The sequence below is a fragment of the Eschrichtius robustus genome, chromosome 14 (genome assembly GCF_028021215.1).
Source record: "Eschrichtius robustus isolate mEscRob2 chromosome 14, mEscRob2.pri, whole genome shotgun sequence".
NCBI classification, from domain to species: domain Eukaryota; kingdom Metazoa; phylum Chordata; class Mammalia; order Artiodactyla; family Eschrichtiidae; genus Eschrichtius; species Eschrichtius robustus.
In genome coordinates this window covers 623,053-761,180 of record NC_090837.1, presented here as the reverse complement: position 1 = coordinate 761,180, position 138,128 = coordinate 623,053, and the positions used below count along the sequence as shown (strand labels likewise).

The window sequence follows — 138,128 nt, the reverse complement described above, 5'->3', positions numbered from 1 at the left end:
TGGAGTGTTGTTGCAAAGTACACACTTGTACAACGCGGCAAAGGGAAAGGAAACAAAGGAGGCCCCCTGCACAGCTCGGCCGGCTGCCGCCAGCCCAGTGGTCAGAGGGCTCTGAGGGTTCCCGACGCCGCGAGCTGGCGCTCTGAGGCCCGCCTTTCTTCATCAGAGCATTATCGGAACAGATCTAGGTAGTGTCAGCCTGAGGATTAAGTTCCTTCTGATAGGCTCAGAGTTTCACATCCTCACCTGTATCCCGTGGGACAGATGCACTCAGTAAATATGTGTGGAGCACCTGATGCCGCTGAGCACGAAAGGGCGAGTTTCTGCTGGATTCGCCCTCCGCTCCCTTTATTCATTCATTTATTCAACAAATACTTATTGAGGATCTGCTCTATGTCAGACATTGACCTAGACCGTAGGGGTGCTGCAGGGGAGAAAACACAGGCACACACAGAGAAACCCCTGCTCTCATGGCGTGCACATCCTAGCAGCAAGAGGGGGAGCCGGGAAACAGAGTGCCGAATGCTGATGACAAATACGCAGGAAGGGACAGGGCGGTGGGAGGGGGTAAGTTTAAGTAGGGGGTCGTGCGAAAAGTGAGAGGGTGATCTAGTCGCATAACTCAGGGAAAAGCATCCCAGGCAGATGAGACAGCCAGTGCAAAGGCCCTGAGGCAGCTTGGACTGTCCAAGAAGAACACAACATGCACGGGGCTGGAGGAGAGGAAGCAAGGTGGAGGAGAGTTCAGATCGAGGGGTGATGAATGAGGTGGGGCCTGTGGGCTGCTGCAAGGACTCGGGCCTTTGCTTGGTGTGTGATGGGGGCCCTGGGGACTGTGTGCAGACAAGTGATGTGAGCAGTCTGGCTGCTGGCCAAGAGCAGGGTGTGGGGCATGTACCAGTTATTTGTGGCTGCGTAACAATTGACTCCAAAATTAGCAGCTTAAGACAACTCGAGTTCACGCCCTCACATTTTCTCAGGTCAGGAACCTGGCGTGGCTTAGCGGGCTCCCCAGCTCAGGGTTCCTGGCAGGCTGCTGCTGGGTGTTGGTGGGCTGAGGTCTCATCCGAAGGCTTCACTGGGGAAGGGTCCACTTTCAGGCTCACTCACAGCTTCTCAGCAGGACCAGTCCTCCGAGGGCTCAGCTCCTGGCTGGCTTTCAGCGGGGCCATCCTCGGTCTCTTGTCACGTGCGCCTCTCCACAGGGCTGCTCTCAACGTGGCAGCTGCTGACTTCATCAGACTGAGAAGCAAGAGCTAGAGAGGGGGAGAACGTGGAAGCCAGAGTCTTTCTACAGCCCCACTTAGAAGGGACCTCCAATCACTTTGGCCACTTTCTATTCGTTGGAGGCGAGTCACAGGCCCCACCCACACTCCAGGGGCAGGGATCCCCCGGGGTGTGACCAGCAGCAGGTGAGGCTCCGGGATCAGCTGGAAGCCCGCACAGGGGGCAGGAGTCAAGCAGGCCTGGATGGCAGCAGCACGGAGCAGAGTGAAAGTGGTAGGAAGTGGCCAGATTTGGCCACTTTTTGAAGGTGCTGAAAGTGATTTTGGGGCTGTGAGACCAAGAGAGGCGTCTTGGTCTGATTGTCTTTCAGCTTGAAGGGGTTGTCCTGACCTAAGATGGGACTAACCGAGACCCACTCTGGGCAGGGGTCCCTCCCATACTCTGCGACCCTCCTCCCAGCAGAAGAAGGAAGTGAGAAGAACGTGTAGGAAACCCCAAGTCCCAAAGCCCCCTGAGAGCAGATGCCCACCCACGCCCCAGCTCCAATCACCCCACCCGGTCACATCTCCCAGTTACTAAGCGAGTTAATCGCTGCCTGAAAAGGGAGCTGCAGACGCCTCGGAGGCCCCCCTGAGGCCCTAAGCCGGCTAACCCTCCCACTTAATCCGCTTTAAGACTGAAGCCTCAAGGGGAGGACCAGTAATCAGTTTTTAAGGTTACAGACAGCATCCCCACTCCAGTGGTTGCCCAGGGCAACGGTGTGGGGCTGAGCACCAGGCCTGAGATTGGATTACTTGCCTTGTGGATTCATCCTTACAGTTTATCCCGCTCTGCCTGAGGCCGAGAAGGGATCTGCGGCTGTGTCATGAGAGCGCGTGAACGCAAAGAAGAATTTACGTGGGAAAAAATGCAGACCGATGACAGGGATTCATCTCAGCCAGTTCTGCCTTCCTAGTGCACCTTTCGGTTCAAAATATTCCCTGAACTGATCGTCTCTGACAAGGACCCGGCCAGCGGAGGGGACGCTCAGCACCTCCCCCGGGAAGACCAGGTTCCGAAGGAAACCGACCCAAGACCTCAGTCTCCGTTCTCTGGGGACGCAGTTTAAGGCCGGCTTCCCAAGGCCAGAGAAAACAATCCTGCCCCAGAACTCGGTCTCTGAGGGCTCTCGCAGGGAAGGGGACCCCCAGGGGCTTCCGCAGCTCCATCTCCCCACTTCCCTGACCGCATGCCTCCTGTCCTCTGCATCAACCATGCCGGCCTCTGCCTCGGGGCCTTTGTGCTTGCTGGGCGGTTCCCACCTCCGCCTTTCACACACCCGGGTGCCCCTCCGCAGCTCCCAGCTTGCCGACTCTTTCTCCTGGACGCCCGCCTGAAGCGCCCCACCATCACTCTACAGCCCATCTCAGGGCACTCGTCTCTTCCTGAAATTAACTTGTAGTGAATTTCCTTGCCCAGTGCCCGACTCCCTCCCCAGGATGGATGTCCCAGAAGCTCACTGGCCTTGCGCAGGTGTTCTCCCTGATCCAGGGAGGGCCTGGATGAGTGAGTGGGTGGGTGAATGAATGAATGAATCAGGAGGACATGTGGGGTTGGACAGGAGCAGGTTGAGAGGCAGGGCCTTCTCTCAGCCGGAAGTGGGCGTGGGCCCAGCACGGATCAGGGGCCAGCATGCGCTGGGCGGCACCTTAGCAGACCACGCTCGAAAGGCAGCCCAGCCAAACAGTGCTGGGGTCAGGGGCAGCTGAAGCCACTCCCACCTCTTCAAGGACACAAGCCCAGTCACCACCTCAGCCTGTCCTGCCAGCGCCCTGTCCCACGCTGGCTGGGTGACCCCTGCACCCTAGATGAGGCGTCAGCCCAGGCACCCACCGTGGACGGAGGGAGCTGCCTGGAGCGGAGGGAGTCCTCCCTGGGCTGCGGTGGCTTCGATGGGGCAGCTGCAGGGACATCGGCTTCCTGGAAGCCTCCTCTCGTCTGCGGCACTTTTTCACTGTTTTAGGCAGAGGGTCTGGGTGCTTCCAGCCCAAGTGTTCCAGAGGGTCCTGCCCCTCTTCAGTCTCCAAATTCTTCCCAAAGCCCCTGGATGACGATGCCCGGTAGAGGACAAAGCAGAAGGTGAAGGAGGCTGGGGGTGAGGCATCTGGGCCAGGCCAAGTCTCGTGACCCGTGAGACATGCCCCTGAGAGCAGCGCTCTGGGCAGGGACCGCCGCTGAGTCTGCATCCTGGCCTGGAAGAGCCCCAGGTGTGCTGGGGCCAGCCTGGGTGGGCCGGAATGTCCCTGCGCTCGGGGCAGAGACCACCAGGTGGCAGTGTGAGAACATCCCGCCTGGGCCCAGCCCCTCAGCCCTAGCCGGGCCAGAAGAGACTCTGAGCGGCGTGGCCGAGAATTGGGGAAAAGTCCCATCTGCTTCCTGGGCAGGTGGTCGTAAGGCATCAGCAGACCTCCCACACTAGACCTCGGGCCTCAGGAGTCTAGGGTAAGACATGCTGAAGTGCCTCGATTCCTGGTCCTGGCACCCAGCACACCTGCACACACCTGAGTGCACACCTGCACATGTACCTGAGCACACCTGCGTACACCTGCACACCACCATGCTCTTCTCATTTGGCTGTGGCATCCTCCCAGGCAGGCCACCAAAGCTGAGGCCGCACGAGAAAGCGAAAGGAGTTGCAAGGCTGGTGAAGAGCCAGTTGTGACACAACAGGGAGTGGTGGGGACCGGGACACGTCAGACCAGGAGCCCACGTGCGGGGGCAGCCGCTCCACGCAGCACCAGCTGACCGTCACCCTGTAGAAATGACCAGCATGCCCACATCTGGCCCTTCGAGAGAAGCTGCAAGCCTGGATCTGGGGGTGAAGATCCCATTTTTAGAAGCATCCTGTTGGCCAAACAAAATGGGTCTGTGAGTTGGATGTGACCTGACAGGCCCTGGAGTGTGACTTCTGTTTCAGAGTCCAGGTGGCATGTGGATTCCACGTCTGCACTGACCACATCCTGGGTGGAGGGCCAGGCCTCCACTCAGTTTTTTCATGTGTCAAAAGATGTCATCCCCTGACCGGGCAGCTGTAGGATGACAACGATGGTCCAAATAAAGCACCTGCACCTGCCCTAGGGCCTGGCACACAGCTGGTGCTCAATAAACCAATTTGTGTTTGAGAGCATGGGCCCTGGATCTAGAAAGCCTGGGTTTGGAACTCACGTCTATTCCCAGATTGTAGGTAGATTGCATCAAAACTGGCCAACCCAATATTTTTCAGTCCCCCACGCTCTTCCAGAACCTGCCACACCCCTCGTCGCCATGAGGCGGGGCCTAGTCTCCTCCTTTTGAAACTGGGTGGGCCCCAGTGGCGGCCTCAGTGCGCAGAGCTGTCAGAAGGGATGCCGCAGCCTTCTGAGGCTTGGTCGCCTATAGCCAGAGTCTCCGCCTGGTTTTCTCTCTGTGCTCGGGATGCGTGTGCCTGGAAGCAGCCGCTAAGCTGTAAGGAAGCCCAGGCGACATGGTGAGGCCAGGGTCCAGCTGAGGTCTCAGCCGACAGCCAGCTGACCCACCAGAGCTGGGAGAGGACCTCACCCCAGCTCCTGCCAAGTGGAGCTGGGACCAGCTGTCCCGCCCCCACCAAGCCCTGCCCCAACTGCAGATTCACGATCAAAATCACTGCTGTCGTAGTGTATGCCACTAAGTTTGGGCTGGCTTGTTCGCTCAACGACAGGGAGCTGAAAAGCGTCTGCTCCCTCAGGGACCTTGGACAAGCCTCTTAGGGCCTCTGTGCACGTTTCCACGTGTGTAATTACAGATAATAAGGTGCCCACCCCTCGTGAGCATCATGAGGGTTAAGTAAGAATGTATATGTGATGCACCGGGTTGAATAGTGTCCCCTAAGCACGCATGCCCCTCCCGGAATTTCAGAATGTGGCTTATTTGGCAGTAGGGTCTTTGCAGGTATAATTAGTTAAGGTGAGGTCATCCTGGATTAAGGTGGGACCTAAATCCAATGACTGGTGTCCTTACAAGAAGAGAAAACAGAAGCACAGAAGAGATGCAGGGGGGAAAAGGCTGAGCGCAGGTGGAGGCTGGGCCGGAGGGACGTGTCTGCACAGGCAACACGCAGGGCGCCGGCGGCCCCAGAGCTGGGGAGGGCAGGAGGGACCCCCCTGGAGCCTGCGGGGGGAGCCACCCCACCCGCACAGTGATTTTGGACGTCTGGCCTCCAGACCGGGGGAGGATAAACTGCCCTTGTTTCTAGTCGCGCAGTTGTGGTGACGTCACAGCAGCCAGGGCAGTCGCGCTTTGAGAGAGGCTGAGAAAGCATCCGCTGTCCCTCATCCTGCACCCAGATCTGCTGCCAGATTCCAGCTGGGGTGAAAATGCTAACTTTAAGGTAATAATAAAATAAAATCCCCCTTGCCGCGGGCCCCCTGGCTCCTAACGGGATACCCGGGATGGAATCTTCTAGCAAGCCCCTGCTCCTCAGTGCATAGGGCTGTTCTCATGAGAGCTGGCATCAAGCATGGCCTCCACGGGCACGGGGCCGAGGGCAGGAGACCAGCCCCGCCCGGCCCCGGGCACACACTGCTGCCGCCCTGCGCCGAGCCCAGGTGCCCCGCTGGGAAGCTCCGCCACGGGGTGGGCGCAGCCCTGGAGACCCCATCTCAGCCCCCAGGCCTCTGCTTCCTGGGTTGCCTGGTGGAGACGGGCGCTCGGCACTTGCAGCCCTGCAGCCCCCTCCTGCACTTCCAGGGCTGGCAGCTCAGAGGCCGCCCACCTCGGGGTGATGTTGCCATGTGGGCCCAGCGCAGGGCTGGGCGGCAACTGCTCGGGGCTTTTCCTCCGAAGCACGGCCTGCCTTCGCTCCTGCCTTGGGGAGTTTTGCCAAAGGCATTTAAGCGTGGAACCTGCCCCTTGCCCCACCCCAGTTCCCAGAACAGAGTCGGTTGTTCAATCCAAGTGGAGACAAAGACCCCCCCAGAGGCCAGAGAACCAGGCCGTGGTGTGCACGGCCCTGTGTCCTCGGGCCCGTCTGTCTGTGAGCACACGGGCCCGCGTGGACACACGTGCACAAGGAGATGCAGGTGTGTCTGTGGGTGCACACATGTGTGCCTCTGCTTATGGACGCACGGAGGCCCACGAGGCATGTGCGTGAGTCAGGCGTGTGAGTCTGAATCTGGACGCCCATGTGTTTGTGAGCGTCCGGAAATATGCGTGGCCAGCTGCGTCTGGGTCTGCAGCTGGGCCTGGGTAGGCATGAGCGTGAGTGTGTGTGTGTGTGCACGCATATGTGGAGGGGGTGTTTGCATGTGCGCAGGGTGTGTGAGCGTGTGCACATGCATGTGTGCATGTGTGACAGTGTGTGTCTGAGTGTGTGTGTATATGTGAGAGCCTTGTGAGTGTGTGTGTGCAGGTGTGCTCATGTTTACCTTGGCGGGGTTTCTACATTTGAAGTACATGTGTGGATCTGTGTGTGTCCTCCTCTCCAAATGCATGTGTGTGCTTGAGGCATGTGCAGGATGGGACAGCGGGGGGGCAGAGAGGATGCACCTGCAGGGGCGGGTCCTCCAAGGTCTGGAGTCTGTCCTCTTTGCCATCAGAGAGCTGGTGTCGGCAGTGTTCTGGGCACGGCCTCTCCTCTCCTGCGCGGCCCACCCAGGGCGGGCCTTTCTCCAGTGGGTGCACAGATTGGGGTGGGGAGGTGGCACCTGCCCCCAGAGGTCCCCTGACCTCCCAGGCATCTGTCCCTCTGCCCCAAGCTCAGCCTGCAGGAGGAACAAAGTACAGAAAAGGGAGAGGAAACCAAAAACCCTCCAGAGAAATGGAGCACAGGTGCCTGAGAACAACTTCCAAGGGGCCCCCCACCCTGCCAGCGTCCGCGAGTCCCTGCTGGTCCAGGCTGTCTCTTCCTCCAGGACCCGTGTCCTGCCCCAGCCCCAGGATGGAGGGGAGAGCAGCCCTGTTCACCGCCAAACCCTTGCCATTACAAACTTCCCTTTGGAGGAATTTGATGGCTTAATGCTGTCACTGCAGGGATGGGCTTACGTTATCAATAAGAGGAATTTGCCACGTTTGAGGCGGGGCTGGCTGGGAGCTGGGGCCTGGTGGGCTGACTCAGAGAGGCTGCTGCGAAACAAAACAGGAGGGCCGGGGTTGGGGGTGAGGGTTATGGGAAAACAACGAGAACAAATGAGTTGGTGGAACCTTAATGCTGCTCCCTGATCACTGGGTGACCAGCCGTGCTCAGCGTCGTGGGGTCACGAGAGCCCAGGCCTGGGCCGGACGGGCCTTCCCTGAGGTCTGAGGTGGGCGCCCAGCTCTAGAATAGTAGGGCATCAGCTGGGGGACTTTCGGAAGCTGGGTTTGAGATCATGGGGGCACTTCTATCTGCCTTCTTTCCACATCATGACCCCAATGCCCCCAAAGGTGGATGGGAACCCCGTGAATGGGGTTCCAGATCACTTTCCGAGAGCACCGTCCCCAAATTTGCTCCAGGTTTTCCCCACAAACGTGCCTGGATGCTGGGATGGTCCTCCTGGGCTGGGTTGGTGTGCGGCCGGTCAATGTGGCACCCTCCCTCCCGCCCAATCCATTCTCTGTCCTTGGCCGCCTTGCCGTCCCGGAGATGCCTTGACGGCTGCACTTCCCAGGCTCCCTGCCCACTGGCTTCTGCGCTGGCCGGCCAGTCAGCCACGTGGGCAGCCCCTCCCGGTCCCCAGCTCCCACTGGGCTCACGTAAGCAGTGCTCGCTGCCCAGTTACTTTGGAGGCAAGGCCTCCCGCTCTCGCCCGCCCCTGGGCACCTCAGCATCCCTTAGCCTTGCCTGAACGTCTGCAAATCGTCAATTTATACGGTTTCTTTGTTTGAATTCTGTTTCCTGCTGGTAGCCTGAATGATACAGGCAGAAACCCAGCAGGGCTCCACCGCTGCCTGGAAAGAGCCATGAGCCTAGACACGTGAGAACCAGAGATGAGGGTCTTCATGTGAGTCCTTTTCCTAAAAACCAAGCAGACAGGGACTTCCCTGGTGGTCCAGTGGTTAAGACTTCACCTTCCGATGCAGGGGGTGCGGGTTCCATCCCTGGTTGGGGAGCTAAGACGCCCACACGCCTCGCAGCCAAAAAAACAAAACATAAAACAGAAGCAATATTGTAACAAATTCAATAAAGACTTTAAAAATGGTCCACATCAAAGAAATCTTAAAAAAAAACCCAAACCAAGCGGACATCCGCATTCCCTCACCAGCACCACTGTCACCCACTGTCACCCACAGCCACGCCATTATGCACAGCACCCCAAACACAGCGGCACCGCTATTGCCCACACCGCTTTTGGCATCTCCACCACCCCCCGCCAACAGCGTCACGAACCAATCACCCGTCTACGGTCTGGGGGTTCAGGAGCCGAGGTCCGCACCCTCAGGTAGCTTGCATTCCAGTGACATGGGACAGATGACGAACAAACCTCCACGCAGATACACAGCACTTGTGGGCCGGCTATGTGGGCCCAGTGTAAAAATTGAAAAGCAAGGCCCCTTGCTCAAAACACGGTGGGAGAGTGTCGTAGGCACTAAACTCTTCTTTCTCTCTTTCTTTCTTTCTCCCGCTGTTTCTCTCTCTCTCTCTAACTGTCATAGTGTTTCTCACTTGCTATGTAATGTCATTCTAACTAAATAAAATGTTGACACTATTAGCACGAATTTTCTCTCCATTTCTGCACCATGCAGCGCACGTGCCAGAGCCTGTCATCTACGGGCAGCGTCACCAAACTCACACGATGTGTGGGGCTCGTCCCTCAGCCGGCCCAAGAGAAAACACAACCTAGACCAAGGGAAGTCGCAGGGGGAAGAGAGGACCCCCCCCCAAAGCTTGGAGCCTGTCTGAGGGACGTTGTAAAGCACAGAGTACTGATGGGAATGTGAGGTGCCACCAGGCCAGCGGATCAGGAGACCACGCCCACTGATGGGAGGCTCCCAGGAGGAGGGGCCACGGGGAGGTCCGGAGGCAGGGGGGGCGGTGCACCGGGGTCAGAGCCTTTACTGGGGTTCCCAGGGGAAGATGCCTCAGGGGAGCCCAGCAGTGGCTGGCTGAGCCATTCCCGGGGCTCTGGGGCGCGGGGCTGGCCCTGCCCTGGGTGTGAGAGCCCACAGAGGGGGGTCGGGGTGGGGCTCGGGCCGGCTGGGTTACACGTGACAGGGGCGCTCAGGTGAGTGGTTTACAGCCTCCTGGAATCGGGAACCTGGGAGAGGCCGTCCCTCCGGGTCAGCGAGGCCCCAGACACTCATAATTACAGAAGCTGGAAGGCGTGGTTGATACCAGGGAGGGTACCGGGCATGGGGACGTTTGTGGGGCCTGTTCCTGCCACACGGGCGTGTGCTGGGACCTGACGACTGAAGGTCCTCCTCCTGATGGTCTGACGGCCAGCCAGGGTCTGGGGGAGTCAGGCCAGGTGTCTCCCCTTCCCAGAGGCCTTCACCCCAACAGACCACGCAGATCCCCCAAGGAATTTAGATTTCCGCGCTGGGACGCACGTGCGTCCCTGATCAGGGTCCCGAGAGGCTTGCGTCCACCAGGCTTGCTGCCGTGCTGCCATCCGGGTGGGGCGGCCACCGCCACCCAACGTTGAGACGCTGCAGGATGGGCTCCCAGCCTGATCTGACCCCTCTGCCCACACCAGGCCCCGTGGAGGGCAGTGAGCCAGGGCCTGGGGCCCTGGGGTGGGGGAGGGACACTTTCCTCCATCCCATACAACCCCACTCACAGAACAAGCTCAAAGACAGAATCATTAGAAGTTTCAAGGCAGGGACCGCAGAGCATTAAACTTAAGTGCGGTGTCTTGGGTTGGGGGCCCATGCGCTGCTCCGGTGACACTCTGTGAGGCCATCCCTAGGCGGTGTTTGGACCAGAGGAGCCCAGGGAGAGAGCTGTGCTGTTCAGGCCCGGGTGGAAGGTGGTTCCCGGCAGAGGCCCCGAGGAGGGAGCAGGGCAGCCATGCGGGTTCAGGCAGGAGGCCAGTGTGGCCGGAATAGATGAACAGGGGAGAGGATGAGCTCAGAGAGGATGCAGGAAGGAGGGGGTCAGCCGTGGACAGACAGCAGGCCAGGGGAAGAAAAACAGAAGCTGGGGGGTGTTGAGGGAGAGTCACGTGTGTAGATGGAAAAGCCCCTGGAGAGAGACTGTGGACGGTGCAAGAGAGAGGCGGTCGCTGGGGGTCATGCGGTCCAGATGAGGGATGCGGGCCCGGGTGCAGGAAGCCAGAGGAGCCTGGCAGCTGGCCCTCGCGGGCGGGCAGGCGGGCTCCCGGCAGATCAGGAAGCGGGCAGACGCAGGGTGCGGGGCTGGGGAAGCCCTCTTCCAGCTGCTGGAATAGGAAACGAGGTGGTGGGGCGAGAGTGAGGACGGGGAGGGGGCACCTGATGTCGGAGAAGAGGAGAGACGGACGCCGGGAGAGAGACCAGAACTGGGGAACGCAGGACTGACAGCTGTGGCGCTCCCGGGGGTCAGTGGCTGTGAATTTAAAGTGAGAACAATCCGCACGTTGTCCTTACCTTCCCCGCAGCCAAGTTCAGCTGAACGAGGCAGAGAGCAGGCGAAGAGCTGCACTGACCCAGAATGACAGATTTCCAACAGCGCATGATGAAGGGAGAGCATGACGGGGCCAGGGCACCCGTGCAGCAGTGACCATGAGGGTTACCCGCCGAGGAGCTGCGCGCGGGAGAGGAGGGGACCGCGAGAAGGCGGCGGTCCTGGGGCAGCGGAGGAAGAAGGGGGACGACTGGACAAGGCTCTGGAGACGGGGCTGGAAACTGAGGTGCGGAAGGACGGGGCGCTGCAGACGAGGCTGAGCGTGGGGGGAGGTCAGGGGACCCGGCACGTGCTGGAAGGTCACCTCTGTGGACCCTGAAATGGGCAAGGCGGCGACCCAAGTACAGCGGATGGGTGTGGCGGGAGCCGGACCTGAACGCCTCAGGGAGTGAGGGGCGCCCGGCAGTGGGCAGCCCAGACCCCAGCGAGGAGGGCAGGGGGGGAGGGCAGCCCAGACCACGGGGAGGCCGTTTCGGGCCCATTCAGGCAGGAGGGACCCACGGAGGCTGCACAGTCACACCAGCCGGCCTGATTATGTCGAGTCGTCAGGGACGCGAGATGCTGTCCTGCTCCTGCCCGCTCCACCAGGGAGACCCCACGATGCCAGAGCAGCAGGTGGGCACATGCAGGGCACCAGAGCCCACGTGGCAAAGGCGCCAGGCTCCAATGGGCTCAGGTCTCCCGGCCTGGAAGAATCTGATGTCGCTGCTACGCACGTGGCCAGCGGAGAGGTGGCGGGGAATAGGAGCGTCCCCGAAGCCTGGTCCTCTGGGGTCAGAACGAGACAAAGGCAGATCCTACACACACAGAGGCAGACCAGGACCTCGTACCTTCACGTGTGAGACTCTGGATCCATCGTTTAACGGTGGATGGACCTTCCGTGACCTGGGGGAGGGGAAGCACCCTCCTGTGTTCAGGCAAGTCCCCACGAGCTCAGGGGTGGTGAGGGGCAGCCCCTGTCTCCCACTGTCTATGCTGACAAGTCCAGATGCTGCCTCTCAGCCCCCGCTGCACGGGACCCAGCTCTGGCCACCCAGACCCTCCTATGCCCGGCTTTGACGCAGGGCAGAAGTTGTGCTTATAGCAGCGTGGGCAGGAAAGGGTTAACTCAGAAGGTCCCGCGCGCGTCCATACTCTGCAAGCTCCCAAGGTCCTTAGGACAGGCCCTCGCCAGCTTCAGGGAGGTGACCTCTGAGCCCTGGGGAGGTCCTGCCTGATAAGAGTGTCTTTGTTTACCTGGGGCCTTGAGCCACACCAGACTGTCTCTGCTGCAATGTGATTTATGGTCAGGCCTTTGGCCACACAGCATCAGCTCCACCTCCAGAGGGGTGGGAGGCTGAGAGCAACCACGTGGGCAGGCAGCTATGTCTATGTGACCAAACCCAGTGAGAACCCTGGACCCCAAGTCTCGGCGGCCCTCCCTGGTCGGCGGCACTGCACGTGTTGTCACTCATCACAGCTGGGAGAATCCAGCGTTGCCCGCGCGACTCCCCGGAGAGGGCAGGACCGGGAGCCCACGCCTGATTTCTCTGGGACTTGGTCCTGTGTGTTTCTTCCCTTTGCAGGTTCTAACCTGTACCATTTGCTGTAATAAACTGTAACCCTGAGCATTACAGCTTTTCTGAGTCCTGTGAGACTTAGCAAATCATTGAAACTGAGGGTGGTCTTAGGGACCCCCAAACTTGCAGTGGGTGTCAGAAGTGAGGTTGTCTTGAGGACCCCACACAAGCAGGAAATGTGCAGGTGTTTCCAGGTGTGCAGAGCACCCAGAGCCAGCAGGGGGGCAGCCGAGGGCTCTGCCTTCAAAGGCAGCCTCAGTCACCCCTCACCAGCCTGAGCCCTGGCACGGGGAACCTGTCATGCTCTGGCCTCTGACCTCCCTGTGTGTCTTCTGCACCTGTGAGCTAACCAACATCCTCTGTGCTGAACTCATTTCCTGCGTAGATCACTGAGCGGATTTCTGCTGCTCCAGATCCAGAATGCTGACTGATCCAAAGGATGCAGTCTCACCGGGACCTGAGACGGGACCACCGAGAAAGGTCGTCATGCCAACGGCAATTCCACCTGGAGACCAGGAAGGAGCAGGTGTGCAGCCTTGAGTGGGAACAGGTGTGCCACGTCAGCGATCAGCCGCAGGTGAGATGGCTGGTCGTGCTCTTTGAGGCAGAAGGAGGGACAGACATGAAGTCCAGAGTGGGGTTTCTCACTGAGACACCGGGAGCCTTCCAGGCCCATGACGGAGTCAGGGACACGCTCAGAGGAGGGCTCAGCGGTGCAGCTTCATTCATGGTCGGCTCAGCTATTTTATCTAATTCCTTCCTTGTCACCTGCGGTTTGGGGGTCCCCGAGACCACCCTCGCCCTAACAGCGATTCTCTCCAGCAATCGTGCATAACGTGCATTTGTTTCTCTCCAGCAATCGTGCATAACGTGCATTTGTTTGCTTGTGGTCTGTCTCCTGCACAGGGGCAGCCGCTCGGGGTGGAGGTGCCCCTGGTTTACGCGCTGCCGGGTCCTGAGCGCCTGGCGAGGACTCGGGGAAGGCGGGGCGGGGACGCCGAGGTCCTGGGGCTCAAGACCACCCCCACTCCAGCCTGGTAGGGAGGACTCACCAGGGGTGACAGGCCCAGGCCACGGCCAGAGAAAAGGCCTGGAGGGTGCCCTCCATCACCGGGAACTCGCTGAAGGCCCTCCTGACCGGCAGGTGTGGGCAGGGCTGGGTCTGCTTTGCCGACACGTGGTCATCGGCAAATGCTCCCGCCTGGCATCACCACGCCCTGGGCGGAGGGTGCCCCAGATTCCCCCGTCAGCCGTGTTGTCTGAATGGGGCACCTCGGGCACTAACCCAGGCCTAAGGTGTTGGCTCGTGGCCCTCCTTGGCCGCGTGACCAGTCCTGGGATGGGCGCTATCGGAGCCAGTGTGGTGAGTGAACCACAGGACCTGGGAGGCTGCTGGGACAAGGGCTTCCTCTTTCAGGACCCTCCACGCTGGCAGGGCCAACGCCCTCTGTCCCTCCCCCGTGCAGCTGCCGGTCGCCAGGGCACGTCTCCCTCCCCTCTGCTGCCCTCGGCCCTGCCAGCACTCTGCTGGCCGCCCCCTGCATCCCACTCCTCTGTTTGGACCCCCCAGAGGCTCCGGACTGACAGATTGCAGCCACAGCTCCCACGAGGAGTTCCGACGCCTGCCCTGAGTCCGAGGTCACAGCACCTCCTCCTCTGTGCTGTTGGCACCCTTCCACCCACCCCCAGGGCCACCCCCTCGGGTGCTGGGAACACAGCCCGTAAGTGCTCTGCAGAGGACCGCTCAGTCCTAAGCCCCCAGGACAAGTGCTACTCCACCAGCTCTGCGAAGAGAGTCCAGTGCTAACCCACTGGCCGCTGCTCAGAGCACCGGCCGGAGGCCGGGGCCCCCATCTGCCAGGCGAGCTTTCCAGCTGCACCCTGGCACCCGCTGCTCCCGCTGCAGCCCCGGGGCCGCGGGTGGCAGAGAGGCCAGGGGAGCCTCAGGCGGAGGCCACGGGTGCTGAGTGCGGCCGAGCTGGGCCAGGCGTCCTGTGCAGAGTCGACCTTCCGGCAAATTCTCCGAAGTTCAAGTGTAACACGCTTCCACTCAGCTTGGACTGGCGACCAGAGGTCTCCGGGAGGTGACAAGTGACTTCCTCTGAGCTCACCACCCAGGAACTGGATCTCCCAGCAGGGCCACTTGAACGGGAGGCTTGTTCCGGGGACCCCTGGGCTGACGTAAGGGGTGTAGATGTCTGGGTCTTGGGGGTCAGACTCCCCCCGCCCCGGTGTGTGGACACACCCTGTCAGGGAGGGCGCTCAAGGCAGGCACTGCAAGCACAATCACAGACACCCGAGTCACCCCCATGGGAGGACCCCCAGGAGCCAAGGGCCAGGCCTGATTGCCCCTCGGAGACGCCCGCTGGCCTGTGAGGAGAAGCCACACAGAAGCCAGCAGAGAGGAGGCCAGGCTTGCTGGGCAGTCCTCGCCCAATGGAATAAAGGGTCCCCAGGAGGCCGGGCAGGGCTGAGCGGTCCCCACTCAAGAGGCCAATGGGAGGAGGGTGAGCCCAACCGGCCCGGGACGGCAGGGGGCAGTGAGGGCCACCCGGCACCGCCCGGAAGTCTCCAGGGCCTGCCCGCACCACCCCCATGCCAGGACCACATCCTCTCTGGTGCCTCCTGCCACTGGTCAGAAGTGTCTGAATAAAGAGTTCCCAGGGCTCACTCTCTGGGGGATTCGCTGAGGATTTCACTGGTTTTCCTCCTGCAGCGTCAGGAGTGAGCTGAATGCTCTCTTAAACAGGAGAGACTGGGCAGGGGAGGCGGGGAGGGGAGCTTGGAGGGCACACCCATCCCCCCTTCCACTGATGTGCAGCGGCCCAGGGGACCAGCCAGGCGGGCTCGTGTCGCGGCTCTGAGGACACAGGCCTCCCAAGGGCAGGCTCAGAGGCCAGGCCCACGAGTCACAGGGCAGGACGTCCACCGCTGGCGAGGAGCGGCCAGGCCTGGAAGAGGCGACTGCAGCCCCCGCAGAGGGGCTGTGCTCTCCTGCCGGCTCCTCCGGCCCCTCCTCGCAGCCCTCAGGTCCCTGGGAAAGGCAACCAGGGCTGCAGAGCCGTCAGGGGCAGGTGTGGAGCGGGGGGCAGGGCCAGGCCCAGCATCACCCCAAGCGGCTCCCACCACGGGGGCACGTGCAGGTGTACGAGGGGGGGTGTGGGGGTGTGACGGGCCCCATCCTGGGCCGCCTTCCCCCAGGCTGACCCCAGAGACCCGGTCAGCTTGCTGTCAGGGCAGCTTAGCTCCTACGCCCTCTCTGTCAGGGCTGCCGGCTCACCCTTCTCAGCCCAGAGCCCACGCAGGTTCTCCCTTTTCCAGAAAGTTCTAGAATATGGACACATATACCCACAAGGAAATAGCTATGGCTATTTCATGAAGATAATTTCTGAAAGTGAAACCACTAGGTCAGAAGGGTCTGAACCACTATGAAATTGCTCTCGAGAAGGACCAGGTCCATGTAATTTGTCTGCTGACTTCCATACTGAGCCCCTGTGCTAAGAGACAGAAACCCAAAGTGACCGCCCATCAGAGTACCCCCATCTCTCCCAATCAAGGAGCCCTACTTGTCCCTCCATGGCCGCACCGGTATTGCTTGTTTTGTTTTTTTTAATAACTTTACTTATTTATTAACTTATTTTTGGCTGCGTTGGGTCTTCATTGCTGTGTGTGGGCTTTCTCTAGTTGCCGCGAGCAGGGGCTTCTCTTTGTTGTGGAGCGTGGGCTCTAGGATGCGTGGGCTTCAGTAATTATGGCACACGGGCTCAGTAGTTGTGGCACGTGGGCTCAGTAGTTGTGGCTCGCGGGCTTAGTTGCTCCGCAGCCTGTGGAATCTTCCCGGACCAGGGCTCGAACCTGTGTCCCCTGCATTGGCAGGTGGATTCTTAACCACTGTGCCACCAGGGAAGCCCTATTCGTATGTCTATATGCGTGTTTATTCACACTTCTGCCTCTCCCAGCGTCCCGCGGCTCCTGCAATCTCTGCTCCGTCTTCAGGGGGCCTTCTCCTCTCTGTGTCTCCGTCTCTGTCTCTCCACCTATAAAGACCCCAGCCTTTGGATTCAGGGCCCACCCTAATCCCGTATAACCTCATCTTAACTTAGTTACATCTGCAAAGACCCCATTTCCAAATAAGGCCACATTCTGAGGTCCCGGTGGACATGAATTTGGGGGGACACTCTCCCACGCAGCACATTATGAAACCACGGTCCGTATAAACGGCTTTGGAGGCCTGCTGCCTCAGCCACCGGCTCCCCGCGCTGTGCTCCCGCCACGCGTCCCCTCCGGGTGCGGCCAGCATTCCGGCTTCGTGTCCGAGGGCCTTTGCACGGGCTGCTCCCTCTGCCCTCTGCCCCCACGTTCCCGGGGCTCGTTCCTCACTGAATTCTAATATCACCTTCCTGGTCATCCAAGGCAAACCAGCCGTCCTGGGCCTCCTGAGCCCCGTTGCGAGGCACTGGCCTCCGTGTGGCACGCCATGTGGCTTCAGGAGGCCACATGTCCCTCTAACCGGATGGCGCCCCCAGGGCAGGGCTCTATCTCTGCTCGCAGAGGCACCCCAGGCGCCTGAGCCGCGTCAGGCACGTGGCCTGTGTGGAGGCGGTGAGGGTCCCAGGCAGAGCCGGCAGCTGGCAGGTCCCCCAGTGCTGCCCTCTCAGCATGCCCAGCAGCAGGAGGATGGCTGATTTAATTGAATTCCAGAATCCCTGCAATAAGCTAGGAAATTTATACCTGCAATTTGTGGGGCTGAGCGGAGCAGGCAGACGCCTCAGGCCTTGTTACACATCCCGTGGGAGGCTTTACTGGGGCCAAAGGCACTGCAGCCTGGCTTGGCTCCAGCCAACCAGCTCGCTCTGGGTGGCTGGGCGGCAGGTTTAGGGGCGCCCGCCCAGCCGTGCCCAGCAGGCCTTGGGGGTCAGGACGAGCACCCAGCCAGTCTGGACAGTTCTCTCCGGTCTGCTCCTTGGCCTGCGTGAGAAGGGGTTAAGGGAACATCTGTCCAGCAACTCAGTTGTGCCAGTGTCATCCAAGGGATCAAGCGGGGGCACACCTGCCAGCTGGCAGGGCAGAGCCGGACAAGGGCTCAGTCCGCAGAGTAGCCAGAGTAGCGTCCCCAGATGGACACGTCAGAGCCCCACGTGAGGGCACAAGGCAGCTGTGAGGCCAGCGCCCAGCGTTCAGAAGGCTCTGTCCCCGTTCCTAGGCCCGGGGGGACCAGATACTCAGCCTTCTGCCACCCAGGGAAGAGTGCCCGCAGAGAGAGCTGCCAGCACAGAAGCCTGGGGAGGCCACCTGGCCGGGGCACAGGAAGGTGGGGGGCAAGGAGGCCGAGAGAGAGCAGGGCCCCCCAGGCCATTTATAAAGACTGGCTTTTATTCAAGTGGGGGGACCGCTTGGAGAAGAGGGAGGGGTGCTGACCAGTGCAGGGTCTCGCCTTTTCTCTGCTCAAAGGCCCAGGGCAGAGGGCAGGGATGTGCCTGGGGGGTCAGCCAGGGGGCACCAGGAGGAGCCGGAAGGGCTTGCTGCCCCCGGCCCTGCACCGGCACTCCGACAGGTGACGCGGGGGAGGGGAGCCATTAATTTGGAATAAATAGGGGTGTGTGTGGTTTTACGGGTCACGGCTTTATAAAGAAGATTCTGGGTCTGTATGTGAGCATGTGTGAACGTGTGTGCATATGTGCGGGAGTGTGTGGGCATGTGTGTGAATGCGTGTGTGAGCATTGAATGGTGGGTATAGTGTGTGAATGTGCTGCCTGACTGGGGTGGCCTAAGGTGACGTGTGTGACGCACCCTTCCTGAAGTTCTGAACAACAGAACAATTGAATGCCCCACTGGGCTGTGGGGCAAGGCCGCCTGTGTGCCGGCAGACGGTGGCAAAGACGGCCAGGGCGCTCCGGACCCCTGCACCCACGCCCCGTGACTTGTGACAGTCTTCCCATCAAGGTGGTTCGGGGGAGGTATACTTCCCCTCCCCCGGCATCAGGGCTGGCCTGTGTCCACCCGGATGGTCAGATCAGAGAGTGTCATCGCTCGAGCCCCAGACCCAGGCCTCAGGAGGCCCCCGCTTCCGGGGAGCCCCTGGGGAGGCTTCCGGGGAAGACAGAAGACCTGGGCTAGCCAGCCGAGGCGAGAAGCCACCACTCCACGCCCCCCGTGCCCCAACAGAGCCCCGACAGACCTGGAGCAGCACGTGGAAGGGGTTCCCTTCCCAGCACAGCCGAGCAGCTGAGGCCGGGCCCTCTGGAGGCCGAGGGGGTGTGCGGGAAGCCCCATGAGGATGAGGAGGCTGGCCCCAGGCCTCCCGCTGCATGAGCATGCGGCCAACATAGCACAGCACTGGCGGCCGTCAACACTCATCCAAGGACGTGTTACGGGTCGAAGGGTTGAATGGCCTTCCAAAATGATGCGCCCAGCACCTGTCAATGCGACCTCATTTGGAAAAAGTCTTTCCAATGTGATCAAGTTAAAATGAGGTCTTACTGCCGCACTAAATCCCCAGAACCAGACACGGCAGGGGATGGAGGTTGCTAATCGGCTGACCTCAGAATAAGATGATCCTGGTGATCAGGCGGGCCCAGCGCCACCACCGTGCCCGTAAGTGGGAAAGGAGGAAGGGAGGGGCTGTATGTAGAGCGGGTGTCACCCCTGCCCCCGTGCGTAAGTCAGAGACGTCTCTAGACATGCCCCGGGGGCAACATCACCCCAGTGAGACCCTTGCCCCGCCTGACGTGCCGGCTGGGGTCCCCACGACCCACACACCCTGAGCCACGTGGGGCTCAGCTGCTGGAGGTGAGGGCCCGAACACAGAGGAGGCGCAGGCCAGGCGCCCTGCACCCACCCCTGCGCCCCATGCACTTACTGAGCGCTTTCCCACCTAGCTAAGGGCTTCCAGTGGGCCCTCAGTTCTCTGTTGCCACCTGACAAGTCGCCCGAACTCGGTGGCTCAACCCAACTGCACTCCGTCCTTTTGCTCGTGCACCTGCCAGGTGGGCAGGGCTCAGTGACAACACTTGCCTCTGCTCCACACCTGGGCAGCTCAGCTGGGCGGAAGGACCCACTTCCAAGATAGCGCCGTCACACGGCTGGGGGCCAAGGGCCTCGGTTCCTCCCCACGTGGCCTCTCCCCACGTGAGCTGCTGGGGCTTCCTCACAGCACGGCGGCTGGTTCCAAGTGCAAACATCCAGCGTCACACAGCCCAGCACACGGCCCGACACGCACTGTGCTGTGTCGGCCAAGGCATCACGAAGGCCGGCCCGGTTCCAGGGCAGGGAGCAGGCCCCACCAGGACCAGAGGAGGGCACGCAAGTGCGAGATGCTATGCCGGCATCTTTAGAGACTCGCCTCTACACGTGGATCACCTCACTGTAATCCTCACAGCCCCATCTGAGGCAGACGTGTGCTCCTGGTGAGCAACCGGGGATGCGGCGTGGTCAGTGAGTTGCCCAAGGCCACGCACAAGGACAGCGGAGCTGGGACTGACACCCAGACCATCCGTCCCCAGGGGGTGGACATTCCCTTGTTACAGCCGAGTGGAATCTTTTGGACAATCAGCACGATGACAGCCACGAGGTTGGTGAGTGTCCCCTAAGGATCCTCGTCCACCTTCAGGACCGGCGAAGGGGCGGCCCGGTCGGCACTCCCCATCCGTCAGCAGGCGGCGACCCGCGGTCCAGCGGTCACTGTCTCCTTCAGCATCCAGCCTTGTTTGCTGTTCGCCACAGAACAGGTTGGAAGTCTGGCCAAACGCTGAAATTCACACACGTTTCGCCAGCCGCCTTATTCCTCGCTGGTCTAACACGGGGGTGGGGGGCAGAGTCACAGCCCCCAGGGATGCCAGGTCCCAATCCGTGGGACCTGTGAAGAGTTACCTTACAAGGCAAAAGGGCCTTGCAAGACATTATTAATTAAGGTCCTCAAATGGGGAGATTGTCCTGGGTGATGTGGGTGGGCCCAGTGTCATCACAAGCGTCCTTATAACGGGAGGTGGGGGGTCAGTCAGAGAAGGGGACGTGATGGCGGAAGCAGAGGTTGGAAGGATTGGCTCTGAAGTTGCAGAGGGGTGGGAGCCAAGGGTGAGGACAGCTTCTGGAAACTGGAAAAGGCAAGGAAAGGACTCTCCCCGGAACCTCCGAAAGGAACCACCTGCCCGGACCTGACCCCCTGGAATGGGATTCGCGGGGAGAAGAAGGGCGGGTGGCTTTGAGCCACGAGCTCGTGTGATTGTCATGCAGCAGGGGAGCCTGCCACCCGGTGACTGTTCCCTCTCCCAGGGCCTCCAGTGTCCACTCGAGCTCTGCCCCGGAATTGTGCCCAAGACCACATCCATCTCAGAGGTCTGAGGGCTTGGCCCCCTTTTGGAAACTGAACTCTCACTTTGTTTGGTCCCCAGCCTCCTCTCCTGGCTGCGAGGTCTCTCCCTGAACTGCTGGCTGGGGCGCGGTGAACACCGCCAGGCCAGAGGTGCCCCCGGGGAGGGTTTCATGGAGGGGTCAGGTGTCTCTGGCCAGCAAACCACTTCAGTCCGATGTTTGCTGGGAGGGCTGGAGGGCCGGGCTTGCATCCCAAGGTCTCATGGTCACAGGCTGGGGGTAGTGGGCAGGAATCAGGAGGCAGAGGCAGGGAGCCAGCCCTCCTCGGGGCCCCAATGCGGCAAGCCTGGGGCCCCCATAAAGAGGACTTCCTCTCCCGTGCCGCCAGCTCTCCCAGGCCAGCAGCCTCCTGCACCTGCAGCCAGGCCACCTGGCGGCCAGCACCCACCCCCCAGCCCCCAGACCAGGACTGGCTTTGGGGGACATCGAGGTGCTGGTGTTCGCATCTTTCTCTCCTACTTGTAGGTCACACTTCTAATTTAAATTTTAATCTGCATTTAATTACCATCATTGTCCAGGTATTATATGCTCAGAAATGAAGTCTACGATGGAACAAGATGAAAATCGGGGTCATGCCCCCGACCTCCGGCATCCGCATCTCTCATCCCATCCCCGAGAGGCCCTAACAGAGTTGGCCCTTGATTTACAGTGAAAGCAGCCTCCGCCTGGTGCTACCCGTATCACTCCTGCATTTACGAATTCATTTATTCCTGGGCTGGGGGACTCCTGTTCCCCTGAATTCCAGCTCTCTCACTTACCATTTGGTGGCCCCTAAAGGTCATCAGATGAGAAAAGGAGGGGACACAGAGAGGTGGAGGTGATGTGATGACGCAGGCAGAGACGGGGGCAATGCAGCCACCAGCCCAGGACGAGGGTGCTGGCAACTCCAGGAGCAGGAGGAGGCCCGGACCAGATTCGCCTCGGAACCCGCAGAGGAACCAGCCCTGCAACCCCTGATCCCAGAGTTCTGGCCTCCAGGCTGTGAGAGGGTAAAGTCTGCTGTATCCAGCCCCCAGTTTGTGGTTACTTGTTGCAGCTGCCCAAGGTGACCGGCCCAGCTGGATGGCGGGTGAGAGCTGGGTGGAGAGCAGGTACAGTAAATGGTGCAGCCGCGTCTGGACGATGGGCTGTGGGTCTGCACTGGAACGTTCTTTCAGCTTCCCCGTGTGTTCGAAAATTTTTCATGACAAAATGTTGGGGGAGAAATGAAATGTTAGCAGAATAAAAACCTGTCTCTCCCCAACACCGCTTAACAAAACCTGAACAAATGTTTAAAGACCAGCAGTCTGAAGGGCAGCTGAACTCTGGCCAGCGGATCCAGGCCACCCGGATGTCCCCGTGCCACCCGTGCAGAGGCCTTCCCCTCCCCGGCTCCACCTCAGCTTGGCGCCCCTCCTGCACCCCAGCCCTGCCTGACCTCCATCGGGTCACCCGTCCTGGTGAGGCCTTAGCAGGAGGAGCCTGTCTCTCTCCAACGTGTGAGGCTGGACATTCTAGGGACGGAGGGCGGGGCCACGTCCTGCTCCGCCCATGGCGGCCACCCCGAGAGCCCTGGAGCGGGACAACCCCGTGGGAGCAGGGCCTCTCCGTGCCCGGGCTCTGCCTGCTGCCAGCGCCCAGAACAGGGCCTGACCCACAGGCCACGTTCAAGTGACAAGTGAATGACAGCGTCAGCCACCACCCCGCAGTTGCCTCTGTCCTGGGGACGCCGTGGGGACACGAGGGCTCTCACAGCCGTTTAGGTGAGCCCCTGTCTCGGGCAGAGAAAATATCTCTTAGCTCTTTTCATGTCGTTGCTGTTGTTATTCAAGCAGAATAAATATGACCAGCCAGCAGCTGGAGGCTGGCCTCCTGCCCGCCGCCCCAAGGAGCCGGTGGGCCTCCACCAAGAGCGGCTCTGGTCCTGTCCCCTCCCCTTTGAGATACGGCCTGGAAGCGGGACACAGGCCTCTGTTTGACCTCAGCACCACAACCTCTTGCTGAGCAATCTCAGGCAAGTCGCTTTGCCTCTCTGGCCCCCATCTTCGTCGTGAAACGGGTACAGCGCCACCAGCCTCGGAGGCGACCTGAGAGCCAGGGGCGTAATGCGGGTGAAGTGCCATAGAGAGCCTGCAACTGGCTGAGCAGCGTTGCATTGCTGGTGCTCCGACGGCCACCTGGCGTTAGACGTTTCCTCCTGGAACGAAGTCCATGTGGGGGTGAAGGAGGGGAAATCCCTGTCGAGACAGGCCACGCCCACACAGACAGATCCAGGTCTTATTCCCGGGCCCTGGGTAAGTAAGCAAGATGCCTGGGAGGGGCCCGCACCCCGGAGAGGAAAAGGGCGGGAGGAGGGCTGGGCAGAGGAAGAAGTCCAGCTGGGTGCAGGTCAGAGACAGGAGGGATGGGGCCACAAGCCAAGGGACACCTGGGGCCACCAGAAGCTGGAAGAGGCAGGAAGGATCCTCCCCTGGAGCCTCTGGAAGGAGCGTGGCCTTGACTTCAGACTTCGGGCTTCCAGAATGGTAAGAGAATGCATTCCTGTTGTTTCTGGTTTGTGGTGCTTTGTTACAGCAGCCCCAGGAAGCAAGTACAACACCCCAAACCCGCCCCTCACGCAGCGTCCCCCCCTTGAGAGACAACTACTTCTTGCTGGTTTCTTAGGTCGATAGGAGGACCTTCGCGCCTTCCCATATTCCTGTCCTCCCGGCCACGTCCAGCGCATTGGCGCGTGCTGGCGCGTCACCGGCGGCTGGGTGCCGGTGCGCACAGTGGGCCAGGGACGTGGTCTCGGGGCAAGTGCATTCGACTGGGAAGAGAAGGACTCGTATCCAGACGCACCTCCCCAGCCCCGCCTCTGCTGCCTAGGTTCGCAGTGGCTTTAGCTGGCCTCCTGCTTGTATTCATTCATTCATTCATTCATTCTAGGAAGGGGCTCACGTGATTATGGAGGCTGGGAAGTCCCACAACCTGCCGTCTGCAAGCCGGCGGCTCAGGACAGCCGGTGGGGTAGATCAGCCCGCGTTCTAAGGCCTGAGAACCAGAGGAGCCGACGGTTGAAGCCCGGTCCGAGGGCAGGAGGAGGTGAGACGAGGCGTCCCTGATCCCCAGCGAGGCGGGAAGAAGGGGCGCGTCCTCCTGCCTGCACCGTGGGCGCTATTCAGGCCCTTCCGGATTGGAGAGGCCCTGCCCCGGCGAGGCCTCTGCGGCAGGGGCCCCCCTCAGAGGCTCATCTCGCCCGGAAACGCCCTCGCTGACCCTGAGCAGTGTTGGGTGTGGGCTCCAGCGGCCAGGCGAGCTGACACACGAGGCGGCCAGGCTGGCGCCGTCTCCGCCTCTCCCGCCTCCCGGGTCTCACGCCCTCCCCGGCGCCCAGGGTTTGGCTCAGAGGCGGTGTCACAGCAGCGATAGGTGCCGGGCCTGCGCACACGCCCCGCTGCTTCCCCGACAACCTCACCTGCACCGCCCACCCGGGCAGCCCGCTCGCCCCCGCTGACCTTCCCCGGGCATCACGTGGCTCGCTCCCTCACCCTTCCAGATAAGGCACCCACCTTCTCAGCCGGCCCTGCTCTGCCCTTTGAATACCCTCGTTCCCTACCCTCTTCCTGCTGTATTTCTCTGTGTGACACTGGACAGGACACACAGCAGGCCAGCTGCGTCCCGGGCCCAGAACACCAGCGCACAGCGGGCACCCAAGCCGTGCCACCCGAGGGAGTGACAGCTGGAGCCCGAGGCACAGCGCTGGGGCAGCGCGGAAGCCCCACACCATGTGGCCACTTAGTGTGTCCCCTGCCCCCGCCCTGGCCCAGAGCACGGTGACGGGACCCAGATGGCACTGTTGCCAGTTGTAGCCGTGAGGCTCTGCCTCATGGAAGGACTTTGTGTGGCAGGTAGCACGTTCTGACCCCGCCTCGGGGATTCTCAGTCTGCCCCGACCTCAGTCTGCTCCAACCAGAGACGCCCATGAAAGCAAGCCAGCTTTGCAGAGGGTGTAGAGCTAACCACCCCCCCACATTGAGGGCTGGCCTTTGTCCGGCTCCAGCAGGGACCCGAGGCCCCGGGTGCCCTGATGGGAGCGCCGTCTGCGGGGCCGCGGCCCGTCAGAGTCCCCGATGCGGTCACGGCGGGGCTTTGGGCTGAGTGGCATCCGCTCCCCCTCCGGAGGGGCCGGACACTGGGGGCAGCCACGCGGGTCCCACAGCCCCGGTGAAAACGGGATGCCGAGGCGGGGAGCCCCCGGCTGGCAGCACCCCGTGCGTGTGCTGTCACACGTCAGGGCCCACGGGGAAGACACCGGACACTCGTGGTCGGGGATCTCCTGGGTCTGTCCTGCGCCCTTCCCTTGGCTGAGGCTACTTCACGCCCCTTCCCTGCAGTGAAGCAGGACCGTGAGAACAGAGCCCTGAGGGGGCTCGGGTAGTCCTCCCGGGGGGTTGTCCAACCCGAGGGGATCTCAGGGGCCTTGGACTTGGAGTCGGGGTCAGAAGCAGGGGTCTTGTGTGCAATGGGCTCTCCCTAACTTTGAGGGTGACTAACGCTCACACAATAGCCAGCACAACTGCTTCCAAAAACTGACACGGGGGCACCTTCTGTGCTGTCTCGCTGCATCCCGGTAATGAGAAGAGAGCCTGACACAGAGCAGGTGCTTAATCAATATCGGTTGGAATCAGTCAATTGGATGTGAGGGTGGGGGAGAAGCAGGGGTGCCTTCCAGATTCCAGGAGCGCTGTCTGGGCCTGAGGACCCAGGCACTGGGGCACAGTGACAGAGAGAAAGGCCAGGGGGCGGGTTGAGCCCTCTGCTAGCACCTGGCCCCTTGCTGCTTCCCAGGGAAAGCGTTGGCCCTGTGAGAGTCGGAGATGACCTTCCGTCGCATCTGTGTGGACGGCGGGTCCTCCCAGGCTGCAGGGGCTCCCTGCTCCTGCTCCGAGGGCTCCGTCCCGGTCCTGGGAGCGCCAGGTGGCCTTTGATGAGCCAAGGGGCCCTCAGTGCACGGTCTGACCTTGACCCAGGACGCAGATCACACCCACGTCACGTATGCTGAGCCCACTGGGTGCTGGGCCGTCCACTTGTACTCACAGCCTCTGCCCCTCACCCAGTGGTGGCCGCGTGTGCACGCGCTCTCCCCACTGCCAGAGCGGGGTCCGCGCCTCAGGCCTTCACCCAGGCCTCTATCTGAAGCCTCCCCCGCCCCTGGCCTCCTTTTGTTTTTAATATAAATGAATTTGTTTATTTATTTATTTATTTATTTATTTATTTATTTATTTATGTATTTATTTATTTATTTTTGGGTGTGTTGGGTCTTCGTTTCTGTGCAAGGGCTTTCTCTAGTTGCGGCGAGCGGGGGCCACTCTTCATCGCGGTGCGCAGGCCTCTCACTGTCGCAGCCTCTCTTGTTGCGGAGCACAGGCTCCAGACACGCAGGCTCAGTAGTTGTGGCTCACGGGCCCAGCTGCTCCACGGCATGTGGGATCCTCCCAGACCAGGGCTCGAACCCGTGTCCCCTGCATTGGCAGGCAGACTCTCAACCACTGCACCACTAGGGAAGCCCTGGCCTCCTTTTTAACTGTGACCTAAGCCCCCTGGGCCCCATCTTTGCCAGCCCTCTCCACTGACTGTCACCCATCTGACTCACTTATTGTGTCTCACTGGGGTGAGGATTGGGGCCTGACTGCAGGCAGCCCTCACCAGCAGGGCCAGCCGGCTGCCTGGAGCGCCTGCCGACCCCTCGACCCCTTGGCCCCCGTGAGACCCGCATGGGGCTCCTGGCCTCCAGACCGAGGGAGTGCCTCTGGCGTGGCCCCCCCCTCCGGCAACCAGGAAACCGCACGCCCGGTGGCAGTTGTGAGAGCACATCCATCCCACGGGCTTTGCCAAAATCAATCTGTTTGAACAACAACCCTCTGACAGAGCCCTGGGGTGGGGGGACAGACGGAAGCAGCTGTCACCAACAGCTGGTGGGTGCCAGGAGCCTCCCCCAGGGCCGCCCCGCAGCCCCAGGATGGCCCTGGGCCGTCCCCACCCTCTGGCTACATCCCTGCTTCTACGCGCCTGTGGTCGCCTGAAGGCTGTGGGGTGGAGAAGGATCGCATTTGTTAGATGAGTAACGTGGCTGATTAAATTTGCTGGGCAGGCTCCTGGCACTCCACGCCGTCTCTCCCTGGTGGGCAGAGCATCTGTTTGAGGTCGTTAAAAAGACGGTGATTGAAACATCCTGAGGACTAGATCCAGCCATGAGAGAGCGCAGCCCCCGAGGACAAAATCCTGGCCCCATCGCTTAGGCTCCAGACCCCCCAAGGGGGGGCCGGGAATTAAAGCCCAGGAACAGAAACGGGCGTCTAGCAGCTCCCGGGTACTGAGAACGGGGGCAGGTCATCCATCTGTGCCTTTCCTGGAATTTCCCTGCCCCACACTTCACCATCTTGCTGTGGGCCCGGAGAGGGCAAGTCAGGGGCTCCCTGCCCTCCGACCACCATTGAGTCCAGCCCAGGGAGCACCCACAGGAGAGCAGGGCCAGGGGCAAGAGAGGGAGGGCCCCTGGCTGCGGCCTTGACCTACCTGGACCACAGCTCCTGCGGGCACCCTGCCCACGGAGGGTCCCCTCCTCTCTCCCTCCCCGTGTGTCTGCCTCACTCCCTCGGTTCCCACGTCTGTCCCCTCCCCTCCGCCCTTCAGCCCCAGGTGGGATGGCTCCTCCTGTGCCAGTACTGCCCCACCTGTGGACGCCCACGCCCCAAACACACCTGTGTCCCTTTGCAACATGGCAACTGTACTTCCTGTAAAAAAAAAAAATGTTTGGTAGTCGCCCTAGAGTTTGCAATGTACATTCACAACCAATCCAAGTCCACTTCCAATAACACTGCCGGGCTCCACAGGCACGTCAGCACCTTCATGGAACACTGCTCTCTTCACATCCCCACAAGCTATAATCACCCGATACATTGTGCTGGTATCATTTTGAAGAAACTGTTACGTGTTAGGACAATTAGAATAAGAAAAAGCGAAGATTTTATTCTGCCTTCATTTATTCCTTCTCCAGCTCTCTCGTCTTCCGCAGACCTCAGCTCTGGCCTAAATCATTCTCCGTCTGCCTGCAGGCCGTCGTCCAGCATTTCTTTCGAGGCAGGTTCCTGGCGCCTGTCTCTTTTCTATACCTTCCTCAAAGGGCCCAGGTGGGGGGTGCCTGACTCATTGCATTTCATTTAAACCTACAATTTTCAACAACCCTATGACATGGGCATGCTTTTTCGTGTCCTACAAGTGAGGAAACTGAGGCCCAGATTGCTGCGTGCACAGCGTTGGAGGTCATTCACCCACACAATGACTTTAAAGCCAGGCTCTGAACCACTGCATCTGCGCCCAGGAGACTCTGCAGGATGGGTGAGAGATGAGCTTCCGTTGGTCCAGCCCTGCCTGGCCCTCCTGGGAGCCCCCGGCCTCCTTCCACCTCCTGCCAGCTGTGTCGCTAACGCCGCCGTGGGCCACACCCTCAAGCCTAGCCTTTTCCCTCATCAGGATGCAGGACACGGCCTCATGTCCTCTGAGAGGCTCGTGAAGTGCCTGCCCAGCTGCCAGCTGGCCCAGTTGTTGCCATGGAAAAGCCCAGAGCGTGTGGGCCGCCTGGCAGCCCGACACCCGCTCCCCTGGGACCCCCCGGCCAGGCTGCTGGCCCAGTGCCCAGAGCACACACGTGGCTGGGGACCTGCTCCCAGCGGGCCTCACTGAGGACGGCCAGGGGCCTTCCCTGGGAGGGACAGGCGATGCTGGGCCCCTCTGCATCCGTCAGGGCCAGGGGAGCCCCACTGCGGGGGACAGGGCTCTTTCTGCCTGCCCACCTCCCTCCCCCGTTTTGCTAATGGCACCCCAGCCTGCTTTGTAGAGCAGCCTCCCCCTGGGAGCACAGACTCAGGGGCCCCACCCTCACCTTGGTCACACCCAGGTCTGGCCAGTCAGCAGGTGTCACTCCCCCTACCTCTGTCCGTGTCACACAGGTTGGTCCAGGTCTGGGCAGGTAACCTTAGTCAAACCAGTGATACTCCTGGATACGTGCAAACACCTAGCGAAGGCGAATGGCTGAGCACAGAGCCAGGGAGACTCAGATGTGTCGGCCTGGGTTGACCTCTGGTTCAAGCCATACCTGAAACCAGTATCCCTGGCATCTCCAATTGCCTGAGGTAGCACAGTTCCATTTTTATTCATGCCTGATTGGGTTGGGTTTTTGTCACTTTGGGGAGAGCCCTCACTTACACTCTTTGGGTCCTAAAAAGATCCCTACAGGTAGGCTGTGTCCTGGCTCCACCCTGACCCGCCCTGTGTGCCTTTGAACTAATCACCCCCCAGGAGCTTGGGTCTCTATGTCATGGGGACTGGGTGCCCACAATGGCCTCTCACTCTGACCGTCCTCCACTCTGTGCCATCAGGAGGGCGTCAGAAGAATCTCCTTGTGACGTCAGCCTTTCCCCATCTTCAGAAAAATGTCAGGGCACCCAGGGAAGCAAGAAGGGCTGAGCGTTATCTCTTTAACAGAGGTTTGAGCTGCCTGCTTCACTGGAGCAAGAAGAGACTTGTCTGTGCGTAGCCAGCTGGGAGGTTCTTTCTTGTGTCCACCCTTGTGTTCCAACTTGTGCCCAGCTATTTGCCTGGGACTCATTCCTTGCTCATTCCTGACCCTGCAGGTAGCGCCTCCCAGGCTCGCTTCTGCCTGGGCTCAGCCAGAAGGAGCCTTGGGTGGGAGACTGTGTGTCCATCACCCTGGATGGGAACCCATGGCCCCCAGCACTTCCTGCAAGGCTTGGTGTGGGTGTTCCAAGCGGGGCTCGAGGGACTGGGAAGGAGTCACTCCACATCCAACTCTGCCTTCTTGGAGGAGAATTCCACAACTTACCCCAACTGTGAGCAAGTCCTCATGTCCCCCCCAGCACATCACATCTATGAGTAGTGACACTGCAGAGGAACTGAGCCTGAAGCCAATATATTGATCCATCAGCAAAGGCTTGATATTTCCAACGTGCTCCCCTGACTCTTCCCATGCAGGCAAAGCACTCTTGCCTGACGTCTGGGCTGGAGACCCCAGTGACCAGAGAAATCTTCCCTGCATCCCTCACCACTATCACTGCCTCCGTCTCCACTTTCACTCTCAGGATGTTGACGATGGTGGTGGAGACGATGAGGAGGAGGAAGAGGAGGAGGAAGATGGTGAAACAGGTGATGAAAAAGGTGATGGTGGTGATGACGGTGGTGATGATGAAGGTGAGGGTGGTAATTTGGGGCCCATCATGCCTGGCTCATGACTGAAAGCTACGTGACTTCCAGGTCGAGTTATTCAACCTCTATGTGCTTCAGTGTCCTCAGTGATAAAATGAGGATAAAAAAGGATTGATCTCATTGGGTTGCTATGACGATTAAATGTCTAGGGAGAAAGATGGTACTCCGGCCATTGACGAGCCCTCAGTAACTGCTGACTATTCGCGTCATTGTCATCACCCCCTACTCGCAGTGTGTGATCAAGGATCCCCACGTGAGTCCAATCAGAGTGAACCGCGGGATTTTACTAGGACCGTCTCGCTGGGGTCACTGCCCTGATAGAGTGTGATCGGGCAGCTTCAGTTCCGGGCCATTTTGCCACAACCTGCACCCCAGGGTGTGAGCCTGGCCAAGAACAGGGCCAACATAGGGGACAGCAGAGCTGATGGAAGGAGACAGGGTCTTGGCAGATTATCTGAAACCCTAGGTCAAGCCGGGTCTGCCCTTTTCAGCAACATGAATAAAGTCCTTTCATTCTACGTAAGCCAGCTGAGTTGGGTTTAGGTTCTTCACAACGGAAGGGGCCCCAATGGATCCTTGTGAGCCTCTGCTGAGCCCTGAGGGCAGGTGATAAGTGAAGGATGAGACATGCAAGGTCTGAAGAGTGAGGGAAGGAGGGAGAAGAGGACCTGGCCACGGGCAGCAGCTTGAGCTTCCTCACACCATGGTGGCCAGGTTCCAGTATTGGCCCATCTCTCATTCCCCTCCAGACAAGGGTCGCCAAGTACACCCACACAGGTTGTACACCGCACAACTTCAGGAGACGCCAACCTTCAGCACTTAGGCTTTCCAGCCTGTATTTGGAGTGAAAATTTTCAGCCCAAATCTCTAAAGGTCAGCTCAGGTCAGGTTAATCATCAGTTCTCTGGAACCACCTGAAACAAGGCTTAAAGAGTAACCTGGACAAGCAGATAAGGAAATCCAGGGGCAACAGATATCTGCAGAGACAGGTGGGAACCAGATGAGCGAAGCCTATGGTGGAAGGGAAAAAGGAGTGGTGCGGATTGTGGCAGGGAAGCACGGACTCTGCCTAAAGGTGTTCAAATGCCTTGACCTTCCACCTGCCAAAAAAGTGAGCCCACAGCAGAATTCAGATCAAGTTCAGAATCTTTGAAATAGAGACACTGTGCCTTAAGCAAGGATGGAGTCTTGTGTGTCCCACAGAGAGCCCAGCAGAGCAGGTGCTCGGTAATAACACTGACCTGGGTTAACCTGAGACTCGAGACCTCGTGTGATCTCTGAAGGACCAGAAAATAGGGCTTCTGCGTACGAGTCCAGAGAGTTATAAGCACAACAGCTGGTACGTATCGAGTCCTGTCTACACTCCAGGACTCGAAAACGCTGTTGGAGAGACATCTACTGCTTACAAATACCTGTGAGCTCCTCTCACTTCTCAGCCCTCTCGTGTTTTGGGGACCCATGTGGCTGCTCTGCCCTGTGTCACTTCAGGGCCACCGCACGATGGGTTGGGGCCTTCCCACCCAGCTCCCTCTTACATGGCTCGGGCAACTGATACCGTTCCAGACAGTAGACACTCCACCGGCCTGGGTCCCTGAATGACCACGTGGAGCAGGAATAGAACGATCCTGTGAGAAGCACCGCACTGCCAGCTCCACTCGCACCGTCAGCTAGCCTGTCACGACTAAGGCCTAGGTGTTTACAAACAGTTCAAGGCAATGGAGAGGGAAACAGCTCCAAGAGCAGCCGCCGCCCCTCGGAGCGTGCGTGGACGTGCGCCTGAGCCCCCATTCCGCTGACTCCCAAGCACCCCGCCCCGCCCTCCAGGGGTTATTTGCTCAACATCCCTCCCGTGTCCTCCATACGCTCCTCCTGACCGAGTCAGTGGAACCGGAACTTGGGTGTCTGCCATTTGCAAGAACAGCCAAAGAAAACCTGACACATCCAACGTTGTCCTGCTCTTCTCTGGGTTCTCCATAACCGAAGGTAAGTTCTGGAGTTCCGAGGAGCTCAGGAAATGTTTGCTGGATAAACAAAGAAACGAAGCGTGGCATGGGTGCCTGAGAGCTGCCAGGGCCAGACCCCTCAGGGGCCACTTCCTGCCTGAGGAGGTGGTGGGTGGCATCAGCCCTGACTGAGGGGCAGCCAGGAGCCTGGGAGGGAGTATCAAGCTTCAAGGCACAGGGAACCAGAGAACCCGGGTCCCAACCCCTTTGCTGTGGTTTTCATGGGCTTTTGACAGGTAACGGGGTCGTTTCAGATGCACTCTTTCAGTAAGATGTGCTTGTGGCAGAAGACTCAAACTGGATTAAGCAAAAAGGGAATATACTGAATCATGTGTATGTGAAGTCCATGCATAGAACTGGCTTCGGGTGCAGCTGGATCCGAAGTTAAAAATGTCGTTAGATCTCAGTCCCCTCAGTCTCCTTGCTCAGATGTCCTACATGTGGGATCCAGTCTCTGGCAGGCACTCCTCTTGTGATGGCAGGACCCCAGCTGACACCTGCCTGCCCCCAAGACCTGAGGGAAAGAGGGAGCCTCCCTCCATGGTCACCACCAAGGCCCTGGGTCATGTGCCCACCCCTGGACCAATCACTGGGCACATAAATGGGATGTTCCAACTGGCAAGGCTGGAGTGACACACTCACACCTGGAGCCAGAGATGAAGTTAACACCTCCTTAATTTCATGGACTGAGTACAGGAGAGGAGGGATTCCCCAGAGGAAAATCAGGGTGCCAGCACCAAAGACATGCTGCACAATGTATGCTGGACGATACTCACTGGCCACCGAATAGCCATCCATGCCCCGCTTCCTGGCTCACAGAGCCCCATTTTGTTCCTTTAGAGGCAGAAACCCCAGGACCACAGGAAAGTCTGACCCCCAACCCCAGCCGTATGACAAATCATATTTGGTTGAAGACAGCCATTAGTAAATCCACCCCCCTTTGCCGGATTTTCACTTTCCCAGCCTCCTTTACAACAATTAATGGCCATGAGACACACTATTCTGGTGATGAGAACTCCTGGGACTTGGCACCACTGTTGCTTTCCTATCCTCATGGGGTGCTGGAGTGAGGACATGATGGCTGGAACTGCAGCAATCATGTCGTATCAATGAAACATCAAGTAAGATAAATAAAAGCCAGTGCTGTAAGTAACGTTCTATTTCTTGATTGTTACATGGGTAACACGGAACACATAACATTTTATGAGAATGCGTTGAGCCCTGCACTTTTCCATCTGGAGACAATTAAGAATTGCAATTAAGAATGGCAACCTATAGGGCTTCCCTGGTGGCGCAGTGGTTTAGAATCCGCCTGCCAATGCAGGGAACACGGGTTCGAGCCCTGGTCCAGGAAGATCCCACATGCCGCGGAGCAACTAAGCCCGTGTGCCACAACTACTGAGCCTGTGCTCTAGAGCCCACGAACCACAACTACTGAGCCCACGTGCAACAAAGACTGAAGCCTGGGCGCTTAGAGCCCATACTCTGCAACAAGAGACGCCAACGCAATGAGAAGCCCGCGCACCACAGGGAAGAGTAGCCCCCACTCACCGCAACTAGAGAAAGCCTGCACACAGCAACGAAGACCCAATGCAGCCCAAAATAAATAAATAAAATTAAAAAAAAAAAAAAGAATGGCAACCTGTAATAAGAACACCTACAAAGAGTCTTGTGTTAGCTCAACTAAGAGATTAAATGAGTTAATGCAGGAAAAGGACTTGGAACCACATCTGATAGATAAGTTCTCAAAAAGCGATGGCTATTAGTGCCCTTGTCACCATCACCACTGCTGTGCCACCACACGGTGCTCCCTCCATGGGGAGCTTCTCCCGGCCCTACCTTCCTCTCCATGTATCGTCCCACACCATGTTCCCCTTCACTGTCACACTCATTGAAAGAGGTGCCTGTGCTTCCTAACCTCACACCCACAGCCAACCAGCCATGGCAGAACCTGGTAACTTCGAGTGTAATGACTTGCTAACTACCCACCTCCAGTGCAGACCGCAGGCCTCCGCAGGCCAGGTCTGTGCCCCTCGAGGTCACCACTGCCTCTGCTGCACACACAGATGTCCTGAAAGTCACTGCAGAACCAACAGCTGGTTCCCACAGGCTGGCAGAGCAGAAACGTTTCAGTCCCTGACCGCTGGGCTCATCACCAAGCTGTAGCTGAGGAGCTATGTGAGGTCTTTTCTGAGCCTGGCTGCACGTCCCCTCCACCCTCCTCATCCCCATCTGCATCAGTCAGCTAGTCCACAACATGCTGAGTAACAAACAGCCCCAAGATCCCAGCTTCTTTGGACAATAAGTGTTTATGGTTCATGTGTTTGGACGTTGGCTGGACTGCTCATTTCAGCTGGACTCACTCTAGGATGGGCGTGCTCAGCACTGTAGCCAGAGCACTCAGTCCTGGGTGTGTCTCACCCTCCCTATCCTCCTGGGTCCAGTGGGCTAGCCTGGGCACGGCCTTCTCATGGCCCTGGCAGAGGCGTAAGAGAGCAAGTGGAAACACACAAGGTCTCTTGAGTCTAGGCTCAGAATGGGCACATGGCCACTTCCATCCCTTTTGTGGACCAAGGCGAGGTTGTAGGGGGCTCTAGGAGGGGGTGCTGGTAGGGGAAGCAACGCACCCCCCTCAGGGTAGCAGCCTGTCGTCATTTCTTGTGGTCACAAAGTGGGCAGCTTAAAGCAACAGAAACTCACTCTCTCCGAGTTCTGGGGGCCAGAGGTCTTAGATCAAGGTGCCAGTGGGACTGTGCTCCCTCTGAAGGCTCTGAAAAGACTGCCTCTTTACTGTTGACCTGAACTTAGCAGGATGAGGCTGCTGCACCCCTCACCTCCCCAGGTGAAGCCTGTCTGAGTCCAGCCCGACCTGAGGCCCAGGTGCACACCTGAAGCTCCACAGCAGAGGAAGCCAGGCTGGGTTTGGGTGTCTGTCCACTTCAAGTGGAAAAGCCCCAGGGGTCCCTGCGGCCCTGTCCTCCCTCCCACAGGCTGCCACCCCCAACCTGCTGTGCATACCACTCAGGGCCATGTTGGGGACACAGGGACTGTGCAGACAGGACCTCCCTGCCTTGCAAACACCCCTTTCTTTCTTTTTTTTTTTTTTTTAAATAAATTTATTTATTTATTTATTTTTAGCTGTGTTGGGTCTTCGTTGCTGCAAGTGGGCTTTCTCTAGCTGCGGCGAGTGGGGGCTACTCTTCGTTGCAGTGTGCGTGCTTCTCGTTGCAGTGGCTTGTCTTGTTGTGGAGCACGGGCTCTAGGCACACGGGCTTCAGTAGTTGCGGCACGCGGGCTCAGTAGTTGTGGCTCGCGGGCTCTAGAGCGCAGGCTCAGTGGTTGTGGCGCACGGGCTTAGTTGCTCCGCGGCATGTGGGATCTTCCCGGACCAGGGCTTGAACCCGTGTCCCCTGCATTGGCAGGTGGATTCTTAACCACTGCGCCACCAGAGAAGTCCCCAAACACCCCTTTCTTGCATGAGCCTTCCACTCCTCCTCCAAGGCTGGACCTGATGGAAGACACCCTTCAAGGAGAATCAGGAAGCCGGGACTCCTGGCGTGCCCCAGACAAAGGATACTCAGGGCCCCCTGTGTGTCCGGCACGGAGTCAGGCCCACAGCTGCTCTTCTGGAGCTGACGCACCCACGAAGGAGAGGATACCAAGATGGCAGGAGGGAGCCTGTGCCTGGAGAGGCCTCGGGCCCAGGGAGGTGCACTGCCTGTGGGACCAGGCACCGAAGCCTGGCCTTCCACGACGGGCGGATAGGGGTGGCGGGGACAGCGCTACGGGGTGTTGCCTGTGTGTCTCTAGCATGGCCAGGAGGCCGGGCAGCAGCTGTCAAGATAGAGCCTGGACAAACCCGAACTCCAGAGGGACCTCTCACGGCCGGCCTAGGGAGCCAAGCCCTTCCTCGGGGCTCCAGGAGGGGCAGGAGATGGAGGAAGCCCCCGGGGCTGCAGCCCAGAGCTGCCTGAGCCTCTCGGGGATGGGGGATGGTGGATCCTGACTCCGTGGGTGACGCTGGCAGGCCGGGCGCCTTGCAGGGCCCCCGGAGGTGAACTGACCGCTCTCGCTCTCACTTCTGCCTGCCAGAGCGCACGGACTTCTCACGTGGGCAGCCCTGACCGGCCACTGGGCGAGGGGAATTCTGAGAAATGTTCCCACTCAGCTGGGTCAACCCAGCACGAAGCCCCCAACTGCACTTCGGGGAGGAGTGACATCTGAGTTAGGCTGATGAAGAGGGAGGCTGTGGGCAGGGTGGGGCAGTAGGGGGTCAGGACGGCTGGGCAGCCCCCGCACAGCAGTGGGCTCAGAGCCCAAGCACAGAGCAGATCCTGAGGAGCAGGAATGAGTGGGAGGGGCACACTTGGATGAGCACCCCCCAAATTCCAACCCCTCGGATACCCTGCTCAAAGCAGATTCTAGGGAATCCCCTGGCGGTCCAGTGGTTAGGACTCTGCACTTCCACTGCAAGGGGCGCAGGTTCCATCCCTGGTGGGGGAACTAGGATCCCACAAGCCTTGCGGCACGGCATAGCCTGGGCCCCTGTTGTGACAAATGGGAATATGGTCCCCAAATCTCTACTTCCTTCCTGTAGCAGGGCCACACACACACCCACCCCCGGCCATGAGAATACAGTGCCACCCTCCCCACCCACACTGGAGCGGCAGGCCTCAACTTCCTGCCCCATGGGTGGCAGTCTTGGCTGAGTGACTTGCTTTGGACGGGATGTGAGCAGACATGATGAGGCTTAAACATAGACTTTCAAAGTGCCTGTGCAGTGTGGCTTGGCCCCATGAGTTTTGCAAAGAAAATGCCTCAGGTAGCTCACCTCTTGCAGCCTGGCTCCCAGAGAGAGACCCTTGAAACAGACCTGAACTTGACCCACAGGCTGAAGCCGAGCCCCTCCAGGACCCTGCAGCCCCACCGGCAAGAAAGAAAGAGTTGATGTTCCCAGTCACAGAGATTCCAGGGGCTGTTTGTCACACAGCATTAATACGGCAGGAGCTGGGACACCTGCCCATTCCTTGGCTAGGAGGGAGGGGCACACAGTGAGCTGTCCGCCCCTCCCAGACTGCACCCATGGAAGCGGGCTAGGTGTCCGAGTACACTGAGGCGCTCTTGCCAGAAGGAGGGGGAATGGATACTGGGAAGGTTGAAACCAGCAGCATCTCTCACCGTGCTGGAGCAAACAGCTGTTCACAGACGGGGCAGCAGGGGCTGGCCTGTTAGCAGGAACTCATTTTCTGGCTGTCACCCTACAAGCGAAAAGTATGTTTGAACCCCAAAGGAGCAGCTGACTCTGATGATTTATAGGGCCTGAAGGGGCTCTGTGAGGGCAGACTGAATTCTGAATACAATTCCACACCAATTAACTTTGCTCAGAGCCTGACAGAAAAGCAGTGACTCTAAAGCAAAGCCAAACAGCGGAGACTGATGGGGCTGACAGGCCACCCTGGAAGCAAATAACTTTCAGCGATGCCTCTCGGAGCTCTGCTGTGTGTGGTGACCAGGCGAGGGCCTGGCTCTGGGGACGGGACCAGGGGAAGGCTGGGCTTCTGGCCTCACGGCAATGGGCCAGCAGGCTGGGGGTGGGATGGGGGGCTTCTCTCTGGCAGCGTCCTGCCCTCGGGGAGGGTCCCCTTTCCCCTGTTGGACTGGGAGGGATGAGTCCTCAGGGATGGGATGAGGCAGGAGAGACCTGGCCTGGCTGCAGATCAGAAAGCTGAGCCCCAGGGGCCTGGAGGGAGCTCGTAGGAAGGCAGAGAAGAGGGAGGAAATCAAGGTCATCAAGAGCCAGGTCCTGAGGGGCGTATCTCTCGGGGGAGGCGGAGCAAGGGGCGAAGGAGCCCTTTCTCACGTGAACAAGAGGGGCGCACAACCTGTGGTCCCCAGACCCTCAGCCCAGCTTGTCGGAAAGGCAAATCTCCAGGACCGGATGAGTCTCTCCTGCCCCTGTGTCACTCTAGGTGAAGTTCAGACCCCCCCCCCACAGGGAGTATCGACATCACACCCCCACCCAGGGTCTATGGAAGGGACAGCAGATGCAGAGACGTTAGACCACCTGCCCACAGTCCGATGACAGAAGCTGAGGTTGGAGCCCAGGTCCTAGACCTGCCCTGCCCAGCAGAGTAGCCACCAGCCACAAGGGGCTATTTCATTTCAGATTAAAGTTAATAATTAAAATGTACAATTCAGTTCTTTAGTTGCATGAGCCACATCTCAAGGGCTCAAGAGCCTTGTATGGCTGGTGGCCACTGGACTGGACAGCATAGATCTAGAAAGTTCCCATCACTAGCATGATCTAGAAGCTATCCCTTAGCCACTGTTGGTGTCTGCACTCCAAAGCCCCCCATGTCTCTCCAGGAAGAACAGGGCAAATGTGTGTGCAAGCAAACAGGTCAAAACGAGAAGCACAGGGGCCCTGCCACCCATTACACCAGCAGGGAGTGGAGGCGTCAGGCGCTCAGCTCTGCAGGCCCCTGCAAACCCTGCGGAGCAGGTTTAGAGCCCTGGGATGGGTACCCAGTCATTCTGTTACGATGTGCAGAGCTGGGGGAAAAATGCGCACAAGGCAGGCAAGCAGGCTTCGGCCTCAGATCACCCCACCCTGCCCCTCTCCAGAGGGGAGGTTCCCTGGGCCCAGAATCCTGAGGAGATGGCGGCAGCTGGTCCCTAAGGCGCTGGCCAGCCACCTGGAAATGAATCGAGGGAGGGAAACACCTGGGGGGGGAGGGGGGTTGCTCCCCAGGAGAGCTAAGAAACTCAGAGAGGTGTTCCCACAGGGGGTCTACAGAGACCCCATCCTTCACCCTGAACGCACATCCAAGCGTCTTCAAGAACAGATGAGCAGACACAGTCATTTCTACACTTGAAAATTTCAACACTAGAACCTGGACCTTCCCAAGCATTGCTCTAGGAGGGTGGGGAAGGGGTGACAAGAAAGGGCCCATAGGAAGCCCCCTACAGTCCCCAAGGTCAGTTCAGCAGCCCAGGCTGCAGGTCTCTGAGGCCTCTGGAGCAGGTATGGGGCCTGGAGACCCCTCTGGGGATGGGCAGGCAGGCCCAAGGGCCTAGATCCAGATGAAACCCGAAAGTATTTCCCTTGGGACCACCCCCCAACACAGATTTTCTGGCCTTCTGTCCTCAGAGGGGAATTAGGGGAGGACGAATGCAAAGAAAGTTTTCCGTCTTCCTAACAAGGCTCTTAAAAATCAAAAGGGACGCTGCTGGGGGTAGTCAGAGTTATAACAAAATCTGGAATGGGAAGAGGGGGAGGGGGACCCTGCCCCCACCCCAGGGAGTCTAGGAGAGGCTGCGGGGAGGGCCCAGAGCAGAGGAAGCCTGACAGGATGGGCCTGGGAGGACTGGAGGTTGGTCTGGAGGCCTGAGCTCCCCACCCCCTGTATCCAGAAGCTTGTAGAGCAGCCTTCGCAGCCGCCCCCAGGGACAACCCTGCCAACAGCCTGTGACAACCCAGGCCACACAGCTCCCTGCCCTGCGCACGCTGGGGCCCTGGGCTGGCTGCTGGCTGGCTCCTTCTCATCTGATAGGTCTCAGCTCAAATTGCCACTCCTCAGAGGTCTTCCGGGACCACCCCATGCCCACTTCCTATGACACTTCCCTGTTCAGTTTTCTTCAAGTTAGCCTTCCATAGTACGTTATTTGGCTCTGTGTTAATGTTCTCTCTCACTTCTAAAAGGGCCCTCTGTCTCATCGACCACTGCATCACAAACAGTGCTGGGATGTAGGGCATTTGGTAAATATGTGTTAAATGAATTGATGACCTTAAGATTTGAGGAAGACAGCGGGCCCCTTCCCACCTGCAGTGGGTCCTCACCACAGTCTCCATGGGTGAAAGAGGACGGTCCTCCTATACCTAGCTTTCAACTCTCAGGCTGCCCTTTCTCATCCGTTCCTGCCATGATGCAGCCCTGGATGGGGAGCAGCCCCTGCACCCCAAATTGCTGTCTCTGTGCCAACCAGGCACGCCCGGGGCCTCCCACCCAGAGGGGTGAGGCGGGGAACTTGACCCAGGAGAAGGGAGAGGGGACGCACTTCGTGTAGCACTTCCCCTTCCCAGACTAGAACCCAGAGGTTGGGGTGCCTGGGCAGGGGCCGGTGGAGAGCACGGGGAAGCCGTGGAGTGGCAAGACCAGCCTGCAGGAAGACCCCGGGACAAGAGGGGCAGGAGACACGTGAAGAAGTCCTGGATTGGGGTGCAGGATAGTGAGGGGCCGAGAAACTCTCACCCGACTTTCACACGCCCCCACTCGGGGCGGAGGTGGTCTGTGCCCCTCCACGAGCGGAGTAAGACCCTTACCCGCCCCTGTATCAGGAGTGGCGGCGAGGACGCCCCACCCTCGGCCCTCGCATCAGGGCTGGGACAAGGACGCCTCATCCGTGCTCACCCTGCGGGGGCGGGGTGGGGTGACGGTGAGCGTGGAGAGGCCCCGCACTTTTCTGCTCATGCGCTCCCATTTAAAGATTCTTCGGAACGAGGCTGCGCCTGGGGAGGCGCAAAGACGCCCCCCCCCCCGACCCCGCAACTGAAATAACGGGCAGCACTCCAGCTCCCCACACCTCCCACTTTCAGGGACGCCTGCCCAGGTGCGAGCGGAGGGGCGGGAAGGGGGGCAGCTTCCCAGCTCCCTCCCCCGAGGGGCGGGGTGAGGGCGGGGTGAGGGAGGGGCGGAGCGCGGCTTGGGCGGGGCGGGGCCGGAGGCGGGGCGGTGGGGCAGGCCGAGGGGCAGAACGCGGCCTGGGCGGGGCTAGGAGGGGCGGGGCCATGGCGGGGCGGGGCTTGCATCGGCCCCGCTGAAGCGCCCACTTCCTCTGGCGCCGGCTGCCTGGCGGAAGTACGTCAGTTGTTATCCGCTCGGGGTGCCGCTGCCACCGCCGCCTCACGAGCCCAGGCGCCTCAGCTCCGGTCCGCGCCCCGCCCGCCCACCGGGCCTCCGCCCAGCCTTCGCCCGCCGCCAGCTGCCCGCCGCCAGTCGCGCATGGGGCGTGCCCCCGGGGCCGCGGCCGAGGGCCGCTGAGCGCCGGCCGTCCCGCCGATGCGCGCGGCCTCCCGCGCCGAGGCGCCCAGGCCGCGCCGGGCCCGGGGCTGAGGCCACCCGCGCGGCATGTCTGGCCCGGCCCGCCGCCCGCCGCCGCCCACGGCCGGAGTCCGCGCGGTCCGCACCGAGCCCGGCGGTGCCGCGTAGCGCAGCGGCAGCGGAGCGGGAGCCCGACGGCGCGGCCGCAAGGTCACCGCGCGCCATGGAGGCCAAGGTCCGCCAGAGCCGGCGCTCGCGCGCGCAGCGGGACCGTGGCCGGCGCCGGGAGGCGGCCCGCGACGCCCGCGACCAGAGCGCGTCGTCGGGGGACGAGCCCGAGCCCGGGCCCGGCAAGGAGAACACGGGCCTGCCCCGCGCGCCCCCGCCCCGCGCCGCCGCCGCGCGCCCCCCGCGCCGCCGCCGCCGCGAGTCCAGCTCGCAGGAGGAAGAGGTCATCGATGGCTTCGCCATCGCCAGCTTCAGCACGCTGGAGGCCTTGGAGGTAGGTGGGCTGCCGCGGGGTCGCGAGCGGGAAGCCCCTGGGGCATGGGCACACCCACCCCTTAGGGCTCCCCGGGCTGCGTGGGCCCCGCGCGCCCGGCGGGTTGCTCCTGGAGGACCCGGCAACCTGCGTTGGGTGCAGGTGTGTTTGTGTCTTGAGGTGCTGGGGAGAAAAATCTCTAAATTACACTGTCCGAACTGGGGGCCGTTTAGCTACTCAGCCGGTCTTTTTTCAGTTGTGTTTCTGTTGCCAAAATATCACTTGATTCGGTTCAGGATGTGCTAGGGAGGTGGACACTGCTGGACTTGGTGGAGGCCGTGATAAAATGGATACACGGGGAATTCCTTCTGTTCCTCTCCTCCTCCTCGAGGTTTCTGTTCAGACGGGGAGAGGGAGGGTCATGTTTTGTCCCCCTCTCTGCGACCGCTGTTTGCTGCGTGGTTAATAGGATGGCAAAAAAATATTGTTTGTCTGGTTGAGTTATCATGGAAGTATCTGTTGAGCAAATGCTTCCCTTCTCGCCTGGAACCAAGTGAGTGGAGAAGGAAATGGACGCTGTCAGCGTTGGCAAGTGGACCGGTTGGGAGCTGCTGTCTCCTAGAACTGGCCTGGGTAGGAATGCCGCCTGGCCGCGGAGTCCCCTGAGCCGCAGCCAGCTGGCCGGCCCGCCAGCCCCTCCACCCTCCAGGGGCCCCAGGCAGCACTTACTTTGAGGGACCGGCACCCACTGGGTTTGGGGCCCCAGGGGCCGCTCAGTTAACAGCTCCCCTTTTCCTGGGGGTTGGGGGCCAGTGGCCTAGGACTCACCGGTCGCAGAGGCTGAGCTTTGGGGGAAGGGAAGCCCCCACAGTTCAGGTCTCTGCAGTGAGCCCCCTCCCAGGGGTGCCCCGGGTCCGTAGAGAGCCTCAGGGTCGGGTGCTGGCAGCCAGGGAGAGGTGGCCCAGGGACAGGTTTGCCCCTTCTTGTCTGGGCACATGGATGCACAGAGGTGGGGCACCTGTGTCAGAGCTTGTGCTAACACAGAGCCCCAGGATCGTCTGTTGTGCACATCTGGGGGGCCTGAGATGGCTCCTGGGCCTAGGGGGTCCTCAGCGAACGCGCTTTGGTGCGGAGTGGTGGCACGTGCCTTGGCTCCGTTCTGGGCAGGGGAGGTCCCAGGGCTGAGTTTTCTGCCTTTGTACAAGCCAGGTCCTGCCCTGCGGCCTCTGACAGGGGATACACCACCCACCTTCCAGGTGTGTAACCGCTCTGCCCCGTGGGGAAAAGACAAAACCCCTACTGCGGCCTCCAAGTCCCTGCGGCCCATCAGCTGGCCTCTGCCACCTGACATCCTCTCACACCAGGATATCAGCCCCTTTCAGGTTTTGCCTCAGGGCCTCCGTACTTGCTGTTCCCTCTGCCTGGGTTGTTTGGCGCCTTCATGTCTCAGGCGCAGATGTCACTCTGAGAGGCCCTCTCCGGGCATGGCCTGAAGCAGCGTGCCTTTCCCTCCAGCTGTCCATCTCCCCGTTTTATTTCACAGACTTTCTTTGCTGTCAGTTACCACTCTTTCCGAAGCTGTCTGCTCTGTCGTGACGCTCTCCCCGCCAGAACTTGTAGCTGAAAGAGAGCAGGCCCCATGTCTGTGTGTGTGTGTCCCCTGCGGGGTCCTAGTGCCCCATACGTGTTTGTGGAACGAACCAGTGAGAGGAGATACTGAGGTTCAGGAAAGCTGCGCCCAGGGTCACTCAGCGCACCTGCTGGGCCCACACGCTGCCTGCGGTGGCTCTGGCTGCACCCCTTCTGCATCAGGGGCCGGAAAGTGCGGCCTCGGCTGTAGGGGACTTCTGCAGGCTCAGACCAGCCCCGGCCGGGTCATAGTGAGACTGAGCTTGCTTTCTGCTTGGCATTCACGCGGCCGCATCACCCCGGGGCCACTCCATGCACCTTTCTCTGCCCTGCTGGGCCAGGGCGGAGTCTGCCTGCCTTGGAAAGTACGGGACTTCTGGACGAGTCATAACTCCTAGATCAGCCCCGCTTGTTTGGCCTCATTTCTTGCTAAAGTGTAGTGGTTTTCCCCCAGAGTTCAGATAGTTGATAACGAGGCTGATAGTGACAGCTGGCACTCAGCAAATGAGTGCGCTCTACCAGGTGCTGTTCTGAGGCCTGCTTGTCCCCACGGCACAGATGGGGACACTGAGGCCCGGCACCGTGAGCGTGGAGGCCTCAGCCTGCCTGGTCTCAGAGCTCTGCCAGGCCCTTGGGAGTCCGTCTTGGCCTCCATGCGGACACAGGCTGCCACCCCTGGAGCATAACCTACTGTTAGGTGTGGCCCTGCTCCGGAGGTGGGACCTGTGCACGGTGCCAGTGTCCCTCGAGTCCTCCTTGCCTTTGTCCTGGGGATGCAGGCCCCCCCACCCCCCGCCACCACATCCCGACAGGCCCCTCCCCCTCTCTGCCCGGGGAAGGCCTTCCCGCCCCCCGCGTCCCGGGCAGGTCCCAGGCACCCTCACCCTCTACCCTGTGTACCTGAGTGTGCCCCTGAGGGAGGACGAGACCGATCCCTGCCTCTGGGGCAGCCGAGAGGATCACCGGCCGCCTCCGTCAGGTGCTGTGGACACAGCAGGAGCTCCACAACGTGGCAGTGATGTTGTCGGCTGAGGGCAGCACCTGCTTTGGCCTGGCTCAGGATGTGTCCACAGTCCTGGGGATAGAGTTGTCTCCTGGGATCCTGGGTCGGGCGGCTGGAGTCCAGCGTCTGCGCTGCGGGTGTGCAGAGGCCACAGTCTGGGCAGGGGGTCACACAGCTGAGCCCTGGTCCCCATCGGCTTTCTGAGTCTCCATCTATCCGTGTGGGGGCAGTGAGCAGGTAGCAGTGGGACAGCGGTCTTGTGGTTTGGGCAGGACAGGGGCTCTTTCTTCTGTTCTCACTGAGCAGGGACATATGGGACAGACTGATGGACAGCCCTTGCTGTCCCTCTGGTTCCTGTGATGTCTCCGCCTCCCGGTGTGTTGACCAGAGGTGATGGGAAGGCCCTTGGGGGCAGGCCAGAGCAGCACTGTGGGTCTCTCCCCAGGTCCTCTCAACCTTTTTTCCCTGTGGCAAATCTGCCCTCCGACCGCAGGGCAGGTTGTGCGGGCCCCGAGGTCTCCCGAGAGGTCGCCTCGCAGGCAGTCAGGACGTGCCCAGCAGACCTACTGTGCGCCTCCTGGGGCTTTCCCTCAGGGCCGCCAGCCCTTGCCCTCAGCTCCGTCTCTGCAGGTCTGGAGAGAAAAGCATTTGCCGCTAGAACCACTCTTCTGGTTAGGCATCCACATGATTCTTTGTTAATTTGCTTTTCGAACAGCAGAATACTTTTACGTGCTTCAGAAGTCAAGCTTTATGACAAGGTATGTTTTGAAAAAAGTCAGCTCCAAACTCAGCCTCCTTCAGTGACCACTCTCGCCAGCCCCTGGCCTTTCCAGAGCATGTTGTGCAGCTGTAACCACGCTTTCGGTCTTGTGTCTCCTTTTTTGCAGCAGGAAAAGGTTATTTACCACATCTGTACACACGTCTGGGAGGTGTGTACCCGGGAATAGAGATGGAAAGGAAAAGACCCCCCATTTTAGCTGTGGTCGCAGGTGACTTCCTTTCTCTAATCCTGTTTCCTACACGCTGACCAACACGTGTTACTCTCATGAGCACAAAGCAGACCCCGAGGCCGCACGTGAGCTGCTGCACGTGGAGTCGTGCCTGCTCCACACCACGCGGGGGCTGCCCAGGGGCTCGCTGCGCATTTCCCCTGAAAACAGCGGCGCTCTTCCAGCTTGGGATGTGAGCCTCACGCCCGCGGAGGGGTGGGTTCCGGTCTGGACCTGGCCCCGTGGCGGGTCGGGGAGTCGGTGAGGGGTGCCGAGGAGGCTCAGTGGTGGCGGTCTGTCTGCGAGCCGGGTTCAGCGGCCCACGGGGGCGGAGGGCACGTGGTCTGTGCCGCCTCTGGGTGCTCAGGGCCAGGAGTGTAGGGAGCTGGGGTGTAGTCCCCGCGGCCCGTGGACGGAAGCCCATGCTGTTGGTGTGCCTGGAGGGCCACGTGTCCAGCCCAGCCCTCTGACGGGGAAGCAGGGCTGAGACCATGCAGATGATTGGGCTCTGTGAGGAGAGCCAGCAGCCAGAGAAGCCTTCAGCTTGGAGAGCGCCTGAGCCTCCAGGCCAGAGCACCTCCTCCAGGCTGCCTTCTAGTCTTCAGATGGGGAAACTGAGGCTGGGCCGGGGGACAAGTCCTCGCCCAGGATCTGCCCGCCACAGTCCCAGTCCGCAGATGGGCAGAGGCAGAGGGTGGTCCTGTGCGACATCGAAGGGGCAGCCTTTCCTGGGCTGCAGGAGCAGCACTGTGGCCCGGGCCGGCTGTCCCACCTCTAGGGAAGGGCTGTCCCCTCTGAGCACCGTGGGGATCGACCAGACTGCAGAGCCTGAGGCTGCACCAGGCTGGGAGGGCTCAGCTGCGTCCCCCACCCCGTCACCACGTATCCATCGCGGGCAGTAGGATCACAGAGCAGACACTCAGAGGTGACACCCAGCGTGGAGGCAGCCGCTGTCCCGACGGACGGTCAGCTCATTACCCTCGCCTGCCCCTGAGCACAGGTGAGGGTCTTGAGCCCCATGCGCGGGGGCCAGGGCCATCTCCGCTCCGGCACGCTGGCCCACTCCCCTGCTCCCATGGCTGGGGCTTGCGCGCACAGCACTTGTGGCCCCTGGGCCTTGGTTTCCCTATGTGTCCCACCCACACTGTGAAGGCCGGCGGGGGGCTGACGACAGGAAAGGTGGCAGACGTCCGTCTCCCCACTGCCACCCTCTCCCGGGCGCCTGGAGGCTGTGCTGCGCCTGGGGCAGAGCGTCGTGGACCCCCACGGCCTGCAGCCTCCCCTTCCCACAAGCTGAGTTTGCCCCGGTGGCGCAGCCCGGGGGCAGCTGTAGCCCGCTTTCCCTTTGCCCCGCCCTGGCTTCTGGGCAGTGTGCGCATGTCTGCACCGCGGAGGGCTGGGGGGCCGGGTATGCGTGTCAGGAGGGCAGAGTCGGCCTTCTGTAGGAGCGATGCTGGCGCCTGGACACCACCCCTACCGTGGGCGTGGGGTCACTGCGAGCTGGGGCCGGCAGAGTGACAACAGTGGCACGCAGTGAGACACCCGCTGGGGGACACCACCGTCCTGGCCTTGACCCGTGTGGTTTCACGTGCTCTGCGCGGAGCCCTGGGAGCGGGGAGCCGTGGTCACGGGGGCCCTGTGCAGATGGGGAGACGGAAGCATTGGTCTGGCCTCTGCCACTCACCTGGGGCCCGAGTCCAGAGCTGGTCAGGGGCAGGGCCCAGGTGCCTGTTGTGGTCTTGCTGCCCAGGCCGTGCTGCCCGCCGGCCTGCACTCCTCTGCCGAGAGCCCCTTTCTGCCTCCTTGGTGACCGGCGTACCTGCTGGTCCTGGTGCCCTGAGGACGCGTCCCCGGGTGCAGTCTCGTGAGGCCCCTGGGCAGCCGGGCCACCTCCCAGTCTGAGGTTTTCAGCACCGTGGGTTGCGTAGCTGAGCCGTGGCCTCCCTCATCCAGCCCTGGCAGCCCTTCTCTCCTGGACTGCTGCTCGGGACGGTCTCTCATCGCTCTCGCTCCTTGGGGCCCAGGCAGTGGTGGCCCCGAGGCAGGCGAAGGCAGGCTTGCATGAGGCTGCCGGGCCTCTGGCAGCGACCGCTGGCCACCAGGGAGGGCTCTGACCCGTCCTTCTCTCCTGACTCACTGAGCATCGATAAGCAGTGGCCATGCCCCGAGCCGGCTGCGGGCTTGGCTCCAGGCAGATAGGTGACTAGACTCGAGGGAGGCTGGGGGGAGGTCACGGGCTGTCGTGACAGCGGCTGCTGGGCGGGAGCCGGCACGGGTGGGGCTCTCAGGTGGAGAGGCCTGGGGAAGGTGGGTGAGGCGCTCGCGGCTGGGGTGAGGGTGGGGACGTGGGTGGTCACTGGGGTCACCTGAGGTGCTTTCTCCCTCGGGAGCTGGAATCTGAAACCTGCATGGAGTCAAGTGCTTTGGCGACTTGGGGCAAATGTATTTGACTCCAGTTGGGTGTGGAGAACCTTCCAGTGCCCTGGTTTCCCACATTAGTCCTGGAAGGAAAACGCACTGCGCTACTCCCTTCATTCAGCTCACCAGGACTCTGTGTGAATGTGCCGGGAGAGCTGATGGGATCCTGGTTCGCATGGAATGTTTGTGAGGGCAGGGACTGCCGGGTCACACCCTGTCCTGGGGAAGCGTCTCAGTGGCCCCGGCTCTGCTCCTTCCTTGGAGCAGTCATCTGGGGCAGTCGCTGCCCTCTGGATGCTGCACAGAGCAGCACACGCTGACCGGCCGCAGGTGCCTGCAGGTCCCAGACAAGGGAGGGTTCTCTGGTGAGAGCTTAGCGTCAGCCGGTGGCTGTGGGGAGCAGAGCAGCCATCTGTGCGAGGCACACGTGTGGCCCTGGCAGAGGGCCGCCACTCATACACCGTTGGCAGGGAGGAGTGGGAGGCCCAAGTCCGGCCCGATCCGTGGTGATGCCGAAAGTCACGGAAATAGGAGCGATAGCAGTCAGGGCCTCGGCTCACTTCATCCTCCTAGCAGCCCTTGCAGTGGATGCTTGCTGTTCCATTGTATAGAAGAGAAAACTGAGGCATGGGGGTTAAGTCACTTTTTGAGTCTACATGGCTGGCAAGTGGCAGAGCGGGATGGGAACCAGGCACAGGGCGCGTGGGTCTGTGCTGCACCTTGGGGGCTGGGGGTGGAGGCCATGTGACCAGACAGCGGCAGCGCTCCCACGTGTCCAGCCTGGGCCTCACCTTTCTGGTGTAGGGCTGCGTGTCTGGCCACCCTGCCTTTCCTGTCCTTGGGAGGGACGGTCCTCACAGTTTCACGCTGAGTCAAGAGTTGACCCTATGGGGATCAGGTTCCTGCTGGGTCCTCCAGACCAGCTTCCATGGGAGCTCCAGCCCTGCGTGGCCATCAGCCATGTCCTGAATCCTCTCCCCTGGCCCTGTCCCACTGGTCGCCCCCAATCTGACATATTGTGCCACCTCGGGTGCCTGGCAGCTGCCACCCTCCCTGCAAATACTCTGCAGCCTTGGGTGGGGTGTTCTTGTGGCCCCAGGGGTCCCGCCTCTCTGTACGAGCCAGTCCCCACAGGGACCGTGGGTCTGCCACGACCCCATCACTCAGCTGACCTCACACACCACAGCTGTCCCTTCTGCCCCCCAGCCCTGGACCCACGTGCTGGTCCTCAGACCCTGGCAAGCCCCTGGCCGATGCTTTTCCCACGTGCTGCCTGGCCTGCCCTCAGCCCTGGCTCCGCCTGCGGCCCCAGTGAGGACTTGTCAGACAGGAATGCTCATAGACTCGTCTGGATACAGCCAGTGGCCCCTGGCTCTGGAGATCACATCTCTGCCTGGCCCAGATCCCCTAGGGGTCCCCTGTCTGTCATCTGTGGAATGAACCCATGTTCCCCTCAAGGCCTGGCCCTGCCCATCTCCTCACCTCGGTCCCAGCACCCAGGAACGTCTGCCTTGGGGCCTTTGCCCACCTCTTGCCATCACCCAGGAGCAAGTTCAGGTTGCTTCCTCCAAGGCCCTCCCCGCCAGCTGAGGTGGCCAGTGAAGCTAGTGAGTGTCTCCCTCTCCTCACGTGTGGCCCCTGGCAGCCCTGTGCCTGCTCCGGGTCTCAGTTTCCTCTAGGGAGTCTAGGGAGTGACAAGGTGGAAGTACCTGCCGTGTGGTCCTGTGCCCTCCCCATCTCCTCTTCGAGGCCCTTCTCTGAGCTTGTTTCTCTTCGTGCCCCACCCGGACGGAAGGCAGGCACGAGGTGCTTCAGCAGCAGCGGCCCTGGCCCCCGCAGCTTCCCCTGCCGGGCCAGGCAGGCCTCGGCAGCAGCTGTAAACATTCCGGGGCCGAGGGGGAGCTCCCAGGGCTACGAGCGTGAGAGCAACTGTGGCAGTCGTGGGCGAGTGCGGGATGCGCTGTCTGGGCGTGGAGGGACTGGCGGTCATGCTGAGAGGGGCCTGGACAGACTGACCTCGCAACGTCACTGTCAGGACAGTGGCTGTGACCGTAGATCCCAGTCGAGTGCGGGGCAGAGGGTGGCCCAGGCCGTCGGCCAGGGTCGCGGTGGGGGACCCACACGTGGACGTGGTCTTGGGTGGCGGCTCAAGCGGATCCACAGGGCGCAGACCTGGGCAGGCGGCCGCCTTCTTCCACCAGGCGGCGTCTGGCTTGTCTTCAGCAATGGGGTAGGTCTGTGTTTTGTTTCCAGGTGACTCTTCTCTGTCCCGGCACACGGCGGGGGCTCACTGGATGTGTGAAGGGCCTGGGAGGGGCGTCCCTCCCAGAGGCGCTCCCCACTGGCGTGCAGGGGGCTGGCGCTCGGGAAGCACTCCAGATGCCGTGGTCGTCCTGCTGAAGGCCCGGCTCCTGACTCCTGGCTCCCTGACCGTCTGCCATCCAGCCGTGCCGGCCTCACCAGGTGTTCAGTGCCTGGCGCCCACTGTGGGCGGGTGCTCGGGGCAGGGCACTGAGGAGGAGCACAGCGGGCCAGCGGGAAACGGACCCAGAGGGACCAGGATGCAACGAGTCAGGTTCCGGAAGCTTCTGGAGCAGCTGAGGTGTCAGTAAGGCCTTCAGGAAATGGTCCTCAAGGGCCAGGTGACTCTCAGGCAGGATGACTTGCCTGGGGGGGTTGGCGCACTGGGCCGTGGGATTGAGGAGAAGACGGGCAGCGGTGCCTGTGCGGTGTGAGTGTGACTTAGGCGGTGGACGGGTCAGGGAGGACAGTTTTGTCCCAGCAGCATAGCTGGAGGGGGTGACTGGACCTGGTCCCCACACCAGAGTTGGGACAGCCGGGCCAGCTCCCAGTTCAGCGTTTAAGCCCGGAGAGAGGTCAGTGGCAGGTGCTGGAGGTGTCCCCGGCCTTCCTGCACCTGGAGCAGGGCCCGGGGTGGGGGTCAGGCCAGGCAGAGGGACCTTCCCACCCCTCCATCCTGGCCCCCAGCCCACTGTGTGGGCAGGGAGGGGCTCTGGCGAAGGCTGTCTAAATGATGGAAGATGCTGTCGTCGTGGTTCACGGGGCCTCCCCAGTTTCTCTAGGACTTCCCTGATTTTGGCACCGAAGTCCCACGTCGTCGCCAGAACCTTCTTAGTCCCAGGTAGGCATGGAGAGTTGGTCACTTGGGGGTGTCGGGCACCAGTTGCTGGTGGGTGGTGCAGAAGCTGCCTCCTGTCTGGCCAGGGGGAAAGGGAGGGGGTTCCCGCCTGGGGAGAGACCCTGCGCTAAGCCACGTGCTCCCCCGACCACAGGAAAGGAGCACCTGCACGTTGAGTTTCTGAGGAGTGGGGAGGCGGGGCGGGGCATGGGGGCTGCGGATTTACCCTGGGTGGGGTAAGGGAAGTTTGAGCCAGAACTTGCAGGTGAGGGGGAGTGAGCCATGTGGGTGCCAGGGCAGAGGGAAGAGCCGCGCCAAGGCCCTGAGGCAGACGTGCTCTGAAGGGCGTCCAGGTCGGGGGATGACAGCCTGCCCGGTGAGCCATGGGCGAGGCTCTGAAGGTGGACTGGGTGGGGCCGCACTCAGACTGGACGTGGGTGGGATGTGGCGCGAGCTCCTGGAACCATGGAGAGCAGGTGCCTGAACCATGCGTCGGGAGGGCTGCTGGGGCCCTCAGGTCCAGAGGTTCTGGGAGAAGGCAACCTCTGCCACCCGCAGCCTCCTGGCACCTTACGGGGACGGGTCTCCAGGCCTGGCCCTGTCCCAGGGTGACATGGACATCCCACAAAGCCTCCCTCCGGGAAGTGGAGCGACAGGTGGGGTGGGGTGGGGGGCAGTGGTGAGGGCTCAGGTGGGCCATCTGCCTTCTTGCCCCCGGCGGCGAGAGTTACCCAAGTTTGGTGACGAGGGGTGAGCTCTATGGGCTGGAGCCCAGGTACTGGGGAGCAGACCCCAGCGTGGTTCGCAGAGTAGAGGGGCCCCCCGCCTGGTCAGAGGGGTGTGGCTGCGCTTTTGCCTGCAGGGTCTGGGGGCCTGAAAGGGCCTGATCCAGGTGGGAGCAGGCAGCCTCAGCCCCCGGTGAGGGGAATCGTTCCGAGTCTGTGTTTACTAGTTGTCATTGCTTTTATCTCTCCGCGGTCGGTTTACAGAAGCGAGTTAGAAATTCAGTGCTGCATAGTAATCGTGTTTAGGGGAGCTACAGTTGGTCACGTAAAATCGCTGCAGGAAGATCTAGTCTGATTTCACGGCAACATGCACACCGCCGCCCCCGTGGTCCGGGAGGGTCAGAGGGCCTGGCTACTGCGGGGGGCTTCGCTGCAGGGCCGTTGCCTCAGGTCCCAGGGCTTGTCACCGCCGTGCCTGGCAGCGCCTGCTCTGGAGGGTCCCCTGCATGCGGGCGTGGGTGCTGGGGTCTGTGTGGCCGCATCTGCCCATCTGTCCCTGTGTGCTCACAGGTGTGACTGCACGGGCAGATCTGGAGGGGATGGTGCCCCGAGGCTCTGTGGTGACTGAGGCCCTGCCTGGACACCCCCTTGGGTTTCCCCACTTGCAGCCGGACACCCTCTGGTGATGGCAAGAGCTGGCCACTTCCGGGGGACATGACCCCAGACCCTGGAGCACTGGAGTTCGTCCTGGCTCACCCTGAATTGTCGCAGCCTTGGCGGTGCCTCAGTTTCCCCATTTGTACTCGGGAGCACTCGTAGCACCAACTTTGTGGGCCCGCAGTGTGGCTCAGAAGTGTGGCTGTGGGTAAAACCCCCGCACGCCCCAGCTTCGCTCTTCCCTGCAGGCCTGGGCACAGCTGCCGCGCCAGTCTACAGATGAGGAAACGGAGGCCAGTGAGGGCAGAACTCTGGCACTGCGTGTGCCCAAGCATGGCTGAGCCTTCAAAACGGGCCCAGACACACCCCCCCCACGGGTCTGGCGTCACAGGTGAGGGCAGCCCCAGCCTTGGGCACCAAGCTCAGGCCTGGCTCGCGCTCACCAGCAGTGCGGTACAGAACAGAAGCCCAGGGAGCTCCGCGGTCGTTCTCATGGCAGTGGCTCGGTGTAGGAGCGGCTGCATCTGGACCCTGGTAAGCCCTGCTCCAGAGAAGTCCTTCTGAGATGGCGATTTTCCTTCCAGGAGAGGAAACTGGCAGGGCCGTTGGCTTAGAGTTCATCCTCTCGAACCTTCAGGCGGGAAACACTATGGGCCTCTCTTGGAGCTGGGACGTGTGCAGCACGAGGCCTCCTGCCTGCGGAAGCCAGGAGAGAGCCCGTGGTCCTGCCGTCCCCTCCGTCTGCACAAGGCCCACGCCTGGTGCACCTCAGCCCGGCCAAGGCAGGTGGCTTTCCTGCTCCCCCAACTCTTCCAGATGCAGGAGGTCCTGCCCTGGGCCCCACCTGCCACTGTGGGCTGTGGCCAGCATGGAGCTGGACTGAGTGCAGGCCAGGGGAGAGGCACTGGTGGTTCAAAGATTCTGACAATCTAGTTGTTTCTAACGAAAGACAACAATGCCAAAAACAGGTTTACAGATGTGACGAGCTAGAACAATCTGTGGTTGACAGATGCGTCCTTTTTACCACATGAACGATGCGGTGGCCGGATGTGTCTGGAGAGATGACCTAGAATTTTCCTGAGGCCCTTCCAGAACCTGTGGAGGGGCCGAGGTGGGCCCCGGAGCGCGGCGGGGGGCGGGTCTGTCTGAGGTGCTCACCACGTAAGTCAGCACCACGCTTGCTTCGCTGCACGTCTGCCCTTCCCTGTCCTTCTTCTTTGTTCACAAATGCTTGTTAGAAAGACAGGTCCCAGGTGTCCCCCTGGGGCAGGCTGCCCCTGGAGATTCATGGTTAGTAGTGGACACGTTCTCTGTGTTTGCTCAGACGCGCCACGGGCAGCCCTGTTCTGTTCCAGGGCTCAGACCTGAGAGCTCAGAGGTTATCCCGCGGGCTAGAAGCAGTCTTTGTGACTTTAGCCAGGTAGGTCAAAAGTGGCCTCGGGCGGCCCTAGAAAGACCCTGAGGAGGGTTCTTGCTCCCTTCCTGCCCTGTAAAGGCGAGGCTCACCCCGCAGTGACGTGGGACATGCGCATCTCGGAACCAGGTCGCACGGGGGCAAGATGGTTAGTTAGTTACTCTTTCCGGAAGGAGGTGGCCCGTGGGGAGAGATAACTTGCCACTTTCTGTGGCGATGAGAAGGTCAAGGTGGCCCACGGTGGGGGGGCTCCGAGGTGTGGGAGTCGAGAGGCCCGTTGTCAGGGCAGGCTTGGGCCCGGGGCCTGACCAGCACGGCCGCAGCCCAGAGACTCGCGTCCTGCCCGGTGCCCCAGGGTCTCCAGGGTCCCGGGTGTGCGGGGTGGGGCTGCGTCAAAGCCCCGCCTCCCCATGCCCGCGGGCCCCTCAGGTGGCACCTGCCGGGCCAGCCGGGCCAGCCTGGCCCCAGACGGGAGGGCGTGTGGACGGGGCTGCATTTCCACCGCAGACTGAGTGCGGCAGGCGTCCTCTGCATGCGGGCAGGCCTCGTCCTGTCTGCTGAAGGCCGTGTGGAGCCAAAAGGCCCGCCGTGCCCCGAGGAAGACGGGGCTCCTGCCTGAGGGCCTTTCCTCCGCCTCCCGCGGCCCTCTGGGGTCACGAGGCCGCCCGCAGCGGGTCTCGGGACGTCGGCCTGCACGGTCGTGCCGCCGCCTCCTTCTAATCGAGCTTCGCCTGCGCACGCACGCCGGGGGCCCTGACTGACGCACCCCTTACAGCGTGGTGCCTGGGGACTTGCCCTGTGTCTTCCCTGGGGCCTCTGACCGCAGCCTGCTGGGCCCACCCTCTGCACCACGATGGGGCTGGGGGGAGGTGGGCGCCCGCGGGTGGGCAGTGAGGCTCTGAGGCAACGGAGCTGCAGGCTGGCGCCCCGTGGTCGGGAGGTGGCATCCAGGCTGGACAGGTAGGGACTCTGGGGGCCTCGCGCTCCAGGGCCTGTGTGGCAGCAGCCTGTTAGCAGGGAGACCCTTGCGCGCTGGGTGACCAGGAACGTCGCTGGGCCTCTCTGGGCCTCGGCCTCTGTCTGTGGGGGGTGACATTCACACGTCACGGGCGCACCAGGAGCCCATGCGTATTAAGTCCTTTGCGTGTGGAAAGCGAGCCGTCTTCACCAGTGCTTCCTCGCCGCCGGAGGGGCGGCCTCAGCGTTCTTTGCCAGGGAAGCCCTGGCCGTATGCTGGGCCGGCTGCTGACCAGTAGAGCCTCCCTCCTGGCATCACCGTCCTGAGGAGACGGGCACCAGAGAGGGAGCATGGAACTCCTCGTCACCTCAGGGGCTTGGCACTGGCGCTCCCTGGGCTCTGACCGAGGGTCCTCCCCGAGCAGCTCTGAAGCGGCTCCTTCCTTGCCGCTTCCCTGCCTGTGTCACCCTCCTGCCTTTTTGGGTGTCATGACAACTCGCCTGTTGGCCCAGCTCCCTCCCGATCTGGTCCCAGGTGCCTGGCGCCAAGCTAGCGTAGACTCACTGCCAGTTTAATGAGTTGGCCTGTGGGCAGGGCAGGCGCTGGGAAGTCCTGGTGTCAGCAGGGGCTCTGTCGGCAGGGCGTGAGGGAGAGCGACCCCCTCGGGCTGAGATGAGCTGGTGCCCTTGGGGATTCCGGCAGTGGCCCCGGAAGCGTAGATGACCTGTGGGTGTCCCTGGGGTCTGATAGCCCAGAGTGTGAGCAGGGGGAAGGGTCAGTCCTGCATCCAGGACGTTGGGGTCCCACCTGCTGCTCAGGCGGAAGCCTGTGGAACTTTGGGCAGATCCACATGTGGTGGGAGCGCGCTTCTGCGTGGAAGGGTGTCTGACCTCACAGATGCACCAGGACGAGCGCCCTGCCTGCGGCCTCACGGTTCAGCTGACCTTTAGGAGCCCCCACTGGCACACCATCCCTCTCTCTCTTCCCGGTTGACGCTGAGTCAACCCCTGAGTTGACACTGGGGACAGGGCAGGGATGCAGGGCGTGCAGGAAGGTGAGTACGCCAGCCCTTGGTGTGGGGTCAGAGGTCAAGGGGTGCCACATGCCCCCTCTTGAGGCCATGGATGGCCCTTCCCTCCCCAGATCCTCCTTGAGCCGCAGGTCTTTGGGCCTGGGAGAGGGGAGGGATCTGCTGCTGCCGCCGCCTTGTGCAGCCGCGACTGTGTGCAGCCGCCGAGGTGGGGTGGTCAGTCAGCCTGCGATTGGACGTGGCTGCTCCCAGGCCGGGCCGCGGGCCACACCATGCGGGGCAGCTGGGGGGCTTCCGTGCCTGGAGGGGCAGCTCCAGTCTGGCTGACCTCATTGGCACTCCTCTCGAATTCTGGGAGTTGTGGGCCCCCTTCACTGGACGGGAGGAGGGGTGTGGGGAGTCGCCTTGAGGGAGCTGCTTGCTCCAGGTCAGAGGACCCCGCGCGGCAAGCACAGCACATCCCTTTCCCTGCTGCCGGTCCAGGGGACATTTCCTGGGGGGCCGTGAGGGTGTCACCTGGGACAAGTCACCATTGCCCTCATTCAGGCTTTCCTCTTTCCCTCCTTCTTGGGCAGATGCTTTCGGAACCTTCTGGGTCCCTTGTTGACATTTCCTTAGCTCTCTCTTCAGCAGCCCAGTGGTGCTGGCGCTGCCCCTGGTTCCCCATGGACCCAAGCAAGAGGCCGGTGGGTGCCCCTTGCCTCTTCACCACCAGTGAATGCCAGCATCTCTGGGCACATTGGCAGAGCTGCAGGTGGGGGCGGGTCCAGGCCCCCTTGGCCCAGTAGGAGCTGCGCGGGCAGTGCAGAGGCCCAGCCGCCCATGCTGCCGTTGTCGGCATCGTTTTAGCACGTGCTTATTACACACCCACTGTGTGTCAGGCCCGGCTCCAGGCACTGGGCACAGCTGTGAGCAAGGCGGGCCCAGGTCCCTGCTCTAGGGATGACATCTGGGGTCGCTGAAGCTCTGCACACCTGGCTGACATGGAGACTGCTTTCCCAAGACAGGCTCCCATTGGGTCAGGATGCCAGTTGGGCATCCTGGAGTTGGGCTGATAAACCCACGGGTGGCTCAGGACCAGGGGATGGGGCAGCTGGAGTTGCAGCATCTCTGCCTATGGCCAGCTACTGCGGTGATGGCCCTCAGCCCAGGGCTCGCCCTGGTCTCAGACCAGGGATCCAGAGGGCACCCCCAGGATGGGCCATGCCTCCTGAAGGCCAGCACAGCTGCCGGTCTCAGGAGCTGCTTCCTGCTGAGCTTGGGTGAGGCCTCACACTGGGCCAAGGATCAGGGCCCCACGTTACTGGCTGGGCTCCTCGGGAAACTCACCCCAGTCACCCTCCTCAGACCCCCAGTCCTGACAGGCCCACCCACGCTCATCAGACCCGTCTGCCCCCTACCATTCATCCATCTCCCTTCATTCCCCCTCGTGCGGCCCTCCCAGGATGGGAGGCTCCTTCCCGAGGTGTGGCAGCCTGACAGCCCACTGTGGGGGGGTGGCAGGGAGTGGCATCTCCAGGTAGGTGCTGTCACGTGCCCAGGGCCCCACCTTTGGCACAACGTAGTCTCTCATGGTGTCACTGGTGGGATAACACTTGGAATCGTGTCACCGCCGATTAACTGGCTTTGTCCTTCCTCACCCCACAGAAGGACATGGCCCTGAAGCCACACGAGCGGAAGGAGAAGTGGGAACGTCGCCTTGTCAAGAAGCCCCGTGAGTCAGAAAACTGCCCGTCTGCAGAGCCTGGTGAGAACGGGCGGCCCCTGGAGGCAGGCAGCTCCGAGCAGGACCTGGAGCCCACCTGCGACCGAGGGGAGAAGAAGGCCCCGCTGCAGCCCGCCAAGCAGGTGAGCGCTGGGCCCTCCCACTGCGAATCAAGGGCTCCCGGGCGGCCTGGGGGCCACAGCAGCACCTGGACACCACCCATCGGCATCTGGGCCTGCCTGGCAACGTGCTCCATCGTTGTCGGGTGTGGGATTAGGGGCACACGTGGATCGGGGCCGGGGGCAGCCGCCTGCTGGAAGTCTGAGGGTTCTGAGCGGAGGCAGGCACCCCGGGAGGGGGGTGGCAAACCAGGCCAGGAACCCAGGAACTGGGGATAGGGGGTGCTTGGTTCGGGCGGGGCTGGAGGGCGCACCCGCGGATAGGCTGGCCCCGTTTCCCCATTGCGTCTGTCAGGCTCCGCCGACTGTGGGGTGTCCAGCGTGTCTGTAACACGTGGGGACCGGGCTCATCGCTGGGTGCTCTCCACGTGCTAAACTTACGCGAAACGCAGTGGGTCTGCAAGACAGGGAGGGAGTCACGTCAGTTGTGGTTGGTGGACCAGGTGCAAGGAGCAGCCCCGCTGGGAGCGGGCCCTCGGTGGGAGGAGCCATCCTTGCTGTCACCCAGAGCTCAGCTGGCATGGGGCAGGGAGACTGGGGCCAGGGGCTTTCTCCCAGAGTACAGGGTTCTGTCCTAGGTGTCGGCTCAGCAGTACAGCTGTCTTCCTCTCCAGGGACTCACTGGTTTGCGCCTTCTTTTCCGAGAGGGGTTTTTCTTGGTGTTTCACACTCCACTTTCAACTCCCTTGGGGATTGGAATGCTGGTGAGGGGGCAGCATGTCTCAGGGGCCTGGGCTGGATGGGGGGTCTACAGGCACACCTGCCCAGGTGGACACGTGCTCTTTCTTCCATGCAGGTGTGCTCCCCAGAAGGGGGGCCGCTCCCAGCCAACCACTGGGACCAGAACGGCCCGGCCCAGCGCCAGCAGCAGCTCCAGCCCAGCCAGCCCCAGGGGTCACTCCCAGCCCCGTGTCAGCGCTGCCAGCCCCGTCGGGCTCTCCCGGACCCTGGGCAGCCCTTCCAGCCCCAGCGGCCACTCCCGGGTCAGCGCAGCTGGCCCCAGCGGTCACTTCTGGGCCCAAGACAGCCCAGCCAGCCCCGGCGGTCACTTCTGGGTCCAGGTCAGCCCTGCCGGCCCCAGCAGCTGCTTCCAGCCCCAGATCAGCCCTGCCGGCCCCAGCGGTCACTCCCGGCTCAGCCCCGCCAGCCGCGTTGGGCACTCCTAGCCCCCAGGCAGCGCTGCCGGCGCCTGCGCTCCCTCCTGGCCCCGTGGCAGCGCTGCCGGCCCCTGCGGTCCATCCTGGCCCCGTGTCACCTCTGTCGACCCCTGCGGTCCATCCTGGCCCCGTGGCACCGCTGCCGGCCCCTGCGGTCTGTCCTGGCCCCATGCCACCTCTGTCGGTCCCTGCTGGCCCTCTGGCACCGCTGCTGGCCCACGCGGTCGTGGATGGGCCCGTGTCTCCGTGGCCAGCCCAGCAGGGCATCCTCGGGACAGCGGTGCCGGCCGCTTCGGTCACTGCTAGGCCAGTGCCAGCGGTGCCAGCCCCCACAGTCACTCCTCATGCTGCGTCCACGTCGCCGGCCCACCAGCTCACTCTCAGGCCAGTGCTGCTGCCCCCGGCGGGTGTCCCTAGCCCCGTGCCAGCCCCGAAGGTCCCTCCTGGGCCAGCCCAGCCGCCCCCGGCGGTCACTCCTGGGCCTCAGTCAGCCCCAGCAATTAGTCGAAACCCCAGAGCAGCCAGGCCCCCCCAAGCCTTCACTGTTGGGCCCTGGACAGCCGTGCCAGCAAAAGCGGCCACTCATGGACCCAGAACAGCCTCACCCGCCCAAGCGGCCACTCTTGGGCCCAGAACAGCCGTGCCGACGAAAGCGGCCACTTCTGGGCCCGAAACAGCCCTGCCAGCCCCTGCGGTCACTTCTGGGTCCGAGCCAGCCCTGCCAGCCCCAGCCGTTACTCCCCATACCTGAGCGCCCGTCACTCCTGGGCCGGCCAGCCCCACCCCGCCGGCCTCTCCTGGGGCCCCCGAGCCAGCCACGGCAGTCCCTGCTGGACCTGGTCCGGGCCCATCAGCCCCAGCTCTCCCTCCTGGCCCCGGGCCAACCCTGCCGGCCCCTGAGGTCACGACGGACTCGATCCTCCACCCCTGCAGTGGCCCGCCAGGCCCCATCTGTGAGCCCTGGAGCCTGACGCCCGTTTTCCCAGACCACCCCAGGTGTGGCTGTGCTGGGCCGGGCCAAGGCCCCCTCAGCCTGTGGCCCGAGATGTGTTGTCGGACTGGCCGGAGGCCTTCTCCGGACAGGCCGGGCCGTTTGCGGCTGGAGGCTGAGGCCCAGCAGACAGGAGCCCCTGCAGGGCCACCACCGAGCTGAGGCCCCCCACGCCGGGAAGAGCGGAGAGGACCACAGCGCCTTCCCACCTCCCACCAGGCTGGCCCCCGCCGTGCCCGCTGCTTTGTGACGCGCACGCCCCCGGGAGAGAGCGCACAGCCACCCCCAGGGGCTCAGGCTTGTGTGGGGTCCTTTAGCATCTGTCTGTGCCTCTGAAGTGCCCACGTGTCCTTGAATGTTGGCCTTGCGTGCCCGGGTATGCTGCGCAGCCAGTGTGTGCTGCGCAGCCAGTGTGTGAGTGTGTGTGTGCATATACGCGGCGTGTGGTCTGCAAGTGTCTGCGTGTGCGTGGAGTGTGTGCGTGTGTGACTTCGGGGGGCGTGCCGGCTGTAGGCCTTGCCCTCCTCGGGCCCCACCCCATCTGGCCAGTGTGCATTCCCGCCCCCCACCAGGCAGAATGTGGGCACAACCAGAGCCAGGCCTGAGGTCCTGCTGCTTCCCTCTGCAAAAGGGGATGTTTGTCCAGCTCTAGAGTCCTGTGACTGTGGAGAGGGGACACGAGGGGTGCTCAGGGCTGTCTGTGGTTGAGTAGCAACTGCTGCTGAGACAGGAGGCCCCCCGTCAGCACTCTTCTTCCACCCCAGTGACTGAGCACTGAAGCCGGGGGCAGTCTCCTGTCCACCCCCCAGCTTTGGACCAAGAAAGCCTGCAGGGCCTGAGGCCATTCCCACAGTGTCCCCTCCCAGCATCCCATTCGTCCCCTACAGCTTTCCGGCGCCTGGCCCCCTAGGACGTCCCCTATCAGGACAGACCTCACACTACAAAACTTTCTCTGCTGCCCCCCACTCCCACCCGACCCGCACCTGCGCTCAAGGGTCACCACCCCTTGCCCCTGGCGTCTGGCTCAGGGCAGCCCCACGCTAGTGCTCCTGGAGTCCTGGGCACAAGGTGGGAGAGCAGCGTCGGCCACCAGGGATGCCCTGGCCAGGCTCCCACTCAGTGCTCTGTGCGCCCAGTCTCGTCCGGCTGTGACAGCCACCTCTAATACCGACCCGGTTCATGGAGGCCACGGAGGTGCCCCCCGGTTTCCAGACCCGAGCCTTCCTCCCTGCTTGGTCATGAGGGCCCTGGCCCTCCAGGGGTCCTGACACCTAGAGCAGAGCTTACAGATAACCTGGTCTCCCTCCCAGAAACATGGGGCTTATTTTTCTGATTAAAGAAAATAAAAAGTGCTGTGCCATTATTTTTACAACAGCATCAGTGTTTGTAATTTAACAAAGTATGTGTCGTACGGGAAGTGATTTACTCCGACAAGTGGTTTTCTGCACATCTGGACTTGCCTGTTGTTCATTCGGTTCCGGCTGAGCTGCGGGAGAGCAGCCAGGGGAGGGGGCGCCTGGCCTGGACCTGGCTCACTGCGTCACATGGTGTGGGCCTGGGGGCACTCAGCTGGCCATAATCACCCTCCAGGCCTCCCTGGCAGCCTCCTTGATGGACTGGCTCCACCTGTCCTGTTTTGGAGCCCCGGCTCTGGAAGGGGTCATTTTCTAGATGCCACTGAAGGCGCTTCTGAGGTCTTGTCGTTGACCCTTCACGTTCGTTCCCACTGTTCCCTGTTGTCATGCACTGAGGGTGGCAAGGCTTCAGGCCGCCCCCTCCCTCCCGCTGCCCTGACCTCCCAGCCCGAGGGGCAGCGCGAGCATCGCTGCACCGCCCGCACCCCCGGCCCCATGCTCTTGTCTGGGCGTGGCACGGGCAGGCCAGGACTGGACGGGTGCAGCTGCTGCCTTTCTAGGCCTTTCTGCTCTGGGCATGTTGGCTGCAGTGCTTGGGTGCCACTTAGTGGGGCAGACAGGACTGTCGGGGCACCGTCTCTGATGGCAGAAGGGGGGTGGGGAAGAGGGCTGAGCCCACAGGGACGCCACGGCTGGGGCCACCCTCCTTCTTCCCCTCCAGAAGTGCTCCGGCCATGGGGGAGCTCCGTGGTGACTGGGGTGGGGCTGTTCCCTGCGTGATCGCTGCTGAGGAAGGGGCTTGGCTTCCGCCTGAACCTGCAGGGGCTCTCTAACCCCTCCGGGGCTCCGCACGGCCGCGGCTGGCCTCAGGTTCAGAGTGCTGGGACCCTGAGGGGTGTGCACTTTGGTGAGGCACCCACTGGCCACGGAGGAGACTGGGCTGCGTGTGTCGTGTCCTGGGGGACCCGTGTTGCCATGAGAATATATAGGTCCAGTGTGGCCAGATCTTTGTTTCTGCGAACAACTGGAAACCTGGGTTTTTCTGTGGATTCAGTGATTTTTGAAACTTTGGTGGCTAATTCTAATTTGATGACTCACTTTGTTGGCCACAGGACACAGCTGTGTGGGCTCTTCATGGCCTGGTGGCAGAGGTTGGGGCCCTGGCAATTGACCTGGCCCCGAGGTCAGGGGTGTGGGGTGTGGGGTGCGGCCTACCCCGTCACAGGGAGAGTAGGGCAGCCCAGCCTGATGGGTGGGGCTGGAGTGAGTCTTTGGGGGTGTCGTGGGGCTCTGGGGGAGGCCCCATGCTGCCCCAGGGAGCCCTCGGACGGAGACCAGAGCCTGGGCACAGTGCTCTACTGGGACCTCTCCTCTGGCCCTGCAGCCCACCTCCCCTTCTGCAGACTGGGCCGTGGGGAGGGGACAGGCACCTTCTGGGCGGGAGCCCCTGACTCGGCGCCTCGTCCCTGTTAAACCTGTGATGGGCAAGGGCAGTGGTGGTTGTGATTTGCTGCCAGGTTGAAGAGGGAGGGGTGAGCAGGTGGTCCATCCAAAAGCAGCCAGAGATGGAGCGTACTGTGCAGGTGCTTACTAAGGAGACCCCTTGGGATCCACCCCGTGGGTGGCAGGGCAGCCCCGGGAGGTGAGCATGGGCGACCCCTGATGAGTCCCCGGCCCTCACAGGGGACCGCACGCCACTTGCAGCGCCCACCTGGGGCACCCAGTCCAGGCTGGCAGTTTCCTGGGGAAGATGGCTCGTCTGCTGCTGTGCGCAGGCCTTCCCCACGTGCGCGTGTGCACGCACCTCTTCTGAGCACGGAGGTGCTCCACACGTGAACGCCTGGTCGCTCCCAACACGGTCTGCTCCTTCACTTGGGAGACGCTCTGGGGAGGACAGGCCCCTGGACCGGCCGCTCCCCGCACGAGGACTTCGTCAGCACCTAGGGCGCCAACGCTGAGGATGCGTCCCGACTGAAGCAGATCACCCGCGCCCCGTGAAGCCTCTGTCCCAGCAGACGCGGAACGTGACTCAGTCCCCCAGTACGTTAGGAGAGGCAAGCGTGTTTCTGGTGTGCACAGACGTCTGGCTGGCCCGCCTCCTCCCAGCCAGGGGCTGCATTGACCGCAAGACGCCCCTAGCAGCTCGTCAGAGCAGGGGTGGTGGTGTCTAAGGAAGATGGTGTCCATGCCCAGCCACCTGCCCTTGCCTGGGGGGCTTGGCAAGAAACCTATCCCAGGGGTGGGACTGGGGAGCCTGAGACGGAGGGGTGCACCGCCCAAACCCCTGGAGGGGTCCCAGGGGCCTTGTCAAAAGGCAGGTCCTGACCCTGCAGACAAAGCTTGGAGCAGCGCTCTTTGATAGGACTGTAATAGGACCCACATTGCAAGTGTGAAGAGAAGAGACAAAATTAACCCTAATGTATTTTAAATCCATGTACCGTCAGCTCTGTGTATCCGCGGACGCAGCGGGCTGACTGGGCTACATCATTTTATATGAGGGACCTGAGCAACCGTGGATTTCGGTATCTGCAGGGGGCTCCTGGAACCAGCCCCCCACGGACACCGAGGGACAGCTACATTCTAAGTAGTATCGTTTCAATACGTAGTCAGTATGAAAACTATCAATGGGATATTCCAGTGTTTTTTTGTACCAAGTCTTGGAAAAGCAGCGTGTATCTTACTCTGCCCTTATGCAGCCCTTCTCAGTTGAGACTGGCCTCAGACTGGTCCAGTGTGTCTCAGAGCCGGCAGGCCGGGGAGGTGACCTTCCCAAGGTCACTTTCTCCCCACACTTGCTGCTCTTGTTGGTTTCCTCATTCTCTCGCTCAGCCAGCCTTGGTTTCACCCCTCACCACTGGACCGCAAAGCCGAGCGCGTGTCAGCCTAGAACCTCCCCTTGAGCACCAGGCCTGTGTATCCAGAGCCGAGACCCTCCACTCAGATGCCACGGCCCCCGCACTGAGCGAGAACAAGCCAGAACACAGCTCTAAAGCTTCCCCGCACTTCAGTGGGGAGCCTTGCGTCTGCCCCGGTGATTGGGCCAGAAACGGGGAGCAATCTTCCACTGCTCACTCCTACCCAGGCCGGTCCTTCGCTTCTGCCTCCTGACTGTCCTTCTGAGCAGGGTTTCATTAGAAAATTCAAATGGAAACAAAAATTCACCGTATAGAATGTGTGGGGTGCAGCTAAAGTAGTGTTCGGAGTGAGACCTCCAGTTTCAGTGCTCGTGTTAGAAAAGAAGACGGGTTCAAGATCAGTGACCTGAAGAAGCTAGAAAGAGAAGAGGAAAGTATCCTAAAGAAGAAAGGCGAATACAAATGAGAGCGTAATTAGTGAACCAGAAAGCAAACAATAGAGAAAATAAAGCCAAAAATTGTTTCTTGGAAAACACCAACAAAATTGAGAACTCCCTAGTTAGACTGATCAAGCAAAAAAGAACACAGATTACCAATGTTAGGAACGAAAAAGGAACTACCACTGCAGGTGCTACAGACATGGAAAGGATGGCACAGAAACAATTTTATTCCAGTAATTGAACAACTTAGGTGAAATGAACAAATTTTCTGAAAAATACAACTTGCCAAAACCGACATAAGATGAAATAGGTGATCTGAATAGTCCTGTACCTGTTAAAGAAATTGACTTTGTCACCGGATGCCGTGCCTACCCGTCACGGCCAGCCCACCACCGTCTCACCAGCAAAGACAAGCTGACCCCACAGTCGGTCCAGGGGCTGTGTTCAGCGACCACGCCTGTGAGGCAGCGTGTTGCTAGTGCCGTTTTCAGGTGAGGGCACTGAAGCAGAAAACAAGCAATAGCAACACGAGGAAGCATCTCCGTAACTTGCCCAAGACAAGCAGGAAAAGTGGCTGAGCCAGAATTCAAACCAGGTGGCTCGGCTCCAGAGTCTCTGTCCTTGACCCTGACCTTTCCGTGGAAGACAGCAGCAGCTGGCCGGCCCCCGTCTCCCTGCCCGTCTGCGGGCAGTGAGGTTCCTCTAAGGAGCTCATTTGAGCATGCCCTTCCCTTGCTGAAAGCATTCTGGAAGGTCCCCTCCACCCTCGGGAAGTCCTGGCTCCTGGATATGGCCTGAGCTCCCCCCTCCCCCCACAGCCTGCCTCCCAGCTCACTCACCCTGTGGCTCAGCTCCCGCACCGCCCACCCCTCCGCGCACGCCCTCCCTCCCCTGTGCCGGTGCCCCTCTCCAGCTTTTTTTTTTTTGTTTTATTTTGGCTGCGCTGGGCCTTCGTTGCATCACGTGGACTTCTCTAGTTGCGGTGCGCGGGCTTAGTTGCCCCGCGGCATGTGGGATCTTAGTTCCCTGAACAGGGATCCAGCCCTGCATTGGAAGGCGGATTCTTAACCGCTGGACCACCAGGGAAGTCCCCCTTGCCCCTCTCTTCAGCTCACCCTTCTGCGGTGTGGTTATTTCTCATCTGCACCCCTCCACCAGGCCTGGTAACCCCGAGGCTGGCAGAGGGCTGGGCCCCTGGAGCCTCCGTAGACGCCAAGAGAGTGAGACAGAGAGGGACAGAGTTCTGGGTGCACTCCACGTTGGCCCGTCCGTGCTCCTCACCATCACATCTGTCGGCTGGGCCCATATTTGTTTGCCAGTTTGTTCAGGGGTTTTCTAATCACTCACAAGACAGTTTCCAGACTGGGCCGGGTAGAGTCCTTCCAGAAGATTCACACTTGGCCTCTGGCAGATGAGCATCGTGGTGGGGAATAAGCTCTGACACCTACTAGCGGTGTGGCCTTGGGCAGGTGACTGCCCCTCGGTGCCTCAGTTTTCTCATCTGTACGGTGGGGTAATGACACCCCTCCCTAAGGATTTTCGGTGAGTCAATTTAAAGTCAGAACCATTCTGGGTCCTGGCTAGCTGCTGTAAATGCCTGGCTCCTTTAATGTGGATGGTTTCTCCCACCTCCACCTGTTCTGAGGCCTGGGCTGCAGCTTGTGGGGAGGGGCAGCCGCGGGGGGCTTTCCTGGGTCGCTCTTCATCCTCTCCCCCTCCCCCCCCATCATGCCGTCATCGTCATCGTCATCGTCGGCTCTGCGCCAGCCTGGCTGGGACCACACACGCGGAGGTGCAGTTCCAGGGTTAGGGGCCCGGGCTCTGCAGTGGCCCCAGGCAAGGACTCCTCCTTTCAGATGGCCTGTTTCCTCATGTGTAAAGTGGGGCTGTCACTACTGCATGCGCCTCAGGTTGCTGAGATGAAAAACTGAGTTGGCGTGCACGGTCCGTGCTAGATACGCTTGTTTGCTGCTCTTATTGTGGTTACTGCTTTATCGTTATTCCTTGTAGAAGGGTTCCTCCCGCCTCCTGGGTGAGGCCTGGCCGGGCGAGGCTCAGCTTTGGCCTCCTTGGCAGACTCACCTGGCCCCATCCTGCGGGGGGAATCCGGCGGCCTGGCAGGGCCTAAGGGCAGAGTGCTTGGCCTTTCCGTGGCTTTGGCGCCTGTGCCTGGGGCCTGCAGCCTCGGGCGCAGCAGGCTGGGTGCCGAGGCGGCCTGCAACACGGGCCCCCACCCCAGACAGGACCCTCACGCGGACGGAGCATGGGAGACTTGCTGAGGGGCGCTGTTGGGAGGAGGGCGGAGGGGAGTGGACGCCTGGGGCGCGGCCGGCACCCACCCCACGTCCCCGGCCCGCCATGCTGTCACAGCCTGTTCGGCGTGTACTTCTTTGGGCTCTGTTGTCAGTCCCTGTCTGGGCCCAGGAATGCCTCGGTGACTATGACACCCATTGGAGTTCCAGACAGGCGTGACAGGAGTGGGGAGATTTGGGGGTGACAACAGGCCTGCCTGGAAACGGAAGGGGGCTGCTTTAGACCAGGGGATCGGGGCGGCCTCACCCAGGAGGTGACCCGAGCTGAGGCCCGAGTGACGAGGAGCCAGCTGGCCAGTACCCTGGGATGGGGGTGGCGCAGGGCCTGGGCAAGTGTGAATGCCACTCACCCACAGAGGGCCACTGGGGGGTTTTAAGCTGCACAGTGACATGAGCTGAGTTATGTGTTTCAAAATTCACACTGGAGGAGGGCTGGGCAGCTGCGGGGAGGTGCTTGTGGCTTGACTCAGCAGACAGATGGGGACAGCAATGGAGCAGGCTGAGTGGCTCAGCCAAAGAGTGGAGGTGAGATGGAGCCCAGGGGACCCTGCTCTGGTGGCACACACACCCAGAGTCCACTGGCACGACTGGGGGCAGGACATGGCACACCACCGCTGTCCCCCAGCAAGAGGGACCACACTGAGGCACAGGCAGGGTGTCGCGGACACTCACATGCACTTGCTTACATAGAGCTCCCAGAGCCTGCTGGCTCCCCGGGTTGTAGCCTCAACTCAGCCAGCGTCCCGTATACAGTCTGTTGTACGTCTCCATCCCCCATCTGTCCATCCATCCATCCATCACCCATCTGTCCATCTGTCCACCCGGCCGAGTCCCAGGGGAAGGATGTGGAGCAGCGGGAGGGGTGGCCAGCCTCAGAGGGCAGCAGCTCGCTCCCTGACCGTGTGCTGGTGTGGGACCCCTCCTCACTGTGCCGGGCCCCATGCCAGGTAGTGGGGACTTAGGACAGCCCCTGCCTATTGGGCACTCGCGGTCCAGCGACCCTGCTTCACTCTCAGAGGGACACCTGGTGACGCAGGAGTGGAGGGAGCATCGGGAAGGATTCCTGGGAGAAGCAGGGCCCACGCCCACAGCCGGGGCTCCTTAGGGCTGACTGCATGGTTCTGGAGCCTCCACCCCTTCGCAGCCCGGAGGACCGCCCCCCTCCCTCCCCCTTCCCCGGGTCACCCGGCAGCTGCAGTACCACACTTCACCAGCAGGCGCTGCTGTCAGTCGCGGACGCCAGCCTGCAGTGCTGCACTTGGGGTGACCGTCCTCCACGCGGAGCTGGGGGGTGTGCTGTGCGCATGCGGAGGAGAGGCCGTGCAGGCCGCCTTGTCGGGTGGGGCGGGGGCCCTGGCCTTCCTCGCCCACCCCAGCGTCTGACCCGCCCACCAGCCCCCTCACGGGTGTGTTTGCCCGGTCTGCGAGAAGGGCCCTCCCTGGGCCAGCCTTGCTCTATGGCCCTGCCCGAAGCCCGGGCTCCCCAGAGTGGGAGGTAGAGCACAGACCTGGAGCTCGGAGGGTGGGGGCGGGGGGCGGGGGGCTGAACAGAGTAAAGTATGTGATGTCCTCACTGCTGTCACGTGCCGGGCGGGGCGGGGTGCAGGTTCAGTGGGGTCAGGCGGCCCCCTGAGCGACAGGGAACTGGGTACAGAGCAAGTAGTCGGGCGGCAAGGGGCTTCCTGGGCAGAGCTTTGGGTTTACAGCCCTGGGGCACTGATGTAGTGGGGGTGACAGAGGGGCTAGGGGGCGGGGCACCAGGGGGAAGGGGGCCCCATCCCCGGCACAGCCTGGGCCTCGGACCCTGCTGCAGTCCAGGCTTCAGGTGGACACGACAGGCTGTCGCCCCCCACTTAGCTGTGCCGGGCACCTGCTCCGAGGGGTCACGGAAGGCTTCGGAGCCCCCAGAACGCACTGGACACTGGGGACCGGCTGGAACGGGCAGGGAGCGCGAGGGGGGGCGAGAAGGCAGGTGGGTTCTCGTGGATGAGCGCGGCGCGGCCTCCCCGTCCAGCCCGCGGGGGCCACTCAGGGCCATGGGCTTGGCCTGTGGCTGCCCAGTCGCCCTTGAGGTGCCCAGGGGAGTCACCTGGGGGGCCCACACGGTCTCTGAGACCCAGGCCCACGGTGTCCAATCCCTGAGGAGGCCCAGGAGCGCTTGCTTTGCACGGGGGGTGGTCCCTGAGAGGAAACTGGGGTGCTGGGAGGAGTGGGGAGTGAAGGAGGAGGGGCCTCCGCCGCAGGCCTGGGTTGCCATGTGGCCCCGGCATGGAGAGGCCGGGTGTGTGCACATGCGTGTTTGTGCGTGTTTGCTGAGTGGACACGGGATGGGGTGCCTGGGCTCTCGGGAGCCTGTGCTCGGTTTCTGCAGGGGTGTCGTGGAGTTGGCCACGGGGGCACTTTTCCCGACTCCCTTCTCGCTGGGATGTGCCTGACCCTTGCCCCACCCTCCCAGAGCCTGTCCCCTGACTGGTTTGAAGGAGACTCTGGGTGGCCTCAGCCGCAGCCCCCTTCTCAGGGTTCCCCAGGGTCTGCACTAGGCCATCCTCCACCCCTTCCCCTCCCAGGCCTGCAGGTGTGGAGGCCAAGTGGGCCTCTCCTTATCCTGGAGGCCAGTGCAGACCAGCCGTGGGCCAGAGGGCACCTCCCAGCCCTGGGGGGCAGTGGGGAGAGGCATGGGGCAGAGCCCAGAGCCCCTGAGAACATGTGTGTGCTCGCGTGCACTCCTGAGAGCTCCACGGGCTGATGGTCGTCTGCGGGCAGAACCGTGTGGCGGGGCGCCAGCTCCTGCAGGGGCTGTCGCGTGCGGCTGTCCAGGTTGTGCACTGCACAGCTCCAGGGCCGCCACCCCACTGTCGCCAGAGGTGGCGTGTGCATGTGCACGCGCGCAGCAGTCGGGTGTGCGGAGGGAGGGCGCCTCTGTTCCGTCTGCGCGGCAGGGCTCTAGGGGTCGCGGGGGCCCTGTATGCGCCCTGCTTCAGCCAAGGGTCTCGGCAGGGTGGTGTGCGTGCGGGGCACTGGGCAGGTGTCAGGAGCAGGTGGGCGATGGTCGGGATGTGGGCAGGAGAGGCCGGGTTGGGTTCATGCAGGGCCGTCCGGGGCTCTCAGTCGCCCTCGTATCTGTGCGCTCTGGTGGGTGCTGGTCTGTGAAGGGTCTGGACTCCCTGTGAGCCTGCTCACTGCTGGAGAGAGGGGTGCCGGGCGCCCCCAGCCAGCCCCAGGGCATCCCAGGCCCAGGGCGTTTCCTCTCCACACCAGGGGGGAAGCCACCTGGTGTGCAGCTTGAGGGGCAGCCTGGGGACACCGCTGGGTCCCACCTCTTGAGCCCCTTCTCAGCCGCACCCCCTGGGCTGGCCGCCTGCCCCCCACACTCTGGGGGTCTGATCACCAAGTGGAACCACATGCTGCCTGTCTGCGGCCAAGTGCGCTTGGCGGCCGGCCCGGGAGACAGACGCTTCCTCCTGGGATGTGCCACAGAACCCAGGGCGGGGAGGGGAGCCCTGCTGGCCAGAAAGCCCAGGACCCCAGGTGCTCCTGGGGTGCTTCAGTCTGAGGGTGGTGTCCCTGACCCTGCTGGTCTGAGGGAAGTGTCCTCTCGCCACCCTTCTGAGGGCCGTGAGCTGACCCTGCCAGCTGGAGAGCAATGCCCTGCTTCCACATATCCACCCGTCTAAAGGGGAGTCCTGGCCCCGCCAGCCTGAGGACACGTTCTGGTGGTGTGCCAGCTTGCACGAGCCGATTGGTACGTGCTCAGGAATTTTGCACACCTCGTGGAAACCGCTAGGGCTCTCCTCTCCCCAGGGAGCCTCATTGCTCCCACCGGTGCCGTCCCCCCCGCTTCCCGATAGCCCCGTGACCCACCTCCTTGCCTTTCAGAAGTGTCACCTTCTCAGTGAGGCCCGCCCTGGCGACCCTTCTTAGCTCTTCTCCGCTGCTGTCCTTCCAAAGCACCTGTGGCCGTCTGCCGACCGTGTGCCGGCCTCTTTGTGGCTTCAGGAGGGCGGGGGCTTGGATCTGTTTGTGTTCACTGCCCAGAATAGAGCCAGCTCATAGGCACGCAGTAAGCCTTGGGTGGGTGGATGGATGGATGGGTGGACGACAGGTGGGTGAATGGATAGGTGGATAGATAGGTGAATGGATGGTGGATGGATGGATGAGTGGACAGGTAGATGGGTGGATGGATGGATGGATGGGTGGATGGACGGGTGAGTGGATGGGTAGATGGGTGGATAGGTGGAAGGGTGAATGGATGGATGGATGGGTGGATGGATGGATGGGCAGATGGATAGACCACAAGGCCCAGGGGTGGGCACAGGCACAGGGGCTCCCAGCTGCCCTCCCAGGGCAATCAGTGCCCAGGGACTCTGATCTTATCTCTCCAGCTCCAGCTAGAAATGGAGGCATGGCATCCCTGGCCTTCTGGCATAGCTGGCTAGCAGCATTTCTGAGCCGCTAGGAAGCAGGCAGGGCTACAGGACAGCCAGACGCCAGCTTGGGCTGTTTGGGGTCCTGGCCTAGGAAGAGAAGGTGACCAGCCATCCCAGGCCAGGGTTGGGGTGGTTCCCAGGGCACAGGACTCAGTTTTACAGGATTTTCTGGGAAGTGGGGCTTTCAGAGCTAAAACTGACTGCCTGAGGAAGGATGACAGACCCCAGCCTGCCCCCCTCTGCAGGGCCCCACCAAGGAGTCAGGATAAGGCATCCTCTCTGAGGCCCAGCTTAGAGAGGAGACAACTTGTGTGAATGTATGAAGTGTAATGCGGCATCCTCCCTCCTCACGTTTCAGCTGTGTGTGGGTTGTTCTTCAGCCTCTGCTTCCCCTCCTGCTTTGTTGGGTGTCCTTGTGCAGTGAGCAACCTGCACAACTATACACAGCGGCCCTGCGCCAGGCCTTTCCTGTTCTTGCAGTGTCTCTGGGTCCAGCCTTCTTCTTCTTGGGCAGGGACCCTGCTCCGAGCCCAACCCGAAATACTGTCCCCCAGCAGTGAGTTGGGGCTCATGGGGGTGATTACTAATGATCAGAGCTGTGAGTCTCAACTGGAGCCACAGCAGAATCCCCCAGAGGGCCTGATGGCACAGCAGGTCTGGGGCGGGGCCTGAAGGTGCGTGTTTGCATTGCTAACCAGCTCTTGGGTCCTCCTGCTGCTGGTCCGGGGACCCCACTTTGAAAACCACGGGACTAGGGCGTTTGTTTTCTCGCAGAGGCTGCCTGCCAGCAAGGCGGTGAGGAAGGTCCCCCAGGCTCCCATATTCCCTCCTTTTGGTGAGACCTGTCTCGGGGTCCAGAGGCAAGAAACGCCCATCCCTGCGGGGCAGTTAGAGCCCACTGGGGACAACAGGGACACCTGGTGGCTTCTCGGTGCTGGAGAAGGGTTCCGGCTCACAAACAGAACCTCTTACCCCCATAGTGCCTGTGAAGGGCTCTGTCGGCACCCCCATTTCACAGATGAGGAAACAGGCTCAAGCACAGTCAGAAGAGGCAGCGCTGGCCCAGGGGCTGCGCATTCACCGCTTGGCTGAGCACGATGGAGCTAGTGAGGCTGGGGTGCCACGGGCTCACGATGGGGGTGCTCCTGCCTGGGGTAGGACTGGAACCCCACCCTGGGCCTGCCGTGGGGAGCGAGGGTGGTATGGAGGCCTGGGCTCCCCCCGGTGTGACTGTTCCAGCTTCCCAAGAGGGTCCTTGCACCCAGGGCCCGGGCTGTGGATGGACACTGGTTCTGTGTTTTGTCATTACACTCTGCTGGCCACACAGTGTAGGGGCCTGTGGCTTTGGGGAGTTGTACCCCATCTCAGGGCTTAGGTTGGCCCTGGGGAGCAGGGGCTCTGAGGGGCTGCCTCGAGAGAGGCTTCTGGCCGAGCCCACCCTGGGGTCTGCAGGAAGAAGGGCTCAGGCCATAAGGGGGTTTCCTGGGGACTCGAGAATATTCCAGAGCATAGCTGGTGCACCTTGCTGACCCGTCCTGACCTCCCGCCCCGGCTGGGGTCTCTGGGGCTGAAGGATGCTCATGAATAAACGGCTGGGCGTGGAGGACTGGGCCTGCCTGACCCCGGTCGTGGCGCAGCTTCTGAGCACTCCTGAGCTCCGCGAGCTTGTGCGCTGGGCTGGGAGGCCTGGGGGTGGAGAGGGGGCAGGCCGTCCGCACGCCCCGCACGCCCCCCACGCTGCCCCACAGGGACAGTGGCAGCCCCTGGAGCAGGGGTCCATCGGGTGCTAGGCAGCGTGCCGGCCGAAAGCCACGGCCTCGGTCTGCCGCTAGGAGGCGTCAGACACGCAGACGGAGGTGTGGGCCGTCAGTGCGTGTCCAGACGAAGCTGCGGGAACGTTCCAACACAGGGAGGCTGGAGAGACCGGGAGGTGGTGGGATGGCCGAGCTCAGCGGGTCCTGCCGGGAGGGCACCAGGAGCTGGCAAGACATGGGTGGAGGCTGGCCTGGTTCAGGGGTGGTGAGTTCCTGGGCCTGGGAGGGTGGAGGTCTGGGGCCGTGATGGGCACCCCTGCCCCGCAGTTTTGTGAGGTTTGAAACTATTTCCGAGTAAAAAGAAAGATGCAAGCAGGATTTTGGGTCCACTTTCCACACTGTCACGTAACCTCTCTAGGCCTTGGTTTCCTCCTCTAAAGTGGGCACAAAGCATCGAACAGGGCTTTTGTGTGAGGAGCAAAGAGCTGAGGGCCCGCCAGGTCTACAGAAATTCTGGCAGATACATGACCTAGCAGCACCTGTCCTAGTGAGTACTACTTGCTTCGTTCTGCAGATGACAGAACTGAGGCACAGAGAGGTTAAGTAATGGCCCTAGGACACAGAGCGGGGAGTGGCTCTGCAGACCTTGCAGCCCTGACTGCCCACCATGGGTTGTGGTGAGGACTGAAGGGGCCCGAGAGTGGTGTGCGTGCCGGGAGCGGGGGTGAATTGCCGCCGGCCTGTCTTGACGCCCCCTGACCGGCCCTGGTGGAGTGGAAAAGGGCAGGGCGGCCCATTGGCCCGCTCCGCATCCAGGAGTCTTTACAGTCGTCCACTTGGCCAGCGGGAGGAAAGGAGAGACTGAGCTGGCAGCAGTTCATGCTGCTGAGTGCTCGCCCTTCGCTCTCTGAGGCATTTCTTTCCCATGCTGGGTAGGAATGGGTGGTACTGGGTTGTAAATGCTTGGCTCTGCCCCTGCCGCCCCCTCCCCAGGTTTCAGCCCAGAGGGACCGGGTCGCGGAGGGGGGAGGAGCCCGAGCCTGGCTGTGCCCCGGCCCCACCCTGCAGGGTGTTTGCTGAGCCTGTGTCTCCCGTTCCCCAGATGAAGGTCACAGTGTCCAGAGGGGGCGACCACAACAGTGACGGCGACAGCGTCCGAGAAGCCACCAGCTCCCGGAGGAGCAGTTCTCGGGACCAGCTCAGTGACGTGAGTAGCCCAGCCGCTCACTGGAGCATTTCTGGGTCCCTGGGGTGACTGCCAGACCAGCCCCCAACCTTCAGACACTGCAAGCCGTTTGCTTAGGGGCCCAGAGTCTCAACTGAGGGTTTTGTGCTCACAATTAGCATCTGCCTTCATTAAAACATGATTTTTCACTAATTAGGGCTTCCCCGTTAGGAGGGATTTGAATGAGGCGCAACCATGAGGCACTGGCCGGGGCCCGTGGAGGTGACCGTGCTGGGGTGCAGGTCCTGTGTCCCGCTGGGGGCGGGCTCGGGGTTGGTGCCAGGCAGGCAGCCGGCAGGGATGTGGATGGGGAATGACTCGCACAGATGTGTTTATTAAGAAGGGCAGGGGGAGCGTCTCTGGCCCGGTGAGCAGGTCTGGAACTGCAGGGAACAAGCTGGAAGCACTCCCACCTGCCCAGGCGGACCGGCCTGTCAGCTCAGGCTGGCGGTGGCCTGCGTGTCCAGCAGTCCAGGTCTCTGCCTGGGTGCTGAGGTGGCCACTGGGGGCCACGCGGAGGGGAGGGTGCCCCGCCGAGGCACAAGCTGGCCTGTCAGGGGACACCCTTCGGTGTCCTGCCTAAAAGACAGGTCCCTGAGCTCAGGTCCCGGGGTAGGTGTTCTTGGGGCCCAGTGTGGGGATGACCCAGGCAGGCAACACACAGGAGCTGCCGCTGGGATTTGGCCCACAGTGGGGATGCTGGGTAGCCCTCCAGGGCCCCTGGGTCTCCCTGGACCTTGGAGAAGGGGATGGGCAGGTGATGTAAGGGCTAGGGGTGGGGACAGAGGGGCCCCAGGGGGAGGGAGGACTCAGGCAGAAGGGTTCCCAGGAGGAGGCATTGCTCCTGGAAGAGGCCTTTGTCTTCTTGACCCCCAGCTGCAGAAGTGGCCGCAGAGCAGAGACGGGTTTTCTGCAGGGCTAAATGGAACGAGTCATATCTCATTATCATTTAAATGGGGGCTGGGGGAGGGCGGGCACGGGAGGCCGGGAGGAGGGCCTAATTGCCCTGCTCCGATCTTGTTGCCACAAGATGGGAAAATAGGCTGGTAATTGTCTGGGGCCGCGGGGGCTGCCCTAGTTCGAACTCCTCTAATTGCCAGCCGCGGTAAATGAACGGAGACAGATTCTGAGCACAGTGCCAGCGGTGTGAGGGCGCAAGCTTGGGGGCAATTATGGCACCCTACCCACCCCCATCAGCAGGGCCTGGGGCTGGGCCACCCCTGGTGGTGAGGGACCCCCACTGCGGTGAGCTCGGCCTGGCAGACCCCCAGGGGCTGGCCCGGGCCGGCCAGGGTCTGCCTGGGGCGGGGAGGGGTGGCCTGGCCTCAGCTGAGCAGAGCAGAGTGGGCCAGGCTGCAGTGGTCACCCCTCCCAGAAGAATCTTGGCATCTGGACCTCAGTGTGGCCTGGACCCTGGTCTGTGGGTCCCACACACCTCAGACAAGCCCGCCCTCGCTGACTGTGCCAATGTCCCCCGCACACACACCTGCCCGGTCACCATGTCCTGTCCGCCTGGACCTCAGGGCTCAGCCCTGGGGAGCTGGTGAAATGCACTTGACCGGTCTCTCCCATCGGATCCGAAACGCCCTTTTGAACCAGAGGGAGCTCCATCAAGCATTGTTGGGGTCCCCTCACAGGGCCTCTGGGGTGGCTGCCAGCCTCCAGGCCACAGCTGACCCCCACATCTTGACATCTGAGGCCCCAGTTGCCCAGCTCCTCCTCCAGGAAGGCTTCCCGAGGTTTCCCGCTGGACCCTGTGACCTGGGAGGCTGGTGGGTGGTGAGGGAAAGGTCGACCTGAGCACAGAGAGGGGTTCGACCCCTGGCCCAGAACCCTGTGTGGAAAGGTGGGGTTGGTCCTCTGGGAGGGGCTGAAATCTGGCCAAGGGCTGAGCCCATCCCCGAGGAACGTGGGGAGGCCCCGCTGGGCTGGACCACATCTCCAGGTCTCGGGGTGGAAGGCTCCTGGTGCAGGTCTTCAAGCCAGGCCCCAGGCTGATCTGGGCTCCATGGGGCTCGGCGTGGCCCCAGGCCAGAGTTCCAGCAAAGACCCCGGAGGGGGCTGCCGGGCTCTGCCTGCTCAGGTCCTCGGAGGAGAGGGTGGCCATCAGGGGCTGCCGCCGGTTCCTGACTGTCCTTCTTCCTTCCCTGCAGAGCTCGGCGCAGGCGGTCTCAGGCAGAGGTTACTCCGTAAGTGTCCCGCCCTGCTTCTGCTGTCCGCTCCCCGCACCCCGGCCCTCAGGAGCCCCGACTGTGCCAGGCGCTGCCCCCAGGCTGGAGGGGGGGCTGGTGCAGGTTGGGGATGGGGCCAGAGTGGGCGGAGGTTCCAAGGGAGCATCCCTCCTGGGGTCCTGCCCTGCAGCCCTGGCCTGCGAGGAGTGTGGGTGGGCCGGACGCTCTGCCTCTGGGTCCTGTGGGGCAGCGCTTGGTGTCAGGGGTCCCACCCGTGGAGCAGCTGCCCCCCAGTGCCCTGCCACCATCTCCCGGACCATACTCGGCCGGGCCGGAGAGTCTGGACCGGGGTGTGCGGCCCCAGTCCCTTAGCTGTCGTCTGGGGCCCAGGGGCAGGAGGGGGACGGCCTGCTGCCGCCTGATACTCCAGCCAAGGGGGGGCCCCGTCCCTGTCCCCCAGCCCCCTCCTCACGACTTTATTTCATTTCCTCTTAAGTATCAGGAGGACTGTTAATGACACCATAAAACCCAGAGCTCCATAAAAGCCATTTCTGCAGATTTACAGCCGTTCCGGCTCATTGGAGGGCAGGGTCCTGGGCTCCGCCCGCCTCATCCCCGCAGCCCCTGATTTACTGCGAGTTCCAGAGTTCCAGGGTTTGACAGGCAGCCTCTCTAAATCACGGGGGCTTTTTATAGGGTGTGTAATTAACCCATTAATTCCCCGGGTGGCAGGGACAGCCATGGATCCCTGGCCACCCTCTCCCCCAGCTCCCCGACCCCCAGGGTCCGCTGGCCCAGGCAGCTCTGCCTTCTGCCTCTAACCCCGGGCCAGGCCATAGCGTCTTCGAGCCTTTGACCTGGGGGGCTGGACACTTGTGGGTGGTGGTCCCGGGGCCGCCCGAGGGGTGTCTTCCTGGGGAGGCCTCTGCCCTCCTTGGGCAGCCTTGGTGCTCTCCTCTGTGGCCACGGTCATGGTTGGTGGCCCGTGCTGCTCCTTCCTCCCGCGGGCCTGGGCGGTCCTGACACACCAGCCTCCCCTGGAGCTGACTGTGCTGGCAGTGGCATTCAGGCCAGGAGCTGGGCCAGGACCAGGGCTGTGGGAGATGGTTGGCAGTGTGGTGCAGGTCGGCACTGGGGCGAGCTGGCACGGTAACGGGGACAGTGGGGGCCAGAACGCCCACCGGCCTGCGTCGGTCCCAGAGGGTCCAGGAGTCCCGAGAGGCTGGGCCCAGGGAGGCCCTGTGTGGAGCTTCCCGCTGTGTCTGAGACGCCCAGGGCAGCTGGGGTCTCCCTGCCCCAAGTCTCCTTGCCAGAGCTGCTGGGCGGCCCTTCTGCTTCCAAATCACCATGTGTCATTCGTGGTTTCTCCCCAGAACGCTGCTTTGAATGTTTCCTGGAGAAGAACCTGTAATTAACATGCCAGCTGCTTGCAGCTTAGCTCTCTGCCGCCGCTGCACGGGAGTGACAGATGGTGGCGGGCAGGGGCCCAGCCTGCTGTTCAGCCGTGGGGTGTTCCTGAACCATGTCTGCAGACGCCTGCGTGTGCGCACCAGGCCCTGGTGTGAGCAGATGTGTCCGCAGGTCCCTGACGTGTGCCGGCCAGCGCTGCAGGGCACGCATGGTCAACCCGGCCCTGGTGGCCCTCTTGCCCAGTTGGCGTGGTAGCAGGTGGGGCTGCCCCTGGGGCTGGAGGAATGGAAACAGGCCCGGAGGACCCTTGCCCAGCAGGCAGCGGCTCGGGGCTGGGGGCAGGCAGGCGGCCCTGCCAGGAGCCAGGGGGCTGGGGTTTGGAGGCCAGCTGGGCCGAGCTCAGGGCGGCTGCAGTCCTGCCTCTAGATCCAGATTTCACTGTGGAGGCCTCAGACACACCTGAGGGTGCCACTCAGGTTGGGGGCCATGTCTGTGTGTGGCTCTCAGTGGAAGGGGAGTGTGTGTTGTGTACCCCTGTGCGTTGACATGTGTCGGTCACATGCACGTGCCTTGAGGCGGTGTCTCTGTGTGGCCGTGCGGCTGCACGCCTACGCGTAGAAGCGTAACGTGTTTCTCTCTGGCCATCTGTGTGTGTGTCTGGGTCTTGTCCTCTCGAATGTCTGTCTGGAGGTGCCCGGATGTGTCTGTGGATGTAGCAGGTGGGTGTGTGCCTGCCACACGTGTGTATCTGCATGTAAGTGTCCATCTGAGAGCCTGTGTCTGGACGTGGCACGGGTGCCTCTGTACATGTACAACTGTGATTCTGCAGTACGTGTGTGTGTGTGTGTGTGTGTCTGGCCACGTGGCATTGCGTGTAGGTGTGTACCTTGGCCTGTGTGTCCCTTGCCGTCTGTGCGTGTCTGCAGTTGGGGCCTCAGGCCCCAGCAGGGGTCATGCTTGTGCTTGCCTCTCCCCAACAGCGTCCCTCCCCCCGTACTAGGTGACAGGGCGGGGGGCGGGGGCATTTGTCATCTGACCTGGTTTATAGACCGTACTTAAAAGAGTTTAATTTGCCGAGATTTATCCCCAGCAAATCCCCAATTACCGTTCATCCCCAACAGCGTCCGTCGTGCAGCCTCCCCAGCCCGCCGTCAGAGGTGCGTTAGTGCCATAGGATTACTTAGAAAGTAATTCTCCTAATTTGGCTGCTTGCAACCAAGGACACGAGGATTCGTCTCCCGCCGAAGCTGGGGACTTGGGGCTTTCCTCTATTAAAGAGAAATGAGTATCTAGACTCCTGCCGAGGCGGGAGGCCGGCCCTGCCCCCACCCCGAGCGTGCTGCCCGGGGACGGGAGCGGAGGACGCCGAGCAGCAGTGACGCCGCAGTGACCCGGGCAGGTGTCCCACGGCCACCCTCCGGGGTGGACGTTGTTATCCTGGCGATGACTGCCCACCCTGTAGATGAGGACGCTGAGGCACGGGGGCAGAGACCCCGCTGCAGCGCCCACTGTCAGGAGGGGTCTCTGCTAAGGGACCCCCGGCACTGGCCACACCCCGACGTCCCTGCCGTCCCCTCCCACCCAGCCCCGCCCCGCCCCGGGCCCCTGGTTGTCACCAATGGGAGGAAGCCTGCCCTCCACCTCGCCCGCCTGAGCCCAAGGCACAGCACCTCTCCCACCCTCACTGGCCAGTCCCAGCTGAGCCGCGGTCCTCCCGCCCTCCCCTGGGCTTGGGAGCATTTGTTTCTTCCCTCCTCCCCTCAACACACCTGGGCTGAGCGTCTGCTCTGCACCGGTCACCGCCCACCGCCCGTCGTGGCGGCTGGAAAGGAATCAAACAGCCAACGCCCCTGCCCTGGGGATAAGTAGCGTCCCCCCATGGAGGTGGTGAGCTCTGCGGAGGAGTTTGCGTGGCGTGGCGGGAAGGCCTCCCCACCTCGCCCTGACACCGGAGCGGCCCCGACACACACGCACACACCGGGAGCGAAGGCCCTGGGCCGGGGGGCCCACGTGTGTCGGGAACAGTGCGGGGGCGGCCAGTGAGCCTCTAACTCTGGTTCCCAGTAGAGCGGCGGAGGGCTGGGAGGAAGGGGCACCTGCCTGCACCCCGGCCTCCAGGATGCCCAGGCTCACCTGGGTCGGGCGGGGCCCCACCTGCCGAACCTGCCGGGGTGGCCCCCATACACACATACACACAAGGCATCGTTAGCTGATGGGCGTGACTGCCTCAAGGGGGTTTCTGGAAATGACCTCTGAGCTGTTGGCCGGGCTGCAGAGAGCCTGCCAATCTCACATCACCTGCACTGCAGCACCAGCCCCGGGTCTCAGGGACCTCCACACCTCGCATTCCTGGCGCAAGTGGGCGAATAAGACGTGCCAAGGCCCAGCTGGCGCCCTGCCCCGGGGCCGCGGAGGGGGCTGCTGCGGCCTGTGGCGCGCCCCTGGCTGGTCCCTTCCCCTCGGAGCCTGGGCAGTAGGGCAGAGTTAAAACTAGCAGCTGGCGTGGCCCAGGCAGAGCCGACACGAGGGCTGGCAGGGCCCAGGCTGGCGCTGTGCCCAGCCAGCTGTTGCCGAGGACGTCTGTCTGGAGGGGCGGGGAGGGGTGCGGGGGCTCATTGTCGAGGAAACACCTCGACATCTGGGGGTCACGGGAGGCTCCTTTCCTCCCCCGTCTGGGGCTTGCTGCCAGCTCGTGGTTGGTGGCCTCAGTTCCTCTGACGTGGCCTCGCCCGGCGGGCTGGTTGGGCTTCCTCGAGCGTGGTGGCTGGTTCCCGGGGTCCCGAGAGCTAGGAGGAAGCGGCAGCGGTGCTGTGGCCTCAGCTCCGGGTGGCACGGCGTGGCTTCCTGAGGCTCTGTTGTTGTAAGCACCCCTTAGGCTCGTGGGGAGGGCCTGTGGACGCCCCCCCTCTCTGGTGGGAGTGTCAGCACCTCATGAGAGGGGTGCAGGCACCTGGGCAGCCTGGGGACGCACAGGCCGCTCACGAAGCGGAGCCCCTACCCACCCTGACGAGGCCTCTCACACTCGGGGCGCAGCGGCTTCTGCGGGGGAGGTCCGCCGTGCACGCGTGTGTGACAGCTGGCACCAGCCCCGCGCACAGCCCTGGGAGGTGCGGCAGTGCACGAGGCCAGCTGAGCTCCAGCCGCGCCGGCAGGGCCGTGTCCCATGAGCCGCGTGTGCACGCGCCCGCGCCCTGTGGGTCCTGCCAGCCTTCCTCCCGGGCGTGCTCGTCGTGGCTCCCGGCTCCACGCTCGGGTTTCTGCCCCGTCACCCTCTCTGGCAGGAGCGAGCGGCTCAGCCCTGCCTGCTGGGAGCCCCGGTGTGGGACGCGGGAGGGCAGAGCAGGTGGCCCCCCGGGGACGGGGTACCTGGTTGGCCGCCTGCAGGTCACTTGCCAGCTTTGCCCGTAAGCCAGGGGCGATCGTGGCTGAAGATGAGGTGCGGCACGTGGCGGGGGAGTTGGCTCCCGTGAGCCCTCAGGGGCGGGAGGGCTGGTGGACGCGGGCGGCGAGTCCTGCAGGCTGGCAGGGGCGCCCGGGGGGCCCTGGGCCGTCCTGAGGCCTGCCTGCCCCCGTGCCCACCGCGGCCGCGGCTCAGCGCCCTCAGCCCCTGCAGCGGCCCCTGCTCGCTCTGGCGGCCGGGCCTCCTCTGACCCGCCCCGCTGCCCCACTCGCAGCCCTGCAGCAGGCTCCGTCTTTACGAGGCGGGTTTACGACACCCGTTACCCTGCTCCTCGGGCCTCTTCCGAGCAGAGCAGCCGTAATTTGTACAAAAGCAATGAAAGCCCGTCAGGCTCTCCCTGGAGCCGGGAACTGCACCCTCCTCCCACCTCTGAGCACAGGACCGTCCTCAGCCGGGAAGGGGCCGCTGGGAAGGGGTCGCCAGGGACGGCAGGTGTGCGGTGGGCCGTGTCCTCACCTGTGATGCAACCCCAGCCCGTGCCCAGCCAGCCTTCTGTCAGGAGGCACCGTCTGCCCATACATCCGTCCGTCTGTTCGTCCGTTCCTCCATCGTCTGTCCTTCACTTGGCCCACCTCTCCGGGTCCTGGGGTACAGCCGTGCCCCACATCTGACCAGGTGGAGGACCCGGAAGTCCTTCCCTGTGGGCTGATAGAGAGCCTGCGTCCCGCTGCCCCTGTCATCCAGCACCTCTCCTGGCCTGGCCTGGGGCAGGGGGGTCAGCACCGCCTCCTCGGCCAGTTGTGAGGGATTCTGAACGTGGCATGTGGGTACATCCGCGGTTGTTATTCCCAGGGAAGCAGACCGTGATGTGTTCGCCTTGGGGGCCTTCGCCGCTGGGAGGAGGGCCAGGAGGGGAGAGTGCCCAGGACAGCCGGACCGTTCTTCATCGCTGACCTGGGTCGGTGGATGTGGCACCAGGAAGGGCATGGCCCTCAGGGCCTCTGCTCGGCTTCCTGTGAGAGGGAACTGGGTGGAGGGCCTCTCCAGGCAGGGGGCAGCAGGTTCTTCCTAAAAGGGGTCTAGGCCCCAGATAGAGCAGGGACAGAGTAAGTGATAAATAAGAGAAGCAGGTGACCTGCACGGTGCTGTAGGCGTAGGTGGTGCAGGCAGAGGGGTGCTGGTATGGGGGGGTGGGTGCTAGCTTTAGAGGGGGTGCTGGTGTAGAGGGAGGAGTGGTCAAGGACTCGGGATTTCACCGACACGAGCGGCCCTGAGTGGAGCCGTGCGCGGCTGACAGGTCTGCCTGCCGGGGCTTCCCGTGGGCACACTCTGGGCCCCTCTGTCTGTGGCCATCCTCTGCAGGCAGCCGGGTCCTTGGGCCCTGACTCTGCTGTCCCGCGTAGAGGTCAACCTGCCAGGGCGGCATGCCCTCCCCCTGAGGGCTCCAGCATCTGGGCCCCTCCGGGGTCCTGGGGACCCGCCCTCCCGGCCAGGAAACTTCCTGCGGCCACCCTCTGTCCGGCCAGACGCTGGGGTGGGAGAAGGAGGCATCCTGTGCTCCCCGGGGGTCCCTGGCCCAACCTCTTGGCCCTGAGCCCGCATCACTCCCTCCGCCCCACTGCTGTATCCTGCTCGCCCTCTCATGAAGCAGCGCCCCAGCGTGTGCTGGGGGGAGGCCGTCTCAGAGCCCCCACGGGTCACAGTCAGGTTGGGGTGGCACAGACCTGGACAGCCACCTGCCTCTGGGAGCCCTGGGCCCGCAGGCCCCTTGGCCTTTGGGCGCTTGACCCAGCAGGACGGCTTGGCCCCCCGGGTCGGTGAATATTCTGGCTCCTAGCTCTGCTCTATCAGGAACACGCTGGAGCCACCTCCGGGAAGGTCATGTGTGGCCCCCAGGTGTCGAGCAGGGGAGGAGCAGGGATGGCAGAGCCAGAGGCCACTAGCCCCTGCCCGCCTGGAGGCTGCACTGCCAGTCCGAGGTCCTGTGAAGCCTGAGGGGGTGAGCGGCCCGCTGGGCAGGGCCTAGCAGGGTCTCAGGTCGGGAGAGGAGGTGAAGCCGCCGGGCCGGGTGCCACCCGGTGCCCCAGTCTTCTCATCTGTAAGACAGTGGAGCCCCGGGACCCGCCCCACAGGGCTGCGGGGAGAATCCGCGCGCCTGCCAGGCACCTGCTGTTACTCTCTGCGCTGTGCGGCGGGTCGCTGTCACACTTCACGTGTCTGCCTAGGCCTGTGGCCTCTGCGCCGCCCGCCCTTGGGGCCGTGCTCCACTGGGGGCGCAGCAGAGCGAGTCTTAGGGTCCCTGCCCTGGCGGGGAGATGGTGGGAGAAAGCAGATGCATCAGCGGCAGGTGCTTCCAGGAGTGCTGGCTGCTGCGGAGGGCATCTGGGGGCAACTGTGCCAGCGGTCAGGGGCAGCGTCCCAGGAAGAGCCAGCAGGGAGGTGGGGCCAAGGGCAAGTGCAAGCTGGGGTGCAGGTGCGCCAGGGGCCCGAAAGGAGGAAGGGAGGGGCCCGCCAGCCCATGGCTTCAGCAAGCCTCATCCCAGCTGCCCACACACGTCAGGCGTTGGCGCCCCTCTGGGTGGGTGGCTCCACGGGAGCTCTGGGGAGCGGTCGGCAAGGCAGACTGGAAGCTGGGGGCCTGAAGCTTCAGGCTGGGTTGTCCGGGCCTCGGGGGTGACATGGGTGTGTCACCCGTGTGTATCTTGTGCTGTCATCTGAGCAAGCGTCGGATTTAGTGGCAAGAGAGCATTCATTCGTGAGAAAACCTCAAGTCTCCGTGGCATTTTGCAACCATCTTTAAAAGGCTCCCCCCCACCCCCCCATTATTTTATTTCAAACCGGCAGCAGACCCATGAAGAGGCCTCAGCCCGCTGCAGAGGTAGGAGCTGCGGCGCACGCACCAGCCCGCCTAGCGTTACGGAGCCGCTGACGGGAGAACACCCGCAGCCGGCGCTTGCGGGGTCAGGCCTTCAGTGGGCCTTGGATTTGGGCCCCCCTTGGGCACTTTGCAGGCACTACCAGGAGAAACCACCCCGGACACCCTACCGCGCCCCTGCCCTACAAGCTCCTCCATCCCGATGCCGAGCCCCTGGCCTCCGTACGGGTTCCCTCCCCTCCCCTGCTCTCCATATGGAAGGCTCTGGGACATTCTAGAAACCACTGGCCCCCAGAGCTGCACGTGTTCTAGCTGTCTTGTCGTATCCCACTGCTTTGTGCACTCAGCTCTGGGCGTGCTGCCCCCGTAGCTGGGCGGCAGGCCGCAAGGTGGCCTCACTCACACCCTTGGCTCCTGGGTGGGCACGGACCCACCCTCTCCATGGCAGCTCGAGGCCCTCCACGGGGGTCTCCCTGTGGGACAGTGGGGCAGCGCGGGGCTCTCAGAGGGCAAGGCAGCCCTGGGGCTGGCCTGCTGGCACGTGTGCCGCTTTCCATCGGTCAGCTCAGCCTCGCCAGCCCAGGCCCAAGGGGAGGGGATGGGCCTCGGCCCTCAGTGGGAGGGTGACCAAGAACATGCCTGCTGCGGTGTGGCCCTGCCACCTCAGGACCCCCCTCGCCAGGCCAGCGAGCTTCTTCTCACTCGTGTGTTTGTCATCGGTTGCTAAGTAACCAGTTGCCTTGACTTAGTTGCTTAGGGCAGCAGCGTTCACCATGACCGTTTCTGACGGCGGGCATTCAGGGGCGCTTGGCCGCGGACCTCTCCAGAGCGCAGCCTGCGGGGCGGGGGGGGGGGTGTGAGGCCGAGCTCTGGACGGCGTGGTCACTCTGCAGTGGCCTCTGGGAGGGCTCGTGGGGGCCACCACAGCCCCCTCCCCAGGTTCCTCCCCCGCCCCTCCGGGCAGGCGGCAGCTTCTGCCCCCGGCCCCACCCCTCCCGCCCCTCTCGGCCTGCTCCCACCCTGCGGCGGCTGCAGAGGCGGAGATGCGGGGGCGCCCTCCCCTCCTGGCCCAGCCTGGGGTGCGGGCAGACCCTGGCCCCTCAGGTTAGCCCAGAGCAATTCAGGCCCCTGGAGGCCCCGCCCCCCTCGCACCTTCAGGCAGCATGAGCCAAGGACTCTCGTCCAGTCGGGTCCTGTCCCTAGAGGCTGGACGTCGACGCTCTAGGGAACCCCTCAAGGCCACGGCCACGTGTGCCAGGAGCCACGGCTGGAGGGACGGTCATTCTGGGGAGCGGGTGGGTGGCGGGCAGGCCGCTGGGAGTGAAATTCAATTATGTGGAACAGGCGGGGCTGCCGGGACCCAGAAGGTTAGGAATTAATGTTAACACCATTCTGGTTAAGACTTTTTGTGTTGATAAATAATTCATAAGGCAGTTAGCACTTTGAGTCTGACAACAGGAGAATATATTAATACAGTCGACTCCAAAAAGGTCAGCGGCGGGCGGCAGGGCCAGGGGCCATCTTTTTATTCATTCCTGACATGGGATCGTTCATTATTCCAGCCCAGCGAGGGCTGCGGGGAGAGCCGCTGATGAGAAAAGGGAGAGCGGGTTTGGTGTGACCCACCGTCCTAGGTGTGGACCCAGGCCCCAGCAAGGCCCCTGAGACGGGAGCCGAAAGCGGCGGGGTCTGCAGCTCAGGCGGGGCCAGGGGTGGGCGGGAAGTGGGTCCTAAAGCGGCGACGGCTGGCCGTCCCCGAGTATTTGTGGCACCCTCGCTGTGGGCCAGGTGCCACTCCAGGCCCCAAGGTCAGAGGATTGAAGAGAACCCAGAAATCCCCGCTCTCGTGGAGGCCATGGAGGGAGGGGCAGATGGGACAGGGGAAGCGAGTCAGAGGGGTGTCGTGTCAGCAAAAGTGCACAGAGCGGATGTGGAGGGCGCCCTGAAGCTCCGGGTTCAAGGGTGCCATCCATCTGAGGAGAGGCTCGGAGGAGGGGCCCGGTCTCTCGGGGTACCTGCGGCATGGGCGTTCCTAAGGGGAACAGAGTGCATGGGACCCTAGCCATCACGTGAGCATTTGTGTGTCAGTGTGTGTGTGTGCTTGGGCATGTGTGCAAGTAAGTGTACAGGTGTGCGCGTGTACACGACAACGTGAGTACACGTGCGTGCATGCAGGTGTAATTACAGTCACAACGTGGCCGGCCAGTGGCGGGGGGATGTCAGGTGAGCTGGTGGCCCGTGAGGCCTGTGGAGATTCGGGGACGTCACGTTTGCCCCGGGCATGAGACGATGTCACCCTTGGCACTGAGCAGTGACGTGGCCGCCGCTCTGTTGCCAGGAGCTGCTGGTGGGGACCGATGAGGCACGGAGCGGAGGAGGGGGGCTGCAGGGACAGACACGGTTGGCCCATCTGGGGGCAGCAGATTTGCCAGTCGGCCGGCGGAGCCTGCGGGGAGGGCTCAGGGAGGGCTCCCCGGAAGGACAGGGCTGCCCTCCGCGCCCAGTGTCACAGCACCCTGCATCGCCCCTCACGGTGGGACCACGCAACCCCGGCACAGAATTAGAAAGCTACAGGGGCAGAACTGATGGGAAGAGAAGTTGCTGGGGGAAAAGGGCTCGTTCATGATGTGAGTGCCGGGCCTGAGTCCCGGCGTGGGTGCGCAGAGCAGAGGCCGCGGGGCGCTCGAGTGTATCCTCGTGGCTCTTGGAAAAGTTACCCACAGGGAGGTGCCCCAGTCCTCCTTGGTATCTGTGGGAACTGCACCCGGAGAAAATGAAAAGTAACTTTGTGTTTTTCATAACAGGGTCAAGGCTCTGGTGATACTGAGCAGGTTGTCGGCTTCGTGAACTTTGTCTGACAGAACATTCCAGAATTATGTGAGGTGCTAGGCAATGCTGTGGGGACGGCCCCCAGCGCAGGCAGAACCCCACTCTGTGTGACACCCAAAGCACCCTCTGGATGCCGACCCTCGAGACCCCGTGAGGGGAGGAGGAGGGTGGGACCAGTCGGTTGTCAGGGCCTAAGTCATCCATCTGTTCATTCATTCCTTCCCTGCCTGTGCTGTCTGGGGTCTCTGTGTACACCCACGAGTCATTCATTCATTCATTCCCTACCCCTTGCTGTTTGGGGTCTGTGTACACCCACGAGTCATTCATTCATTCACTCCCTACCCCCTGCTGTCCAGGGTCTGTGTGTACCCCCCGGGTCATTCATTCAGTCACTCATTCCCTGCCCACGCTGGACTGCAGGAATGAGATCTTTGTACTTTTTTTTTTTTTGGCCTTGCCGCGTGGCATGTGGGCTCTTAGTTCCCCGCCCAGGGATGGAACCCGCACCCCCTGCATTGGGAGCACGGTGTCTTAACCACTGGACCGCCAGGGAAGTCCCGGAATGAGATCTTTGTTCTCAGGGAACTTGGGTTTCACTGGAAGGAGGCTGATGATAAACAAATTAGCAACTGACTGAAGATGGCTGCAGGGCGAGGTCAGGACTGCATAGGCGGCTGTGGAGCGCTGCGCCCAAGCTCAGCTCAGGGGAGGGCGGGGAAGGCCAGCCTGGCAGGGTTATGGGGGGCGGGGCAGCAGGCCAGTCGCACAGGCCAGGCGTGGGAAGGCCTGGAATTCTGTTCCAGGTCCTCTTGGGGCTGGCGGGTTGGGAGGGGTGGCTTTTGCTGTGCCGGCCTCCCCTCTCACTGGGCACCGGCTCCACCCCAGACTCCCCACTGAAGACAGACCACGCGCTGGCCGCTCGTAAGCCGCAGCGTCCACAGCGACAGCTCAGGCTTGGGGCCTGGGATGACGCCGGGCTGCCAGCGAGACCCGCACCGTGTCCCCAGTGGCTTCCCTCAGAGGCAGCTCTCAGCCGCGTCTGAAAGTGCAGGAGGGGCCCCAGCCCCCCCGTCTCTCAGGCCCCGCGAAACCCGCGGCCCGGCTGCAGGGCCGTGTCTTCTCAGCCAGGCTTGGCGGCCGCTGTGGCCCCCAGAGCTCCACCCACTGCCACCGCGGGCAGGGAACGGGCTGCGGGGCTCAGCCCTCCTGACCCGGAGGGGCCTGGGGCCGGCAGGTGGGCCGTGTGGGCTGAGGTGGCCCAGGTGACTCGGGCCCCTCTGTCCCCGCTGCGCCCACCCCGTGACGGGTGGCGTCCCCACAGTGCATCCCTGCTTGGTGGTCCCCTCCCCACAGAGGCAGTCCGCACCCGGCTATTAGGATGCAGTAACTTAATTGCTCGTTAATTGAGTAATTAGTGCTTTGTTTTGCTTTAAAGCCTAAACACTCACAAAAAGTGACTTAGCTGAGTAAACAAACATGGGATTTTCAGGATCCACCATCCAGGTATCATGCCTAATTAATCAGGGCCGACTGTGACTTCCTGGGCCGAGGGGGCCAGGGGCTCTTTGAGGGGCAGTACTGGGACCTCAGTGCGGTCTTGGCCACCACGAGGGAGTCGCTGGCGTGGGGCCCTGACCACATGGGCAGGTTAGGACTGTGGGTTCCGGAGCCTATCACCCACCCTCCAGCCACGCCCTGGGAGGACGCCCAACCGCTCTGCCTCCGTTTCCCCGTCCGTAGGCAGGTAGATCTGTGGTGGGGACTAGTGAAGTGTGTGGAAGCAAGCCCAGTGAGCAAACACAGCATCAGCCCCATGCCCTGTGGTTTTCTGGGCCTCTGCCTCTCTTCTGCCCCCACTCCTGCCAGCCCTACGGTCCCAGGGCTTGCCTGGGGTTCTAGGGCAGGTGGACAGTGGCACAGGGCCATTTGGGGCCTGGACCCAGCTCACGGCCCCTGCTCAGTGGCCGTGTGGCCGCAGATAAATCCCTTTACCCTTTGAGCCTCTGCTTTCTCATCTGTGAAGTGGGCTTGTGCCACGGTGAGCACTGGTGGCTGCAGCCGCCCTTGAAAGGAGGGTGGTGCCAGCCTTCTCCAGCCGTGTGCCCAGCTCCCAGCACGTCAGACCCAGTCACCCGACAACCCCGCGGGCACCCCATTCCGCAGATGAGACAGAGGAGGCCCCAGCGCTGCCCTGGTGGCACCCCCGCCCCCGAGGGCCCCCAGGGTCTACTTCTGACCGGGGGTGGGGGTGGGGGGTGCCTGGCTGAAACCCTCAGCCGCGGTGCTCATTTACATGATGGAGGCGCGCGTACAAGGATGAGAAGTGGCCTTCCCACTGCAGAGCGTAACCAGACAGCGCTGCCTCTTCCCAGGCTGCTCCCTGCCCAGCTGGGGTTCACAGCTCATTTGGCTCTGTATTTTAGCCGAATCACTTAATTGGCGTGTGTTCTACATCCCCATGGAGCGTTTGCAGCAGAAACGAAGGTGACATTTCCGCCTGGGCTGGGGCCCCTCTGCTCCCCAGACAGCGACGCCCCTCTCTTCTCCCCCAGTTCTTCCAAAGCGGCTCCAAAAGCAGAGTGTTTAATAAGCTGGAGCTGACGTGCGGGCCAAGGGCGGGAGCCCCGAGCGCAGACACGGACTGTCCACACAGCCACCGCTCCTGGGCCCGCGTGGCCCCATGGCAGGTCTCCTGACTGTTCAGGTGCCGCACACCCGTGGGACATCTGGCAGGACACGCTAGGGTAGAGCGCCCCCGGACAGGGTGCCCAGGGGCTCACGTGTGAGACGCCTTGGAGCGCGACTCCCATGTCTTGGCGCTCAGGCGTGCACAGGCACACGTGAGCCACGAGAACACGCCCAGCGAGCGCTGCCCGCGCCGAGGACTGGTGCCACCCGGGCTCCCCGGGCGTCCCCTGGCACACCTCCGGCCACGTGGCTACGACCCAGGGTGGGGGTCAGCAGTGGCTGCCCAGCAGCTCAGACCTTCCTCGCCGCCACGCCCAGGTGGCCTGAACAGAACGTCCCGTCACCTTCCGCTCACACACAGACCGCAGATCCTGCCTACTTTTTCGGTTCGCAGCTGCTCAGGCCTTTGCAGGTGACGGTGCCCACTGGGAGCCTGGCCCAGACCAGGGGGAGGGGCCGGCCCTCCTTGGCCCCCAGCAGCTCTGCAGTCAGGGCCTCCGCGGGCCCTTGTGCAGCTCAGGCCCCGCTGCTGGGCAGGGCCCCGGCCCACCCCCGCCTCCAAGCGCCAGGCCACGCTGGCCCTGAGCCTGCTGGACCCCTGGATGGAGGTGGGGCCGCCTGAGTGAGAAGAAGGGCCGGGGCGGTTTCACACCCTCCTTCCAGCAGCCCCCCGGCAGCCCCTCGACCTGTGTCTCCGTTGCACAGTGGAGACCCCGCAGCGATCAGGAGGGACACCCCCGCCCCCATGGGTGACTTGGCCCAGCCCTGGGTGCTGGAACGTCTGCTGGGGGCACGGGCTCAGCAGCAGGGCGCCCTGCCCATGGATTTTTCATGCCTTTGTTTGAGGAGTGGGAGCGGCAGCCTTGCTCCGCGCTGCTGCGATGCAGCGGTGATTAACGTTCACTCTGAGAGAAGAGCAAGGCCCGTCTCTGCGGCTGCTGAACAACCGTGTCGATTTGTGGAGGCCGATGAGCAGCCCTCGCCCCAAGCAAGTAGCTGCCCAGGTTTCTGGAAGGGTCTCGGTGACGGAGGCCAAGCTCTCCAGACCTGCTGTGCAGGTGCCCCCGGGGAAGCAGGACTGTCGGGCGACAGTGTCTGTGCCCAGGCCCGTGGATGACTCAGGTGCCTCCAAGGGCTGGTCGGGTGATAGGGAAGAAGGGGCTGGGGCAGATCACGGTGACAGCGAAGGTGTCAGTGGTGATGGTGAAGGTGACGGTGACGGTGATGCTGAAGGTGACGATGATGAGGGGGGTGACACTGAGGAAGGTGGAGATGACGACGACAGCGGCTCCCATTTATGTGCCCGGACTGCCAACCAGCTGCTGCCCTGAGCACCCCACCCACACTGACCGATGTGACCCCAAGCCCCCGCAGCACCGAGGCCCCCCGTCTCGGCGGACGAGGAACTGAGGCCCAGAGAGGTGAAACGAGCGGCCGCCATATTACCGGGAGTGAAGGCAGGACGGAGCCCCGGGCTCCGGGACCCACCGTGGGGCTATGTCCCCAGCATGTGACAAGGGCCGGCACTCGGGCCCTGGACGTCAGGAGAGGCGGGGAGGGGGCCCAGCGGGGCCCTGCCTGGCACTGGGCAGGGCTGTCACGCGGGCATGTGGCTCCCCGTTCTCAGTAAGGCGCAGGATCTCGTGAGAAATCTCCAGATTTTTAAATGTTGGCAGCAAATTTTTTTAAAAAATTAGGCCAGTTAGGCCAAACAAAGCCTCACCCAGCTTATGGCTTCTCACGCTGTGTCTCAAGGCCATGTCCACCCATGGATGGGTCCCTCGTCACATCACGTCCGTGAACGTGGGCGACACGCAGCTACCCTTGGGCATCCCCACGTCACATCTATTTGCGTGAGTGACACAGTGGCCTGGGACATGGAAGAGCTGAGCTTCGGGGCTTTGGGATGCGGGACCCTGAGCTCACATCTGCCTCTGACCTACGCTGGGTGGTCTTGAGCTCCCAGCGGGGTGCCTCTCCCCAGCCCCTCATTAGAGTCACCTGGCCCAGGCTTCAGGCTGACGGGGTCTGAGGCCCCTCGGGTGAGCTGAGGTGCACTCAGGACTGTAAGCCTCTGGGCTGGCTGAAGGGTGGGCAGAGGGGATGGTCCTGGATGAGTGGGCCTGCTGGTTCATTGTTTGCTGGCTCGACCAGGCTGGGAGGAACCGGTAGGCAAGTAAAGGGGTGTGCTACCTCCTGAGCGGGATTGGAGCTGGGGGCAAGCAGGGAAGGATAGAGTTGATGCTGGGCTCTCATCTGGGCCAAGGAGTGCTCCCTTTCTGGCCACCGGCCATCAGGGTCAGGCGCAAGAGCCGGCACTTCCAGGGCTGGGAGACACCTCCCTGAAACTCTCAGGTTTGGGCCTTCAGCCATTCCAAAGGGGAACCTCTCATTCTCGGCCTAGTTGGAAGACAATAATAATTAATACTGAGTGATGATGGTGGTGGTGATGGTGGTGGTTATGGTGATGGTGATGATGGTAATGATGGTGGTGACGGTGGTGGTGGTGATGACGGTGATGGTGATGACGGTGATGGTGATGATGGTGGTGGTGGTGGTGATGATGGTGGTGGTGGCGGTGATGGTGGTGATAGTGGTGATGATGGTGGTGATAGTGGTGATGATGGTGATGGTGGTGGTGGTGATGGTGGTAGTGGTGAAAATACAACCACACGGTATATCATGATGAGTACACACCCAGTGCTGTCCTAGTGCTTTGCATGTATTCACTCATATAAGCTGTACAACAATCCTGGAGGTGGGCTGTTGGCTCCGTTTTACAGAAGCATAACTGAGGCACAGAGAGGTCATGGCACTTGCCCAGGGCTGCACAGCATAGGTGGCAGCACAGCGTCAGAGAAGGCGTCTGCTCCAGAGCCCATGTCTTGGGCTCCCACCATACCCAGCACATCCCTTGGGGCCTAGGGTCTGTCCCCTGCTCTGTGGACTCCCCGCCTGGACCCCCACCCATACCAGGATGACGCTCTCCAGGACCGCCCAGCCCAGCCCAACCCCGTGAAGGTCGCCTCACTCAGGCAGCTCCCACGAGACAGATGTGGCTCTTTTTCCCTCTTTGTCCTGATTAATTGCCTCATTCAATTCCGACTCTATTGCAGTTAAACATTAATTCAGTAGGACTTAGTAACGTGAATTCATTTGCAGCGCAGCCTGTGCTGGCTGAAAACGGTGAGTTGTTTGGTTAATTATAGGCTCCGTGGACTCTCTGGAAAGCACCCTCACCCCCTCCTCGATGTCAGATCGTTTAGCTGTCACCAGTGGCACCGTCTGAAAGCGTGGAAGGGGTGAAACCGGGCCTGGGGTGGAGCAGGGCCAGGCCTAGGGGTGCTTCCAGGCTGCCCAAGGGACAGTGTGCTGCACCCGAGGCCCGGCCCCCTGATGGTTTGATGGGATTGCAGTTTCCACCTCAAGGGCTTGTTAGGCATAAAGAGGCCTGATTGGGGGTGTCTGGCAGCTCGGCTAATTCTGCAGCATCAGAGGGGTTCCTGTCCCCCACAGCCCCCCTCCAGGCCGCACTCCCACAGGCCACGACCCCCCGGTTCCCCCCACCCCTCCCTCCTGGCACAGAGAACGTCCGTCCGGAAGTGCCGGTCATGTGACCGCACAACAAAGCTCAGTCCAAGCTCGCTGTGCGGTGAAGCTTTGCATGTTCTGGCCACTCACCTTTCCAGCCTCATCTCCCACCTCCCCTCCTCGCCTTCCTGCTCTGCCTCTGGGTTTCAGCCGCCCTGCTAGAGCCAGCCAGCCATGAGGGGCGGACCTGGCCTCTCACCGTGGCTGTACGGCCAGGAGACTGGGCCCGTGGTCCTTCTGCCATTTGTGAGGGGACACCCGCCCTGGAGGTCTTGGGCCAGGCCCTGCAGGGTGCAGTGCGAGGTTGGGGGGCAGAGGGTCCACGGGGCTGCTGTCAGCCTCAGGAAGATCCCCCCAAATGCCCATCCCCCCTGTCCCCAGGGACACTCTCCGCCTGCGGTGAGTGGCTGATAAAGCACAAGGCAGGTCGCCACAACTCCGTGAACCCTGTCATTGAACCCACCCCGGCCCTGGGGCGCGGAGGGCGTGTGCCCGATCGCAGAGTGGGTCTGGTGGAGGACCCCACAGAAACAGCACGTGTCTGTGGAGCACCTCCACATGTCTGCCTGGGGCCCATCACCCTCCTGTGCGTCCCGGGGAGATTTATTTTCAGCAATATAATTCACTTGACATAAACGTGTCACAATTACAGTTGCTGGGAAGAGATTCTTTATGGTTTATATTCTTTTAGGGGGAAAATTGCTGTGGTTTCTAGAGCAGGCTTTCTTTTTAAAGCTCTGCTCACTGAAAATGGAAAACGAGGATTTGTTTGCACGATGTTCACAATCTTCCCTTAACCAGCTGCGCTAACCCGTGGAGCGGTTTCTGCTGGGGCATCTGCAGGGGCGGGCGGGGGGAGCAGGTGGCCCCCACCCCGGCAGGCAGCACCTGCAGCACAGGCTGTCCTGACGGCTTGTCTTCCACGGGCCCCAGCCCTCACTGGCCCCCGCCCTCCCTGCGGCCCCTTCAGGCCACCCGAGGCTGGGCCTCTCTGTCTCCCTGCCCAGGCGGTGCCCAGAGTCCCTCCCCTGAGCCCTGGTCCGTCGGCCTGGCCTCGTAACCAGCCAAGGGCCCCTCGCGTCTCACCGCGGCCCCCCCACTGCCTGGAGAGCTCAGCACCTGGGAGGGAGCCTGAGGGGGGCGGGGGGCTGCTCCACGTGTGTCCTGGGGTTACCGGGTAGCTCGGGCCTGCTTGGGCGTGCCGGTGCTGGTCTGCATCTGCCTGGTCACGTGCGCTCCTCTGTCTCACCTCTGCCTCGCCTACCCCTACGACCAGCCCCATGCCCCGGTCCTCGATGGAGCTCCCACCCAGGGCTTGCCTAGGCCCCCAGATCCCTCCCAGCTCCCTGCGCCTGGGCCCCTGGTCCTGCTGGCTGGGGACACCCCCATCCCAGACCTGAGGCCCCGAGTCGGGGCGTGGGGCGGCCAGAGCCGCCTCCTCTGGCCCTGCCCCCCAGCCCAGGCCCCTCCCACACTCTCACCTTCTCACCCCCTAGCCCCCAACCCGCCTGTGGGGCGCTGACTCACCTCTCTCTCTCTCTTCCCCCCACTGCAGTGCGACAGCGAGAGCGACGGGGATGACAAGGTAAGCCTTCCACCCCCTCCCCCGCCCCTCCCGCTGACCTGGACCCCAGCAGGCTGGGCCCTGGACCCCAGGCAGAAAGGTCGTGGTTCTCCTGTGGGGTGCGCGGGTGACTGTCGCCTCCCCGACCTGGCTGAGGGCCAGATGCGGTAGACGTCCACGCTGGGACCTGGGACGCTGCCCGGGCCCCTTGGGGCTGCAGGACCGGACCTCAGCTCCTGGCCTGTCGGCAGCTGTCTCAGTCCAGGGTTCCCTGGGATGGGGGAGCCGTGGGCAGAGCGGGGGCCACACTCTGTTGCGTTTCCATGCTGGGGGCCGTAAACATCACCCCAAAACAGAGACTTCCGCTAATAGCAACAGCGCCTGGCCCCTCGCAATTCCCTCCAACCCCCCCGCTTTTCAGGAACAATGAAGTTTCTACTAACTCGGGATTTATGCAGTGGGAGAGTTAGCACAGGGACAGCCGAGGGGCCTTCCGGCGGTGCCGTCATCCCTCTGCGTTCCTTTCCGCAGCTCCTGCCTTGGCCCTTGGGGTTCGGGAGTCCTTGCTCCTGGCCATCTGCCGGGCCCTGTGTGTCCTGGGGGAAGGGGAAGAGCTCTTGGCTCAGCAGGTGTTGGCAGAGCACCTACTGTGTGCTGAGCTCTGTGTGGGCAGGGATACAGCGGGGGGCGCCGCTCGGGACTGCCTCTCGGGGGCAGCGACCGGGGGCAGCGACCAGAAGCAGCGTGAGGCCCAGCGGGCGCAGGCGCCCGGCACTCACCGTCCCAAAGCCCTGTGGGGCAGGGACTGTCGCTTCCTGATGTAGAAGTGGAGACAAGGCACAGAGAGGGTAAGGAACCTGCCCGAGGTCACACAGCTGGAACCCGGGCAGGCTGGGTGCACCGTCCTTGGGGAACGAGCTAGCAGCCCACCTGAAGAGTCTTAGGTGGTGAGACGGGCAGGAGGTGGCCGCGCCGACGTGATGGAGCCCCTTGTCCTCGGGGTGGGGCCCCCCCGGGGGTGGCACCGGGCACCAAGGAGGACAAGTGTCCAGGCAGTGGGGCCAGTGTGCATGAGGGCTCTTCGTGTGAGGCGGATGGAAGGGCAGCTGAATACCGACTGGTGTCTAGGCAAGTTTCTGTGAACTGGAACGTGGTCCTGTCGGGAGGTCTGTGCGGTGTGAGAGCCTCGGTTGCTGCCTCTCTGGTGTGTCCTGGCCTGTGTGGGCAGGAGCTGTGGACGGACAGACGGCCAGCCCCCCTCGTACAGGCTTCACACTCAAGCACAGAGCCGCCTATAAGCACGTGAGCAAGTGTGGAAAGGACCCAAAGGCCGGCTAGCAGGGTGCTCAGGGTCAGGGCAGGCCTGCAGAGGATGCCTGGGGTCCGGATGACCAGCCTCATGAGGTAGGGTACTGGTCTGGGCTGGGCGAGCGTTTATCCCAAGGGCCGGGAGGGGGACGGGAGTCGCGTGGTGAATGGAGGAGGGGCAGGTGTGGGCGGGTGAGGTTGAGGATGTGCCGTCCGAGGTGAGTTGGCCCAGAAGCCCCGTGTGGAGTCATTGCTGTGGTCGAGACCATCCTGGGAAGGTGGCCAGAGGGCAGGGCAGCTAGGAAGTGTCTGTGGTCCCGAGTGCTCCCCGCTCAGCCGTCCTGTGAGTGGACAAGGTGTCGGGCCGCCGGAGGGCACTGGGACAGGTGCCGCGTTTTCGCAGGAGCTGTCGCTCCTGATGTCTTTTTTTTAATATAAATTTATGTATTTATTTTTGGCTGCGTTGGGTCTTCGTTGCTGCACGCGGGCTTTCTCTAGTTGCGGCGAGCGGGGGCTATTCTTCGTTGCTGTGCGTGGGCTTCTCATTGTGGTGGCTTCTCTTGTTGTGGAGCATGGACTCTAGGTGCGCGGGCTTCAGTAGTTGTGGCTTACGGGCTCAGTAGTTGTGGCTCGTGGGCTCTAGAGCGCAGGCCTCAGTAGTTGTGGCTCGCGGGCTTAGTTGCTCTGCGACATGTGGGATCTTCCCGGGCCAGGGCTCGAACCCGTGTCCCCTGCATTGGCAGGCGGATTCTTAACCACTGCGCCACCAGGGAAGCCCCACTCCTGATGTCTTTAATGTATTAGATCGCAGCACCTGGGAAAGTGCTGTGCTGGGCCATCACTTTCAGCACCTCCTTTAATTGAAAAGCTGCAGGAAACACTCTCTGAGGCCACGGGCTGCTCTGAGGGGGCTGTGGGGAGGGGCTTCTGAGACCCTGAGGCTGCTGACTGCTCTGTCCAGGGGCCCGTTGGTCAGCGCTGGTCCTGGCATGTTCCTCCCTCCACCCCTCGGTCCACCCCTCCTGCCAGAGCGAGGACCCTGGAGTGGAGACCAGGTGCCGGAAGGGGCCGAGCCGGGGCACAGCCCCACATGGCAGCTCCGACCAGGCACGCCGAGAACTTCTGCCCAGGGCCGTCAACCCCGGGCACCGAGGCCGGCAGGCTGTGACCGAGGGCTAGCCGGAGGCCGTGGCTTTGGCCTCCTCTGCATTCATGCCCACCCGTGCACTGGCGGTGGCCCCGAGCTCAGCCTGGCCAAGGACTGACGGCACAGCGGGCGCGGTCACCAGGGGCGGCCGGGGGTCCTCAGGAGGAGGGGCAGAGCCCAGTCTTCCCCATGGTGACTGGGCCCCGGCGTGGCCATGGCGGTGGGCCCCCAGTGGGCTGCACAGGCGATGCGCGCGTGCGACCACCCCTGGCTCCGGCGTGGGCAGGCCTTGGTGGGGCCCAGGCAGGGGGAGGGAGAGAGAAGCCTCCCACTGTCGCCACCTGCTCCGGGAGTGACGGGGTGCCTCTCCTGGGCTATGGTGAGCTCTGAGTGAGCTAGCACAGGGTGACTGAGCCTGCCATTTGTTTGTGGGGCGGTGGGGCCCCTGAAGTGGGCAGAGCCGGGCCATGCTGCAGAAAGCCTCTTGGCTGATGAGCCAGGGAAAGGTACAGGATTCCTCCCCGGTCACCCGAGTTTGCCTTCTCCATGAGCACATGGGGCTTCTGGGACACTAGGGTGTGTTCCAGACAGCTTGAGATGCAGGCCAGAGGCCAGGGCCAAGATTCCATGCAGCTGACCATGGTGCCGCGCGGAGAAGGGGGCCTGGACGGAGCCCAAGAGCGGCCTGGTGGTGGGGAGGTCTTGGGGCTTCCTAGAGCAGCCCCCTGGGATAGGGGCCCCCTCTAGGGCCCCAGGGCTATTCACCAACCAGCATGGACAGATCTTGGTATTTCTGCCGCCGGGACGGGGATGTGTGTGGTCAGCACTGGCTGGGCTGTTGTGACTCGCCAGGCCCTGCGTGGCTGCCCGGCTGTAGGTCTGGAGGCCGCAGCTGCCCTCGCCCTGCCCTCACCAGCTCTCCTCTGGGCGTGGCACAGTCTCCTTGCTCGCCAGCTCACATCTCTGCCCTTACCAGAAAGATGCGGAGACCTCTGTTGCCTACATGATAAAGTCCCTACCTCTGTCCTGGCTTTCAAGGTGCAGACACCAACTGTCTACCACATGGCCCGTGTCAGGGAGGAAGCTGTAATGGAACTGGACTAAAGAAGGAGTTTGCATTTCTCACCTAAAGGCCTGGATGTGGACCCTCCCGGCTGGCATGGCCTGTCTGTGGTCATCAGTCTCCTCTGTCTTTCTGCTTGGCCATTCTTGGCATATGGCTTCCTTCCTCATAGTCACCTCTTAATCCACAGAAGCAGCTGCAGCACCAGCCATCTTATCTGCATTCCCCTTTCCCACATCATTGATCTTACAACCTGACTGATCACCTCCTGCGTGGTGAGGCAGGGACGATGTTGATGTAAAATGTCCAGTGGGGCCGAAGCAGAAGGAGGGAGGGAGTGGGTGAGCTCAGAGAGGCCACACTGTAAAAAGTCATGGCAAGAAATTCAGCTTTTGATCCAAGTGCGGTGGGGAGCCACCATCCTGGGAGGTCCCTGACACACAGCCTCACCCTGGCAGTGCTCCCCGGGGACACTAATTATGTACCAAGGGTATCACCTGCGGTCCAGACCTCTCTGTTTCCTCCATGGCAGGGACACCCGGTTACTCGAGGCTGTTTGGGTCTGAGTTGGGGTGGTGGGTATGGAGAGACCTTTGGAGTTCCTTCTGTCCTTTACCCGAGCTGGGTTTCTGGGCAATGAGTAACTTCCTCTGGGCCCATCCAAAAGCAGGCGCAGGTCAGAGGGCCACGGTGGACACTTGGCTGGGGCCTCGGCCAAAGTTACCATCCCCCGCCTTCCCCACCCCATAGGGCGGGGAGAGCAGAGAGAGGCGTCCGTCCTCTGCGGTGCTCCGGGGCAGAGCCCTGCCTTTCCGAGGCCATGAGAGCACAGGTGGCAGGGAAAACACCGTCCACTGACAGCAGTGCCCTGGCCTCCCCTGGAGCCTGGCCGCGAACAGGCTGAACGAAGCTGGGACAAGCTTGACTTGTCACACTCCTCGGTGCACAGCAGGCTGGAAGCAGCGGTCAGAAGGCACCCGGGCTGCTCGGGTCGGCGAAGGAGACGCAGCTGGGTGTGCAGGTGGGGCGGGAGAGTGAGGGCGGAGCCCCGTGCCCTGGGTCTGTCGGCGCTGACTCCACACCCGTGCTGGGCGCTGGGGATGGCGTGCCAGGCAGGCAGCCCCAAGGAGGCCTCCTCCTGGGCAGGGCGGCAGGAAGACCAGCGCTCCGTCTCTCCTGGCCAGTTTGCTCCTCCCGCGCCTGCCAGCGTCTGAGGTCAGACGCGCCTGCACCTCCAGGGCCCACTGCTGCCCCTCCTGCCCCGCTTGCCTCCCCGGCCCCGGGCTCCTGCCGGCCCACCCGCCCCTAGCCTGCCAGCCTCGGGCTCTGCCTCTTGGCTCGAGGTACAGACACGCTGAGGACAGTGTGCCTCCCAGACAACGGACAGACAGTCGGAAACCAGCGAGGCCTCTCCAACCAGCCCAGCCCCAGAGGCTGACACGCAGACAGACAGACAGACAGACAGACAGATGGAAAACCTCTCCGCCGCCTCCCCTTCTGCGGGACCAGGCCCTGCCCCGGGGGCAGCCCACGCCCGGGATGCAGGCCCCCCCGCCCCCCTGAGACGCTCCCCTCGCCACAGAACCCCTACATGCTTCCCCACGCCCCACCCCGGCCCTGCCCTGGGCGCTCAGTGCTGGCGGGGAAGGCGGCCTGAGCTGCCAGGAGGCTCCGGAGCCGGGCGGCCAGATGGCTGCGGTCGGTGTCTTAACTGCTTTTTTATTGGAAAAATATGGGGTGAAAAATCGTGTGGGGCTCGTCAGGCAGCCTGCTGGTCCGGTCCGGCTGCCGTCTGCCTGAGCGGCCCAGCCAGCACCCAGCCGTCTCTTGAGGGATGTCTGTCTGGCCTGCCTGCCAGGCTCGCCCCCGCCACCCCGCCAGGACGTGCGCCCTGCACTGGGCCGCAGGAACGGGCAGGGGCAGGGGTGGGGCTGTCAGGCGGCTGGCTGGAGGGCCGGGGGTCCTCTGAGGGCCAGCCCTCCAGCCCCGAGCCTCGGTTTCCTCTTTGCTGAGCGTTGCGAACGGGGGGTCGCGGCGGTGCCTGCGGCCCGGGGTGGAGGCCGGGGTTCGGGGGGTCGGCGCTGGCTGCTGAGATGGCCGGGCGGGCGTCCGCCGCCTCAGGCCCCGGGTCAGCCTGGCTCCTCGGGGCCCTCAGTCTGCGGTGAGCACGGAGCCCAGTCCAGGCTCCTCCGCCTGGCGCCTGACGGGGGCCTCCTCTGAGTCCCCGCCTTCTCACCTCTGGCACGAGGCTCGTGGGCCCACCCCTTAGGTCCCTGTGGCAGCAAGGAAAGGGCACGGCAGCCCGACAGCAGCTCAGAGCAGCGCCCGGCGTGCGTCCCTGCCGCCCGCCTCGGGGCAGCTCCCCTCTGCATCCCGGGCCCGCTGGCACTTGCCTCCCGCGCCGCCGCCGCCGCCCCCACTTCCCGCGGGACGCCCCTGCTTGCCCTCAGAGCGTCCCTGCTCACAGAGGTTTCCTCTGTGTGCCGGGCCAGCCCCACTCCTGAGAACACCTTCCCGGAGTCTGTAGGAGGCTCACCCGTCCTCCCCTCTCCCAGCCGCGGGCCCCCCCTCCAAGGCCAGGTGCTGGGGGGGACAGAGGTGCAGGGGGCCCTGCACAGGCAACCTCACCGGGTGTCCTCATGAGGGCTCAGGGCTGTGCACCGTGACCTAGGGCTGCTCCACCCAGAGTGTGTCTTCCCACGGGTCTGCCCGAGGAAGAGGAAGGGCCTTTGGCAGTTTGCTCACTGAGGGTCCCAGGCAGGCACTGGGGCGGCACATAGGTCCCAGCAAGGACCACGATGTGATGACTGAAATGTAGCCCGCGCCTTCTGGCCCCTGCACGCGTCAGCTCATTCAGCCCCAGATAACCCTCTGAAGTGGCATCTGTCCTGCAGCCCCACCCTCAGCGAGGAACCCAAGGGACAGAGTGAGCATCTGCTAGGACCGGAGGCCTCAGGGGAGTCAGGCACCGTCAGGCTACTGCAAGAGTCCCAGCAGGCGAGGGCGGAGGCCTGGGCTGTGGATGCAGGGGTGGGAGAGGCACTTGTGTCCTACAGCTGCTGTAACAAATTACCACAGACTGGGTGGCCTAAAACAGCTCAAGTTTATAGTTCAGGAGGTCAGAAGTCCAAAATGGGTCTCCCTAAGCCAAAACCAAGGTGTCAGCAGGGGTGGTCCCTTCCGGAGGCTCCAGGGAGAACGTGGTTCCTTGCCTGGCCGGCTTCTGGAGGCTGCCGTGTTCCTGGGCTCCTAGCCTCCTCCCGTCGTCACTCTGACCTCTGCTTCTGAGGTCACGTCTTCTTCTCTGACTCTCCTGCCTCCCTCTTGTGAGGACCCTTGTGATCACGTTGGGTCCATCCAGGCCCATTAGGGCCTGTGGGCTGGGACGCTAGAGCCCGCTGATGCCTTCAGGACCCCACTGCTCACCTGGGACGGCCCTGGGTGCGTGGGGGGCCCCAGGACGCCACGGGAGAGAGGTAGGGGAGGGCCTCAGTCTGGAAGGTGTTGGGTCTGAGGAGCCTGAAGGGTGTCCCAGCATAGGTGAGACAGATGTGATGGCCGCCAGGGACAGAGAATGGGGGGTGGGCACTGACGCCAGGGGCCCCGTCCACGAGCGCCGTGTAGCGTGAGGCCCAGCACAGCAGCGAGGGTGGGAGTGCCCGCTGTGCTCAGCGGAAAGCTGGGTGCGGAGAGTTTAACTTCCTGCTGGGGTCACACAGACCTAAGTGCCAGGCGGGATCTGAACCTGCACCTTCCAGCTGAATGGGAACGCTGAGGCTGAGGAGAAGCCGGGAGGCTGGAAGAGAAGGCAGGAAGACCTCCACGGTGGGGGCCATCTGCCCCTCCCACCTCCCCTGCCCCGGCCTTTCCAGAACTAGCTGAGCAGGACCCCGGGCAGCTCCCACATCCACCTCCAGGTCTCCCCGGGCTCCCCCAGGGATGTACCAGGCTGCCTGGGCGCCTGCAGGGAGGTTGTCCTCTGGCCCTGGGGTGTCCATACCCCTCTGTGCCCGGAAGGGTCGTAGCGCCTTCAGACCACACCTGCCCTGCTAGCCTCGGAGGGGGCCTCACTGGGCGGGGGCGCCAGGGGCCTGGTGCAGGCTTGCGAGGTGGGTGGTCCTTACCTGGGGGCAGGTGGGAACCATGGGATCGGTCAGGGCACAGGCAGAGGCCCAGCACGCAAAACAAGCAGATGCTTTCCGAAATGGTCAGAGCTTGAGGACCAGTCAAGTGGCTGGGGCAGGGGTTAGAGGGCGGCCGAGACACCCCACCCCGTCCCTGCACGCCCCGGCCCTGCCACAGCGGAGAGCTGGATTAGCGCCACGACAGCGCTGTGCCCCCGGGTCCCCAGCAGGCCCAGAGGCGCTGCCCCGAGAGAAAGGGCTTTGCTGTCGTTCTGGCTGAAGAAAGCCAGGCCTCCGTGGCCTTCGTGCAGACGCAGACGCGGCTGGGGACAGGGAGCCGCCGCACGTCCCTGCCCTGCGTCGCACGCACGCGTGCTCCCACGCTCGCACACGCATGCCTTCACACCCGCACACGTGCGCGTGTTCGCCCAGAGTGTCGCACACACGTGCATTCAGCGGGCACTCACGGGTGCGCTCAATGCCCACGCGCCCCTCCTGATACCTGGAGCTCATGGCTTCTGCTTTAGACACCGGCAGAGAACCCACTCCCCTCAGGGATGGGCTGGTCAGGGTGCCCACCACACACTCAGTGGACCCCAGTACCACACTGGGCAGCTTAAACCACAGGAAGTTATTCTCCTATGTCCCAGAGACCGGGAGCCTGGCATCAAGGTGTGGGCAGGGCCGCGCTCCCCTGGAGGAGGCTTCCTGCCTCTGGTGGCTTCAGGCTTCCCTAGCTCGTGGAATCGCTCCCATCTCCGCCTCCGTGGTCACGTGGCCTCCCTCCCCCACCCCCGTGTCTGTGCCTCCTCTGTGCAGAAGGATGCAGTCATAGGACCTGGGCCCCCAATCCAGGGTGCACTCACCCCGAGATCCTGAATCACAGCTGCAAAGACCCTAATTGCAAGTACGGTCACATCCCGAGGTTCTGGGTGTGCGTGTCTCTGGGGGCCACACTCAGCCGCTGCAGCAGGCCGCCCTGTCCTCCTGCTCGCAGCCCCCTCACGGACAGCACAGAGCACAGACCACAGAGGGTTGTCGTGGCCGCAGCGCTGAGGACTGCGGAGGGCCCGGGGCCTCCTGCGCCCTAGAAGCCCCGCTCAGCCTCACTCGGCATCCACGCGGCTGTTCTCCCAAGCCCATCAGGAGCCCGTCAGCCTCCTCCAAGGCTTTCCAGAGCGTCTTCTCGGTTGCACGAACTCTCACATCTTTGGCACAATCTGCAGTTACCCCTCTGCTGTTTTGCACTGAATTTGCGTTTTCTGGTCAGTAAGGAGGGCGAGCCAGCGTTGAGCGGGGTCTGAGTTCACCCTTGGTCGGCCCATTAGTGAGCATTTGTAGATTTTTCTGGCCTTTGCTTCTTCCCCAACACTGGACACCAATGATGGACATGCCCAGCTAGCGAGGACCCTCTGGACTCCGCCCCGCCCCCCATGCCCTCCCCTCCGTTGAGCCCGCCAGCCTGGCCGAGAGGGTCTGTGCTCCGGTCCACAGCCACGGGGTCGCTCTGTGTGAGGCCACAGTCGCAGCTCGGCAAGGATGAACCGAGGCTGGGGAGCCCAGCCCAGGAAGCCTGTCCCCCATCCCCCCAGTGACCCCCCCCCCAGCCACACTGGCCTTCTCACACGCATGGGGCCCTGTCTCGGCAGGTGTCCTTGTCACACGGCCCACGGGCCTTCGTCTGCAGCCCCTGCATCCACTTGCCTCCCAGAGAGGCAGCCACGAGGGAGCAGGCCAGCTGTCAGCGCCTTAGCCCAGCCGAGGGGAGCCCAGCGATTGACGTGGCTGATTGGCAGCGGGGTGGGCACTCCCAGTGCCCCCCGGCTGTGGGTGGAGCCCCCTCCATGGCCCCTGTGACGGTGCCTCCCCCTTGCTCTGCGTAACGATGACAGATGTGGTTCTAAGATGGGTTGTCGGCCCCTGCCCACCACGTGCGGGCCCTGAGTGGATTACCTCTGTTAGGCCTGGGACGTCCCTGCGCTCTCTGACGGCGGCCTTCATTCCTCCCGGTAATCTAGGCCTGCTCCGTTTCCTTCTAGATTTCCAACCTCATTAAATCTTTCATATCACAGCCACTTTCCTCTCTAAACAGAATTAAAGCCAGTCCTGCCCAAAGTCTGATTTTACTCCCAAACCAGAGGGCGGGGCCGTGGCTCAGAGGTGGCATGGCAAGGACTGCGGCCTTTTCAAGGACCATGAGTGCCCAAGGTGGTCTTGAGAATGATGTTTGAAGTGAAGCCATGTCATTACAGGAAGACAGGCTCCTCCAGGGTCAGGCTGTGGTGGGAGAGGAGCCGGGGGGCACATTGAGACCTTGACCATGACCTGATGGTCAGACTCAGGGGCTTGTTCTGGACCTGGGTGACAAGGCCGGGCTGGGGCTGGAGAAGCTCCTAGCTGCTCCCGCTGGGTCCCGGCGCTGGCCCAGCCCTCAATTGCCACCCGCTCTCCCCACTGCCACTGGCTCCAGGAACCTTTTACTGCCAGGGGTGGGGTCTCCAGGTAGCTGGGAGAGACTGGGTGCAGCCCGGCTGCTCATCTGGAGGAGACATGATGATGGAGCGTACCTTCGGGGCCCCGAGGATTCAGCAGCTCCACTGGGGGAGGTTGCCTGACCTGGTGCACCAGGGTCACTGCCCCCAGAGCTCCAAGCTCCGTAACCAGCTGCCAGCTGACATCTCCAACGGGATGGTCCCTGTCCCCACCTCTGGAGGGGCCCCACCACCTGCCCCCTTTCATCCCCACGCCTGCTTGTCCCTGCAGCTCCTAGCCCAGCTCCTTGCGCCCCACCCAGCCCTGTGGCGGATCCTACAGAGGGGTCTTTTTAAAGACCTCATCATCCCTCTCCTCCTCAGATCCCACACACATCTCTTCCTGTTGCTCGACACAAATGCCCAAGCTCCCTCATGGCCCTCAAGGCCCTGTGCCCCACCCCACCTCCCTGGCTGGCCCTGCCAGGTTGTTCCTGCCTCAGGGCCTTTGCACTGGCTGTGGCCACCCCAGAAGGCTCTTCCCTAGAGCTCCCCTCAGCTTAGCCTGGTCCTTCTCATCTTTCAGGTCTCAGCTCAGACGCCCCTCATGGGAAGGCTCCCCCAGCTGCCATTCAGATCAGTGCCCGTCACTGCTTTTCACATTGCCCTTTACTGTCTGTCCACCCCATCTGTACTCGTATTACCTGTCTCCCTGTGTATGGCCCTTCTCTCCCACTAGGCTGTGAGCTTGACTCAGGCCTGCTGATGGGGCGGCTTGTTCTTCTGCATTCCATCCCCTAATCAGGGTCCTGGCTGTGAGTGTAAGTTGAGTGTGGCTGCGGTGACAAGTTGTCACCAACTCGGCGGCTGAGTACTATACTATTATCTCTCAGTCTGGAGGCCAGAAGTCCCACAGGAGTGTCCCCGTGGCAGTCAAGCTGTGGGCTGGGCCGGCCCCTCTGCGGCTCCAGGGAGAATCCCTTCCCGGCCTTTCTGAGCGTGTAGAGTCGCCCACATGCCTGGGTTCCCGGCCCCTTCCTCCATCTTCACAGCCAGAGGGCAGCGTCTTCCCATCTCTCCTCCCACTAGTAAGGACCCTGAGATTAAGCTGTGCCCATGGCATCGTCTCTCCATCTCCAGGTCAACTGACCAACCTTAATTCCACTTTGCTGTGTAAGGTTCACTGACTTCTGGGCTTAGGGCACTTTTGCTGCTGACCCCAGAGGGGTAGATCAGGACACCCCACTGCATGAACACCTTTCCCCTTCGCTGCCAGAGGCCTTGGAGCTGGGCCAAGTGCAAGAGCTCACGCCCTGCTGGGGCACGGTGCAGTGGGCACGGGGGCACATGGGCCCGCAGACACCCACCCCTGAGGTAAAGCCACCCCCCAGCCTGGGAGTCAGGGCTCTCCCGCCAGAATCCCACGTCCCAGGACCAGTCTCTGCTGCTCTCCTAGAGGAAGAGCACGTCTTGGCTAAGCCCACGGACCCCAGGGTCGGACTGCCGGGTTTCCAATCCCAGCCCTGCCACATACCAGCTCCGTGGCCTCCAGCATGTCACCTCACTTCTCTGTTTCAGTTTCCTCATCAACAAAATGGAGATGACAATAGTGTGTCCTCAAAGGATAGGCGTGAGGGCCCAGTGATTTCATGGTTAAAAGCCATTCAGCACGGTGCCACATACGTGCTGTTTTTATGGCAGGAAACGGTTTCGTGGTATGACGTTTATGGGGGCGGGGTAAGGGGAATGCATGTAACTGGTAAATAATTCGAACAGAACAAAAGGACTTAAAAGCCCCACCTAGAGGCTGGCACCGTTGGCCATTTCTTCTTTACGGTTGGAGATTAACTGTGGGCTGTGTAAGTGCATGTGTCTGCCTGTGTTTTGCCGCCTTTTGAAAAGGGAGCGCTGGCCCCGTGCCCGCGGTTCTGGAGCCGTGTCCCAGGGTCCTGTTTGAATAGCTGTGCGCTTCCCCGCTGAATGGACCCGCCTCTGATCGCCCAGCTTAGGGCAGGCGTATGCAGGCCCTGAACCTGGGCTCTAAGCTGTGGGTCCCTGGATGCCTCAGGAGAGCTGACCTCCTGGTGCCCCTAGCCCCACAGCAGCTTAGAGGTGGGCTCTCAAACTCCTTCCAGGAGCCCCTCGGCCCCCTTACCCTCCGTGGATTTTTTTACAGCAAGTTTCATGATTGGGAGTTGTGCTGCTGGTGTCCTGGTGTTGCACCTGCGCGCTCTGGAATGTTAGGTGCCACCCCGTGGGCCTGGATCGGTGTGGGGCATATACTCGGCCTTCTCAAGGGGCGGTTGTTCCCCCTGGATCTGAACTCGGTTTGGGCCCACGGAGCGGCCAGGTGGCTCCGGAGTAGTGGTCAGGGTTGGCGTGTACTGCGCAATTCGCAATTACAGTAACTACTTGGACCCCTTCTCCCACTTTGCATCCCCATTTCGCAGATGGTGAAACTGAGGGCGGAGCTTACATCGGACAGATGTGGGGGCTCTGTTGTCCTTCCTTCAAGTCCCAGCTCTTCGACCGCGCCGCTCCGTGACTCAGTTTCCCCCTCTGTAAACTGGGCGTAGGAGCCATGCATATTCGTTGCTGTGAGCGTCGGAGTAGCCGGCCCATACAGCGTTCAGTACAGCTGGCACCGCGCGCCCTGACCTGGTGACGGGGATGGGACCGCGAACGCTTGAACCCAAGTCCGCGGCCCCGTGCGGGCAGATCCGCGCCTCGGGGCTGGATTAATCGGGCCTGCCCGCGCCCCGCCCCCGCCGCGCCCCGCCCCGCCCCCGCCCCGCCCGGCCGCGCTCCCTGGCCGCCGCCTGCGCGCCAGCCAGCAGTACGCCCGCCGCCGCCGTCCACGCCGCCTGTGGGACACGCGCCGCGCCCGACGGGTCCGGGAGCCCGGTGCGCACCGAGAGCCGCACGGAGCGCGCCGAGTCGGCGCGGCGGACATGCGTGCCCCGCGCGCCCCCGGCCTGGGTTCCGGCTAGGCAGGGCGCCACGGGAGAGGGGCCACCTCGACGGGCCGAGGCTGGCGGGGGCCCGCGTCCATGCCGCCCAGCTTCGACTCCGGCTCCGGTACGAGGACTAGCGGCGGTCGCCTGCAGAGCGCGCCGGACCCGGGGCGACCGCGCGGTGAGTGAGCGCTGGTGGCTCCGGGGAGGAACTCGGGACTTCGGGGGCCGGGGTTGGGAGAGCAGCCGCCCCCTCTAGAGGAACGGGGAGCGGGAGAGGCCCCCGGCGCTCTGCTCACTCCGTCTCTCACGGGAGCCGGGCGCGCGGACACTCCACGTACCTCCGCCTGCGCCCGTGGGGCGCACGTGGCGGCAGACCCGCAGAGAGTACTGGGCCTCGGCCAGGGCGCTGGGGGGCCCGCGGCGGAGGCGGGGCAGGGCGCTGGGGGACGCGCGTCTTTGTCTGCGCCCTGGCGCGGGCTCGGCCGCCCGGGTTCCCGGCGCCCGCCGCGCTCACCTGCCCGGAGTTGGAGCTCTTTGTCTGGGGCGGGGCGCGGCCGGCGGAGTCTGTGCCGCGTGTCTGGGCCGAGGCTGCCCCGCAGGTCAGGTCCTCGCAAACAAAGCGCGCCTTGACCTCCGCCCGCGGCCGGGATTGCGTATCTCCGGGGAAAGAGTGCTGACCCTGACACTCTCCGTACGGAGCGGGCGCCTTCCACGGGGACCCTGAACTTGCAGCCCGGGGACCTCCAACCTGGACTTTGGCCTGAAGTGACCCTTTCCTTTCACACCCACACTGGCTCAGTGCCAGGATTGGAGGGTGCCGGCGCTGCCTGGGTCAAGTCCCAGTGGATAATCCTCGGGAAGTTATTAGCACAGATCTGGTGGTTGCGCTAGGGCTGCCCACCCGCCTTGGGTCAGCTGGCCGGCTCCGGACCCCTTGTCCTGGAAGGGAAAGAACCGAGGGACCTCGACCTGGGCCAAGTCCCAGAAGGGGTGGCTTTGTGCCTGTGCTGGGAAGGGGGCTGGAACCTGCGCCACGGCCCCAGAGGTCCTGGGAGCTAAGGGTGCCTGTGGGTGTTTGTTGAGAGCCTTCTCCAGTGGGCCTGGCCGTGCCTGGCCCGGTGTCCCGGCCCTTGCCGTGCGGTGGAAGCCTGCCAGGTCCCTGCCCACGACTCCTGTGGGGACTTGGATCCCTCATCTTCCCTGAGCAAACTTTAATTTGGGCAGTGTGGCTGTGAGGACCGGACGGACAGGGGACAGTGGCCTTCCCACCTGCCTCCCGCCTTTGCCCAGGCGGCATCCCAGGGGTCGGCAGCGCCAGGGAAGACACTCCCCGTCGCTGCTCCTCGCCCCCCTCCTCTCCCCTCCCTTCTCTGCTCCCCATTCACTCTCCCAGTGTCTGGGGCGCCACCTCCTGGCTCTGGGGTCCGGTGCTCCAGCCTGGGGCCTTGAAGTGAACCGGAACTGGCCTGGCTGGGCCTCCCGGGCAGGGCAGGGGCGCCTGCAGCCTTAACTGGACTTGCTGCTCTTCCCTCCACCCCCAGTCTAGGAACGAGGGCAGTCCTGCCCCACAGGAGCAAACGGCATTTTCTCAGAGTGACGCCTCTACCACGTTCCTTTGCAACACCAGCCTTGGTGGGACGGGCGCCCTGCTGTATCAGAGGAGGGCTCCGGTGAGGGCTGGCACACACGGGGCAGCTGAGGCAGGTGCTCGAGGCCGACCTGCCATGGAGTAGCCCCCTCCCCCTCCCAGTGGCCCAGCGACCACACCCCTGGGAGCTAACGACAGCTTGCAGGCTGAGCTCACTCCCTGCACCTGCTGATGGCACGAGATAAGGCACTGGGGTGGGCTGCTTGCGCGGTCAGCACCACCCCCAGGCCCAGAGGGGCTGTCGGTGCCTCAGGTAGTGGAGACCTTAAGGGGGCGGCTCCGGAGAGCAGAGTGGCTGCCGCTGCTCTGGTCCATCTCATTTGGGGGGCGCCGGCCCTGCCCACTCATGCCCTTCTCCCGCTGGCGCAGGGCAGCAGGCGAAGAGGATTTAAACGTGCGCCAGTGGGGGCGGGGCACCCTCAGGCTGATGGGGTCTGGGAAGGCCTGGGGGTACTTGGCCGAAGCCACTGGGTCAAGGGCCCAGACAGGTCGGCCGGCCACACCCTTTTGGGGGCTGGGGGAGAAGCTCACACTGTAGTTTGGGGCAGTGGGAAGGCACTGGAGTGTTTTGAGTCCAGGGTGACTTGTTCTGGTTTGGCTTTTAAAGATACTCTTGGCTGCTGTGTGGAGAATTAATTTGTGAGAGTGTTAACGAGACCAGCTAGTAATTAAGCAGCTGTCACTTGGGCTGTGTGGCCTCAAGTGGGAGTGTCAACAGGACCCCCTCCTGGGGTCGTGGCGAGGGTCCAGTCCTGTTAGGCCTGGGGGTCTTCGGGTGGGAGGATAGGTGACTCATGGGCCTTTGCGGGAGGATACAGGGCTCTGGGGGCACCTGGCCTCACGCCTGGACACGTGGCCGTAGCTCCCAGCAGAGCTGGGGCCGTGCCTGCTGCAGAGTGAGCGGGCGTGAGGTGTCCCCATCCTGGCCCTGAGGGGTGGGCGGGCTGGCACTGCTGACTCTGCCATCCTGACCCCGCGGACCCCCAGCTCAGGTGGGCCCCTCACCCACCCATCCTCCCACCCCCACCCCGGGGTCTCCTCGGGTGAGGCCATGATCCAGGCTGCTCACCCCGCAGGATGCCTCGGGAACACCCTCAGGAAGAGGTCAAGGCACAGCCTCCCTGCAGAGGGCACCCCGGCCTCAGCTCCCTGCTCCCCTGGCACCCCGGTTAGCAGACTCCCCTCTGGTGCGGGTCCGAGTCCAGCCCGGGGAGCGTGGGCCTGTGTTTTCGGGCTGCGTTTGCCACCTGTTTTCTTCCCAGTGCGGGGTTTCGGGGCGTGGCTAGGCAGGTGGCCCCACCCCAGCACGAGTGTAAGGGGCACAGCGGTCTGTTCACGGTTCGCTCTGCACGTTGCCGGCAGCAGGCCTGGAGTGACACGGGCCCGGGGAGCCCCCGTCCGAGCAGCTCCTGCCCTTCCCCACAGACCCGGGCCCTGCCTGTGCTGGGCCTCCCGTGGGCGTCACTGTCTGGGACTCTTGTTTCTGTTCTGTTCACCTGTCAGTCTGTTCTCGCCTCAGTCCCCGTCTCACGATTGACTTTCTTGCACCACAATTTACGCGCAACAAAATGCGCCTGTTTTAAGTGTACAGTTGGGTGCGTTTCGACAAATACATACCACTACATACCCCCACCGGAGTCCGACAGAGAATGTTTTCATGACCCCAGAGAGCTCTTTCATGCTTTTTTCTTTAAGTTTTTTATTTATCATGGTGAAATACACATAACAAAATTACCATCTTAACCATTTTAAGTGTACAGCTCGGGGCATTAAATACATTCATATCGTTGTGCAACCATCACCACCATCCAACTCCAGAATTTCTTCATCTTGCCAAACTGAAACTCTGTCCCCATTAAACACTAATGTCCCCTCCCCTCCCCCTCCCCCAGCACCCACCAGCCTGCTTTCTGCCTCCGTGGATTTGCCTGCTCTAGGGACGTCATGTAGTGGAACCGCACAGGATTTGTCCTTTTGTGACGGGCTTACTTCACTGAGCATAGTGTACGCAAGGTCATCCACTTGCAGCATATGTCAAAGTTTCCTCCCTTTTTAAGGCTGCATAATATTTCATTGTGTGCATACACCACGTTTTGTTTATCCAGCCACCTGTTTATGGACACTTGGGTTGCTTCCACGTTTGTTGTTTTTTTTTGCTTTTTGGGGTTTTTTAAATATTTATTTATTTGGCCGCGCCGGGTCTTAGTTGCGGCACTCGGGATCTTCGTTGCCATGTGTGGGATCTTTTTAGTTGCGGCGGGCGGGCGGGCTCTTAGCTGCTGGCATGTGGAATCTAGTTCCCTGACCAGGGGTCGAACCCAGGGCCTCTGCATTGGGAGTGCGGAGTCTAGACCACCAGGGAAGTCCCTGCTTCCACGTTTTGGCTATTGTGAGTAATGCTGCTGTGAACACGGGTGGACAGATACATGTTTGAGTTTCTGCTTTCAGTTCTCTGGACATATGCTCCCAAGTGGGATTGCCGCATCATACCGTAGTTCTATGATTGATTTTTTGAGGAACCTCCGTACCGTTTTCCACAGCGGCTGCGCCGTGTTCCAGTTTCTCCACATTGTCCTCGCCAGCCTTGGCTGTTTTCTGTCTTTCTTGACAGTGGCCGTCCTGGGGGGAGGCCTCATGCCCTTTGGTACTCAGTCACCCCACGCCAACAGCAACCACTGTCTGCTTTCTCCCCAAGGAAGTCCACGATGGGGGCATCGGGAGACGCTGGGAGCAGAGTAGCGGTGCCCAGGGCGGGGGGAGATGCGAGGATTGGGGCGATAGCTGAAGGGCATGTGGTTTCTTTCCGGGGTGCTGAGAATGTTCTGCAACAGGTGGAGGTGATGGTTGCCCACAGCTGTGTGCCTTCAGTGGGCGTGTTGTATGGTACGTGAATCGTATCTCAGCGAAACTGTTTTAAAACAACACTAGCTAGGGAGAAAAGATCTGCTCAGAACAGCCTTACAGGCTTGCGGCTGTGAACCGGCGGGTGGGCCACATCCTCATCCTGACTGTCCTCACCAAGGCCCGGCACACACAGGGGCGTCTCCCCCAGAGGGGAGAGGCCAAGCGGCCCAGGGGCCCATCAGAAACTGCCACGTTCCCTCCTGAAGTGGGTTGACCCCACTCCACCCTGGACACTCAGTGCATCATGGTGGCCGGGGTCCCCAGACCTGTGACTCAGCATGTCTGGGGCATGGCACGTGGTGTCTTGCAGCCTGGGGCTGGGGGGTGCGGGCATCCCTACTCTGCTCCCCCCACCCTGCCACCTCCAGTGCCAGGCCCAGCGGAGCCCTCAGGTTCCTGGTGCCGGCTCCGCGGGTTGGCGCCCCGATTCCCAAGTCCTAGCTCCCCACCCAGCAGGGCCAGGCTGAGCCCCTGCATCCCTGCTGAGTGGGGCGTCCTTGGTTCCCTGGTCACAGGCCGAATGACCTGTGTCCGAGTACTTGCAGCTGGGACTGGGCGTGGTCACCCTCCTCCATGGGGGCTGTGGGCCCAGAAGGATGTGTTCTGCCAGGCTGGGCGGCCCTTGTGTGCGCAGAACCTGCCCAGACCTGTTTCCTGGGTGCCGGGGGCAGGGGGTGAGGGCCAGGTTCACCCCAGCCCTGTAGGTCTCTCTGGCCTCTGACCCTCCTCTCTTTCTTTCAGGCGTCTGTGGGCTCCGAGAAGCTCTTTGCCCCGGCAGCCGATAAAGGTAAGTGTGTTCCTGGGCTCCTGGCCTCTAGGAAGGGACAGGACACATTCCTGAAGTCCGTGGCGGCCCCCAAGTTAGGCTCTGTCTTGGGTTTCAGGTGCAGAGCCCCAGGCAGGAGTTGGGTGCTGTCATTTACTGAGGGATGCAGCCCGCCCCCCCGCCAACCCCCCGGGAAAACCACAAGGAGACAAGGGAAGCTGGGAACAGGGCCAGTGTCTCGGCCAGAGCTGGGCAGTTCTGGAGCGGCGGTTCCCAAAGTGGGGTCCCTGCACCGCTGGGGACCGTGAGGAGCGCACTTTCCCCGGCCCTCCCCGGGCTCACGGGCTCAGGTGCTCTGGGATGGCCAGCAGCTCCTGGCTCGGGATGCGGCCCCGCCAGCACACCCAGGCCCTGGCCCGTGACCCCCGAGTGGCATGGCGCAGGTACCCAGCATTTCACTGTCCCACAAAGCTCTTCTGGCCGGCAGTGCTCTGGAGGGTGGATGCCTGGCCACGGTCCCATCAAGGCCAGGATAGGCCTTTGTGACCCAGCCTGTCGGCTGTGGGCTGTGGCCGGGAAGGGGGCTTCCGTGGGCCCAGCACAGAGAAGGGGCCCTTTTGCTTGGGGGGGCTCCCTCAGGATGTGAGCACACAGGACAGGCCTTGGGGCACCCGCAGCACCATGGGTCCTGCTGGCCTGGTAGCTGGGCACGGCCTCTACGTGCCTTGAACTCGAGAAGCCCCTTCCTCCAGTCAGAGCATTGCAGCCGAGCAGACACCTGCTGGGGAGTCTGGGTAAGGCGGCCCACCAGAGGCTCCGAGGAGCCAGGCATGCTCAGCTGGCATTTCAGCCGGAACTAACGTAGGGTGTATCAGTTTCAACAAATGACCACAAACCGCGTGGCTTGAAACAACAGACATTCACCTGCTCACGGTTCTGGAGATCAGAAATCTGGAGTCAAGTGTGCGCAGGGCTGCGCTCCCTCCAGAGGCTCCAGGGGAGGGGTGCCTCCTGCCTCTTCCAGCTCCTGGTATTGCCTGCAAACCTGGGCATCCCTGGGCTTCTGGCTGCATCCTTCCCATCTCTGCCTCCGCCTTCATGAGGCCTCTTCCTCTTCTGTCCCTTACAAGGACACCGTCACTGGATTTAGGGCCCACCCGATTCCAAGCTGATCTCATCTTGAGATTCTTAGCTTGATTACGGCTGCAAAGACCCTTTTTCCAAATAAGGTCACAGTCACAGGTTTGGAGGTTATGATTCAGCAGAGTTCAGGGAACTCTGGGCTTTGAGGTACCCAGAGAGGTGGCGGGGCGGGAGGGTGATGAGTAGCAGTGCTTCTCCAGTGGCAGGAGGCTCTAGAAGGTTCCAGGCGTCTCCAGAAGGGCTGGGGCACTGGTGGCACACGTGGGGTCACGTCCAGGTCTGCATGGCCCGTGCCTGCCTCTTTCCATCCTGATGGCTGCTCTTACTTTGTGAGGGCCTCGTGTGGAGATGTGAGAGAGACAGGAGGGGAGAAAGGGCTAGCGTCCCTGGGCAGCTGTGAGCAGCAAGTGGGCTGAAGCCAGCGGCCCTCTGTTCCTGTCCTTGTTGCAGGAGTGGTGGCAATGGCCTCCTCTGTAGGTGCGTCCCTAAGCAAACAGACCCAAGGCAGAGGGAGGTGTCGCCCCAGGGAAGGAGACTTCCCAGAGGCTCCAGACCTCTCACCTCTCTGCCAGCCTGGGTCACACTGCCCTGCAGCCGCAGGGGAGTCTGTGGCCAGCTTTTCACTCAGCGTGGCAGCCACGGGGTCAGCCCACAGCCCAGCGACCTGAATTTCCACTCCTCCTGGGGACCGGGATGATGCCCCCTGCAGGCAAAGCGGCTCACATGGGTGGTGCTGCCCGCCGCCTGGCCGCTGGGTATGTGACCTGAGACCTCCCTTGTAGCAGTTTCAAAAGGAGGGTCTGAAGTGAGCAGGCGGCTGGCTGGAGCTCACGGCCCAAGGGCAGGCCCGCAGCTCGCAAGGGAGCAGAGGCTCTGGGCGGTGAAGAGGGGGGCAGTGTTGGCCCGCGGCAGCTTCCTCCCGGCAGACCAGGCAAGGCTTGTCATCCGGAAGTCTGCCCCAGGGCAAGGGCCCACAGAGGGCTTAGGCCAGGGGTCACCCGGGTGGGTCCAGAAGGAGCAGCTGCTAGCACGAGTGAAGCTCCTGCCGGAGGAAGGAAGGGCGACAGAATGAGCTGGGAGCCCAGCGCCCTGCCTGGCCCGGCTCCCTCGTGCACCTCGGTCTCCCTCTGTAGAATGGGGCCGGGACAGTCCCTGCGCTGGGATCTCCGTGGGCAGGAGGTGCAGGACACTCCCTGCGGGTCGGCCCTCAGGGCAGGTAGCCTGGGGGGCGGGGGTACCGAGGTGTTGTGGGCAGGAGCTCCGCGCCGCGTGTCTCCCCGTCGGAAACAGCCCTGGACGGCATTCAGTGAGCCGGGACCCCAGCTCACTCCGGCCCCTCTCTCCGCAGGACCCACGCTGGGCGAGAAGTCCGAGGCCAAGGCCGGGGCGGCGCTCAAAGTCTCGGGCCTGGAGCGCAGCCGCGAGCTGAGCACCGAGCCGCCCTTCCTGCCCCCTGTGCGCAGCCCCGCGCCGGTCCTGCCCTCCGCCGGCCCCGCGCCCGGCGCCCCGTCCAGCCCGCCCGTCAAGAAGGAAGCCCCGGCCGTGCCCCGCCTCACGCCGCAGCCGCCGCCCGCGCCCCTGCAGACCCGGGCCCCGCTCCCGACGCACGTGCCTCTCCCCCCGGGCGCCTTCCCGGGCCCCGGCGCGGCAGCGCACAACGGCCTGCACAGCCTCAGGTGGGCGCGGGGCGGGGCCTGCGCAGCCGCAGGTGGGCGCGGGGCGGGGCCTGCGCAGCCGCAGGTGGGCGCGGGGCGCCCGCGGACGGCCGGGCACTGAGCGCCCCTCCCTGCAGCAGGAGCAGCAGCGCCAGCAGCGGCGCCAGCCTGGGGCTCGCGAAGCACGCGTCCCTGTCGCCTCACGGGCCGGGCCCCCACCTCTCTACCTCACACTTGGCGCTCCGCTCGCAGGCCCAGCACCAGCACCACGCGGCGGCCATGTTCGCCGCGCCCCCGACACTGCCCCCGCCCCCGGCGCTGCCGGCCAACAGCCTGGTCATCCCAGGACACCCCGCCGGTAGGTCCGGGCGCCGTTGGTGGGGCAGCGGGGTCACTGTTCCCCTGCACTCTGGGACCCTAATCCCCGGGGGGAGGGACGCGGCCCCTGGGGAGGGGGCCAGCCCCCGAGGTCTGTATCCTTAGTGATCACCTGGCCCTCCAGACCCCACCCAGCTGGATGGCAGCCCCCCGGCAGCCCATAGCGCTAGCAGGCCACCTTGCCCAGGGCAGAGGAAGCTTCCTGCCAGGGCTTCGGTTGTGTGTGTGCGCGCGCGCGCGCGCGCGCACACACACACACAGATACAGGTGCTCACACACGCGTACACGGATACACACATCCCTTGCTCCATTCTGAGTCCTTGCCAGGCCTGGTCAGGCAGTCTGGGGCAGGGAGTTGGTGAAACCTGGAGCTGCTCCGTGGTCATGGTAGTGAGGGCTCCCGGGGCCTGCCGTGGCTCTTCCCATCCGCCGTCCCTGGGCTGCTGGGGGGGCGGGGGAGGGGGGAGGGTTGAATTGTGGAGGAGAGGGGCCCCAGGTGAACAGCAGCTGGCCTGGCCCAGCCTGGCCTCTCCCTCCCTGCCTGATTCCAGCAGGGGCCCCCTCGCGGCCAAATCTTAGGTCACTAAGGATTTCTCTGTGGGTCTCCAAGTTTTTTCTAAGATCTTGTCGGCCTAGCTTGGGTTGGGGGCAGCTCAGTGCCCCAGGATGGGACCAGGACACTGGTCTGGGGGTGCTGGGACGGGCAGGGCTCCCCTTCAGGGCTGTCTCCGGGGGCTCCCAGGGTGGCTCACGGTGTTCTCTCTTGCCTTTAGATGCCAGCCTGTTGATCTCATTCAGCCAGCCAATCATGTATTGCCAGCCTCATTCGGGGATTCTGATTGGTACTTGGTCACAGGCACCTCTCTTACCTCCACCCTGGGGCCCGCACGTAGCGAGCGGCCACCACGGCTTGGCCTGCCGAAACCGGGAGTGCCAGCAGGTGACTATCCGCCTCGCCCCGCCGGGAGCCCGCGGCCGACGTGCCTCTCTGTCTCTCTCTTTTTCTCTTGTAGATCACGAGCTGCTCAGGCAAGAGCTGAACGCGCGTTTTCTGGTCCAGAGCGCCCCCCTGGGCCCGGGAGCTCTGCTGCGGGCGGAGTTCCACCAGCACCAACACACACACCAGCACACACACCAGCACCAACACACATTCGCCCCCTTCCCTGCCGGGCCGCCCCCGACGCCGCTCCTGCCGCCCGCCGCACCCCCGCCGGTGCGTAGGCTGCGTGCCGGCGGGCGGGCGGGCGGGGGCGGCCCGGGCGCGGGACACGCAGCAGGCACACGCAGACGCTCTCTGCACGCATGCAGGCTGACACCATCCCCTTCCGTCTGGCTGTCCGTCCAGCCCCTCCTCTCGTCCCCCCCCCCCAAGCCCCGCCCCGGGTCATGCCATGAGGTTCCCCATCCTGAGCCGTTCTTTCGGGCTTGGGGAGCACCGCGTGTCCACATGGCCATGGGGCCAGTTGCACCCACGTGGGGTCCTCCGTGTCTCTGCTGGCAGCAGGGCGGCAGGTCTGGAGGCCCGACAGGACTGAGGGGCCACGGGAGCCAGGACTCTTCCCATGTTCCTGGTCCTCGAGGTCCCATCCCCTGAGCCAGCTGTTGTGGGGCAGGGTCCCCTCTGCTCCCACCTAGCTTTGCTTTGTCACTGACTAGTCTGCCAGTGGCCTAGGTGTGTCCTGCAGCCTAACCACCGGCCTTGGGCTTCATGCCCTCCCCCCCCCGCCCCCCCAGTCATGGCCACAGACACCAGTTGGGCGAGTCTGCGCCTCCCGTGCTGCGACCACTAAAACAGGGAAGGCCAAAGGGCAGCACCCTCGGGGAGCCTAGGGGACAGCTGGCCTAAGGCCACCAGCCTCACTCTGGCCACTGCCTGGCCCGAGGGCATGGGTGGGTGCTTGGCCAGCGGAGGGCGTCCGCGTGGACGGAGGCCTCACTCTCTGCCTCCTTCCCTTCCAGTTTGACAAGTACACGCCCAAGCTGGACAGTCCCTACTTCCGACATTCCAACGTGAGTGTCCCTGCGCGCTCTGGGCTGTCCAGGCAGGGTGAGGGGTGTGGAGGGCGGCGGGGCTGTGCCGTGTCCGTGTAGCTTCCCACCCAGCGCAGGGGTGACGGAGTGGGGACCAGAGGGCTGGGCCCAGCGTCCCTGCCCTGGGCGTCCAAGCGTCCGGCGAGGCCCCTGGCATGCCCCTCCTGCCTTCTCTTGCAGTTTTTCCCGCCCTTCCCTCCAGCCGTCCCGGGACTGCCCGCCCTGCTCCCACACCCAGGTCCCTTTGGATCCCTGCAGGGTGCTTTTCAGCCCAAGGTACCAGCTGCTCCCAGGAGGGGGGTGGGCACTGTGGGTGGGGTCTGCAGGACCGCTCCTGGCCCCCCCCAGCCAGCCCTTCCCATCCCGGGGCAGCTCCAGCCGCCTCGCACGTGGTTGTGTGTGTCGTGATCCCGGGTGGCCCCCAAGGGGTCTTCACCTCAGTGCAGAACATCCTGACCCTGGGTGGGGCCCTCTGTGCCCCACGGGGCCGGGAGAGCCTGGCTTCGCTCGTTCTCACCTCTCCCGCTGGCAGCGCTCGGGGTTGGGGGTGGGAGGAGCAGCACAGCAGCGGGGTCTGGCTGGCAGCAGCACAGGGCCATCCTCGCTGCAGGAGGCCCAGGCAGGAAGCACCCCCTGAGGCCCCGGGACCAGGGACTGGGCTTGCTCTGCTCACCTTCCCTGAAGCGGGGCTGCCTTGGCCCTTGGGGAAGACCCTGGCCCAGGCACGTCGGTCAAGAGCTTTTTCAGAAACCTCTGGGTAGGATATGGTGGGAGGCCAGGCCGCCCCTGGGTGGCGCCTGGGGGGTCTCGTGCCACCTGGGTGTGGGGCCTGCAAAGTCATCTCGTGCCCTGTCCCTCTCTCCTCTCAGACTTCAAACCCACTCGAGCTAACAGGCCAGGCCAGTGCTGTTCACACCCTCCTACAGAAAGCCCCCGGGGTAGGTGGCAGCGGTGCCCGTGCCTCCCTCCTTCCCTGGCGGGCATTCCCGCCAGCGTGGCCCCTCGTGGAGGCCCACATAGTGCTCTCCCCCCGACCCCCCGGGGCTGGGCTGCTTGCAGAGCCTGGGTCTAATGCTTCTTTCTCTGTTGATGGCAGGTGTCAGACCCGTACCGGACAGCAGTCAGGGTGAGTGTGTGTATGCCTGCTTGCCTCACCTTGGGAGGAAGGGGCCTGGCGGGACCTCAGGGGAGGTCCAAGGCCAGGGAGGACTCTGGGTGCCTCTTGAGTGGCCACAGGGGTGCGCTGTGACATCAGGAATCTGGCGGGGGGTGGGGGGAGCGAGGGGGTCCTGGCCTCAAAGCTGAGCCCGTCACCCGCCCTGTCGCAGAAGCCCGGGAAGTGGTGTGCCGTGCACGTGCAGATCGCCTGGCAGATCTACCACCATCAGCAGAAGATAAAGGTGAGCCTGACTGCTCATCCTGCGGCCAGGCCCGCGGCTCAGAGGGTGCCCCTCGCCCAGGCGCTGTGCCGGGCTGTGAGGGGTCGGAGCTGGGGAGGGGACAGGATAGCAGTGTGTGGGGAACTCAAGGCCACTTCCCGCCTGGTCACCCAGTGTGACACAGGCAGGGGTTTGGGAGGCGCTGACCCTGCGGGCCTCCCCACCATCAGTCGAGTCCTCCCAGCGAGCCTTCGGCCCTGCCCCCTTCTTCCCCCCAGGTGTCTGTTAGCACTTGGGCCTGCTGTGTGCCTGGGTTTTTAGCCAGGGGCAAAGACGACCAAAAGTGCTCACGGAGCCTGCGTGCTCCCTGCGGGGGGGGGGGGGGGGGAGGGGGGACAGGTGGTGAACAGGAACCCAGCTCGAGGCCGTCCCCCTCCCGGCAGGTGGTGCCAGGCGCCCTGGCCAAGCGACACAGGGAAGTGGGAGACCTGGGGACCCACGGCTGGGGCGATGGGCCGGGGCGCTGAGGGGGCCAGGACGGACCCTGCCCTCGTATCGCAGAAGGGTCTCCATGCTCTCCTCTGCCATCTCAGATAACACGTTACCCCACGCACAATATCTTTAACTCATCACGTCCTAAATATGCTACAAAGGACCAGTCACAGAAAGGGGTTTATGACAGATTATTGTGCGTTTCAACATGCAGATGCTCAGACAGGGCCACCTGGAAGGCACAGTGAAGGAGGTGGGTAGGGCCCCCAGCTAGGGCCCAAGCACCCGCTCTGTCGCTGCCATCTCGGCAGGTAGAACTCACCTAGCCCCATGCCTCCTGCGGCCCTTGTGACCCAGGGACTGGCTTCTTAGTTTTGTTTAACTTTAATAAATTTGAATCTTAATACTGAAGCTAAATTTAGTCATTGGAAAACTGGAACGACTTGCGTATGGGAATGCTTTTCCAGCCTAATTTTACAAAGTGTAAACAAAGTATTTCCAATGAAAATGTAGCATCCAAATTGAGATGTGTTTTAAGTGTAAACACACCAGCTTTCAAAAAGCGCATGAAAAGGAGTGAAACACCTCAATCAGGAACTTGTGTCATCACACATGGCGTTCGGTTATCCTGCGTCCGCTGAAACGTCGTCAGGATAAATCTTACCTGTCTCTCCGCCCGCTGGGCAAGGCCAGCGGAGCAGGTGGCGTCCCACCTTGCTGTCAGCTCACTGGCAGCCCCTGCGCACACCCTGTCCTGCAGATGCAGCTGGGCCCTCACAAACTGGACGCGGGCGCCAAGCTGGACTTGTTCAGCAGACCCCCCGCCCCGGGTGTGTTCGCCGGATTCCACTACCCGCAGGACCTGGCCCGGCCCCTCCTCTCCAGCTCAGGTAAGGCGGCCTGGCCCGTGGGCGCTGGGGGCTCAGCCGCCATGCAGGCCAGGGGGCAGCCGGGCGGAGGCGTTCTCGCCTTTTCCCTCTGGCTGGTGCCGGCGCCAGAGGGCTCCGGCTGCTCGGGCAGCGTTCTTGTTTCTCCGGCCGTAGCCGGAGGGGTCTGGCAGCCCTGCCCTCCTCGAGCTTCTCCCCCCGCGGAGACTTCCCCCCCGCTGACCTGAGTCCCGCATGGACTCTGGCCAGGATGCCCACCTCTCTGGGGCGTCCTTCCCGATGTCCCTCCCAGGAAGGGTCTGGCTTTTCTCCGAAAGGTGGGAAACGGCTCCCGGAACCCCTGTGCTCGCCCCCGCCAGCAGCCGCGCCACAGCCTTGCTGTGTCAGGGTCCCTGGGACTACCCCCAGGCTCGCAGTGCTCCCAGGACTCAGCACAAGTCACACTCCAACCCTGGCTGTATGCGTTGCAGCCGAGGGACACACAGCAGTCGGCAAGGAGGAGGGGGAGGGTGGAAATGGGCGGGTGCCTCCTGAGCACTGCCCCGAGGGGCCCCAGGATGTAGTTCATTCCCCAGCGAGGAGCCATGACAGCAGGGCGAGGTGCTGTCTCCCACGGAAGCTCGTGGAGACCCAGCGCCCAGGGTTCTTACTGGGGGCCGGTCACGCAGGCAGCTCTGCCTGCATGGACCAAAACCCGGACTCCCAGAAGGAAAGCAGGTGCTCAGCACAGACCACCTTGTTTGCACAAGCAACCTGAGCGTCTGTGAGGCCTTCCTATCAGAGGGAAGGGAGAAACCTCCTGGAACCCGGGTTCCCAGATGCCGGCCGAGGGCAGCCGAGCAGCAGGCCTTGCTGAGGTCAGCGGCCTTGAGCCCTCGCGCCGGGGCTGCTGCTGCTTCCACCCCAGCTGTCAGGCCCTCAAAGGACGTCATCTCCTCAGAGAGCCCTCCCTGACTGTTCCTCGGACACCTCCCCCCGCCCTCCTCCGAGCTCATATATGCTCACCCCCACCCGCTGCCCCTTGCACGTGGACACGTGGTGCATGCGGGCAGCCCGTTGGCACACTGGCGTGACGGGTGTGGATGGGGTCATGCTGGCTGGCCTGGTGAGCCTGGCGCCTCTTCCCAGCCCCAGCTCCACTGCCCTGATGGCCTCCAGACCCCAGCCAGGCGTCAGGGCCCCTCAGAAAGCAGAGGGCCTCCCATCTGGGCCAGAGCCCACAGGCTGTGGCCTGGGCCCCTCTGTGCTCCGCACCCACCCATGGCCTCGTCGATACACCATCCTCTTTAGCCCCGGGGCCAGCTGTTTTCCTAACTTCTTTGACTCAGGGTCACTTGGAGGTGAGGTAAAGTTTCTAGTTGGGAGCTCTCTGGGAGCTAGAACCTGCGTGTGTCTGGGTGGAGGAGCCCGCCGGTGACGCACACGGGAGCGCGCCACTGTTGGGGTCCCCACAGGTGCAGGGAGCTGGAGGGACACGAGGGGGCGCCCACGTCACTGGTCTCGCCAGGCACTCACCTCTAGGCTACGGGCCGGGGCACCCTAAGCAGCAGAGTTGGCCCCTGACTCAGCCCCGTCTCCAGACTGGGCCCACCGGCTGCCCTCCAGGTTCGGTCCTGGGGGGCGTCGGGGGAGCCGGGGCTGTTGCCGCCGTGACGCTTGTGGGCTGTGGCCTGCAGCCAGGGGACGCCGCAGGAGGAGCTGCGGCCTCTGGCAGCCGTGACTCGGGCCAGTGTCCGTCAGCACCCAGGCCGCACCCACTGTTAGGTGACCGGGGCTGTAGCTCTGGTTGGAAAGTCCAGGGCCGCTGGCTTTGGGAGAGCCCCCTGAAGGCTCGATCGCAGGCCGTTCCTCTGCCCTTCTTCCTCTGGAGGCTCCGCTGCTGTCAGCACCTGCCTCCCTGCTCCGCCCCCTCGGGGTCTTCCAGGCTCCAGGGAGATGAAGGCCCACCTCCTACCTGGTCACGTGCTTGGAGTGGGAGGAGCAGCCATCCAGGGCGCACCCACCCTTGGAAGGAGCCACAGCCGAGGCCCCAGGTGCACTCCGGCCTCCATCAACCTGTCCCCCTCCCCAGGTGCTGCCCATCCCACCACCAACCCGTTCGGACCCTCAGCCCATCCTGGCAGCTTCCTGCCCACTGGTCACTTGACAGGTAGGTGTTCTTTGAGGTCCGTGCCGTCTGGCTGGCCTGTGCTGACCTCAGGGCTGCGGGGATGCAGGTGGGTGGGGAGATGACGTCAAGAACCCGGGTACCCCTCAGATTGCAGAGGTGGCACCTGCCAGGTTCGGGAGCCACGGGGTGGGGGGAGGGTCCAGTGCGCACGTGGAGGCCCCTGAGCCCTCGTTTCCCCCACAGACCCTTTCAGCAGATCAAGCGCCTTCGGGGGCCTGGGGAGCCTGGGCAGCAACGCCTTCGGAGGCCTGGGCAGCCATGCGCTGAGTGAGTGACCGCGCCCCCTGCTCTCCCCGCACATGCGCCCTCACTTCGCGCATGGGCACGCACTTTGTCCTCCGCGCGCGCCTGCGCGGGCCCGGGCCGCCCTGACGCAGGGCGCGCGGACCCCCTTTGCCGCCTCCCTGGGGCACTTGTGGGTCTGAGGTCGGGAATCTCCGTGTGTGTGCGCCTCCCTGGCATCCCGGCCTCACGCTCCCACCGCCACCCACCCCCCAGCTTCCGGTGGCGGCCTCTTTGCCCCCAAGGAGGGCCCCACGCTGCACGGCCTGCCCAGCCCCCGCGAGGCCTGGAACCGGCTGCACCGGGCGCCGCCCTCCTTCCCCACGCCACCCTCGTGGCCTAAGCCTGTAGACGCCGAGCGGGTCTCAGCCTTGACCAACCACGACCGAGAGCTGGACAAGAGCAGGGAGGAGCGGTGAGTGGGGCCCCTCCGCTCCCCCATCCTGCCGGCTTCCCGCCCCCGCATCCCCTAGGCAGCTCCGCCGAGTCCCGGGTACCCGCCCGCGGGGCACGCTGAGCTCTGCCTTCAGTCTCCTTGGTTGGGAGGGTGTGAAGTCTGCACCCTCAGGACCGGGAAAGACTAGGGGAAGGGGGCCCCCATACCCAAGCACCTTCCATTCCGCCCGCACGGAGGGCTCTTGTTGGCGCAGGGTCTGGGCAGGCACCATGCAGGGCGGGGGTGCACTCCCTCCGAGGCCCTGGCGGGGACCGTGGGCTTGTGGACCACAGCGGGGCCTCGAGGGAGCTCAGATCAGCAGGGCAGAGAATGCCGTTGCACGCTGCAGGGGGCTGCTGAGCCACCAGGGGGACCGAGTCTGGGAGGTACGCCTGTGGGCAGGGCAGGCGGATGGGGGCTGAGCTTGTGCGTGCCCCCCTGCCCCCAGCCCTATGGGCCGCAGAGCTAGGCCAGGGCAGGGGAGGTGGGAGCCACCTTCTCAGGTCAGCGGCAGAGGCTGGGACTTGAGTGTTCTTGAGGAGCCGTGGCCCGCTACGTGGACGGGAGCAGAGGAGGGCTCCCTGTCCGGCCCTTCCACCCAGGTTCTGTCCCCCCCAGTCCTGAACTTGGGGCACTTCACTCATGGGCAGTGCTGCGTGCCAGGTACTGGGGGCACAGGGTGGAGGTTGAGAGCGAGGAGGCGACCTAGAATCGGCCTAGAAGGCGGTGGGGACGTGTGTCGCTGGACCCAGGAAGGGTGCCAGGGAGCAGCCCAGGGCCTGCCCGCATCCTACAGCCAGCGCTGTCACCACAGAGGGTCAGGAGCCCGGGGAGTTGCAGGTCCCCCATGGGGACCTCAGGGTCGAGTGGGTGGGGTTCAAGTAGAGTGATGGTGGCCAGGTGCAGCACTGAGGGTTGGGCAGGGGTCTGGGGGACCTGGGGACTCCCAAGGGGAAAAGGAGCCTCGGATCTGACCCACTCAAGCCCAGCTGCTCTCCCAGCCCCTCATCAAGGTGGGGGCCGTGCCCGCTGTGCTCCCAGCTCAGAGGCAAAGAACTGTAAAGTACAGGGTGGCGCCTCGGGTGAGAACCAGCCTGCGATGGGGCGGGCGGAACTATGGTGACCGCAGCCAGGCCACACACTGCCCACGAGGAAGGAGTTGCAGGACCCTGTCCCTGCAGCGGATCTGGGGCCTGGGTGGAACTGCCCTACGTTCCTCACCGAAGGACTTGTCCTGGCTCAGGGGCTCAGCGGCCTGGGTCCCCGTGGAGCATTCTGCGGTTCTGCTGCAAAGTCGGTCTCCGTGGTGCTTGTGGAGGGGAGACAGACGGTCGTGGGGTAACCTGCGTGGGGATGTGGGTTGTGGTCGCCATGTGTGTACGGGGTGCCACTAGCAGTGATTACATGGGAGCCCGGGGTGCTAAGCGTACCCCACACGCACGCACGCAAGGACCCTGAGGTCACTACGGTGGGCAGTGGCCTCGCCGCGTTGAGGTGGGAGCTTGGTGTCAGGGGAGCTCGCTGCCCGGTGTCCCGCCAGGCTGAGGAGGGCTCTCTGTCTTGTCGCTCCCAGGGACCTCCTGGAGAAGACGCGCCTGCTGAGCCGGACCTCGCCCGCGGCCGCCGTGGGCCACCCGGGCAGCGGCCTCCTGCTCCGCGGCCAGGGCGAGCCGGGCCGGCCCGGGCTTCCTGCCGAGCGCGAGGCCGAGCCCCGCGTCAAGGAGAGCCGCTCCCCGGCCCGGGAGGACAGCGCCAAGCCCAGCAAGGCGGCCCTGGGGGACGGCCTGCGCCTGGCTGGCCTCCTGGGCCGTGAGCCGGCGAAGCCGCTCGAGGCGGCGGCCGAGCGGCCCCAGAGCGACGTGAAGGTCAAGGAGGAGCGCGGGGAGGACGGCGACGCGCCCCCGCAGCCTGGCCCGGGCCCCGCGGGCCGCGAGCGCCCAGCTTTCGCCTGGGAGCCGCTGCGGGAGGCCTACCGCGTCCCAGAGCCGCCCCGCCGCGCCCCGCTCGCCCCGGGCCCCGCCGCCCTCCTCGAGCCGCCCGAGCGCCCCTATCGCGACCGCGAGCCGCACGACTACAGCCCCGAGCGCCTGCGGGAGGCGCGCCGCGACGAGCTGGAGCGCGCCCGGGCCGCGCACCTGGACGGCACGGCGCTGCTGCCCGCGCTGGGCGCCCTGCACTACCCGCGCCTCGCGCCCGCCGCCGCCGCGCTGCACAACGGGCTCCTGGCGCGGACCCCGCCGGCCGCCGCCGCCTCGCTCGGCGCGCCGCCCCCGCTGGTGGCCGCGGCCGGGCCCCCCACGCCCCCGGGGCCGCCGCGGAGCAGGACTACGCCGCTCGGGGCCCGCGCGCCCGGCGAGGCCCGCGACTACTCCCCTTCGCGCAACCCCCAGGAGGTGGAGGCGCGGTAGTGGCCGCGGGGCCGCGCCCGCCGCGTGTGCGGAGGCCCCTCCACGAACGAACGCACTGCTGTGGACTAACCTAAACGTCTGTTTCTAGAACTTAAGCACAGTTCCATCGGCCCTGGGGCGACGCTCGCTCTTCCACTCGCAGCCCGTGGAGTCGGGGTGTCATGCACAGCTTTTCTGGGGGTGATCTTTAGTTTTCCGAGCTTGGAATGAGGCTACTGGAAAAAAAATTCAAGTTTGTACCTTTTTTCCCACAGGTGAGAAGCGTTTTTAATAGATTTGTATTTTTTTCAACTTTGTGCTCTTTAGACATTTAAATGAAACAAAAAAGAGACTTTTGCTTTTTAACTTTTAGTTTGGTTTTGCGATTTAATGGCCTCAGAGCCCCAGGGGGTTTTTTTGTCTTATTTATGGAGAAGAAAACGGTCATTTTGTCCAACGCACTGTGAGGTCCCCACTCAGGCCCGGCCCTGGCCCTCCCTTGGTACTTGGAACCGAAGTTACAGATATATATTAGGATAATTAATAATGTACAAAACTTTATTTGCCTTATTATGCAGAAGTGTAAAAGGGTTTCTTTTTCGGTTTGTTTTTTTAAAAAAAAACACAAACTGTAAATAGTCTGTTAATATAAATATATGATGTTATTAAATTCTTAACCTAGGTAGACTTTATAAAAACGGTTTCTAGAAACTCCTCTGGTTATCTGTTTAACATGATCACAAAAACCCACCCGCTGTCAGTTGGAAATGCCCTCAGACGTTTAACTGCGGCAGCGTCCTTCAACTATGCAAGCGGTCAGGGCGGCCGGGCCGCCGGGGGGACCACGGAGCAGCCCTGGGACGTGTGTGCTGACGGCGGTGTCCTCGGGATCCACCTCAGACAAGTAGGCTTTGGGAGGTGAAAAGGCTAAAGGCACAAAAGAAATAACTTCTGTCTTCTCACGGAGGACATCAGCAGACGTTTGTCTCATGTTTTCCCACCGGCCAAGGCCTTGGCATGATTTCCTTTTGGTTTCAGTCTTACTTTCATAACCCCGTGAATGTCACCATGCCCTGTCGTCAGCATACCTTGTTTCCTGGCACCCACACCTGTGTCCTCGGCGTGTGAGCCTTGGTTCGGCCATCTGTAGCTGTTTGCTTTGTTCGGTTCTGTATCTTCAACCCCGTGTTTCCACTGTAGACTCCGGTTATTTTAAACATTCTGTTCTCACATCAACCAATGAAGGTAAATACAGCCTTGATTTTGGATGGACAGGTGGTTGAGTGTTTTGTGGGGCTTTGTGACAGCTGGGGGTCGCGCACCCACCCTCAGTTCCCTCCCGCACCCTGGCTGCTACCTCCACCAGGGCTGCCCAGTGGAACACCGTCCTTGTCACCAGCCTCACCTCGCCCCGCTCCCCCAGGCCGTTCCGTTCCCCCTGGGCCGTTCAGGCTCCTCCCTCTGACCTTTGCCTGGCACCTCTCGCTTGGCCTTCAACTCGGCTCTGGTCACGTGGTCCCCACCCTGCCATCTGCCACATCTCCCCTGTATGGAACTTGTCCGCTGGGTTGGTCTTCTCTGTGCATTGGCTGTCGGGGTGCACGTCCTGGGCGGGGCGGGTGGCGGCTGTTGGAGAGGGGAGAGCTCAGGAAGGAGGGGAGCAGGGGAGCAGGGGCACAGCTGGCTGCCGCCACCTGCCGGAGGAGAAGGGCGAGGGGGCGCCTGCCCTGCAGTGGGGACCGCAGCTACTTGCGCTGAGCGCTGGGCCCTTAGCCCTGCCCTGGCCATGGTTTAGAAATGGGGCCCTGGCACTGTACCCCAAGTGGATTGGCCTCCTTGGGTGAGCAGCCAGGGCCTAAGCAGGGCCTCTGAGCCCATGACGGTCCCCATGGAGAGTTGGGGGTGCCCTTCATCCCCGGGGACAAGCTGGTCACCGTTGTGCCCTGGAGCACCAGCCAGGGGCTTCTCCAAAGGGGTTTGGTTCCCGGGGACCAGCCCCACCGGGCCGCAGTGCCTTCCTCTCTCACTCCTTGGTTTTCCCTTGTCTCAGTTGTAGCCTACACAGCAGAGCTCCAGGAGCAACCCGTCACCGAGTTCTCCTGTGATGGACTGGGGAGGCTCACGACCACGCCCACCCTGGGCCGGTCCACCCAGTGGCCTGGGCTACGCCCCACCCCACTGCAGGGTCCCTGCGGAGCAGACAGAAGCAGAGGCCCAGCCGGCCGGCACCCAGGGCTCTGGGACCCCACCCATAGGTGTAGTTGCAGGGTGGATGCAATTCAGTGTCTGCCCTTGACCGAGACCACTTGGGAGTCCAGGGATATCACGTGAAGGAATAAAATACTTGAGTTAAAGCCAAAGGACACAGTCTGCATTGAACCGTAGGGACCAGGAGAGTAGGCCTGTGCTGCTTGCCTTTTCCCAGACAAGGGCCCCTAGCGGCATGTCACCTGCAGGGTAGTGTTGGTATCTGCCCTGGGGCAGGCCATCCCTAAGGGACATCCTTTTCAAGGGATCGTGTTCTCTAATGGAGTGTCAACCAGAAGGGCATGATTTTTGGTGGAGCAAAATCAATAACGGAATTCTGCCCACTGGGGAGCGCCCTCCGTGCTGGCACATCACCCAACAACGACCGTGGTCTACGCAAGTGGCCCATAGGGACCGTTGTCTGTAAGGCAGCACCAACCTCCAGGGACCCACAGTCCGTGCTGGAGTGCCACCCCCTGGGAAGCGTCTGTGAAGTTAAATGATTGTCAAATAAAATTTTTCAATAAAAGGATTAAAAGATAGAAATTATAGTTTATAAAATCCCCTAGAAGGTAAAACAAAAAGACAGTGAGTTGAAAATGTGAGAAAAGGTGAACGACTTAGACGGCCTTTCCAGGATGTCCATCATCCAACTAATAGAATTTTGGGGGGTGGCGGGGGGGGAGAAAGCTAAGTGCAGTGGGACATTTTAAAGAAGCGATTTTAAAACATCCTGGCCAAATACCAGTCAAGAAAAAGACGTATCAGACACGCAAGGATTCAGACATACATACATACATTCATTCCCTGCGTCTTTTGTTTGCAAGCCACTGGAGGAAATATTCCAGTAAAATAAGGGTGTAAACCAAGTGAAAGAGAAAGAGAGGGGCCCAGGAGGACGCCCTCCTGACCCAGGAAGGAGGTGGGAGGCCTTGAGGGAGGCTGTGAGCGCGAAGTTTGCTGCTGTTCTTGCAGACAATTTCTCTATGTGAACTTTAGGGTTAGCTTGTCAAATTTTGTTAGTTTTTTCCTGTCACTTTTATATTGGGATAGCATTGGATTTATAGACAAATTTGGGAGGAATTGACACTTTTACAATGTTGATCCTTCCTGATCCATCACAGGACTCTCACTAATGTATTTAAGTTTCCTCTTCTGTCTCTTGGTAAAGGTTTTAATTCTCTCCAGCTGTCTCGCAGCTTCTCGTGTGTACTCCTAGGTGTTTCATGCTTTCGGTAAAGCTGCGTGTCGCGCTGGTCATTACGACGGTGCAGAGTAGCTCCTGGTTCGCGTGTCTGCCGTGGGTCTCGCTCCCTTCCTGTGGCATCGGTGCTGCTTGCCGAGCACCCCCCAGCCTCCAAGTGCACGGGAGGGCCGTACCACTGGCCCCCATGGGTGGACGGAGCTGTGGGACTCGCCCTGGTTGTCGTCACCTGCGGAAAGGCATAAGCTGCTTCTGAGCAGGGGCGCTCGATCGCTGGTGTGGCACCCCCCAGGGCCTCAGCGCCCAGGACTGTTCCCAAGGGGGCTGCTCTGTGGGGCTCGTGGTGGGAAAGCACAGAGCAGAGCCCTGAGACGTGGGGCTGTTCATCAAGGCAACACAACCGGACCTCTCCCGACCGAGGTGCTGACCAAACCTCCTACCAGCTCCACCGGCCTTTCTGTTGGCTCTCTTACGTTGCAGGTAGACTGGGAGGTCATCTTCAGGCGAGAACAGTGGCTGTCCTCCAGCGTCTTTGCGCTGTCCCCTTGTGCCGCCCCGGGGCAGGCACTTCCGTGCTGTACATAGACAGTGGGGTAGTTTGATGTTCAGTCACCAGGTTTTCTTCTTTGTTAGCTCCCTTTTTAATTTTTAAATCAGACACAGGTGTTTTATATCTATTAGCTGGCCGTGTGGGTTTTCTCCTTGAGTCGGTAACGTCACACATCGCACAAACAGCTGTCCTGACGCTGAACCGCCTTTGTGCTTACACACTCAAGTTCTTGTGAAATGGCCAAGTCTGACCAAGTGCTCTCCTGCATGACCATCGCTGCCTTGAGCCAGGCACTCAATTTTAAAATGGTTTTGTAAGTTGCCCACTTGACCGCTTTAACCCAACAGGTCTTCTTTTTTTTTTTTGGCTGCGTTGGGTCTTCATTGCGGTGTGCCGGCTTCTCATTGCGGTGCCTTCTCTTGTTGCGGAGCACAGGCCCTAGGCGCCCGGGCTTCAGTAGTTGTGGCGTGTGGGCTCAGTAGTTGTGGCTCGTGGGCTCTAGAGCGCAGGCTCAGTAGTTGTGGCGCACGGGCTTAGTTGCTCCACGGCATGTGGGGTCTTCCCGGACCAGGGTTCGAACCCGTGTCCCCTGCATTGGCAGGCGGATTCTTAACCACTGTGCCACCAGGGAAGTCCCGCAACAGCTCTTTGGTGACCAAATTTTATTCTGCTTCTCCGAGTCCTGAGGGGGAAGTTGAGACTTAGTTTCCTGTGCCTCCGTGGCTGTTTAACGCGTTTCCTGGCAACCTTGCCGGCATCTTTCTGAGGATGTCGCGTTCATCTGTGACCACATCTGTCCCCCAAGGAGGTCCTGGCGAGCCTGCCCCCGGCCAGGCAGGGGCACTGACCGTTTCTGATTTTAGGGGGTAACCAGTCTCTTCAGCATTACTACCTGGTTTTAGAGACAGTTTGGGCAGTTTTTATCTTCCTGGGAATGGGTCTGCTCTCTGAGGAATGTGGGCGCATCAAGTGAATGGGTCCACACAGCACGCTTCTTACAGTTTTTAAAACTGTCTTTCCTCTGAGACTCTGTCGTCTTTCACGTTCCTCGGGCTCACCGGTGTCTCCTCTTTCGTCAGTCACACTCTCAGAGGTTTGTCTATTCTATTATATTTTGCACAAACCAAACCTTCGGGTCTTCCCTCCCTCCCGCGCCCCTCACGCCCGCAGGACGCAGCGCCCCCGCCCTCCTGCTCCCCAGCAAACCTCCCAGCGCTCGGGGCTCCCTGCCCGCGGGTCCTGCAGGGCCCACGCCGCCCCGAGGCTCTAGCCACCGGCGTTCGCCGCTCGCCACCTCGGTACCACAAAGCGCCCGCTTTCTCTCCAGCCACGTTACTGAAGCCACAAAGCGCTTCCAGGGGCGTGCTTGCCCTCAGCCCGCGGCACCTCGGGGATTAGCCGCCTAGGGACTTAATCTAAAACCCTACCCGGGTAGCCGACACCTCTTGTCACTTCTCATCAGAGTTTTGGGGGAGACCACGCGGAGTAAGTCTCTCCAGTGACGGCCACTTGTCCCGAGCGCAAAGCTCCCCTCCCCTGGCCATCTCCCCATCGTGGCCCCGCGTCCCGGGGAATTATCGATAGTTTCGTGACCCACTGGGCTTTAAGCCAGAGCTTCTTAGCGCAGGGAGAGGCCGCAGCAGGGAGGTGGCTTCATCCCTCCCCACGTGGATGGAGAGACGGCGCCGACCGCTCACAGGCAGGGCGGCCACGGGCTGCGGGCGCTGGAAGCCTGCCAAAGCGTCAGGGGTCTGAGGGGGCAGCTTCCGTTTGGGGAGATGAGAATTTGTGGAGATGGTGGTGGACGGTCGCTCAGTGCGAACGTACTGAATGCCCCTGAGCTGTGCGCTTCAAATGGCTGAGAGGGAAATTCTTATGTCGTGTGTATTTTACCACAATTTTTCAAAAATTGCGTTCCATGACTACAGAATAAAAAATTGGGGGGAAGAAAAAAAGCCAGGAAAACTGTAGACCCACTTCCTCCCCACGGTGGGCAGGCGCCTGCGACATTTTGCATGTGAGCTTGGGGGCGAGGACGCCTGGGGGGCACCCGTGGAGACCGCTTTCTTGCCTGCAGAGGAGGTCGACCGTCCCGTCCTCCCCATGACGTGGGAGACGTGCGACTTGCTCTGGACGAAGAATCACCCAAGTCCCTTCCGCAGGGTGGTGCCCGGGACCATGTCCCCCGGCCCCCAGCACCGCGGCAAAGTCCCCGCGGCCGCCCAGCCACCAGGCCTCAGAGACGGGGCCATGAGCGGGGCCACCACCATCGGGTGACCCCCGTGAGCCCCTGTGGAAAGTGGTCCTCGGATCACCTGTCGCCAGCTCCCTTGCAGACCCCCTCCTCCCACTCTGCCCGGCCCTGGACCCGAGGTGGATCGCAGGGTCCCTCCTCCGAGGAGCTCTCGGTCTGCCATCAAATCAGGGCCACCCAGGATGGCGAGGAGGCCAGCGGGGGGGACCCGGAGGACCTTCAAGGTGACAGACGAGAACCGACCCGGGGCCCCTCCGTGAACCGCCCCTTCCTCTCCCTCCCTTCCCAGGGCCTGGGGCCCAGCAGCTCTTCCCGCCCATCTACGGTGTTTCTAGAACGACTTGGAGGGTGTCACGGGCTGAACTGTGTCCCCCAGATTCACAGGTTGAAGCCCGACCCCAGGACCTCAGGATGTGACTCTGCGTGGAGACGGGGCCTTTAAATGGGTGACTGAGGTAGAACGAGGTCATTAGGGTAGGGCCGAATCCCACAGGACGGGCGTCCTGAGAACAGACACAGGGAGGACCACCTGGGGACACGGGGAGGACGCAGCGTCCGCGCCGCCCCGAGGCTCTGTCAGCCGTGCGCGCGGGGGCAGCTCCCGCCCCGGACACCACGTTCTCCGAGGAGTGGCCGGCCTCGAGGGGACCAGGCTCTCCTGGAGGGGGAGGAGCGGGGGCTCCGGCCGATCCCCGCGGAGGGACCCCCCCCCCCCGCCAGGAATCCCCTCGCGTGCGGCGCTCACCCGGGCTAACCTGCGCGAGGCCGGCAGCCAGTGGGCACACTGCTGTTTTCCTGCTGCAAAGGGGAAACTTCGGGGTCTGTCCGCATCCCCGGAGGAGCGAGCCGCTGGGGCTCCCCGGGGCCTGGCCGGCTGCCGACCCCGAGCGCCACCTGGCGGCCGTGGGCGGAACTTCCCTTGTGCCCGCGGGGTGCCGGCGGGTGGGGCCGCTGTGGGTGCATCAAAGAACAGAACAGGCAAGACGCCCGCGCGGCGGGCCCAGCGCCCCAGGAGCTGAGGCACCATGAAGCAGGCGGAGCGTCCGCAGCATCGGAAGGCCCCGCACCTGAGGACACACGGAGGGGCCGGCACTAGGGTGGCCGGGGTCCCGCTGAGGACCAGGCGTCTGAGTACGGACTCGGCTGCGGGCGCCGCGTGGCTCTGCGGGCCGATCCCGGGAGGCCCTGCGGCGCGAGACCGGCTCCCGGAGAGGGAGGGGTCGGTGGGCAGAACCTCAGGGAACGAGGTGGGGACAAGGTCGGACACTGCTGGCCGTATGGGGGACCCTGCGCCTCTACCCCAGAGTCTCCAGAATATTTTGAGCTAAGGAGAGCGATCCTCCTGGTTTTGCTGTTTTTATTTTATTTATTTATTTTTGGCCTTGCCGGGAGCGGGGCCAGGCGGGCATGCGGGATCTTAGTTCCCCAACCGGGGATCGATCCCGTGCCCCCTGCAGGGGAAGTGCCGAGTCTTGACCACTGGACTGCCAGGGAAGTCCTGGTTTTGTTGTTGTTGTTTTTTATTTATTTATTTATTTATTTTTGGCTGCATTGAGTCTTCGTTGCAGTGCGCGGGCTTCTCATTGCGGTGGCTTCTCTTGTTGTGGAGCACGGGCTCTAGGCACGTGGGCTTCAGTAGTTGTAGCACGTGGGCTCAGTAGTTGTGGCTCGTGGGCTCTAGAGCACAGGCTCAGTGGTTGTGGCGCACGGGCTTAGTTGCTCTGCGGCATGTGGGATCTTCCCGGACCAGGGCTCGAACCTGTGTCCCCTGCAGGCGGATTCTTAACCACTGCACCACCAGGGAAGTCCCTTAACTGGGTTGTTTCCACTTAAGTTTTGAGAGTCTTTCGTATAGTCTGCATCCAAGTCCTTTGTCAGATGTGTCATTTCTTCTCATCTGTGGCTTGTCTTTTCATTCTCTTAACAGTGTCTATCACAGAACAAAAGTTTTTAATTTTTATGAAATCCAGTTTATCTAATTTTTCTGTTATGTGTGGTGTTTGGTCATGACTAAGACCTCTTTGTCTAATCCAAGATCATGAAAGTATTCTCCTCTTTTTCTTCTAAATACTTCACAGTTTTATGTTTTACATTTAAATCTATTCTTTATTTTTTTGTTTTAAACTATCCTTTGTGGCTTACCTGGCTTGTTCTCATTATTAGGGTGGGAGCAACGGCTTCTCATGACATACTCTGCAAGGACCATCATAGTCAGCTCCAGCCCAGGAGGAGCGGGGAGAAGGGGAGGAGGAGAAGGGGAGGAGGGAGGGGGAGGAGAATTTTTTTTAACAGAGCCCAGGAAAGCAGCCTGGTGTCTGCAGGGTGGGTGCTGGGCACAGAGGAAGGTGACAGTTAAATTTCTGGCACTCTGGGCACAGAGCCGGCTCTGGTGTTTGCCCCGAGAAGCCACCAGAGGGAACAGATTCTGGATCAGCCAGGACTTCTGCTCCAGGGGAAGGTGGGGGACCTGGGGGCCGAGGGGGCAGGAGGAGGGACCAGTGGGAGGCCCCCTCCCCCCAGGGGTCTTCAGTGGGCTCCAATGTCCCCACTGCGCCATCCGCAAGGTCAGGGGAGCCTTTCCAGTTGGAACGGCCAACTGATGACTTTTACCTGCAGTGACCTGTGTGCGCCTGCGGGGGAGGGATGTGTCTGCACCTGCCCTTCCCTCTGGGGAGACTTGGTCTCTGGTTAAGGGGGCTCCTTAGGGTGGCGCTGAGCTGAGACCCGCTGTCTCCACGTCCACAGAAACACTCGCTCAGTTGGGAGGTTTACTGATGCTAAGTTGTCACCTCGAGGTTCCGGTAGGTGCCACCCGGATACGGGTGGTCTCAGGAGGTCACAGCTAGACATCTAATACCTACAGGTTTTCGTCGTCCCAGGAAGAGCAGCCTGAACACGTGCGGGGCTCGGGGTCCAGGGAGGTCTCCAGGGCACAGACCGGGTCCAAGTCACTAGAAGACACAGCAGAATTGGGAAACGCACAGGGAGACGCATCCTGCAAGGCAGGAGCAGGAGGGGCTGGCCTTCGGGCCGGCTGGATCGTAAGGGCCACACCCTCCTCAGGACCGGCAGTCAGCACCTCTGGGCGAGGCCGCCGGCAGGGCGGCCTTGTTGGCTCCGACACCCTCGGGACACCCGTGGGCTCGCTGTCGTGGCACCCGCGGCGCCCACTGCTGCTCCGGGTGCGGATGGGCCAGGCGGGCGTGCTCAGAAAGCTCTGGTTCTCAACCTCGGGGCTCAGACACACCTTTACGGTCAGACTGAAGTCAACGGGTCCCGGCGTCCGAGCTCGGGCACCAGGGTGTCGTCTCCCAGCCGCTCGCTGCGACCCTCCGGTCACCGTGCCCCACCTCCCTCTGCTCCCCCCCCCCCGCCCCCCGTTCTCCGTGCCGTCTTCAGGTTCTGCGTCCTGGGGGGCCGCCTCACTGAACTCCTTCCTCTGGGGAAGGCGATGGGAGGGGAGGAGGGGGGAGGAGGAGGCTCCGGCGAGGGTCCTTCCCTTCGTCCAGCCCGGGGTGCAGCCCCACAGGAGTCAGTCCCGGCGCCGCCCCGTCCCGTGGGTCCGCCACCCGCCGCTGTGCTGGCCCTCCACCGGGCGTCCAGCGCCGTGTCCTGCTGCGACCCTGGTGGACCTGAGAGCCCACCACCCATGACCCGTGTCCTTTTCTGACGCCTCATCCGGGCTCTGCTTCAGGAAACGGGAACGGAGGCCGATCTGCAGAGGCAGTTGGCGGCCTCTCCTGGGAGGGGACACACCACTTCCAGGTCACTGCCCGCCCGCCCTCAGGCCAGTCGCCGGAGTTAGCCCCACAGGCGGGCCGGACCCGGTTCCGGGACTCACCCAGGGCAGGCACTGGACCAGGACGCCGCTCCGGCGGACGCAGCGGTGGGGGCCGACCTCGTTCGCCTGGATGCAGCACTTACTGCGGCACTCGCTGTGGTCCGTGCAGTGGTCCCCGTTGGGCTGGGGACAGCGGTCAGAGGTCAGAGCCAGCAGGCGCCACCCTCCGGCCCCGCGGCCCTTGGCCTCACCTTGCGCCACGGCACGCACTGCAGGAAGATGGTCTTGGCCGTGCAGTACGTCTGCGGCCCGTAGCTGCTGGTGACGCAGCAGCCGCTCCGGCACTCCGTGTGGTCCAGGCAGGTGTGCCCGTTCGGCTGTGGGAGAAGGAGACCTGGTCCCTTCCGCCAGGCCCCCGGCCCTCCTTCCCAGGGTCCGCCCTCCCCGGCCCCTCGCCCCTCGCCGGCCGGGGCAGGGCACACCTTCTGCCAGGACAGGCACTGCTGGAAGACGGTCTGGGGGCTGCAGAACTTCTGGGGACTCAGGCTGTTGGTGACACAGCAGTCGCTCTGGCACTCCGAGTGCTCCTTGCAGGCCTCCCCGATGCCCTGCCAAGTCAAGGCTCACCCACCTGTGCCCGCCACAGCCCCGTGTCCTCCCCCACCCTTCAAACTTAGCTCGCCCGCCTGACACTGTTCTGGAACATCCGCAGACAGCGGGGGTCCAGAAGACGGAGAGCCAGGGGAGGGAGGCAGAGGGTAAACTGAAGCACAGAGGATGGAAGAGGTGGGCAGGGAGGAGTGCCACGAATGAAACTTCCAGGCCCCCTCCCCACGCTCTCATGTTCTACAGGTGAGACGCTGCGGCTCAGAGAGGGTAGGTGACTTGCCCAGGATCACAGAGCCAACAAGGAGTTGGACTGAAGCCCAGGCCTGCCGCCCGCCCACCACCTGTGAGGGGCCCTCCACTCGGCTCTCAGAAGTCTCCTTCGCAAACTCAAAATTACTGAAGGTCCCAAAGAGCCGTTGTTCCGCGTTTACTGTTCTGGGTAAGTCACTTCAGCCCTCGAGGGCTGAGAATAAAGCCGTCTGGGCTCAGGGTCGGGGCGGCCCAGCGGGTGAGACCCGAGGACGGAGGAGGAGCAGATTCTGAGCCGCCCGGAGACAAAGCAGACAGGAGGGCCCCAGGGAGGGGGCTACACAGTGCGGGGTCCTCCCTGCTGCATCCTGCGCGGGGGCCACCGCGGACCAGGCAGGACGCGGGGACCAGGGAGGTGACACACAGCCCCCAGCACAGACCGATCGCGTTGTCTCTGCTGTCACAGCACGATGCACACGAGCTGACCACTGTCACCCTGGCACCCGCTGCGCCCTCCTCCCCCCCTCCTCTGGGCCCGCCCCCTGCCATTCCACCCCACGCTGCCGGGGCCCTAGAGCAGCTTCTGTCCCAGGTAGCAAGGGCCACTGGACTTGGGACTTGGCGACGGGCCTGGGTGTGAGTCAGGGGTCAGCTGTCCTGGGGGCTTGAGAGCCTTGGCAGGCGGATGTGCTCACAGGCTGGGCGCAGGAGGGGGGACGGAAGAAGGAGCACAGAGCCCGGTGCAGGAAGGCGGGCTGGGAGCCAGGGAGCCCCCGTGGGCCTGGGTGCGGGCAGCCCCGGACCGTGCGGCGATAGCGGGCAGGGACGTGTAGCTCACCTTGTGGGACTGCGGCAGGTGCTTCCCCCGCGTCATCACCAGGGTCGCGGGCGGCAACCAGAGCAGCAGCAGACGCCCGGCGCTGGCCATCGCTCCTGGCCTGTTGGCCCCAGAGGGCGTGGAGTCCCTGCCCGCAGGGCTCCTGCCCCTCCCCTTCCCAGTCTTCCTCCAACCAAATGGATTTTTAAACATGAGTAGACATTGTTTTCTTAGAGGGTTTTTTTTTCTTAGAGGGGTTTTGTTTCCAAGATGGGGCAGGAAGTGCAGAGAGTTCCCATACATGCCCCTGCCCCGCCTCCGTTTCCATTATCAATATCTTAGTCGGTGTCATGCATTTGCTGCAATCCATCAAGCGATTTTGATACATTATTATAAACCAA

The 138,128-nt window shown here is 62.6% G+C and overlaps 1 protein-coding gene across 11 annotated transcripts; it reads left to right on the top strand.

Moving 5' to 3' along the window:
- Nucleotides 1-41,072: 41,072 nt before the first annotated feature.
- Nucleotides 41,073-127,288, top strand: FBRSL1 (fibrosin like 1). 11 transcript variants are annotated; one of them, XM_068562517.1, is made up of 20 exons: nucleotides 41,126-41,519; nucleotides 57,108-57,308; nucleotides 73,738-73,842; nucleotides 76,014-76,049; nucleotides 94,380-94,409; nucleotides 112,752-112,797; nucleotides 115,268-115,595; nucleotides 115,715-115,932; nucleotides 116,726-116,794; nucleotides 116,966-117,165; nucleotides 117,912-117,962; nucleotides 118,164-118,259; nucleotides 118,853-118,921; nucleotides 119,080-119,109; nucleotides 119,312-119,383; nucleotides 120,615-120,744; nucleotides 122,813-122,890; nucleotides 123,095-123,178; nucleotides 123,410-123,608; nucleotides 125,203-127,288. In XM_068562517.1, exons 1-20 carry the CDS (start codon nucleotides 41,241-41,243, stop codon nucleotides 126,035-126,037), a joined length of 3,156 nt encoding a protein of 1,051 aa, XP_068418618.1. In that variant the 5' UTR covers nucleotides 41,126-41,240; the 3' UTR covers nucleotides 126,038-127,288. The 11 variants fall into 11 exon arrangements, with proteins under 11 accessions (XP_068418626.1, XP_068418616.1, XP_068418618.1 ...); XM_068562519.1 differs by having other exon boundaries at nucleotides 115,712-115,932; nucleotides 119,315-119,383; XM_068562516.1 differs by having other exon boundaries at nucleotides 115,712-115,932.
- Nucleotides 127,289-138,128: the final 10,840 nt, after the last annotated feature.

Excerpts from the sequence above, each read along its gene's own strand:
- FBRSL1 (XM_068562515.1), top strand. The coding sequence starts at position 41,241 with ATGGAGGCCAAGGTCCGCCAGAGCCGGCGCTCGCGCGCGCAGCGGGAC. Across the intron at positions 117,963-118,163 it reads CCTACTTCCGACATTCCAAC|TTTTTCCCGCCCTTCCCTCC; the intron begins GTGAGTGTCCCT and ends CTTCTCTTGCAG. Across the intron at positions 120,745-122,812 it reads GCCCCTCCTCTCCAGCTCAG|GTGCTGCCCATCCCACCACC; the intron begins GTAAGGCGGCCT and ends CCCCCTCCCCAG.